At 48.4% G+C, this 109,296-nt stretch overlaps 2 protein-coding genes across 2 annotated transcripts; one reads left to right on the top strand and one right to left on the bottom strand.

Annotated features, from left to right (window-relative positions):
* The first annotated feature begins 31,135 nt into the window (after window positions 1-31,135).
* On the top strand, window positions 31,136-90,261 carry HK1 (hexokinase 1). Its single transcript, XM_016198359.2, has 18 exons — window positions 31,136-31,282; window positions 48,887-49,049; window positions 60,031-60,179; window positions 64,963-65,082; window positions 67,875-67,970; window positions 68,427-68,526; window positions 68,641-68,824; window positions 70,436-70,591; window positions 73,104-73,337; window positions 75,264-75,568; window positions 76,908-77,056; window positions 77,361-77,480; window positions 78,780-78,875; window positions 80,431-80,530; window positions 83,333-83,516; window positions 85,385-85,540; window positions 87,543-87,776; window positions 89,385-90,261. The coding sequence occupies exons 1-18, from the start codon at window positions 31,220-31,222 to the stop codon at window positions 89,527-89,529; spliced, it is 2,754 nt and encodes a 917-aa protein (XP_016053845.1). The 5' UTR covers window positions 31,136-31,219; the 3' UTR covers window positions 89,530-90,261.
* A 1,967-nt stretch (window positions 90,262-92,228) lies between these two features.
* Window positions 92,229-101,831, bottom strand: TACR2 (tachykinin receptor 2). Its single transcript, XM_087824236.1, has 5 exons — window positions 101,440-101,831; window positions 98,186-98,380; window positions 96,907-97,060; window positions 95,439-95,635; window positions 92,229-92,445 (listed from the first exon to the last, which is right to left on the bottom strand). Exons 1-5 carry the CDS (start codon window positions 101,829-101,831, stop codon window positions 92,229-92,231), a joined length of 1,155 nt encoding a protein of 384 aa, XP_087680362.1.
* Between the last annotated feature and the right edge of the window lie 7,465 nt (window positions 101,832-109,296).

Below are 109,296 nucleotides of genomic sequence, written 5' to 3'. Positions count from 1 at the left end.
CTCTGGCTGTCTTTCCCTGGCTCTCCCGCTCCTTGGTAAGGCACGTCCAGCTCCAGGCCTCCCCCCTGGTCCTGCAGGGGGCTCCCCCTCAGATAGATGGCCTGGCCCAGAGATGCAGGGAGTGGCCCCAGCATGCTCTCCCACAGCCTGGCCTCTCAGCGCAGGCTCGGCGGATTGAGGAGGTCGCCCAGTCTTGGTCTCTTACAAGCCAAAGGAAGCCCATGTATCCAGGCAACCTCGCACATTCTAATTGATGGCATCACAGACTCCCTGCGCCCAGCGGAACCGCAGAGAGGGCAGGCATCGGCTCCTGGCTTTGGACAGGCCGGGCCCCGAAACACCTGGGGCGATGGAGGGCTGACTTCTCAAAGTTGTTAGGCAAGACCAGCAACCACACCAGGTAACTGATCCTCAGGCGAGCCCCACAGACTTTTCCCTTTGGGACAAGCATCTTTATCTACATGTCCTAGTCCTGTGGTAACTTTCTCCCTGGAGCCTTTTGGCTAGAAAGAGCAGGTGAACACAGATTTAAGAATTACATTTCCCCCATGACTCGGACTCTGCAGAGCAAGTGACCTCATTCCCATTTGTCTGCCTTCAGAAGGCTTTTCTCTTCTTCCCACTAGCAGGATGGGTGCTCCATGAAAATAAAGACTTGGGTCTCCTTTTTTCCTGTTGTTCCCAGAGCCTACCACAGTGGCTGGCATTGGGTAACTACTGGATAGTTCTCTAAATGAATGAATGATTGAATGAAGGAATGAATCGTTGCTTGCCTTTGAATTTCTCCATTCTTTTGCCTCACCCAATGGGACTGGAACATTATACACAGTAGATACCCTATAAACGGTGGTTCAGTGAGTGCCAAGTCCTGTTCTAGACACTGAGGACTCAAAGAAATATAAGATACTATTCCTGCTTTGTAAGAACTCATAGGCTAGCAAGGGAGGAAAGACAGGTAAATATCTGCAATACAATATGGTAAACAGGCCAAGATGAAGACACAATTCCTAACCATGTCCGGAGCTCTCAACGTGTGTGTGTGTGTGTGTGTGTGTGTGTGTGTGTGTGTGAGAGAGAGAGAGAGAGAGAGACTGCACACATGCACGCGTATGGACGTGCACCATAAACCCCTTTGGCAATCATGTGCAACCTATGGGTCTTTTCACAGAATAATGTTTTTTAAATGCATAGGATTATAAAGGAAGCCAATGGTAGTGAATTACTTATTAGAATGTTCAAGCGGTGATACAGTAATATATGTGCTTACTTATTAATGCATCTATAACAAGACTTAGCAGGAACCTAATAGTAACCATAATTTTGAAGTCCTGATGAGTATAAACCATTTTTTGGACACATTTGCAACAACAGTACAGATATGAAAACGTCTGTGATTTCTACCGGAGACAAAGTCACAGCTGCTGCTAACACTATTGTTGACCACATTTATAATGTAAGGAAATGCAAAATTTCAATTAGAGGTAACTGAAAATAAAGCTGCAACTTTTTCCCAAAGAAGTTTAAAGATCCCACTTTGGGGAGGTTTTTCTCCCCTTGGGCCCAGGTTAATAATCCCTGATTGAAATGTTCTAGGAGATCTGGCATATATTTAGGGAGAGCATCTTAGATGGCAGAGGGACACTGGTTTGTACTCAGAAGAACTGGGCATGCTTCCTGAGCTTGTTTCCTCATGTAAGGAAGGAGAAAAATGTAACAGCCTGACAGGGTTACCTGCACTACACGGCTGCATATCTAGGCACGTGGACCAGCTGTAAGCCACTTGCACACATGTAAGGTGATTGTGTTATGGTTGTTGCTGCTGGGAAGGGGCCCATCTTTTCACTGGTATGAGCAACTTGAACATCAGCATTAAGATCTTTCCAAGACTATTGCCCAGACATGTGGGTGGCTAATGAATGGCAATGGGGAAAATGAATCTCTCACCCCCACTTCCCTCCACCTCCACTGTCTTGATAGCCCCTCTCTTGCTGTTTCACAGTTGAAACTCCTGGTAAACCATATTTTGTTAGAGAAAGGATGGGACTTGGGAAAAGTTAATAATAGAGGAGTCTGGTAGTTCGTATTTGGGGTGAACTAGGAGGGGCAATTAGGGTAGAAGAGTTGAATTCATTTCTGGTCCAACCAGGGAAAGAATGTAGCTGAGGAGAAAGTGAAGGTACTTTTAAAATCTTCATTAAAAAAAAATGTTTTTATTGACTTTTGAGAGAGAGGAAGGGAGAGGGAGAGAGAGAAACATAGATGTGAAATAGAAACATCAATTGGCTGCCTCCTCCATGCCTCCTACTGGGGATCAAACCCGAAACCCAGGCATGTGCCCTGACTGGGACTCGACCTTTTGGTGCATGGGACGACCCTCAACCCACTGAGCCACACCAACCAAGGCAATCTTCATTTTTCACTTTTTTTTTTAATCTGAGAAGGAAAGAGAGCTAAGGAAGAAGGTAAATCATTGACAATAGTTTGGAGGATTGGCCTAAAGAGCAGGGACGCACTGACACTACAAGGGACAGTTCCAGGGGGTGTCATTCACATCATAGTCTACATGTGGCCTGGTTTCCATTGGGCCACCTCTGTGGTAACCAGCATGGCTTAGTGTGGCCCTTCCCAAAGTATGTTCTAGGATTAATTGGATGTTCCCAAGTCAGCCAATCTCTGGGGTGACCCTTTAATTCTCAAATAAAATGGCTCATTTCTCCATCCTATCTTCTGCATAAAGGCCTAATATTCCAACAAATTTAGCACTCTTTCATGTACCCTGGTCTTTCCTAGCCCTTGGGATGAATGAGTGATGCCTGAGGCTAGTCAGACCTTACCTGCTTTCCCTGCTCTTTACCCAAGCGGGGCTTACGTCCTGACATCAGTCCATCAGCCCTGGTACTGGGGTCTGAGCTACTGCTGCCCCCAGTGAAGGAGCAGGAAGGATTGTGTTGGGTTATATGCAGGGAGAGACAAGAGCAGGCTTTCAATTGCTCTTCTCTAAGCAACATCATTTTTCACCTACAAAACAGACATGCCATGTGGTACAACTGACACACATGGGTAGAGCTGTTTTTATTTGTGGCAGTGGTAATAAAAACGAAATTCTCTTCTCTACGCATTTCTCTGTATCTAGTTTTTTGGTTTAACAATACATCCTGGATAACCATTATGATTTATGTTATCTTTTGTTTCTTTTTATAGCTCCTCATAAGCCAAAATAAAATACTATTTGCAAGGTATCCCAGAGCTGATAAAAAGTTTGTTTTAATGTAAATTGTGGAGGGATAGGAGACAGGACTAGGCACAAAAATAAGTGTGATGGTGGGATTCGGGCTGAGGGGCAGAGGAAAGGAGATTGACGTTTCCCAGGGAAACTGACAGGTTAGCCAACATCCCAGATCACATCTATCTTCTTAAAACTGCTCCACATTTACCCCAACACCTAAAGCACCTACTGTAAAGCACTTATTGCTCACCCTATGGCTGCCTGGCTCACTCGTCTTGGGTACACATGCCTTAACCTGTGTTTGTCTATCAGCTCTGAGCGCCCCCACTCCCACCACTCACCCAGACCCGTTCCCTCCTGTGCCTGGCAGGGAGGCAGCACTCACTGGAGCACATTGGAAACCCCTCTCTCCCCTCAAGCAGAACTAAGCTACGGGATTAGCCTCCGGGCCTCAGACGCTAGTGTGCCTAGATTTCTGAGTCTGCTTGTGAGGTCAGGGGATGCTTCTGGGGCAAAAACAGGGCGGACTGTCCAGGACTGAAGCTTGGATCTGAACTGTTGGAGAGTCTGGAGTTTTGCACAAAAGGCAATTGAATTGTAGATCAGCTGGGAGGTTATTGTGATAGCCCTGTGCCCTGCACCTCCAGGGCACTGGAGCCTGTGGGCGGACATAACTGGCATTTTTTGCTTGAGATTAGGAAGTCTTTTGCTTCCTCTGTGAAAAGTCTTGAATTCAGTGGACTGTTGTGGTAGGATGGAGTCTCTCTCTCTTTCTCTCTCTCTCTCTCTCTGGTAAAATGAAGCAGAAATTTGGCTCCAGTTTTTGCAAGGTGGTGGGCAGATGAGTGTTCTCTCTGTTGGTGGAAAGCCCGTTAGAGAGCATGTGGTCACATTTTTGTCCAACATCATCAAGAGCATAAAGAAGCTGTGATTCCAGCCTCAGAGGAGCGAGCTTTTATCTCAACGTGACTCTCTAAGGACCATCTTTACGGCAAGAATTGTCACAGCCCCATTTCATAGTAAGTTTCTTTTGACGCTATGTTTCGGTTGATAAATTCCCTATTATCACTCAAGGGTTGATGTCATTTCCAGACAGTTGTGTCTCTAAGCACCTTCCAGGCCTGGGGGTGGGGGTGGGGCATGGATTGGTGGTGAGAGGCAGGTCCCTGTGTTGTATTTCTCCCTGGGCTGCAGTCTGGCTCTATCTGAAATGGGCTCATCACCTCTGCCCTCTTTCTTCTGTTAGGAAGGACGTTGGGAGAACCTGAGAGTACAAGTTCGAAAGAGAATTTAAGCTGCTCGTTTACACTCTGCCACATTTTGTTTTCTCTGAGTTGGGTCTGGTAGCATGTTCTTTGGAGTAGAACTTGTCTAAAATTGGCTTTGGTTTCTCGATTGGCGAAGAAATTGGATGGTGTCCAGATGCAGGTAGCCTGGGGTTAGATATGTAGAACAGTTAAAGGAATGTATGCGTGACCATGCAGCTGGGTGGATGTGATGAGGAACCTTAGAATGACACACATATGTCCTGAGGGCTATTTCCTCCAGGAAATAAGTAGATCCCGGACTGTGAGGGAGTTAATACCCAAGCAAAGCACCGACAATTTAAATATCCAGTCCAAAAAAATGTCTTCCTCATCAGCCAAATCCTGAGGGCAGGATTTAATCCAGACCTCATGGGAGAGGTGTCAGTGAGCTAGGGAGGCCTGGGTCGGTTAGGAACAGATCCCTGTGACCTTTACTTAACTTTCTCCAGAACGTGGACCAATCTGCAGAGCCGCCCTCATGTGAGCAGGCCCAGCTGAAGGGCAGGTGCTCTTGAAGTTTCTATCATGGCCACCTGCTTTAATAAAAGCATTTGTAAGTCCAGGGCTGGTTGTTCAGTGCTTGTCTCTTCACTAAGAACCATAGATAAGCAGGAGCGTCATCCTTGGGAGGCTGGGGGTAGGAGGAGGGTTTCTCTGTAAGAATTCAGAGAAGGAAGGCCAATGGGAGGAAGTCAGAGGGAGGCAGCTTTTCCTCAGACAGAACCAGCCAACAGTGGAAAAGGCTGCTGCGAAGGGTGAGGTGGCCCCTGCTGGATCTTGTGGGAGTGGGATACGATGTGCCAGGTCTTCCCAGTTCTCAGAGAATGTGCTTTGAGCTCCTGGAGTCTCATCCCCTGGGCGTTCGGTCTCTGAATTGCTAAAATCCTTGTATTTTATCCCCACTCTGCCAAATAACTGGTCCCATTCCTCTCTATAGCTGCACAGCCCTGGGAGGCCTTCTCTCAGAGCATCATCTATGAACTTTTCTTCCACGTGGGAACAAGAAAGAGTGGGAGACAACCAGGACTTCTTTCTCTCTCCCTCCCTCCCTCCCTCCCTCCCTCCCTCCCTCCCTCCCTCCCTCCCTCCCTCCCTCCCTCCCTCCCTTCCTTCTTTCCTTCTTTCCTTCTTCCTTTTTTTTTTAAATTCTCACCTGAGGATATTTTTTCCATTGCTTTTCAGAGAGAGTAGAAGGGAGAGAGAGAGAGAGAGAGAGAGAGAGAGAGATGTCGATGTGAGAGAGACACAGAGATTGGTTGCCTCCTGCAAACGCCCTTACTGGGGCCAGGGATCGAACCTGCAACCGAGGTATGTGCCCTTCACTGGAATCGAACCAGGGACAGGACTGCTTTCTTTTTAATAATTTTTTAAATCTTCACTTAAGAATATGTTTTTACTGATTTGAGAGAGAGAGAAAGGGGGAGAGAGAGAGACAAACATCAATCGGTTGCCTTCCGCACATGCCCTGACTAGGGATTGAACCTGCAGCCTGCGTATGTGCCCTCACCAGGAATCAAACCTGAGACCCTTTGGTGAACAGGGTGATGCTCCAACCAACTGAGCCACCTGGCCAGGGCGGAACCAGGACTATTATTACACTTTTAATGAGTGACTCCACTGACTGTAGGCATCTAGAACATGGCTCTCAACTTTAGCAGGTCACAGAATGGCCAGGAGGGCTCATTAAACACAAAATTTTGGCTCTGTCCCAAAATTTTCAGTTTAGTAGGTCTGGGGTGGGGCCCAAGAATGGGCATTTATAACAAATTTCCAGGTAACAAATTTCTTGGAGACCGAAACCCGCCCACTCTCTCAGTGAGGCCCAAATCTGGAAAGAGCAGATTAAGCCTTAGGGCATGTCCTCCTCCTGCTCCACTGCTTTCGCTTTCTCTTTTATCAAGGTTCACTTGTCCCTGCCTTAGGGGCCTCCAAAAAAAACTCTGACCCAGACCAATGTGTCTCAGGTCCAAAGTCGCTTCCTCCAGGAAGCCTTCCATGAACACCCCAGGATTAGAGGTCATGGCTCTCTATACTTCTTCATGATAGTTACCACACACAGTTCTCAGTTTGTAATTGTTAATTCATGTGATTTCTTAATTTGTATCTTTCTCCCTTAGGGAAGGTAAACTCCACAAGGGTAGAATTTAAGAACAGGAGAGGTGAGGCTGTTGGGTGGGGAATGGTAGTGGATCACCTCCAGGACTGTGGGGGAACAGGCTTTTCTGCCACAGAGAAGCACCTCATGCAGGGGGAAGGAAGGAAGGAGGTGGCCTGGGACATTCACCAGGACTTTTGGCTCAGGCCTACCCCAGCTCTGTCTAATACCAACCAGAGGTTTGCCCCCTCTATTTTTATTTTTATTTTTTTTTTTTACCAACTTGGGCATTTAATTTCTCCACAGATTTTAAAACCTGAGTTGGCATTACTAGCTCTGAAGTTACTTGCTAGCCCTAAACCTCAGCTACTGCACCCATAAAATAAATAGCTAAAGCCACGGGATGGGACGGACCGAATTCAAAACCTGGCTCTGCTCCTGCTGCATTTCCGTGAGCAGCTAACAGCCTCTTCCAGCTTTGGCTTCCGTGGGCATGAAGAGTGGGCTGCGCTTCCTGGCGTTGTTGGGAAGCTTCTGGAGTCCATGCATGGGAAGTTTTAACACAGTGCCTGGCAGACACGAGGGCTGTGTACCCGAGCTGCTATTGTCATCATCTTTATTATTCTCTTCACCAGTGTCACCACCCCTGCCCCCCCCCCCAAGGCTTCTGGGAGGTCGCAGTGGGACAGGGAGCTTCCTAACCATAAAGCACCATCTGAAGGCCAAGGGCATCCACGTGCCCCATCCCCGCCACAAGGCTGCAGTAACATGCTCTTCAGCGGAACCCTACGGCCTGTGCCCTCCCTGTTACAGGGTCCCGGCCCCGGTTTCCTCCCTCCAGTCCTTTGGTGGCTCTTGATATCATGACAAATGCATCTCTTGTCCTTTTCTGTTCTCAGGGCTCCAACTAACCAACTGAAAACGTCAGGGCATTGTGCCTGAGGAAGAAAAGACCCAAGACACCCACCCACCCACGCCTGCTTTGTGCCAAGAATCTACATTTGGGTTGTGGGGACAGCATATGTTGGCCTTTTCGAAAAATGAGACCAAGTGAAGAGACAGCAGAGGTGTCTCACATCACCCCAAGGCAAGTGCGGGGGTGGCTGAACCATGGTGGCTTCACTGCTCCTCGAGCCAGACCCTCTCCGGCCTTTGGCATTAGGTAGCTTCCTGTCTCTCTCTGCAAAATAAGATGAATAAAGGGATGCCCACGTCTCCTGGCCTCAAAGGGTAGATCCTGCAGTTCAAACCCACTTACTTTACTGATGTGGCCCAGAGAGGGACAATCGCTTTCCTAGGGTTACACAGTGATTTGTAGCTGGACCCAAACTCACTCCAGTTAGCTCTTTTGGTTTGAAGTAACTGGGCTAATGTAGAATGTGATTTTTTTTTTTTAAAGACAAATGCTGTGCTGGTATCCATCACAGCCTGGTAAGCTATAAAAGGCCCCTTTCCCTTGGGTGCTAAGCTGCCCATCTCTATTGACTTTAGTGTCTGAATTGATGCTGTGCTGTGTTGAGGGAGAGAGTGGCACAGCAGTTGAGAGTGCAGGGCCTGGAGCCAACCTGATTTCACATTTCAGCTTTGCTACTTACCAGCTATGTGACCTTGGAAAGTTACTTGACCTCTTCGAGCATCAGTTTCCTTATCTGTAAAATGGGATGCATTACTTATGAGGGGTCCTTGTGAATTAATGCCTTGAGTTATTTGTAGCAGTGCCTGACAAATAATAAGCACCCAATAAATGCTAGTTATAATTATCTCCAAGTGAGCTGCTTAAGGGAAAGATGGGAAGTCAATTGATTAGGGAGTGCATGCCCTTAGAAAAAGACACTAAACCGATACAAAGAAAGCATAGCTGGAAATGAACAAGGAGTCCAGCCATTAGCAGATGCAAATGAATTGTGGACATTTCTATTATTAAAATGCTGGGACATCAGGGTCCCTAAATTTAGATAAAGAAATAAAGCATCTTTTTGAAATTATGTTATGGTGGTGCCTGTGCCAGCTTCTTGGGGAGAGCAACACTTGGTTTACATAGATACTTTAGATTCTGAGGAGGGAGTTCTACAGAGATTTGTGTGAGTCCCAGAGAGAGCACCCATGGGCTCCCATGGTAATGGAGTGGCAGGGGAATGCCAGCTCCCAGCATGAAGTAGGGTGTGCATGCAAAATGGGACCATGGTGGGCCAATGGAAATGCCACCAATTTCTATATGAATTCTAGAGCAAGTAGTCTTTCTAAAATTATTATTGATTTTTAGAGAGAGAGGAAGGGAGAGGGAAGGAATTGATGTGAGAGTGAAACATCAACCGCTGCTTCCTGAACACCCACTACTGGGGACCAAGCCTGCAACCCAGGCATGTGTCCTGACTGGAATCGAACTGGCAGCCTTTTGGTGCATGGAATAACACCCAACCAACCGAGCCACGCCAGCCAGGGCAACTAAGCAGTTTTTTGACAAAAACCAAAGCTGCTTTGAATGACCTTCAAACTGAGTGCCCTGAGCCAGTCCCGACGGCTCCTTATCCCCCTCGACTGCTGGATCTTTGGTAACAGTAGACAGTGAGCTAGGAAAGAAGGGGATCATAGCATAATCTTCTCTGTCATACACCAGGTCCATGGGGACTTTAAGAAATAAATGCCGCTGGCCAGCATGGCTCAACAGTTGAGGATTGACCTATATGACCCAGGAGATTGAGGTTCGATTCCCGGTTAGGGCACATGACCGGGTTGCGGGCTCGATCCCTAGTCGGGGGCATGCAGGAGGCAGCCCATCAATGACTCTCTCATCACTGATGTTTCTCTCTCTTTCTCTCTCTCCCTTTCTCCCTCTGAAATCAATAAAGACATGTTTTAGAAAAAGAAAAAGAAAGAAAGAAATGCCAGTGGGAAAGATCTAACATTTTTTCTCTGTAAGGTTTTTTTGGTGACCCATAGCAGTGTTTGAACTAGACTTGGGAAGCTGCTTGGGTACCAGAAAGGAAGGCAAGAATGCATGTGGACGTCGTTGATGAACTGCTTTGAGTGCTAGTGGGCAGCTGGGCTTCTGCACGCTCTCCTTGCAGAGGGCCTGGAGCTGGGGAGCATGCAGTTCACCCCGCTCCAGCATTCCAGAGGCTGAAGCTGGAGGAGGGGTGCATGACATGACACAGACTCTGGAGGAGAGGCAGCATGTGCAGTAGAAAGAAAGTAGACTCTAGAGTCCATAAGATCTGAGCCCATGCTTGTGTCCTATGTCCTGCTCTGTGACCTTGGGCAAGTCACAATACCCCTCTTAATGTCAGCAGCCTCATCTATAAAATAGGATCATATTATCCCCCATAACAGGTAAATCCTGTAATGGTTTAGCAGGATCAAAAGAGAAATGTGATGTACAGTTAGTGCTCTGTAAATGTAACTCTTTCATCTTGTGGCATTATTAATGATTCTTGGGCAGCAGAGTTCCTTTGCTGCTCCTTTCATTCTGACCACTCTAGTAGCTCTCTTGGAGGGATCCAAGTAGCTGTGTGTGTGTGATCTTCACAATGACCCTGTGATGTAGACAGGAGAGCAATTGTTATCAGGTGACACTGAGGTTTGGAGGGGTTCTCATGTTCCCCAAGACCATGCAGGTAACAGGTGGTGCACCCAGGAACTAGAGTCAGCTCTCTGACCCCCAGCTCAGGGCTCTTCCCCTACAGCCTGCTCTTGGAGGGCAGGGACCGGCTCCCTGGGGCTCAGATATCTGTAGTACATTGGGCTCAGCTGGGTCATCGTAAATAAGAATCACTCCACCAGGTGTCTCCTTCTCACTACTCTGAACCCTTTTGGTCACCAAAAATGTGGGGTTTCTGTCCCACGCCAAGCAATTCTGTGACACCATCTGGGCATCCTGTGACTGAACTCAGTTCTGACACTGTCTATCTGGAGATAGCATCATACCCCACAGGTTAAGGGCTCAGTCCTATAAGACTCCCCCCTCCTGCCTCAGATGCCAATCACAAGTCCAGGCTGTCACCTGTGCTTCTGACCCACTGGCTATAGATTGGAGGTCCCTATAACCCCCTCCTCACATTTGATTAATTTGCTGGAGTGGTTCACAGAACTCAGGAAAATTGTGCTAAGTGAAGTAAGTCAGACGGGGAAAGACAAATACCATGTGAACTCGCTCATATGTGGAACCTATAAAACAAGGAAAATAAAACAGAGACAAACTCGTGGATACAGAGAACATATTGGTGGTTACCAGAGAGAAAGGGGAGTGGGGGGACCACATGGGTGAAGAGGTCAACTGTATGGTGATGGAGAGTAATTGACTTTTGGTGGCGATCACTTGGTAGAGTATACAATGTTGAATTATAATGTTGTATGCCTGAAACCTATTAATGTTTTCTATCAATTTTACCTGAAAGAAAGAAAGAAAGAAAGAAAGAAAGAAAGAAAGAAAGAAAGAAAGAAAGAAAGAAAGAAAGAAAGAAAGAAAGAAAGAAAGAAAGGAAGAAAGAAGAAAGGAAGAAAGAAAGAAAGAAAGGAAGGAAGAAAGAAAGGGAAAGAAAGGAAGGAAGAAAGGGAAAGAAAGGAAGGAAGGAAGGAAGGCTTGTTATGAATAACAAGGCACTCCTTTCACCTTTATCACTCTGGAGCTATTTTAGGAACTGGAGCTATTTGAAGACAAAATAATAATAATATAATACATATAAAAATATAACAATGATAATATAAAATATTTATTATAACAAAAGATTCTCCCATTGCTCTGATCGTTTAGGAAGTCACAAAGTCTTTAGGAGCTGTGTTCCAGGAATGGGGACAAAGAACACATATATATTTCTTATTATAAATCATCTACAGAGTTTCTGCAGATCTGAGCCAAGCATGACTGCCTCGGTTGGGCTCACTTCTGCATCTCAGTTGGTTGGGGGTGGCTGACCTAGGATGCTCAGCTGGGATGGCTCATTTCTGCCCCATTGTACCTCTCATCCTCCAGCAGGCTAGCTGTGGCTTTTTCCCATGGCAGCAGTGGCAGGGGTCCTAAGAGCAACAAGAGAGAGTTAGCCCCCCAGGAATAAGCACTTTTAGTTTTCTTCTTGTGACATATTTGCTGTTGTCAGTTGGCCAAAGCAAGTCATTGGCCAAGCCCAGGTCATCGCGTGTGGGAACTACCTAAGGGCATGGATACAGACAGGCATGTCCATGATTGCAGCAATTTATCATAGGTACAATAACAGGGAATAGGTGAGTGTCAGGGCCCCAATCTTCATCCAACCTGGGATTCTGGGACCTGAGCCAATGGCTGGTGTTCTTACTCTGAAAAGCCTTCTTGGATTCCCAAACATATATAATTCAGAATATAGTTCCCTACGCCTCTCCCATCACAATGCACTATAATTGCTCTTTAATTGTTGTAAACCCTGCAAGGGCAGGGATTGTATCCATCTTATCCGCTATAGTGCTCCTAACATCTAGTGCTAAGATTGGCATGTGGTTGGTGGCAAATAAATACTTGCTGAATGGACATTTATATAATTTCTCCTTTGAGAATTACAGAGGTGTTTTTTAAGTTTTATAAGGGGACTATATTTGGCAGCCTGATATCCTCACCTGGGCTTCTCAGGGTTAGAATAATTTCTTGCCCACTATAAATTCGTAAGTATAGATAAAACAAAACAAATAGCTTTAATAATAATAATAATAGCCATTTATTTAGTACTTACCTTTGTCACTTTTTAAGTACTTACTGTATGCCAGGCTCTTAATCTGTATTACTTAATCTGTAACACTCATCAGAAGGGTTCTTAGACTCTACTAAACCTTCAGATTCAAAGATGGCTATAGGCCACACTTGGCCCCAGTCTGCAAGGCTTTAAGACAGGAGCTGGGCCATGTCAAGTGCTCCTTATCTGAGAAAGTCCATGCAGCAGTCCACACATGGAACAGCTCAGATGGGAGAAAACAAGATCTCACTGGCTTAAAAGCCTCCTGTCCCACAGGAGCCAAATTCTATTGTAAAACTCCACAGGGACATCTTTCAGGGCCCTTGCAGCAGACAGGAGTCACCTCACTAGGGAAATCCGAAGCTACGGCCTCCTATCTCGTATTTATAGTTCTTCCCACACATAACCAATCTACCAACCAAGGATTATTTTTATCATAAATACTGCTCAGTAACATATTTGACATATTACCCTTATCAGGTAACCAGGGAAACAGAGCTAGAGAGTTAATCTAAAACCAAATTCTAATGCAAAAGAGGAAATGAGAATTAATTCTTACCTATTATCACCCCCATTTTGCAGACAAAAAACCAGAGGCTCAGAGAAGTTCATTAAATGGCAAAGTAAAGATTAAAATCCAGGTCCCAGGCTGCATGGCTACTTTAATCGTTGACCTATCCAGCATAATTAGGAGAATATCTTTTTATAAAAACAAAGTTCAATCATAAATTACAAAGCAAAATGTATACTATTATGTTTAGATCACATTCTGCTTTCACTGTGCCAGCTATTGGAATTTCATTAGCACAGGTTGATGGAGCCTGTCACCTTCGTCAGTGCCTGAAGAGCAAGCTAATAGAGGAAACTGAGACAAAACTGCAAAGGCTTTACACACTCAGCCAGAGCTCTCCAAACCTTTTGATCACTCACTCTATCAGTAAAATATTTTTGCAGACACTCTCATCATTACTATTTTGAGATTATGTATATACATTTATGATATTGCCATTTTGTTATTCATATTTTTGATCTTTTTAAAGAAGGCCCTTTAACATTTCTTATAATACTGGTTTGGTAGGGATTAATTCCTTTAGCTTTTTCTTGTCTGAGAAGCTCTATCTGTCCTTTGCTGGGTAATCTTTGTTGTAAGTTCTTTCTTTTCATCACTTTGAATACTTCATGCCAATCCCTTCTGGCCTGCAAAGTTTCTTTTGAAAAATCAGCTGACAGTCTTATGAAAGCTCCCTTGTGGTAACTGCTTTTCTCTTGCTGCTTTTAAAATTCTCTCTTTGTCTTTAACCTTTGGCGCTTTAATTATGATGAGTCTTGGTGTGAGCCTCTTTGGATTTATTTTGTTTGGGACTTTCTGTGCTTCCTGGACTTGTATATCTATTTCCTTCACCAGGTCAATTCTTTGGTCTCTCTTTTCTCCTTTTGGCAACCCCATGATGCTAACGTTGGTATGCTTGAAGTTGTTCCAGAGGCTCCGTATACTATCCTCATTTTTTGGATTCTTTTTTCTTTTTGCTGGTCTGATTGAGTATTTTCTGCTTCCAAATGGCTGATTTGATTTTCTGCTTCATCTACTCCACTGTTGATTCCCTGTAATGTATTCTTCATTTCAGTTATTATATTCTTTTCTGACTGGTTCTTTCTTTTACGTTTTCTATATCCATTTTTATGTTTCCTATCTCTTTGTTGAAGTTCTCACTGAGTTCAACTACTCTTCCCCTAAGTTCATTGTGCATGCTTATGACCAGAGTTTTGAACTCTGCATCTGGTTAATTGCTTGTCTCCATTATTTTTTAGTTCTTTTTCTGGAGTTTTGTTCTGTTCTTTCATTTGGGACATGTTTCTTTGTCTCCTCATTTTGGTTGCCTCCCTGTGTTTGTTTCTATGTATTAGGCAGAGCTGCTACATTTCCTGGGCTTGGTAGAGTGGCTTTATGTAGTAGGTGTCCTGTAGGTCCAGTGGCTCAGCCTCCTTGTCACCCGATCTGGGTGCTCCTGGTGTGCCCCCTCATGTGGGCTGTGTCCCCTTGTGTGGGCTGTGTGCACTCTCATGTGGCAGTTGAGCCTTTATTGCTATTGGCAAATCAATGGGAGGGATTTACCCCCAGCTGATCATCGAGAACTGGCCCTCACCACCATGGAGGATCTGCTGTGCAAGGGCTGACCCTGTGGAGCAGGACTCACTTCAGTGGGGCTCTGGTGCCTGCTGAGTTTGCCCTTGGAGTGTGTCATTCATGGCGGTAGTTAGGTGGTGCTCTGGGGTGATCTGAAGCTGTCCATTGGGTGCACTGACTCTGGAGCCTACTGGGTGGTGCAGGCCAAGGTCAACCTCCACCTGTGTTCTGCCTGGGGCTACCTGGCATGAGCTACAAAGTGATCTGCAGATGGCTGCTACCTGTACTTGTACTTGGCCTAGGAGAGGCCAAGCTGCAAACCAAGGTTGGCTACCACTATTGCTGGACCTGGGCCACTTAGCAAGAGATACGAGATACACTGAGGCCAGATACTACTTGTTTGAGAGATTTTAGGAATCTGCAACATGAGCCAAGATAGGCCATTTTTATGGAAAGGTCACCGGAAATAGCTTGGGTGAACCTGCATGTTGGGTGGGGTGGAGTCTCAGGAATCACCAGGGCTGGGTCACCAGTGTCAGTTAGGTTGGTGGAAACTCAGCTGTGGTGCCCGCCTGCCAGCTTTGTTAGGGGAGGGCCCAGAAAAGGAACAATGGCCTCTGCCAACACTTCTGCCTGGGAAAAAGCTGCCTCACTAGCCCTCACCCTGATGCCAGACTATTCAGTTTGTCCCCATATGTTCCTGGAGCCCCAGTGCTTGAGCTCGGAGGGAGCGAGTACTAGTAAGTCCGTGCACGGCCCCCTTAAGAGGAACTGCCTGAGACTCCAGCAGCCTCTGTCTCACTCAGCCACAATCCCCGCTGGTTTTTATAGCCAGAAGTTATGGGGACTTCTCTTCCTGGCATTGGAATCCTGAGCTGGGGAACCTGGTGTGGGGCTGGGAATACATGTTCCTCAGGGGGGACCTCTGCATCAGAGATACTCCTTCCCACATTTACCTGCCACACATGGTTGTGGGACCAGCCCATTCTGTGTCTCTGCTCCTCCTACCATTCTCAGTGTGGCTTCTTCTGTATATCCTTAGTTATAAGAGTTCTGTTCAGTTAGATTTCAGGTGGTTGTGAACGATGGTTGTTCAGTCATTTAGTTGTAATTTTGATGTGATTGTGGGAAAATGTGAGTACCGAGTTTACCTACACAGCCATCTTGGCCGAACTCTCCTGTGAACCCATTGTTTTAACCACCTCTGAATAGGCTGTGCTTCCTGTCAATGTAAGAAACATCCAAACTATAAAAATTTTTATGGGTTTATTTGAGCCAAACTGACGACAATTGCCGGAAAGCAAAATCTCAATGAATTGAGAAAATGCTCCTGAAGATGGCAGGTTTACCACTTATTTTATACATCAGAATCAAAGGGGAACAGTAAGAGGGTTACATGAAGCTCATTGGTGATAGATTAAGGAGGCGGGAGAAACAAAGGGGAGAAATCTCTGGGACTGGATAAAAAATAAAAGGACTAGACACATACTTTTTTTACATAGGTGGGTATAAGATAGTTAACAGTCAACAATTAACATGATAATAATAACAATCAGGGATTTGTAATCACTTCTGAGGTTGTGCCCTTAGGGCTCTGGGGGAAAAAAGGAAATTACCCTTTGGTAATGTAATCCTAGATGCAAAAAGACAATAGTCAGGCTCAGTTAAGGTAAAGATTGACCTTTGTCAGGAAAGATACCAGCTAGAACATGACTACCTACCTTGACCTGCTTTTAGTTAGGAAGTTTTCATTTCAGACTATCCTGTGTGGTTACTTTAGGTCTCTGAGTTTGTAAGGCCACCGTGCAGGCTCCCCTGAGCTTGTGAGGCTTAGTATGTGGCCTCCTTTTCCTTCCACACTCCATTTATAAGCCATTATGACACTTAGTAAGAGTTCTTTTTGCTTTCATAACTGTTTTGAGTTTCAGTGAAATTGCTGATTAACAATAATAATTGTTAAGTAACATATATTGAGTACATACTAGGTGCCAAGCACTATTCAAAGTCCTCTGTTTACGTACACACACCTCACATTCCTGTGTGGCTCTATTATTACTGTCATTATTCCCCTTCTACAATAGAAAAAACTGAAGTTCAGGTACGTTATGTAACTTTTCCAGAGTAAAAGGTATTACATGGCTCAGTGGGGTTTCAAACTAAGCCACTGAGGCTGCATTCAATGCCAACGTTGACCTTTAGGCTGCGTTCAACACCTATTATGTCCCTGCACTCTGGGGGATTTTCCTCTAGTTGAGGAGGGTGTGTGCTTATCAAGTAAATAAAAAACTAGTACTGATATTTGTATGTAACAACAAATTTCTGTCTTCTCTCTTCCAGATCCCCTTGGGATTATTAAGTATGAGCTTTAAATCAAATTTTGATTTTGTAAATAAGTGACAACCCCACACACAAATTTTGCTTTATGCCTTTGAGCTGAGCCAGGGAGGGTTTGGGATGTTAGGGGTGACAGGGATCCTGCCAAGACAAGCTCTGGCAGAATTCACCAACCCTGGGCTGTTGGGTTCAGTGGCTGGGTGCCCAGGGTTATGCCAGTGTTAGAAGGCTGGACTCTTGGCTAACTTTCTTAGAGCTGAAAAGGCCTTAAATAGTAGGGAGGCTTGTGGACTTTTGCAACACTCTAATTGTTAGGCAAATCACATAACATCTGGAAGCTGCTCAGGATATGATAGAGACTTAATAAAAGTGCAAGACATTTTGACTTATATCTGACATTTATTGAATAAGGACTTTTGAGTTAATCTTTCTATAGATGAATTACAAAATCTCTACCTAGTGTAACCAATAAAGTTGATGGGATCTGTATTTATTGACATGGAAAGATTTTCTTAATATATTATTCCATGGGAAAAAAAGTAGAGTTAAAAAAAGTTTTTAAAAAAAGTAGATTTAAATAAAGGGCATGTGTCTATTTTTGTGTTGTTATTGCTATGTAGTTATCCAGAGAAAAATATCAGGAAGGATATATACCAAAATGTTAATAGAACTTATTTCTATAGGAGTAAAGGTGATTTTAATTCTTAAACTATTTGCCTGTATTTGCCCAGGGTTGCCTGTATTTTCTGATGATTTTGGTGATGAGTTTGCATTGCTTTTATAATGAGAAAAATAACTTTTACCCAGAGATCCTTCCTATCCTGTTTCCATCAGACATGGGAAAAAATGACACTGTAATGAAGATCACACTTCTGAAGTGTTGCCTTTTGAAGCTATTTTGGTTAATTTCCTTCTTTAAAAAAATGTTTTTATAAGAGTTTATTTGAGCCAAATTGGTGACATATGCCAGGGAGGAAGATCTTGAATGCTCCAGGGAATAACAGTTTTGCAGTTTCTTCTATAGATATGAAATTAAGGAGGGGACATATGGGAGATTGGAGAAAGCAAGGCAGGGATTAGATTACAGGATAGTTACCAAGATTATGTGCTCTCCTGAGGGTTAATATCCCCTTGCAGGGATATTACCTCTGGTATTTCAAAGATGTGCTAAACTAGATGCACCAGAACAATGGACATTCTGGCTTAAAACTTTTCACTAAAGAAGTTATAGGCCTGAGGCATGACTGTCCACAGTGACCTGCCCAGTTAAGAATTTATGATAGATTACCAAGTTTCATTTTCTATTTTATTTCCTCCCCAAAGCACAACCCTTTAATATATATATGTATATATATGTATGTGTATATATATGTATATATACACATATTATTGATTTTTAAAGAGAGAAGAAGGGAGAGGGGAGAGAGGGAGAAAGAGAGAGAAACACTGATGTGAGAGTGCAACATCAATCGGCTACCTTCCAGGGATAGAGCCCGAAAATCAGGCATGTGCCCTGACCTGGAATTGAACCAGCAACCTTTTGGTGCACAAGACCCAACAAACCGAGCCACACTGGCTAAGGTGGCACAATCCTTTTTAGGCCTCATCTTAAGCAGAGGAGACTGTAGTTGGTGATGAGGCACCACCTGCAGATAGGCTCCAAGGACTTTCTTCTAGAATAATATCCTGCCAGAAACCTATGACATTTTACTTGGAATTACAGTTTTTTCCTGGAAACAGGGGCCTCTACTCCACCCAAGGTCCTCGGTATCGGTGTTTAGGCTCCCAGTTGGTGAAGATATGCACGAGACTGATGAACTCCTGACACTGCCTCCTTTGGGCTTTGCTCTTCTCCAGGTGTCCGAGACCCTGCTGCTGAGAGCAGAAGAGAAGAAGGACCTGGGTACAGCAGGTGTCCTCCCACCATGGGCCAGTCCTGCCAGCGAGCATTTGTAAGATCTCTCCTAGCTTTTCTCTGACTTCATATGGTCACAGGTACCGTGGCCCCCTTGTGCCCCCTCAGCCCACTTCCCAGTAGGGTGTGATGTTGGGGTCCGTTTTATAGGAGGGAATCCCCAGACAAAGAGCACAGCAGGGACATGCTATGGGACAAGGCAGGCACCCTTCAGATCAGGCCTCTAACTCTTTTTTTTCCCCCCTCATCTGAGGATATTTTTTCCATTGCTTTTCAGAGAGAATGGAAGGGAGAGAGAGAGGAAAAAAAACATTGGTGTGAGAGAGACACATTGATTGGTTGCCTCCCATCTGGGCTGGGATGAAGCCTGCAACCAAGGTACATGTCCTTGGCCGGAATTGAACAGGGACCCTTAAGCCCCAAGGCTGACACTCTAGCCACTGGCCAATCCGACTAGGGCAGGCCTCTAACTTTTTATGCACGTTAATTCTCACCTGGGCGAGGTAGGTCCTGACCAAGGGATCACTCATATAACCTGTTTGGTTAATCATTTCTTAGCTGGTTATGCTGTGAAGTCACGAAGCTGTGCTGAACACAGGAGTGTGGCTTTTCTAAACAAAGCCTTCCTTGGCCGGATTTTACATCGCCATGTAAAAGCAGAGCTCATTCTCGCCTTTTAGAGAGAGCTTTGCTTCTCCCCTGGTTGTTGAGCAAACCCTGGAAAATATTTATAGGATAAATTATGTTCTATTGAGTAGCTGGCTCATTTTAAGTTAACCTGTGCTGCAGGTGGCCCACCTGGAGCAAGAACTACAGTTGCTCCCTTTTTACAGTTAGGGAAAATGAGGCACAGTGTGGTTAAGCCCAACAACAAACACAGGGCTAGGATTTATAGAGTGCTCTGGGGACAGGCTCAGTGCAACAGCTCTATCGCTGCTGTGGCCTGGCCTGTTTGCCCTGTGAAGGCTTTCTCCTTTGGGTGACTATTAGTTCCCAATTAGCATCTGAAAGTGGGGAGGGGGGTGCAAGCTCTAGCAGCTGCCACCACCTGCCTGTGAGGAGCCTGAGGAAGCCCAGAGCAGCAGGCAATTTTCCCTCAGTCCTGCAGGGTAGTTTAAAAATGCCCCTTCATCATCTCTCAGGAAGGCTTTGCAAATCTAGCTCAGAAGCATCCTTCGGCACAGGTCTCTGATAGAATTGCATTTCACCCCATTCCTAACGCCCACATGGGAGCCCCATCCCAGCCTCAAGTGCAGAATCCAAGGCCCCTGTTTGGGTTACAGTGGAGGGTGGAGGCCAGTAAATGCATAAACCTGAAGACTCTCCTCGGCCCTGGGACCTCCTTTGCCTCCTTCTTGTCTTCTCTTTTACTCACCACGGTGAAAAGTTTTGCCTGCCCTGGGAAATGAAAAGCACCTCAGAGCCAGGTTTGTTTGAGATGCCATTACTACCTCCATGGTCCCCACTGCCCCCTTCCTGTGCCCCTGCCTGCCCTGCCTAGCTTTGCCAGCCCCAGGCAGAATGCCACAGAGAGTTTAGAGCAAGCCAGGCCAGCCTTGGAGAAGTGGCACAAAGCAGCCAGTGTCACAGGCGCCACGTGGCAGTCAGCAGGCTTGGACACTGGCACCCGGAGTTTAGTGTCTACCTAAGGGTCTAGAGTTGGTACTTGGGAGTCCAGAGAGAGGAACATAGGCTCTCGGGTCTCAGATACAAGATGGAAACCCAGCAGTTGGAAATTGGTTCAATCCCTGCAGTTATTGCCCTGTGCCTCAATAAGTCGATGCTCTTTACTGTAGCTACTGCCATTTGACGAGCAATTACTCTGTGCCAGCCACTCCACTTTACAAAGTCTCCTTTAATTTTTACAAAGTCCCAACAAAGTTGCCTGCTGCTCTGGGCTTCCTCAGGCTCCTCACAGGCAGGTGGTGGCAGCTGCTAGAGCTTGCACCCCCCTCCCCACTTTCAGATGCTAATTGGGAACTAATAGTCACCCAAAGGAGAAAGCCTTCACAGGGCAAACAGGCCAGGCCACAGCAGCGATAGAGCTGTTGCTCTGAGCTCACCCCCGTTTTACAGATGGGAAAACTAAGGCTTAGAGAAGTTAAATTACTTGCCCAGGGTTGCACAGCTGATCGGCTGCAGATCCCAGGCATAAACTCAGGTCTCTCTGATTCTAGACCTGCACTCTTTCTACCTCCACAACAAACCTGAGGCTGAAGGTGAGGCATGACGAGCTACTCCAATCATAACTTCCTAAAGACAGTTTTATTTGGAATTGCTCCAAGCTTAGAAATGTTGTGCTCTGGATATTGAATCCTCGCTCTTAATCTAAGGAAGGGCCCAACATCGTATGATCCATTCAGTTTCTTTCAGCTCCCTGGCTGCTCCAAGCCCCAGACGGTGTTTTTCATGGTTGCCTTCCTTTTGATTCTCACTAGGCCTATAAGTATCTTCATTAGAATCCCTTCAGCAGGAAGTTTGCTCTCATGGGGATAGCAATGTAAGGCTTAGACTGTGTGGGCCTTGGACACATGGAAAACTTGCCTGGTTTGTCCTGGTCACTCAAGCTGTCTGGGATGCCTTTCCTTGCCTTCCTACCTTCCCTGGAACATTTCTACGAAGCTTCTTTGATTTGGGGCCTACTTAGTAGAGGGCATGGCTTTTCTGTTTATGAACAGCAAACATTTATTGAGCACCTACCCTATGTGAGGCAGGACAAGAAGTGATGAAAGGATGACCCCTGCCCATCAGGGAGGACACATGGTCACCTCTGATATTTACAGGGACTGTTGGCACATGTGGGTTGCTATGCAACCTTTTAGAAACCTCAGTCTCCTTCCTTATAAAGTAGGATTGCCTCTTGTGCTCTGTCGCTCTGGGTTTCATCTTTTCTCACCCACTAGGGGTGGTGGTTGCAAGAATCCCAAGAGCAGCAAGAGAGGACAGTGTTTTCCAAGCCTCTGCCAAAGCAGCTCACATGGCCAATCCCAGAATCCCTGTGGCTTGAGACTGCATGAGAGCGCGAGTGCAGGGAGAATTGTTACAGTCGTGCTTTGCAAACAATTTACTACAACCCTTCTTATCCCTTCAGCTGCCATCACAAAGAAATCCACATGGGCCTGCCTCTCGATTGGCAGCAGCTTCCAAATCTGTGAGGAAGTGATGAGAGGGCAGGACGCTGACTCACCCCTTCCCAGACAAGAGCTGGTGTCTACTTGATGGCCATGTTCCCCCCATGCTCATCTGGGAAGCATTGCATCCTGCTACTCTGGGGACATGGGGAGCTAGTGTCCAGCTGGGACAGGGCTTATATTCCCAGAGCTCCCCTACACTCCTCCCCAGGCCCTCTGCCAGTGCTGTGCTTTCATATCGACACCTCCGTGTTCTCTTGTGGACTGTGGGCTCCCTGAGAGCAGAGCCACTGTCGCCCTTCATCTTTGAATCTCCACCTCCCAGAACAGTGCCTGGCACATATGTCAGCACCTAATACACGTTTATGTGAATAAATTCATGAATTGGACATTTTGGAGCTCTGCTCTATTTCATCCAGAGAATCGTTAATTATGTTAGAATTTGCTTAGCTATTTCAAGGTTATTTGTAATTACTTTTGCTTTCTGAGCATGATTCATTAGTTATAAGCATCAGTATGGCATGAATGCAAGTTTCTAAGATGCCTTTGTAACACCTTATCTTGTCCTGTCTTTCTTTAAGGAGACAGGATGTCAAAAAACAGTCCGGCTCCACCTTACTGAAAGTAAGGTAAGAAACCTAAATGTTCTTTCCGTTTCCTCCTGCTGTAACATTTTCTGTAAGAGAGATATGCTTTGGCGATGCTCTGTGGGAATTCTGATCATGGTTTTAGTGAGCCAGGCAGCCCTGCAGTCCATTCCCATAGTGAGGAAGGGCATTTACCTGTAACCGGCTCCCTACTGGGCCCAGCCTGCCCTACAGGACAAGTGCTTTATCAGGGGGCCTTAGTTACTAGGCTCCCTTCTTAGCCTTTTCCTGGGCACAAAATGCTAGGAATCAGAGCTAAACACAGGGCCTGCTGCCTGGAGCTGCATGGCACACTGACGATGGAAGAGACTCTGGGAGAGAGAAGAGGGTGGTCTCTCTCTTCTTTTTCCCAATGTGCAGAATCAGGCACATTGGGCATCCAGCCATCTGAACTTGGACATGGACAAATTTCACATGTTTCCTATGACATATCCATATAGGGTCCCAAATAAGAGAGTTTTCTGTGCTATTTGTGATGGTCACCCAGCCTCCCTCCCATTCCCCAAGCTGTCACCTTACTGTGCCTTTAAAATTACACTAGAGTGGGTCTGAGGTGGGTCACTTCATGCAAAGCTGGTGAGGTAGTCTTTGAGAACCAACTTGCTGGAAAAAGTACAGAAATGTGATTCCTCCTGCGTCTGGGTCCATTACCTGGTCCCAGGTGAGGCCCAAGGCTGGGTCTGGACTCACAGCCACCTCTGCCCTCCTCCTCAGTGCACTGATTGAGCAGTTATATTTTTGTTCTTTCAAAAATGACTAAGACGCAGTCTCTAGCCTCTGAGGACTTATAGCTGAGAAGTAAAACTCAACATGAAAACAAAGTTACTGCATAGGGTGACATGTGCCTTAAGGGCCAGTCGAGGGGAGGGATCAAGCCTGCCTTGCGGAGATAGGAAGCCTGGCTAGAGGTGGTGAGATTTGCAGAGGGGCTTGAAAGCAGAAGAAGGACTGTGCGAGGCCAGGAAGGACATTCTGATCAGAAAGAGCTGCCAGTGCAAGAGCAGAGCCTGTGAAGGATGGAAAGAAGCCTGGAGAGGCCGACTGGTGTAATGCTGGTGGGGCCAGCAGGAGGGGAAGGCACTGGATGTCCAGGTAAGGAACTCTTTTGGGGCCCAAGGGATCTTCTAGGCTGAGGGTTCATGTGATTAAATTGTTTTCTGTCTGGCAGTGACAAGGACCATGAGCCTTGAGCATCCAGGACACCAGACAGGGAGCAGTGGGGCTAAGTGTAGAGAGATCTCCAGGGTGTGTGTGTGTGCAAGTTGATCCGCCTTGGAGTGGGAGGAAAGTGTTACATTCCACTGTTACCAATTTTTAAAGACCAATCAACATTGGCAGCCTTGCCTGGTCAGCCTTTCAGATGGTTACTGGTGTCATCCTGTACCGAGGGTCTCACACAGTGAGAGGGGCCTAACGGCATTACCATTTTATAACTGTCTGGTTAAAGTGGTTTTATGTGTTGTGTTACCTGGATATAACTAAACTGACCTTCACAAAATAAGCAAGTGGCTTAGAAAGATATCTGCATAGAAACTGAAGATTGAAGCTAATAGACAGTGAGAAAGTAAGAATGCTGACATATTTGCAATCCTTGGTACAAGCGACTCATCTACCAAGATGTGGCTTGGTTTGAAACCCCACGGAGCCACAGAGTAACTTTGACTCTGGAGAAGTTGCATAAAGTACTTGAACTTCAGTTGTAAAGTGGGGATAATGACAGTAATAATAGAGCCACATAGGAATGTGAGGCGAGTGTACAGAAACAGAGGACTTAGATCAGATATAGTAAGTAATCAGCAAAAAAAAGTTAAAAACCAGGACGGCTATTTGAATTCTGGCTCTACTTTGTACATTGCTAATGATGGGATCATTTTATCTCAAGATCCTTGACTTAATTAGATACACAAAGACCTTTCCAAATAAGGTCACATTCCCAGGTGGCGGGGTTTGGAACCAACCACTGTAGGCCTGCCCTAGCAGAACAAATGGGGAGGAGAGGATTGATTCGGAGGAGTTCTTAGGTTTGATTGGTTTGTTCCTGAGATTCATTTATAGGTAGATTTGATAGGGTTTGGTGACAGACTGGATGTGGGCACTTGGGAGGGGAAAAAGCTCAAAGGTGGGGTCCAGGTTTCCAGCTTGGGTGACAGGGAGATGGTTCTGCCTGGGATACTCTTTTCCCAGACACTGGCATGGCACATGCCCTCATTTTATTCTAGTTTCTGTTCAAATGTCCCATCCTCAGAAGCCGTCCCCATCCATCTTATGAGTTCATCATACATGTTCAGTCTGGGAATGAGTTAGGATTAGAGTTGCCTGGTGTTTACAGAAAACCCCCAAATAGCACTTGGGTTAACACATTGGAATTTTATTTTTCTCTCATGTTCTAGAAATCTGGAGGTAGTCAGTGAGGGGCTGCTCTGGGGCACTTTGATGACAGAGACACAAGCTGTTTCTATTTTATTCTGCTGCTTTGTTTTGTGTGGCTGCCATTCCCAAGGTTATCTCATGACCCCAGGCGGTGCCTGGATCTCCAGTCAGTCTGTATGTGTTTCAGCAGGAAGGAGGAAGGAGGGCTGGCAAAGAGGGAAAGCTGCCCCATCGCTGTGTCTTAAGGAAGATTCCTGAAACTACCATAAGACACTCTCCTCTCTTTAGCCAGAACTTGGCCACATGGCCACACCTAGTTGCAGGGGATGCTAACCATGTAGTTTTTATTCTGGTGTCTGAATTGAGCTAAAAATTGGAGTACTCAGTTAGGACAAAGGGGAAATGGAAATTGTAGGATATAGCTGGATGGGCTACTTTGTGCTTTATTTTTCCTCCTAGTACCTGAGCTACTATATATTTAATTTGTGATTTCTCTCTGTCCACCAGAATGTAAGCAGGGACTCTGTCTTGCTCACCAGCAAGCTTCTAGTGACTAGGAAGTGAATGACTAAAAGACAAGGCAGGGCCTGGCCCCCATGGCTCAGCGGCTGAGCATCAACCTAGGATCCAGGAGATCGGGGTTCGATTCCCAGTCAGGGCACATGTCCGGGCTGCGGGCTTGATCCCCAACAGGGGCGTGTAGGAGGCAGCTGATCAATGACTCTCTCATCATTGATATTTATACCCCTCCTTCTCCCTTCTTCTCTCTGAAATCAATAAAGACATAAAAAAAAAAAAAAAAAGACAAGGTGGGGAACTGAGAAGAAAGAATAAGTTCAAGATGAAGAAAATGACCGTGACGGGAGAAATACTGGGTCTCAGGTGCCTGTGGGATATCCAGGAGTTGATGTTCACAAGCTGTTGGAAATACAGGTCTGGAGCTTGGGAGACGGTGGCTGGAGCTTCTGACAAGAGTGACTCTTTGGGGGGGGGGCACATTGCGATGGACCCACAGAGCACAGTGAGAGAGGAAGGCACACTCAACCAGCTCAGTGGAATCAACCAAGCCAGATGCCCCCATCCCATCCCACTGGGAGGGGCAACTGCTTCCACATCTACCTACAGCCCCATTGGTCCTGTGGATCTGTCTCACTTACCACTTGGTTTGAGAAAGCCCTTTGTAAGAGGGCTCTACAGAGCCAGGGTCCATGCTTTACAAATCTAATCAAGTACAATTCGGTGCCCTAGGGGAGAGGCTCCATAACTCAGGTCCTGGAACCCATCTGTGACTTCAGTGGCCTTGGGCCTGGGTGGAATAAGAGAAACAAGGACAATATGGTAAAATGGATATTTCACCTTAAGAGAGCGGCAGGGTGGTCTGGAGCCTAACTCTTGCACTCGGTAGCCATGTGACCTTGGAAAAGTCACTTAACCTCCTTGTGACTCAGTGTTCTCAAGTATAAAATGGAGATATAACTAGTAACTACCTCAATGAATTGTTCTGAGGGTCAAAGAAGTTATTAATATAAGTAAAGAATTTAGAACAATACCTAGCATGTAGTAAGTTCTACCTAAGCACTAGCTGTTATCATTAAAGAGCCAAATGTGTTTAGTTTAAGAAGCACACTTATTTTTACTTCTCTGGGTTAAAGCTTCCTTTTATTTAGGAATTTATGATGGTAGGAGATGGAAATTATAACTTTAAAAAATATCCTTTTGTAGCAAAATAGAAGGTCAGTACCTAGTTTTTGATTGTTTGTATGTTTAATTTGCAGGAACTCTGCCTGGGTGTTGGCACGAGCATTTCCCTCTATACGTTGGTGTTAATTCTAAGGGACAGGACTGAGGACCTTTTGTTGGCCCCATGATGGCAGTTGTGTGTGCGCAGTGGGGAAAACTATCCCCGGAAACTCAGGGTAACCAGCAGGGTCACTTGAGATTTCTCTGTCCCAACAAGATATGGGCTTCCTTTGGGGAAGGAGTCAGCCTGAGATAAGAAGCAGGGCTGAAGCCAGGCAGGTCTCAGCAGTCTGGTTAACTCTCCTTCTTCCAGGCTGATACTCTTTTGTTGTTGTTAATCCTCTCCCAAGGATCTTTTTTCCATTGACTTTTTAGAGAGAGAGGAAGGGAGGGAGGGAGACTGAGAGAGAGAAAGAGAGAGAGAGAGAGAGAGAAACATCAATGTGAAAGAGACACATTGATTGGCTGCCTTCTGCAAGCTCCCTGACCAAGGCTGGGAATTGAACCTGCCACCCAGGCACATGCCCTTGACCTGGAACCAAACCCGAGGCCCTCCCGTGCACAGGGCTGATGCTCTAAGCCACACCAGCCAGGGCAAGGCTGTTATTCTTTATGTGTAGGGGGCTTGTCAGGTTCAGAAGCAATGGAATGAGGATGAGACGTCCAGGAACTGACAGAGCCAGACTGACTTTCCTTGGCTCCCCGGAGAGATTGTCATCCCCAAAGGGATAGGAGCTGAAAAGGTGTCTCTGGGGTCAGGCCCTTTCTTAGCCAGGTAAACAGGTCAGGTTGAGCAAGTGGCAGGCAGGCAGGGGCCTGAGAAGGTTGCAACTTGGGTGAAGCAAGAGAGGTGTCTAGGATGCAAGATTTGGGTGCAGGATTTAAATTTTGCACACCTAGGCACCTCTCTTGACTCATCTTAATCCCAGCCCTAATACCTGAGGCCTCTTCCTGTAATCCAGTTATCAGTTGAAAATTTAAATGCCTACTGGGGCCGTCAGCATTTTGTATCAGTGAAGTGGGTGGGCTGGATGGGGCCTGGGGCCAGCTGCAACACCCCTGCCCTATCTGAAGGGGGCAGTGGGCCCTCAGTTTTAGCTGATTGTTGCCTCAATAACCTGGGCCGTGTGGCTAGACCTCAGATGCCAGAAACCTGTATTTTAAAGTGAAATCTCCTAATTTTCAAGTGTTGGTTCATATTCTTAAAACATTGATGGGCCAAATAAGATATGTTGTAGATCATGTTTTAACCTGGGGGTTGCTAGTTTACACCTCTCTTTTGATGTTGTCAGAGGGCAGAACTTTTGGGCAAATGAAAGAGAAAAGAGGTTGAGAATGTCATTTTACAAATCCAGCAACTCCAGGGGCTGGGTGCCTATGCCTCCTCACCAGCCTTCTCTCGCAGGAAGCAGACTGTCTGCAAAGTTAATGAGAAAGTCAAAATGAACTTTCATCTCAGTGTGCTCTGGATTTGCAGACCCACTAAGACCCCAGAGAAGGCGCCTTCAACATTGTCAGGGAAAGACAGCTAAAAATAGTGCAAGTTAATTCATTTCAGAAATTTCCTCCAGGTGTTCCCTGGAAAGTTAGGATAGAAATCAGTCTTTCTCATTTCTGGTGGCACCTGAGACTCACCTGATGTTTGGACTACACCCCACATCAATATAGCCATCAACTCTGGGGCTGGGGTCTGGGTATTAGCATCTGTAAAAGCTCTCCAGATGAATCTTTTGTGCAGCGAGGTTGTAAACCATGGCTCTAAGCAATACAAATGCTGCGCCAGGCTCCCTTCCAGGTGCTTGTTTTCAGAATGTGCTTTATATGATGATCCCTGCCCTGTGTTAGGATTCCTAGATGCTGCAGTGGTTGGCCACTGGCTTTAATTTTTCTTTTTTCACTTTCTTTTTGAGACTTTAAACCAGCTCTATAACTGCTATAACCCTAATGGCTGATATTTGCCCTTCTAACCTCAGCAGCCTGTTATCAGGAGAAATGAGGGAATAAGTGAGAAACTACTCTGTTAACTGCCAACATTATGCAAACGTTGCTGTAACAAGTATGCTCCCAGGTGCTGGGGTACAGTTCTATCCACTGGAAGGAATGTGTAGAATAACATTCCTAGTGTCCTAGGTCAGATGTGAATGGTTACACTGACGTAGCTGCAGCGTGTAGTCTCTTACCAGCAGGTGTGTTTTGCAGAGTGGCAGCCAGGCATTGTCTGACCCCAACCTCCTCCCCTAACTTGTACAAGAGGAGGCACAGTAAATGAACAAAGAAACCCAAGGGACTTCAGGGAGAGGGGAAGGCAAGATGGCTCCCTGGCTGTGTCTCGGGTTCTGCATCTGTAAAGAAGAGTCTTGGTCTAGATCTGTACAGACTGGGAGTACAGTGCAAGTTTGCCCCGTGGAGGTGCTAAGGCCTGGGAGTCTGGGGTGAGTAGTGCTGGTCAGGGAAGGCTTTATGGGGAGGGTAGGTGAGCTGGGCCTTATATGGGTGGCGGAGGCAGGGCAAGCAAGGGGGTGAGGGAAGGAGACTTCCTGTGGTTGAGGTCTTTGCTGCTCTTCCTAAGGGCCCAGAGAGTAATCAGCAAGGGGGCTTAGTTGGGGTCTAAAAGCTATGACAGCAAAAAAGAATAATAAAGAAATGCATGAGGTGATAACTGGCATCACAGAGGGGACACAGGCCCAGCTCTGAGCCCGGTATGGTACACAGCAGTGCAGCAAGGGCTCTGGCCTCAGGAAGATGTCTGATTGGGGCAGATAAGACTGGCCTTCAAGAAGACAGTCAACGATATCAGGCAGCTTGTCATGACTCAGTGTTACTTATCTGAGGCCCAGGCAGCAGTGAGGTGGTGGGAAGGATGGACAGAGCACCGGCTGGGCCTCAGAACTGGGTTTGAGTTCCAGCACCAAATTCTACCACAACCTGACACTGGGCAAGATGGCCCACCGGCTGTGTCTCAGGTTCTGCGTCTGTAAAGAAGAGCCTTGGTCTAGAACTATATGGACTGTGAGTACACTCCGAGTTTACCCTGTGGAGGTGCTAAGGCCTGGGAGTCTGGGGTGAGTAGTCCTGGTGAGGGAAGGCTTTATGGGGAGGGTAGGTGAGCTGGGCCTTATATGGGTGGTGGAGGCAGGGCAAGCAAGGAAATGTGAGTAGAGGCTCAAATGGAATGGACATGGTGGCGGCTAAGGACAGCAGGAAGTGACCTTGCTGTGACCAAGGGTGAAGGGAGATATAAGTGGGGAAGAGTGGAGTCAGGTTACAGAAGGCCTCAGACACCAGGCAGAGATGTTTAAATTGGCTTGATCAGGAAGGAGGGGGCCACTGAGGGATTTGGGGCAGGGTTATGATATGATTAGGCTGCTTTCAGCAGGAAAAATGTGGCCTGGACCTCAGAATGACTTGAATGGCCTGAAACCAGCAACCAGGGAGGGCAGCTAGAAGACTCTTGTGATATTTCTGGCATAGGGTGATGAGGACTGGGGGTTGGAAGGAGCACACAGAAAGAATTAATCTAAGAATCTTAAGATTGCTATTAGTCCTAGCAGCAGCATAAACGCCCCATTCGGCAAGCCCCCCCCCCCCTCCTTTGAAGCTAGCTAACTTCCTCTGGGGGAAGTAAAAAAGGCGGCATCTATGAGGGTGGCCTAAACTGTCCCCTTGACCCCAGAGAGCCTGGGTGCCCAAGAGGAAGTAGAGGCCTGGAGGAAAGGGCCGGGCCGGGACCTGCGGCCCAAGTCCCGCCCAGCAGGCGCGTACCCTCGGGGACAGAACCGGTGATTAAGGGGAGGGAGTATGGCAGGTCCTTCTAGGTTTAGCAACACAGATCCACCAGGCAGAGATTAGGCCGGGCTGGCCCGAGGCGCCGCAGCAAGGGCGGGACGGGTGAGCCCGCGTGATGCGCCGCGCTTGGCCCCTCGCGCCCAGCAGAGCCTGCTGGCTCCGGGACCGAGTGCGAGGACGGCAAGCCTCGGGCTCCCGCTTCCGCCGGCACAGGCCGTGCGCGCTACTTCTCCAGCCCCCTACCGGCGTCTCCCCAAACACGGAACTCCCGGGCGAGCCCTAATTTCGAGGAAGGAGACCGCCCCCTGGGTTGCTCCATCTCGCAGCAAGCTCTCTCCGGCCGCTCGTCGGGCACAGCCGGGCGGCGCCTTCCCCATGCCCCGCGCTTCTGCGCCGCGCCCCGCCCGGCCACGGTGCCGCCACGCGTGACGGTGCGCGCCGGCGAGGACCTCCCACCCCCGCGCCGGCTCCCTACGTGGGGGACGTGCGGAGAGATGCCGGGCCCAGGGGATTTCGTAGCGTCGCCCGCCTCCTTTCCGGCGCGGGAGGGAGTGGCCGCCCCCCTCCTCCCCCAGCCCTGGTCCTGACGCCACCGCCCGGCGCTGCCGAAGGCGCGCGGCAGCCAATGGGCTCCGAGGAGGTGGGACTGCCGCCGGCTGTCAACCTCCCGGGGCCGGGAGCGCGGAGACGGGGAGCGCGCGAGCCGCCGCGCCCCGAGCTGTGGGGGCGGAGCCGCGGGAGTTGGAGGAGGAGCCGCCGCGCCGCGGCCAGAGGACCACTGCTCGCCTAGGCTGCGGAGGACCGGCGCTGGCCCCACTCCTGACTCCCCGCGCCCCCGACCGCCAGCATGATCGCCGCGCAGCTCCTGGCCTATTACTTCACGGAGCTGAAAGATGACCAAGTCAAAAAGGTGAGCCCCGCCTCGCCGCCCAGCGCTCCGGCCGCGGCGCCGCGTTCCCGCAGCCGCTTTCCGCCGCAGCCTCCATCCTCCCGCGCCCGGCCTGCCCCAGGCCAGCGTGTTGGACTGTAGGCGGTGGGGAAGGGCTTCGCCCTTTGATTCTCCCAGGGATTCCCTCCGACGTGTGTGTGTGTGTGTGTGTGTGTGTGTGTGTTCGGAGGGTGGGGCAGGAGACCCCTGACACTGGGCTGCTTGCTGCAATGTCCTTGAAACGGATTGTGGATGTCAGATGGGGCCACGCGCCGTGCAGGGAGGTGGCCTGTTTGGAAGGGTTACGAGCGCCGTGGGCGGAGGAGTGATCGCCGAGATGCTGGGGCGGTGAGCGCACAGCAGGCCGGGGTGCTCACTGGAGGCCAGGCATCCCATATTTCGGGTTCCCGGGGGAGGGGACGGAGGACTTCGGGTGCTCGGAGAAGCTGTCACCCGGGCTCTCCCAGCTGTGGCGGCTGCTTATTAATCTGAGGACTGAGTGACTGGCCTGGCTTCCCGGAACGCGGAGGAAGCCACCGGAAACTTTGCTCATAGGCCGCAGGACTGGAGCGGCATGTCTGAATGGAATTTTTTATTCCTCTCCGTGACCACGCTCGTAAAGCTGTAATTTCCAGCCAGTCCAGGAAGCTCAAATAAGAAACTGGTCTTTTGAGTTACATGGAGGCTTTGGCATGTACGCTGTGACATGTGTGCACTTGCACATGGTTGTATCTCGCATGTTTTGCTGCCTTTGACATATGACAAAATACTGTCTGCAGGCAGGTCTTAAAGATGTATCTCTCCCTTATGCCAGCTTTGCCACCATGTTTGTAAGAAAGAGCCTAGGTTGTAGGGAAAGGCCCATTTTATTAGTGCAAGGCCTAGCACAGCCTCCTGACCCACCCACACCTGAGTGAGTGACACTGCTGGGAAAAGCTGGGATGGACAAGCAAAGTCAGCCTCACTTTAGAGTTCAAACAAGGGAGTGCTACCTACAGGTGAGAGGCAGGAGCAACAGGCCTCAATTTTCTGCTCTACAGGCCATAGATGTTCAGTCTTTTCCTATCCACCTAAGACAACCCTTTCCTCTGGCACAATAGGAAACAGGCCTGATGAGGGTGACCTCATCAAGGTCACAGAGTGAGTTAGAGGCAGAGCAAGGGTGTGACCAAGGTCTCCGCCTCTCTTCACTGGGAACTTAACCAGCCTCCTCTTGGAAATCAGCTGAAGGGGGGTGCTGCTTGAATCCTTGTTCCAGTGCTGAGTGGGGATCACAGTGGGGTAGTTAGGAGACAGGCCTGGGAATCTGCCACAGTCCCTCATTGGCAATAAGTGACAGTAAATCTGGAGTAGTCAAACCATGGCACTCGTGCTTACCCTGTAGAGCACCCTGGAGCTTCCTTCTCGCCACTGAGCTCAGGGAGCTGTGCATGCCAACATGTGCATTTTTCTTCAGCGGTGCTGTGTATCAGTCATGTTCTTCCTATTTCACAGTGGGAATTTAAGGCCTGGATGAGTTCACTGCTCTCTCCCTGCACGTGGTGCTCTTTGTAGCTCAAAACAGCAGACCCCTGGGGTAGGGACTCAGATGACCTTGTAAGCCAACAGCATCTGCACCCACCACCACCTGTGTGGTCTCCAGGGCTGAGTTGGGTTGAGGTTAGGACTGCACTCAGTGGGACCTGTTTTATCAGGCACACAGTGTCTAGTGTGGCCCAGAACCCTCCATTCCCCTGATGGCCTGATTCACATTCCCTCCCCCAGGCTCCTGTAGACATCTGAGTATGTAACTTCTGAATCATTTGATCCTTAAATCCCTCCTCTAAGATTGGGATTCTGACTTTCCCTCCCTACCCTCCTCTGTCCTCAGAACCTTGCTGGAGGAGGGTCTTGAGGTCAAAGTTTCTACCAGATAATATTGGTCTAGGAGATTCTTTTTTTTTTTTTTTAAATCCTCACTGGAGGATATTTTTCCATTGCTTCTAGATAGAGTGGAAGAGAGGGAGGGTGGGGGGGCGGGGGTGGGGGAACACACATCAATGTGAGAGAGACACAGTGATTGGTTGCCTCTGGGCACACGCACTAGCAGGCCAGGGAAGGAACCTGCAACCCAGGTATGTGCCCTTGACTGGGAATTGAACCCCGGACCCTTTGGTGCGTGGGGTGACACTCTAACCACTGAGCAACACCAGCCAGGGCTGTCAGATTGTTTCTTAAAAGCAAGATAGCCTTTTTGCACCGACGACTTCTTATGCTGCTTTCTATCGTGGGATTCCTGCCAGGGGATTGGTCAGCTTGGCCTGCATTATGGGCTGAGTGGCATTGCCATCATGGGTGTGATCCCGGGAAAGCTGCCTGCCTGGGCCTCCTGAGCACATAGCAGGCACTTGTTCTGATGGCCTAGTCAGCTTTCCCCACTCCCACTTGTGCAGGTGCTGGGGGAACTGCATCTGCTTTCTTGGGACTCAGGACTTATTAGAGACCAGCCCTTCCTACCCACCAGTGACTGAGGGAAAAGCTGGGTGGGGCTGAAGGATTCCAAGCCCTGTTCTTCCTGCGGGAGCTGGGCCTTACTTACGACCTGACGGGGACCTAGTGAGAACAGTCGTGGGCAGCCATGATGATTCAGCCCTTCAGTCCTAGGCAGCCTTCGGGGCTCCAGAGGCAGCCTTGGCATCCCCTACTAACCCTCATCCATCTTCTTGCCCTCTGGCCTAGGTGTAGGAGGAGGGAAGATGGGGGTGATGCCAGGGAAGGTTTTCTGGGATTGCTCAGGACACAAAAGTAATCATGCCTGCAAATGGGGATTACTTAGGGTCAGGGGGATCCCACCCAGAGAAAATTCACTGGCGTTCGCTCACCATTCTGACAGCCCTGGAGAAAAGAAAGTCGTCCTTTTTTAGAGGCCAAGTTTCTGACCTTGCTGAACTCATCTTCCTTTCCTAAACAAACAGAGGCCTATGTATCACACCCTCCTGCAGGCTCCCAGTGGCTAAACCGAGTGGAAGAACCTGGTGAGATGAGACGCATGTAAAAGTTCCTTGGAGGTCCAAGGACCAGGTCTCTGGCTGCAGATTAGCAGGTGTCCGGGATTCTGATGAGTGGGATCTTTCACAAGCACACATGGTCCTCATTTTCCTCCTAAAAGCACTAAAAGAGTGAAAGGAAATTATGTTTTGTGCTGAGCTCATTCTAATGCCAGGACACCCTTTTCATAGCCCTAAAGGCCAGAACCCAGGTGTCTTCAGAGTGCGTGGCCAAGGAAGGTGGGGAGAATATGCTTAGCAGTTAAAGGGCTACCCTATTTCCTCAGCTGCAAAAGCAAGCATTAAAAAAATGCCCCTTAGTGCTCAGGGCTGAGAGAGATGAGGGTTAGAAAGTTAGGAAAATGCCTCATGTGCCTTTTGGTTTGGCATTATACAAATATTTGGGAAGAGCCTCTCATGCCTTGGTGAACATTCATTTCATAATCCCTGGCCTCTGTACCTTGGATGTGCCTAGGATTCTCCCCCAAGAGAAGCCCCGGCACTTCATTTGGTTTGGTGATTTGGGAATGTCGTGAGAGAAGGAACTGGGAAAGTGGGTAGGTATGAAGGACTGTCACATCTGGCCATTACATCTTCCCACGCTCCTGCTGTTTGCTGGAGAAGGCATGGGCAGCTTTCTCCTAACAAGACTGATTTGGCACAGCTAGTACTGTCTCCCCGTGTGCCTGCAGTCGGGATTCCTGCCTGACAGAATTAGCCACTGGAGTCAGCTCTGAGCATGCCTTAGGAGGCTCCAGGGGAGATGCTGGATGAAGAGGCCGCCACACACCTCCGTGTCCAGGCAGCAGTCGTGGCTGGACTGCTGGCACCTGATTTGGGGACCTTTACAATCAAGTCTGATCATGAGAATTCAGTGGTTTTCTTCAGAAAATGTTTAAGTCCATTATTATACGCGGAGTACTGTGCGAGGCTGGGGGGGATAGCTATGAACCTGGTAGAAATGGTCGCTATCTTCATGGAGAATCAATTATTACTTGCTGTCTTATAATAAGTGCAAAGCATAGAATGGCAGGAGAGCAGCTGGGGACCAGTGGTCAGATCTTGGGTGGGAAATCACTAGCTTAGGAATTGCTTAAAGCTAGGCTCTAGATGTACAAAAGAAAATATTGTACTTAGAAACTTTGTAAAGGAGAGTCAAATGGATAGTTACTAAAATGTAGTTTTCTTTCTCTCTTTTTAATGGTTTGAGCATCCCAAAACACTTCATGGGTGTCTTATTAGATACCAGTTACGTGTGTGCATGTGTGTGTGTATGTCAGGACCTGAAGCGTTCCCGTGTGTCGCAGGGCAGCTCCCTCCCCCTTGCCGCTCTCCCCCTGGTCATCCTGCTATCTCCCTGGTGTGCTGCAGACAGAAGGCAGATACTTTATTCCCCATTTAGGAACAGAGACTGGAGTTCCAGAGGAGATAAGTCACTTTCTTAAAGAGTTAAGAAAATCTGGAATGGGATCCAGAGTGCTTATTCTTGCTCCCTCTGCTTATTTCCACCAGAAAAACCCACCTTTGTTGATTTTAATGATTTATTTTGGAATATGTATTAATATGTATACACATGAATTAATCTTTTATTATGAAATAGTTGAGGTGCATAAAAAATACTGAAGTTGACATAACATACACCTGTGTATCTGCTCCTCATTTGAGAAATAAAACACAATTATATCACATGCACAATGGAAGCCCCTTCTATGCCCATCTTCAGTCCCATGCCTTTTTCTGTCCAGAGGGGACGTGACCCCTCTCCTGAATTTGGTGTTTACCATTCCCATGCATGATTTTATACTTTCATTACTAAGCATTATATAGTGTTACTTGTATGATTTTAACTTTTTGTAAATGGTGCTGTACTATATGTATCCTTCTGCAGCTTGCTTTTGTTAGCTCAACAGTCTATATTTGGGATTTTACCATGTTGACCCCTAGCGCTATTTCATTGATTTAAGCTGCTGTATGCTCTTACATTGTGTGACTACACTACAGTTAGTCTATCTATTCTGTTGGGCTTTTGGGTTTTTAATTTTCAAGTTACAACCTCACGCACATCTTCAGTACACTTGCAAGTTTCTCTAGGCTCTAGGCTGTGTGTTGAGGGTTGGAAATGGTAGGTGGAGGAGTGTGTGCATCTTCCCATTTTCAAGATTTTGCCAAGTTGCTGTCCTCTGTGGTCACACTCCCGTCAGAACTTTGTACAGGTTCCTATTGTACAGGCACCATGCTGTAGCATGTATCATTACACCAACCCTTAGTATAGTCACACCTTTAAAGATGTTTGATCTTTTTTAATTTTTATTTATTTTTTTATTTATTGATTTCAGAGAGAGGAAGGGAGAGGGAGAGAGAGAGATAGAAACATCAATGATGAGAGAGTCGTCTTTGATCAGCTGCCTCCTGCATGCCCCCGACTGGGGATCGAGCCCGCAACCTGGGCATGTGCCTTGACTGGGAATTGAACGGCAATCTCCTGGATCCTAGGTTGATGCTCAACCACTGAGCCACCCCCAGCCGGGCTGTTTAATCATTTTTAAAGACTCTGCTTCTTCTCAGTCATTTCCATTCATATTGCAGCATTCAAGCTTCGTCTAAAATTAGCCATTTCCTCGTTTGCCTTATCAAGCAGAGCCCTTGTTGCAAAGTATTACTGAATGAAGCTGACAGTGCTCATTGTGAGCAGTGCCAGCCCCACTGACTGCTCCTGAAATGTTTGCCCCATACCAAGGATGGGGGGCACATGCAAGAAAGGCTTACAAGGACTCTCTGTGGCCTCTTGTGATCTGGCACGAAGCTGTTAAACTTTTCTGGGAATTAAAACACACATGTGTGCTTTTGCCCACACACCCTCTCTCTTCCTGGGTGGATCCGTCCTGGGCAGGGCTGGCTGTTATCAGTTCCTTACTCGTGCCCGGCTGTTAGAGAAAACTCCAGGCAGCAACATCTTCTAGGACTGTCTTCCGTAAAAGGAGAGGGTGGCTGTGCCCTCGCAGCAGAGGAAACTGAAATGTAAAGTCTGCGGCTTAGCCCTTTGCAAACAGAGGACGAGGAGAGGTCCATTTCTGCATGAGGCAGAAAATGCCGGGTCACGTTCATCTGATTCCAAACTTGATGACAGGCTCACAGATGCCCAGACCTGGGGGTATGTCAGAGGGAAGAGCGCACTGAATGTCTACTAGGGGCCTGGATTTTTCCTATCATAGGCCTTATTTAATCATTAATGTAAGAATACTAATGGAAGCCAACATATAATGCCTGTCACATTTAATGCCAGGTACCATGCTAAAGGCATCACATCCCCACAGCGCTCCTGTGAGGTGGGTGCTATTATGATCTTCACTTTTGCATGAGGTCTCAGATAGTACACAGAAGTCGGCCAGCACTCAGACCCAAGTCTGATAGCAGAATCCCTGTTTTTATTTTTTTAATTGAGATATAATTCACATACCATAAAATTGAGCATTTTAAGGTGTGCAATTTAGTGGATTTTAGTACAGTCACAAGACTGTACAACCATCACCGCCATCAGTTTCCAAAACATTTTCATCACCCCTAAAAGAAACCCGTACCCATTAAGCAATCACTCCCCATTCCTCCCTCCTTCCAGCCCCTGGCATCTACTTATCTTTTTTCTTTTTTTTTTTTTTTTTAAATGGATTTGCCTCCTGGACATTTCAAGTAAATGGAATCATGCAATACGTGGCCTTTGTATCTAGCTCCTTTCACTAAGTGTAATGTTCTCAAGGTTCAGCCATGCTGTAGCATGTATCATTACATTGTTCTTTTTTATTGCTGAATAATATTCAGCTTTTTGCTTATGTGTTTGTCAGTTGATGGACATTTGTGTTGTTTCCACTTTAAGGTTGTTGTGAATACTGCTGCTGTGAACTTTGTGTACACATTTTTCTCTGTGTGGACGAATGCTTTCATTTTTCTTGGGCATATGCGTAGGAGTGGAATTGCTGGGAGAGCCCTGCTTTTATCCATCTCCATTTAGAAGTGAGGAAACGGAGGCCCCCATGTGGTGAAGTGACTTGTCAACTTGACCACACAGCTCATAAGTGGTAGTGAGAGGAACATTACCAGGTCCCCTGACTCAGAACCCCGTTCTCTCATTTTGCTGCGTAGGGAAAGAGATTTAAGAAGAGAAACAGCTGGGGGGACAGGCAGAGCTGGGTGCAGGACCCTCCAGGGGCCCTGACTCCCATCTCTTCTTCCTCCCCACCTCCCCAACACCAGCACACTGTGGCTGCCAATCCCCACCTCCCCACCCCTCCACCACTCAGCTGCTCAGTGTTTACCAGCTCCTTCTACTTGGGAAGGAAATTGCCCAATAAAGGCATTTACAGTGAAATGTGAGGTATTTTTCCTGGTTTTTCACATTTCGCCCTGTATCCTTTCCATTTGTTTACTGCTCCCCACCCCCCATCCTTGTTTGCATTTAAAAGAGGACCTCCAGGGAGGGCACTGCTTAACCTGCAAGAAGACCCCCTACTGCTCTCAGTAGTGCCCATTCCTTGCATTCTCTCCCAGCCTCTGCCTGGACTTGCTGTAAGCAGCTGATTTCCTTGTTTGATTGACACATGGAGATTGCTTTCAGCTTTTATTCAATCCAACTCATTTTTCTGATGTCTCCTGGTGTCTTCTGGGCCCCTCTGTGGTGGGTGGGGTGAGAGGAGTAGGAGAACCAGGTCGCCATTGTAATAAAGACACCACCTCACCTTTGCAGAGTTCTCCATTTACAGAATATTTTCACATGCTTTGTTTAGTTGAGTCCTTACAGCAAGCTTGGATGTAGGTATTTCTTCCTGCATCTAGCATGTGGGACAGGCGAGCTTCAGGAAGTGGAATTTACATGATCTTGATGGCCAGAAAGCAGTAGGGCTGGGGTGGGATGAAGGTCAGTCTGACACTAGTGGATAGCTCTCACTATGCATGCAGATCTAGGACTGCTGTCTAGGGCTCCAGACATCCAAGCAGTGCATTGTAGCGGTCTCCCAGTAAACCATCCCCCAGGGCTCCCATGATGATGATGTGACTGGAATGATAGAGCTGTACTGTCTAGAACAGTAACCACCAGCCATGTGTGGCTACTGAGCACTAGAAAAGTTGTGAGTCTGGTTTGAGATGTGCTGTTAAATATAAAATACACACAGGAGTTTGAAGAATTTGTATGACAAAAAGATATATAAAATAGCTCAATAATTTTAAAAATATTGATTACACATTGGAATAATATTTTGGATATATTGGGTTAAATAAAATGTTATTAAAATTATTTCACCTGTTTTTTTAAAAAATGTGGGTACTAGAAAATTTAAAATTGCACATGTGGTTTGCATTATATCCCCATTGGACAGCGCTCTGGTAGACAGTGAATTTTATAGCTCGGAAGCACTCTGCATTTAAAGCAGTGGGTTCCTGGGGTCCTTGGGCCTTGGTTTCCTATGTAAGACCTGGAGGCTGGAATCCATTACCTCTGAAAGATCACTCTAGCTTGAGCAGTTTTGTTCCATGGGCATCAAACTCTCTGTTCCTCAGTTTGCTTACCTTTCAGATGGGGTAAAGGAGCCCTGCCTTACTATCTGCCCATTTATCAAATTGGAGAATGGATGAAGAAACACTTGGAAAGTGTACAGAACTGTACAAATGCTGAATGTTACCATGATGGTTCACCCAGAACACACCTGGAGGCACCTTGAGAGGCATAGCAGGGGAGTTCAGCTTTCTGATCATAGAGGGTAGGCAGCCAGGGCCCTGAGTGGAGATGGTGATCCCGGGTACAGTTCTGCCTCGGCCACTGTGGGTTTCTGGAAAGCCTGCGTTCTGAGGAATTCAGGGTCATAGAGCTCCTGCGCCATAGGTGAGCAAGAGGGCAGTTTTCGTCATTGCTCTTTACTAATGGAAAAACAGAGGTTTAGTGACTTGCTCTAGGTTAGAGAGGGAGACAGTGTAGCTGGAGGAGGCCTGAGGTCTTTTGATTTCTAGCCAGGTCTGCTCCCACCCTGTAGTATTTGCAGCTCACAGCATTAGGGTCTGGTTGTCTGATAGTGAAAGCAAAACTGCCTGATCCTCCCTTCCCTTTTGTCTAGAGGTACCTGGGACACTGGGGACTGTGAGCCTAGAGGCTGGCCCTGGGCCAAGCCATCCAGGCCCAGAATGAAGCCTGTTGTTCTTGCAGCGCCACATTCCAGGGCTGCTCTGTTCCGCTTGAGGGATCGAGTGCCTCCTTTATTTTTAGCCAGCTCTGTATGAGTGTGACAGCTTTGGTGTTGTCCTGGGCAACAGCTTGGTCTCTCTCACTAGCCAGGAAACACCTATTAGTGGGTGCCAAGGTCACTAGGAGGACCTGGGGTATGACCAAAAAGCCTCCCGTGTTCCTCCTGGCAAAAAGAGTCTGGGATAAGGGTGGTAGCACCAAGTTTGGAGTCTTAATTAAGCTGGAGCCGCCCTGGTAGCTGGGGGCTCTGGGCCTTTCATTTGACTGTGTGGCCATTGGCTCCTCCTGTGGAATGGGTCAATAATGCCCACCCTGCAAGTGTGCAGATTGGATCAGGGCAGGTCGAAGCACCCAGCATGGGCCTGTTCAATCTTGGTTCCTGGAACCTCAACTTCTGCATCAAGAATTGGGATCCTGATATTCCTCCTGATTTGCTGGGAGTGAAAAGAAGTGTTCTATGAGCCACCTGGTGCTTCATAGTGAAACAGAACTAACAGTTCAGAAGCATAAATGAAATGATAGAGACGTCACGGAGAGCTATGTCAGGACCTTGAAAAAGAGATGGGGGAGCCACCCCTCACAGTGTGTCAGCATGCCCCAGGGACCCTTTTGGCTTTGGTGGTTTTTGTGCACACATCTTTCACTTGGGAGCCTCTAAAGTGGAATTTATTTTCCCAAACACATTTCCTCTGGTGACTTTCAGGTAACCAGCAGGCTCTGGGAGGCTCGAATAGTGGACTGAGGAGTCTCATGGGGCTGTGTGTCCCTTAAGGCCTTGGCCTCGAGATACAGATGTTGTGAGAGAGGGAGGGTTAGAGACCACCTGGGACACTCTCTCCTTCAGGGAGAGGCTGTTGGCCCCACACAGGTCACCATGAGGCCAGCGGGGCTGGTACTGGAAAAGGACTGGGCAATTCAGGGAAGAGGAACCTCTGGCCTTATCTGAGCCAGCAAACCCTTCTCAGACTCCCCGGCTAGGTGCCACCAGGGGCCTTCTCGCCCAGCAGAACAGCCACCCAGCCCAGCTGAGAAGCCATGCTGAAGGCTTTGGGGGACACACAAAGGACCCAGAAGGCATGGGCCCTGCAGCCCTGGCACTCGGGGCCTAGCTGGAACACAGACCTTGCATGTGTTGCTGCAGTGCCCGGGAAAGACTCTCACTCTTCGATGTGTCCACCAGGACAAATTAATTCCCACGTAGTGACACCAATGGCTGAGGGGATGTGGAGGAGGGGAGCAGCCGGTGTTGGGTGGGGCGGATCATGCCATGCCCTTCCGAAGAGGAGGTGAGTTTGAAGATGGGCTTTGGGAAACAGAAGAAGCGGGACATGGAGAGGCCATGTACAGGCCAAGCAAGCAGAGTCTGCAAGGAAGGACCTTTGGGAGTTAAAGAACTACTGTAAGTGCCCAGGCTGCCTGAGGAAGGGCAACAGTGAGCTGGGAGTAGCTGGTTCCTATAGGGAACCCACAAGAGCAAACCGTCTCCCCTTGTGGCCAACTTCCTCCCTGTAACCAGCAGTTAAGAACCACAGAAACTTAGGTTCCTCTGGCCACCACCTGAGCTGTGAGGTGGGGCTGGGCAGCCCAGGCAACCATGGGTGGGCAGGGAAAGGGGTAGGGACCCTGCCGAGGGGCAGGAGGAGGGGTTGAGCGGCACACACCACAGCAGGGGATCTCATTAGGCCAGGACCTTTGGACTCACTGTGGCTTTTGAACTGCCTTCCCGGAATTGTGTGCAAGGGGAAATGAGAAGCTCAGACAACTTGTAGCTGGTGTGGGGTGAACGAGCCTTCCTAAAACTCATATTGCAGTGGCGTGCTGTCTGCAAGGCAGGGAAACTGCGCTGCCTCTGGAGTGGGCGGAGCTGTGGCATTAAATCCACCTATATTCCCATATCTCCTTGCTTCAGGAAGCCCTCCTCCTGGGTTCTCCGTGGGCTGAGCAAGAAAGGTCCAGAGGAAGGAGCACAGGACCAGGGATCGGGGAACCTGTATCCACTCCCATTTTCTTGCTGACCAGTGAGTCACCTTGGCCAGTTGGAGAACCTCTCTGGTCCCTGATTTTTCCTTGGGGCGTTGCAAGTGATGACACCTGCCTGGCTTCTCTGGACAGGATAGTTTAAGGACCACCACAGGAGAGTGCTGTGCAAAGTAGAGAGGCCTTTGTCGATCAAAGTCACGAACACACCCACTTTGAGGATGGAAAGTCTGAGGTGCCCACAGGGTGGCAGAGCCCAAGTCAGATGCAGGTGTCTCCATTGCCTCATCTGTGCCCCATCATTGAAGCAGGCAGGGTCCTGAGGACATCGGAATATGGCTGTTAGAGGCAGTTCCCAGACGAAATATGAAGGTGGAATTAAGATTTCAAGAGAAAAAATTTTTATGATTCCATTTTTGTAAAATGAAATAAACCAAGTTCTGCATGTATGAGTGTTTGTTTAGGTGGGAAAACTGACCTAGAACATAAAGCTATTAGGGCCATCCCTGGGAAGACTAGGGGAAGAGCTCATACTTTTTACTTTTATACACTTATATGTTGCTTGAATATCTTTTAATATTAAATGTGTATTACTATTTTTACTATAACACTATTAGTCGTTTTTAAAAATTAGTAAAACACTGCCAGTGTTTCAGAGGAATTTTACCAGAATCTTTCATTTGCTGTGGTGTAGGCATAGTGCTACCTACCTTTAGTTTTCTCTTCTGCAAAATGGGTCAATAACATTTGGGAACCAATGCCTTTTTCCAAGTATTTAGGTAGAGGAGTTAGGGACATGTGCTTATGTCAGTTAGACAGGGGAGGGAGGGAGATGGCCTTCCATCGGATCATTTATATGGGAGGGTGGGAAGTGATATTTGAATCTTACTTCGTTCTTGGCACATTATTAAAATTCTCCCAGAAGCTTCAAGTTACACAGTTAACAAATGGAAGATTGGAATTTGAACCCAGTTCTCTTTGTCCATGGCTTCATATTCTTCCCACGTGAGAAGGAATGGAAGTGTGTAAGGAGAAGCCCCAAATGAGGGGTTAGAAGACTGGAATCTAGACCCAGCTGCCACTTATAAACCATGTTACTTTTCATGAGTCATGGGTCTCAGTTTCCTCTACTATCAAATGTAAAGATCTTTCCTTCCTACTTCAATGGGTCCTTGTGCTGGGAGAAAGGGAAATAACATATTAAGCACCCGCTTCATCCCCAGCACCTGACATCTCTGGGCTCATCTCATCTCTTTCTATGACATTCAAATGGGCTAATGTATGTGAAAGTCCTGTGTATAAAAGAAGAAGCCCTTGCAAATGTGAGCTATTTTTTTTTTTTAAGGTCTTTATTGATTTCAGAGAGAAGGGAGAGGGAGAGAGAAACATCAATGATGAGAGAGGGTCATTGATCGGCTGCCTCCTACATGCCCCCCCACTGGGGATCGAGCCTGCAACCCAGGCATGTACCCAGACTGGGGATTGAACCACGATCTCCTGGATCACAGGTCGATGTTCAACCGCTGAGCCACGCTGGCTGGGCAAATGTGAGCTATTATTAAAATAATATTAATCACCCAGGACCTGTTCTCTCCTGAATCAGCCTAGGAAAGAGAAGTGAATCTCGTGTTGAAATCTCTGCCCTGCCCTTAAGCAAAGGTCCTTCTTTAGCCCTTAAGGGCCAGCTCCCCGATGTCCTTTTCGGAAAGCTCATTTTAAAGGCCTCCACCAAGCACCTTCAGTCATACCTGTTGCTCTGCCTCATTCTTGATCCTCACAGGAGAGGACGAGAAAGGGAGTGAAAATTTTCCACGGCTGTGCCCCCCTCCACAGCGGGTCAAAATGCCCAGGTCACCAGTGGTTACACCTCCTGCCACAACGGGCCTGTTCACTTGGGCATGTCCGGTCTTGAATTGATTTTTGTGTGTGTGTGCTGTTGGGAGCAGGAGCACCACTGGGGTCGAGCACAGAAATGTTTGAGTTTAGCGCAGTGCGTGGCCACTGGGTTTGTTCCTTAGCTGATGGCTGTGGGCCAGGGCACTTGGAGAGGCTGTGTTCTCCCTTCTGACATCTCCTGAGTTGCCTCTGCCGAGTTACAGCCCCTGGAGCTGCTGAGAGCTTCCAGGCCCTCTTGGTCCACAAGAAGGACAATCCAGGACAAGTACTTGCATAGCATTTGGGCAAGAGTGCCCACCCTGTTCAGCCAGCCTGGCTCTCGCCCTCATGAGAAAGGGCTCTTCCCTTCAGGTGAAAGATGCCCTGGAGACTGCACTGGGGACCTCATCAGTTTCAGCCAAGAGTCTGCAGGACTTTGCTCAGCTTGTGGTGTGTGGGGTCCTGGCACCTCCATGTTTCCTTCCCAGCCTGACCAGAGTCCTGTGTGCTTGTGTGCGAGGGTGAGCACTCCAGGGCCCCAGACTCCTGGGGGTCTCCATCCTATGACAAGGCTGGGCTGCAGCTTGAAGCTGCTAAAAGAGGTGCTGTGCTGTGCCCTCTGGTCACCAAAATGTAGGGCTGGGGTTGGAGATACAGGAGGGATGGTTTGGGCACAGTGTTTGGCCAGATCAGTGAAGCAGCAGCGGGTTGGAGGGAGCATCCTAAGAGAAGGGGAAGGATTATGGAAGTGGAAGTGTGAGAGGGAGGAGAGGAAGAGATCTGAGACACAAGGTGGAGAGGGGACAGAAATAGAAAAGTTAAAAGGGCCATAGACTTTGCCAAACTTCCGAAGACCAGAAGTTGTCCTTTTCCAGGTCTGCACCCTCTGCCATCTCACCCCTCCTGGGCTTCTGGCCCCACCTTCTGTAAGAAGAAAGAGCAGCTTTGTTACTGGGTTTCCTACAGAGTGCAGCCACACCAAGATCTGGAGCAAATAGGCAGGAGCGGTTTCCCTGACACCTTTCTTTCCTGCCTCCTTCTACCACCACTCGTTCTCAGCCCCCTTCCCAGGTGGACAGCAGCAGCCCAGCCAGTGGCAGCCCATGCCTGGTCTGAATGAGGGAAAGAGGTCCCTTGTTTAGTGAGGTGCACAGGGTAGTGGGTACCTGGCTAGCCTCAGCCTAAGGGTCTCTTCTGGTTTGGAAGCCCCCCCTGAGCTCCTGTGGACCGGTGAAAGGACTCCCCTCAGCTTACCCTCATTCACTGTGAGATCCCGGAGGCATCAAGTTCAGTGCCAGCTCTGTCCGAACTTGTGCCCTCTTTTTGGCCTCAGTTTCCACATCTCTTTGGAGAGAAATTGTACCACATGATGATTCATGAACCTGAACCAGAGGAGGTCCGCGCGCCCTCCTGCATCTTGGGGGCCAGGTTTTTCTCTCTTCCCAGCCTGCTTTCTCATTTGAGCATCTAGGCTCTATTTGGGTTTGGCTTGGCTGTTCTAGAACGTTGGGTCCCTGTGCTGAGCTGCACCTTGAGTTAGGAGGCAGGATGGGTATGGAGTAATGGAGAGCTCTGCCTTTTCTAGAAGCTTCTCCCTGTCCAGTTGGGAAAACATCAGCAGCTTTGCTTGGGCCTGCCTTCCACAGAGTAGAGGGACAGGCCTTCCCTCAGGGTTGGGAATGATTGTTAAGGATAGCATTGGACTTGCAGGTATGAGACCTGACTCCGGTTGTGTGCTCTGAACTAATCACTTAGCTTCTTGGAACTTCAGTTTCTGCATCAGTAAAATGGGATTAAGAATGTCTCCTTGACAGGGTCGTTTTGAAGGTTAAATGACATATGGGATGTGAAATCATTTGTAAACCACAATATAAGAAAATATTATTCCAGCATTCAATATTAATTGAATTCCTGTTTTGTACCAGGCAACTGGGTGAGTTACAGCGGTCTATTTGACATGTTTCCTTTCCCTGGGGTACTCACATGTTATCAGGCAAGAAGGCAGAGTCAATAAACAGATAATCATAATGTAGGGTGAAGAATGTGGCAGTTGAAGCATGCCCCAAAAGCTAGAGAGCAATGTGACTATATTGCACGGACTTGCTCCTGCTCGCCCATTCTCTACCCAGTACACTGCTTGATTTTTTCTAAACACAAATCTCATTGGCAGACACTCATTAGAGTCATCCCAGGGCTCGCTGTGCTTTGGGATGAATCTAAATTTGTTTACGTGGCTTATAAAGTGCTGCACGATTTAGTTCTTGAAAGTCTTTCCAGTTGCCTCACTTACACTCTGTGCTCCATCCATATGGGATTTATTTCTGTTCTTTGCACAAACCACCGCCCCTTGCCTTCGGCCTTCCCACATGCTCTTGCTTGTGCCTGGATGCACTCTGCCATCACCGGTCCCAGAAGCCTCCTCTGGCTTGAGCTCAGTAGATCTCCATGTGCTCCTGTGGGTGCCGTGGCAGCAAGTACTATTGATCGAGTGCTGCCAACCTTGGGGGTAGAATAGAGCATATCTCCTCGTAGGGCCATGATTCTGGCAATTTCTAGCTCAGCTCCCGGTGGTTTCTGATTGCCCTTCTTTGCATTGCTTTGCCATGAAGGGGAAAGGAAAGGTGGGGGGAGGGTAGAAGAGATTGGCAGCAGGGACAAGATTGACTCTGGCCACAGAAGATGCTGGAGGACTTCGGCCAATGCCTTGATTGTCAGAGAGGCAGGAGCAGGCAAGGCCTGGGAGAGCATGAGGCATAGAGACCAAAGCAAGAAGGCTGCCCCAGAGCAAAATATGCAGAAATGACCTAGGGCTGGGGACTCTGTGTCCTTGAGTTGGGACATTTCCAGTCTCCCTGAAAAGTGAGCGTGAGATGCCATTCTCAGAAGCAAATCAGAGTCAAGGTCCTTTCAGCCTCACTGGGTCATAAATCTCTCTCTGTCCACCAGGAGCCTTCTGTGTGCAAGGCTGCCTGTGAGGCACTGGCAAGTCGAAGTGAATGGAGCAGACACTGTTCCAGGCTACACCTTGGGCAGACATCAGTGCTGAGGGAGGGGTTATCTCTAGCCTGAGGGACTAGACATTTGCAGGAGGAGGTGACATTTGATCTGAACATGAAAGAGTAGGTGAGATTTGGATATTTGGGAAGAGAAGGAAGGGCATTTTAGTAGGAAAGCCCAGCACCTACCAGGAATGGTAGAGGTGGTTTGGCTGGAGTTCAGAGAGCACGAGCCACACCTACAGAGCACAGGTGCCTCGGACATGGGGAGGCCTTGCAAGGCTTTGAGCAGGGGCATGCATTGACCAGGGTTGCAGTTTAAGAAGGCGAATGTGGTATAAGAGGATTAATTGGAAAGTTGAGGGATGGAAGGTGGAAAACTGTTAGAGTGAATGAATGAGTAATCAGAAATCAGTGATCCTCACATGTGTCCACGGCTTCTCAAGTCAAGGAGTGGCAAAAAGAATGAATGACTCCAGATGACTTCTGGTGACCTCCCCGAGGACAGGCTCCATGAGGACAGGTATCTAGCCCAGAGCCAGGCGTATAAATGGGAAGATTCTATGAAGGAAGAACAGCCAATGACAACCCAGGGGCCTGAGGTTAGGAGCCTGGGAACCTGAGGAGAAGGGGGAACCCAGGAGGAGGAGCAGGTTGGGTCAGTATATTGAATGACTTGGAAGCTTCATCACATCAGGCCTGGTATGCGGGCATGGGAGCCTGGGGGCTGTCTCTATAACTTCTGGGGATGGTGGGGTTAAGGTCTCTGCTCTGGGCCTGCTGCCCTATGTTCTGAAGGACTCCAGCCCTTTGGCCCTATTTCTGCCTACCTGGAAATCACACCCAAGGACACCCATCTGTACCACTATCTCATGTTAGTAATGACAACTGATGTTTATCAAACACTTCCTGTGTCTTCGGTGCTTCTCCATCTCATTTAACTGCACAACATTCTGTGAGTTAGTTTCTACTTATCTCAGTTTTTTAGTTGGGGAACCTGAAAATTCACACATCTGTTAAGTCATAGGGCTGGGATTTGGACCCCAGGTTGCTGGCCCTGCAGCTCTCATTCCTAACCTCTGTAGCACTTCCATTCATGTGAGGATGAGCCAGCCACTTGTCATAGAGGGGAGGAGTTGTGTGGAGGCTTAAGGTGCCTCTGGCATGTCTTTGGGGGATCAAAGGGCAGCTTCAGTGTAATATTCGAGGCTTGAAAGGGGCCTTGGAGATATTTGGTTCATTCTACAGGAGAGGAATTAGGGCTCTGAGCACTTGCAAGCATGCTCTGAGTGACCTGGTTGATGGCATTTGCATGACTTCCCATCTGTGATGTGCCAGCATGGGTGGTCAAGTGCCTGCGGAAGCTGGATTGTCTTAGGCAGGTGGGCACCTCGCCTGCCCTGTCCTCCCTCAGTCAAACCTGAACTGAAATGACCTTCCTCAGCCTTGGCCTCACTCTCCTTCCTTCTCATCCTTCCCCCAGATTGACAAGTATCTCTATTCCATGCGGCTCTCCGATGAAACTCTGGTAGATATCATGACTCGTTTCAAGAAGGAGATGAGGAATGGTCTTTCCCGGGATTTTAATCCAACAGCCACAGTCAAGATGTTGCCAACGTTTGTAAGGTCCATTCCTGATGGTTCAGGTGAGTTTCTCACCCAGAGATTGGCTCCACGGGCTGAATGCTCTGTGAAAACATCCTTCCAACTTTCATTTATTCTTTCATTCACTCACTCATCCACTCAATCATTCACTTACTGTTTCATCCGTCTATTCTCCCATCTGTCCATCCATCCATCCATCCATCCATCCATCCATCCATCCATCCATCCATCCTCCATGCATCATCAATCCACCCATCCAACATAGATCTACTGAGCATCTACCACATGTGAGGCACTAGGGATACCATGGTTGGACAAGGCCGACCTGCCCTCATTAGCCTGACTGCCTAGTGGCTTGTGATATAAAAGGGTAGTATTTATGGATCTTACAGATGCTGTGTAAGATCTTAGAGCTTATATCTCCAGAACACAAAAGGCTCCAGAACAAATGAAGGGTTCATTTTAGGAGAATCTCTCCATTGGGGCATCAAGGCTTCCCTTCAAATAAGTAGCAATTCTAGCAACCAAGTGGGTCTCAGACTCAGAGGGGAGATTCAAGTTCCCATCTGAACAAATTTTATAGATGCTAAATCAAGGCAGCTCCCAAAGCAGAGAAATAAGGGAGGGGAGATAGAATTGAATAAAAAAAATTATCCTGTCCGTGTGGCCCATGCTCCACAGTGGGGAGTTCGTGGGCTCAGCCCTGCACTTGACAGGTGGAGGCTGAGGGCACAGCTTGGCTTTCTCATGGAGGCTGTTCTGTCCAGCCAACCTGCAGTTAGTAGTTTGCAGGGCAAGGTGCTGTGCCTATCCCATCTTGGGCAGGAATCCCACCCTGAGCTGTGCTCTGTGATCTAGGTTAGGGTTCACCTGCATGTGAGAGGGAGAGAAGGAAGTCAGGTTTCTCTTGGGGTTGTGAGTACACACCCTAAGAGTACGGCCCTCACTTCCTGCTCTGGAGGCTTGTGTAAAGCTAAGATTTGGGGCATCTGGTATGCAGCCTGCAAAATGGATGTCAGGGAAACTGCAGCTGTTGCAGCTGATGTGCACAAAAGATGGGCAAGGGCAGGGCTTGTGGGTAAGTCCTGCTATGCCTGCAGCAGGTGGCCTTTAGAAGTCCTGGAAGATTTAGATGCTGAGGAAGGGCATGTGTTCTGCTTGCTCTATGGCCACCAGTGGGCTTTGCTTCATGCACACACTCATTGGCATTTGTATCTCTGATGTTCTTGACTATTTAAAATCGACTCCATCTCCATTCTTTGGTTTTCCTTGAGTACTTGGTTACCAGCAGTTTCAGGTTTTAATAACTTCCAAAGAGATTCTGGTCATCAGAGTGACTGGGCTGTGGTGTGCCCTGGGTTTTGTTCTGATGTCTCTGGCTTTGTAGTTCATTCCTGTTTTCTCCCAGCCCTGGGTGGCACTCACATCCCGGAGCATTTGAGCCTTTCCAGGATTAGCAAGTGGAGTTCTGTAGTTCTGTTGGAGAGGTGTAGCTGTGTCTGCTGCACGCTGAGAGAAGAGGAAGGGGAGGGGAGGTGGACGGGTGTGGCCCCCCTTTCCCTGGAATAGCTCAGGAGGACACCTGATGTTTTTAGGGCACCTGATTCTGTGTGACTAGCCCAGGGCTAACGCATCCAAGGAGGAGATGCCTTCCCTTCCTCCTGCCCCTGCCCCTCAGCCAGCTCCCCATCCTAGGACCGGATGTCAGCAGGGGGTCCTCCTTCCCAAGTCATTTCCAGGTTGTGGATCTCAGAGTGTGATCCAAGTACACCGGATGTCACTCATTCCCAAGTCATTTCCAGGTTGCGGATCTTCAGAGTATGATCCAAGTACCCCTGTAATCTAGCCATTTGCCCCCATCAACTACCCTTCAAAACAGCGCTCCATTCACACTCATTTGGGAAAATCAACATTCTGCAGCCCCCTTGTAGAGGTGAATTCATAATAGACACCAAGTAACATAGGCCATGAGAGTCCTGCAGGAAAGAAACCTGTTTAACCCGGCTTGCTTGCCTTTTCCCCAAACCTGTTTGATCTTTCCCCTCATATTTCATCTATTTTGAGATAATTTTTTATTTGAATATCTCTGAAATCTATGTATTGTACAATAATCACAATAATCACCTCTTACTATTGGCAGCATTTTTTCTGTCTTCATGTTATGTGAAATAATTGTGTGTCTCACATTCAGCGGTGTCTTAAGTGTGATGACAGATGTGGTACTAGCCATGCTGGGGGTCACTGTCCTAGGGTTTGTGGAACGGGAGCCAGGAGCCTGGGCCCCATGACTCCTTTGAGCCTCTCTTTTCTCCAGTGTGGATGGGGCCAGATGTTTAGGGCCTCTTAGGAGCACAGAGCGGTGTTAAGAACAGACAGAGAAGGAGGCGGCGAAACCAAAGCTCTGAAGTACAAGGACCCACCGCCCTGAGCAGAGGGCCTGGGTCTGCTCACTTGCACTCAGTGCTCTTCCCCTCCCACCCCCACCAGCTCTGCGCTCCCCTCACCCCACTGACCGTTTCTTCCACCCTGTATTAGTTTCCAAGGCTGCCATAGAAAGTACCACAAACTGGTGGCTTTAAATAACAAGAATGCACTGTTTCACAGTTCTGGAAGCCAGAAGTCCAAAATCAAGGTGTCAGCAGGGCCTTGCTCCTGATATTCTAGACAGGCTCTTCTTGCCTCTTCCAGCTTCTGGTGGTGATCCTGGTGTTTCTTGATTTGCACTGTGTCTCCTCAGTCTGCCTCTGTCATCACGTGGTGCTCTCCCTGCGTGTCTGTCTTCACATGACATTTTCCTCTCATAAGGATACCAGTCAGGTTAAGACCCACAATAATCATGTCATTTTAACTTGATTACTCCTACAAAGACCCTGTTTCCACATAAGATCACATGTATAGGTGCAAGAGTTAGGACTTCAACATATCTTTTTGGGGGACACAGTGCATCCACAACACACCCTATAGCCTTTCTCCCTATGGCTCTTCCTAATATTCATGGGTGGTTTCAGTTCAGATGCCCCAGGGCCCACACTCCTCTTGGAATGGCCCCTGCAACCCCACACAGACATTGACATTGATGCCAAGCCTCATATACCTGACCTGAGTCAGACGTGCCTCCACCTTCGCCTCCCCTGCTTACTTATCAACCAAGAACCAGAAGGTCCCTTGGAGTAGTAGAATGCGGCTCTGCTTCATCATAAACCACGGTGCTGTTCCCTTTCTGAAATGTTAATTACTGCTTTAGCTATGTAATTAGTCAGCAGGAGAATTAGTGGTAATCCCAAACCGCTGAAGGATACTTTGGACTTACTCATGGAGAGATGCATCTGTCCCTTAAGCGGTGAGGCAACTTCCAAGTCAAAGGGAGAAGCAGACCTTTCCTTTTCTTCTGACCTTTACCCTGGTGGACTGGACTCTGAGTTTTGAAAATCTACTGATTTTTTTTGTAAATGCATCAGCCCATTTTTATTAATTTTTTTACCTTTGGACATTCTTAAGAAATATATATCTTTGTTGATTTCAGAGAGAGAAAAGGAGAGGCAGAGTGAGAGATAGAAACATCAATGATGAGAGAGTTGTTGATCGGCTGCCTCCTGCATGCCCCCCACATGCCCCCCACCGGGTACCGTGCCTGCAACCTGGGCATGTGCCCTGACCAGGAATTAAACCTCGATCTCCTGGATCCTAGATCTATGCTCAACTGCGGAGCCACGCCGGCTGGGCTGGACATTTTTTATGGGTAGTGGTTTTTCTTTAATTGCTGCTCTTCAGTAATCTGTACATTAAGTTTTTTAAACCCTAAGGTGGCTTTTAGCTGCTGCATATCCTTCTTGGAATAGGAAGGGTATAGATAATAAATAAAAGAAGGAAGCTATTGAAGCCTTTTTACTCGGGTGACGTGGCTGAACAGAAGTTTCTTTTCAGAGCTGCCCCAGCTCTCTCCGAAGACCCTGGTCACTCGGTTTCATTTGTAAAACCGCTTCTTTTTTTCTGTCTTCTCATTTATCCTTAAGAATATTGTAAATACCGCCCGGCCGGGGGTGGCTCAGCGGTTGAGTGTCGACCTAGGATCCAGGCGATCAGGGTTCGATTCCCGGTCAGGGCACATGCCCGGGTTGTGGGCTCGATCAGTGACTCTCTCATCATTGATGGTTCTATCTCTGTCTCTCTCTCCCTCTCCTTTCCTCTCTCAAATCAATAAAGACATATAAAAAAAATTAAAAAAAAAAAAAAAGAATATTGTAAATACAATTATATTGTAAGCTTTTGAATGCAGATTGAGTTGAATATCTTGTGTGCAGAATTAATTCATTGAGCAAGATGAAGGTAGGCATTTCATGAGGGCAGTTTTTGTTTGCTCTGTAGTCCAGCGCAGGCCTGCACTCGAGAGTGACATCTGTCCTCTGTTTGTTTTCTATTACTCACTGCTAATAATGGCTGTCATTAGAAAGTGGAGAGTTGCCAGGGGCCCTTCAGATGCTTTGTTTAATGAGCCTTCTCTAGAAGAGCTGAGCCCTTCTCCTGGCTTCTTTCTCCTGGCTTCCGTGGAAATGGGAAATGTGGGAAGAAGTCGAAAGTAGGAGGCACCAGCAGCAGGAAGGAAGGTTGAGGCCAAAGTTTTGAAGAGGAAGTTGGAGGGAAGCTCACTGCTGCAAAAAGAGGCTGAAGGGAAAATAAAATAAAGTAAAAGCCCAGAGCCCCGGATTAATCTCTAGCTCTGCTGTTCTTTATCTGTGTGACCTTGGAGAAGTCAGCTAACTTTTCTAAGCCTCCATTTCCTCATTGTAAAATGGGCACTATAATCCTCCCCCTACCTGCCTCAGGCTGACCCCACATTCGGCTGCACTGGCGCCTCTGCAGCGCCTGCCTGGACACAGCAGCTCTGAATCGGGGGACCATCCTGAGGAGAAGGGGATGATAGACCCCCCCTTTGTTATGAGGGCAAGTATTTGGGGGACTCATTCTCTAATAAAGAATATTGAACTTGCGCCTCAGGGGGATAGCTCAGTTGGTTGGAGCGTCATCCTGTACACCAAAGAGGTTGTGGGTTTGATGCCCACACCTAGGTTGTGGGTTCTATCCTTGGTCGGGGCACATACAGGAGGCAACTGATTGATATTTCTCTTTCTCTCTCTCTCCTGATTGATGTTTCTCTCTCTCTTTATTTCCCTCCCTCCCACCCTCCCTCTCTAAAAAAATCAGTAAACATATCTTCAGGTGAGGATCTTTTAAAAAGGATATTGAACTTGGGAGCTTTCTGGTTATAGCTGAAAGAAATCTAACTCCAATTTGTATAAGCAAAAAAGGGTCAGAATTCTAGGTCCATGTAACTGGGAAATCTAGTTGTAAGTTGGCTTCTGTGTTCAGGGAGTCACCTGTCTCTTATTCTTTCGGTCTCTGTGTTGGCTTCTTTCGAAGGCCACCTCCCCTCATGGTGGAGACAGCCCAGGCAGCCTCCACCGACACCTCACCAGTGATGGTCTTGGAGAGGGTGATGATTGACAGGTATGGGTCATGTGCCCAACCTGAACCAATCATAGTGGTCAAGATGAGTGATTCTGGATGCTCTTGGGTCACACATTTGTGCCCTGGAGCTGGAGCAGAGGGATCAGCCCCACCCCCAACTTCAAATATAAAACAGGAAGGTAGTTATCTGAAGGGATGCTAGACAGCCAACAGAGTGTACCAGATTTCTTGTAACCCTTACCAGAAGGCATTCCTTGTTGTCCTTTGTGTGGCAGAGAACAGGATGGAACAGACCATGTATCCGACCCAGGCAGTTCTCGCTGAACTAGCAGCAAACCCTTACTAACTGCCCGCTGTGTGTAGGAGTCAGTACCGGGGGAGGGAGAGGGGAAGCATGTTAAATTGCCCTTTCTTTCAAGTTGCTTATCATTCAACTGAGGAAAAAAGGTGATATACCCATAAAAAAACAATGAGCATCACAATATTTGCAAGAATACAAGTGACTAAGAAAAGGAGGGGCCCTCGCCTTCCCATAGGTGTGACCACAAGCAAGTCATTCAGCTGGTTTGGTCGGAGCTTCCTAATCCATAAACTGAGAAAGGGAGTTAATGTTTGTCCCATATTTCCTGAGCTGCAAATGTGATTTATAGAAGAGATGCCAACTGCCATTTCTTTTAGCACAAACACACCCTGGAATGAGGGTCACTGCTCAGGGAAGGACTGGGAGCTGCACTGGGCTTGACAATGACCCTTTGTAAAATGCCTTCAGGGAAAGCACATCATCTACTCCCACTTCCAGGTGTGTGGAGTGTCCAGTATTTGGCATTGTCCTGATGTGCTGAATTCTCACTCTGATGCCATCCTTGGGATCCTGTCCCCCTGGTCATCCAGGAGGCAGTTAAAAAAAAAATTTTTTTTTATTCTCACCTGAGGACATCTTTTCCATTGCTTTTCAGAGAGAGTGGAAGGGGGAGAGAGAGAGAGAGAGACAGAGACAGACAGACATCGATGTGAGAGAGACACATCGATTGGTTATCTCCCTCAGGCTCCAACCAGGGCGAGCCTGCAACTGAGGTATGTACCCTTGGCCAGGGTCAAACCTGGGACCCTTCTTCTGCGGGTCGCTGCTCTAATCACTGAGCCAAACTGGCCTAGGCCAGGAGGCAGTTTTATCCATTCATTGTAAATTTGGGCTTTGGATTCGAATTCTGGCCCTGCTACTTACTGGTTGTGTGCTTGTCTAAGTTACCTAACCCCTCCAGCCTGTATTTGCACATCTGTAGAATGGGGATCATAATAGTACCTACTTCATAGGGTTGAGAGGGTTCGAAGGAAATGATGCTTATGAAGCACTTAACGACTGGACTGGAGAAAGCTCAAGGAGTGTTAGTGGTAAAATAAAGTGCTTTTGATATTTTAGTAATTTATCCTCCTGAGAGGAGCCACCTCATACCGAATTCAGTTTTTTAACCTTGTGGTAGTGTTTCCCACAAATCTGTGAATTTCCCACAAATCTATGGTGCCTGCTTCCCAGAATTCTCCCTTGGTCTCATTCCTTTCGACCACAGAGGTAATTTAAGACCAGCGGCAGCATGTGGTAGATCCATACAGTAGAATATAATGCAGGCATAACAGGATCACGTACTGATCCATGCTGTCCCATAGATGAACCTTGAAGACGTTGTAGGCAAAAGAAGCCAGACCCAACGGACCGCATATTGTATGAGTCTATTGATATGAAATGCCCAGAATAGGGAAATCTATAGAGACTAGTGGTTGTTGTTGGATAACAGGGAGTTGGGAGGAGATGAGAGCGACTGTGAATGGGTGTGGGGTTTCTTTTTGGGGTGATGAAAATTTTCTAAAATTAGATAGTGCTCATGGTTGCACAACTCTCTAAATATACTGAAAACCACTAAACTGTACACTTTAAAATGGGTGAGTTGTATAATATGTGAGTGATTTCTCAATAAGTGTTTATTAAAAAAAAAACCCCAACCAACCAGTGACATAACTGCTTCATGCTTAATGAACAGCATGCAGGGGTGCTGGACTTGAATGAATGATGAACCACCAACCCCTGTGATCAAGCAGCTACCGAGCATTTATTGAGCTGTCCTGGGAATCAAACTCAGGTGCAAAGAATCCTAAGTTGTCCTTCCTCAAGGAACTGAGAAAGAGAAGAACAGAACAGTGATATTGTGTTAGAGTTCTTTGGTTTCTTTACACCCTTGTTAGTTCAAGTATTTGTTGCCAAACACCATTCTGAGATCCAGAAATGGAGCAGTGTGTCAGAACTTACAGCTCGGTGGAATCAAACAGAAAGATGTGCCAGCTTTATAAAAGAGATTGCTTTAAAAAAAAAAAATTTTTTTTTTAAACAGCCATTACTGAAAAAAATAAAATAAATAAAAAAGCTGAAGGGATTTCAAAGAGCCAAAACAATCTTGAAAAAGAAGAAAAACGTTGGAAGACTTCCACTTCCCAGTTTCAAGATTTACTACAAAGCAGCAGTAGTCAAGACAGTGTGGTGCTGGCATAAGGATAGACGTGTAGATCAATGGATCAGAATCGAGAGTGCAGGATGTCAATTTTATCTTAATAAAACTCAATAAATGGTAACCCATATTTAATTTTTTGAGGAACTGCCATTTATTGGGGAAAAGAATAGAGAGTTCAGATGTAAATCCACCCATTTACGGTGATGAGGGTGCTAGACTGTTCAATGAGGGGGAGAATAGTCTTTTCAGCAAATGATGTTGGGCTAATTGTTCACATGCAAAAGAATGAAGTTGGACCTCTTGTCTCATATCATATACAAAAGTTAAGACAAATCAAATGCCTAAATATAAGAGCTAAAACTATAAGACGCTTAGAGGAAACATAGGTGTGAATCTTTGTGACCTTGGATTTGGCAATGGATTCTTAGATAATGACACCAAAAGCACAAAAAACGAAAGAAAAAATAAATTGTACTTCACCAAAATTAAAAACTTTTATACTTTAAAAGTCACCATTAAGAAAGTGAAAAGACAGTTAACTCATACAATGAGTTTATTAGTTGGCTATAAAAGGGAAGGAAGTACTGATATATGCTACGATATGATGAACCTTAAAAATATTTTACTAAATATGTTTTGCTAAGTGTAAGAAAATGTTTGCAAGTCATATATCTGATAGGGACTTTTATCTAGAACATCAAGAACTCTTACAACTCAACATTAAAAAAATAAATAAGACAGTTTTTAAAATGAGCCAGGGATCCGAATAGACATTTCTCCAGAGAAAAGGTGCTCATCATCATTAGCTGTCAGAAATATAAATCAAAACAAGAAAAGGTGGATAGTGTCAAATGCTGAGGATGGGAAGAAAGTAGAGCCTTCATATATTGCTGGTGGGAATGTAAAATGGTGCAGCTGCTTTGGAAAACAGTGGCAGGTCCTCAAAAAGTTAAATATAGGCTACCATTTCACATAGCACTTCTACTTCTGGTTATATCCCCAAGGTAAATAAAAATAAATATCCACACAAAAACTTGTGCACAGATATTTATAGCAGTGTTAATCATAATAGACAAAAGTTGTAAACGACCCAAATGTCCATCAACAGATGAATGGGTAAATGAAACGAGGTATATTCATACAGTGGAATATTAGTTGGCTATAAAAGGGAACGAAGTACTGATATATACTACGATATGATGAACCTTAAAAATATTTTGCTAAATATGTCTTGCTAAGTGTAAGAAGTTTGTCACAAAAGGCCACGTATTATGTGATTCTGTTTATATGAAGTGTCCATCAGAGGCAAATCTATGGAGACAGAGTAGATTAATGGTTACTTAGGGCTGTGGGAGATAAGGGACTTGAGAGGTGATAGTTAAAGGGTACAGGATTTCTTTTTGAGGTGATGAAAATGTTATAAAACTGGTTTATGGCAACGGTTGTGTAACCGAATATACTAAACACCGTTGAATTGTACATTTTTTTTTTTTTTTTTAATATATCTTTATTGATTTCAGAGGGAGGAAAGGAGAGGGAGAGAGAGAGAGAAACATCAATGATGAGAGAGTAATTGATCGAGCCCACAACCCGGGCATGTGCCCTGACCGGGAATCGAACTCTGATCGCCTGGATCCTAGGTCGATGCTCAGCCGCTGAGCCACGCCCAGCCAGGCTGAATTGTACACTTTTAATGGATGAATTGTATGGTGTGTGAATTATATCTCAACAGTGCTGTTACCAAAACATGTAATAATGAGACACCCCAAGCAGACCTATGTTTACTATTATAGGATTGAGGGCTTTGTGGACCACTGGGGCTCAGGATGGAAGGAGTGGCTGTCACCCCCCCCATACACACACACACATGATGCTCATTGGGACAGTGGGAATGTCACCTTAGCATCAGAAGTAAAATGAACAGACTTTAACTGATTTTTTTGGGAGCATGTGTGGGGTTAACTAATGAGAAATAGGGTAATGTTTGATGGTGGCTTAATGGTTTGGAATCCTGCCCATGGCCACTGCCCTTGGTGCTATATGGTGGTCTCGGCATATAGTTCCATCATTTTTCACTGTCCTGCTGAGTCTCACCCCAATTACTGCACACATTGGTCCTGGGGGATGTAACTATATCGGGCCATTTTACTCATGTGATCAAGAGGGACATCTGTTAAAAACATCCTTTGGTGGAAACAACCCAAATGTCCACTGACCGATGAATGGATAAACAAAATGTGATATGTACATATAATAGAATATCATCCAGCCTCAAGAAGGAATGAAATACTGACACATGCTATAACATGGATGAACTTTTGAGATTTATTTTATTTTTGCTTAATGCCTTCACCTTTTCCACCCGAACCTTTGAAATTTTATACAAAATGAAATAAGCTAGACACCAAAGGATAAATATTGTATGATTTCACTTATGAAATATCTAGAATAGGCAAATTCTTAGAGACAGAAAGTAGAATAGAGGTTACCAGGGATTGGAGGGAGGGGAAATGGGGACTTATTGCTTCATAGTTATAGAGTTTCTGTTTGGGGTGATAAAGTTTTGGAAATAGATAGTGGTGATGATTGCAGAATATTGGGAGTGTACTTGATGCCACTGAATTGTACACTTAACAATGGTTGCAGTGGTAAATTTTATGTATATTTTACCACAATAAAAAATGTAGAATAAATGGAGCTCTGGCCTAGCCATAATCAGTGCCTGAGCTGACAAGGAAGGAACCCAAGTTACGGGATGATCTCAGAGGTGGGGTTTCTCTGAGTTGAAATGCTATTTTTATTTTTAGTGTGCAGATGGCAGTGCTGTTATAGATAAAGGGTAAGGAATTAGAGAAAGATGGGGTGGGCTTTGTACATAAGTCAGTACTTTCAGGATGCTGGTCTGGGAGCACGTGTGAGGTTTGTGTGACTCCTGCTTCCTGGTCAGAAATGCTGTGCTGCGGGGGTGGGTGGCCGGACCGTGGGAGAAGTGCAGAGAGTGAGTCCTTCTTGTAAAACTTGGATCTGATGCAATTCTTGTTGTCCTCCTAAACAGAAAAGGGAGATTTCATTGCCCTGGATCTTGGCGGGTCTTCCTTTCGAATTCTGCGGGTGCAAGTGAATCATGAGAAAAACCAGAATGTTCACATGGAGTCTGAGATGTATGACACCCCGGAGAACATCATGCATGGCAGCGGAAGCCAGGTGGGTCCCCGCTCCTTCCAGGTACCAGACCCCACAGCACTGGGGTCCTGAGCCCTGGGAAGCAGTGCATCGTAGGTGCATGTGGAGAGGGACTCCTGGGTGGAAGGGTGTGACCTGAAGAGACCCCATTGCCTGGGTAAACTGGTGGATGAGAGGGGGCTGCAGCGGGAAGGGTGTGAAGAGGGAGGCCCAGCAGCTCTGTTGGATAAAGTCATTCATTTCCCCAGGGATCCTGGGGTTCGTTCCTCAGCACAGGTTTAACAGAGCCATTGGGCCAAAACACCTTTTCCAAGTCACTGGCCTCCTCACCTACTTCACCAAAGGCTCAGGCCTCCTAGGGTGTGGTTTGCATCTGTGGGGCAGCAGGAATTTTAGGTGCAGCTCCAGTGGTAAATCAAGAGATCCTGGCCAGCTGATTTAATAGCCTCCTCTGAGTCATTCACACAGAAAGCAAATAGGGCAGGGCCTTGAGTGGAAAATTACTGTCCCCTCCTCTCTCACTTGGTACCCGAGCCCCACCCACTTCAAGGTCCCCCTGGAAGGGCTCCCTGACTTTGCTGGTCTAGGGGTCATGGCCATGCTCGTGCTCAGAAGGACCCGTCCACTGCGCTCCTGCCTGTCTGATTGCAGTGAGTGGTGGGTCCCTAGCTGGCTAAGGACCCTGTGATCAGGGTTCAGGCAGCCCCCAGTCAGGTTTTCAGCCATGTCTGCTTCCTGTAAGCTCGTACTCCTATGGATGTTTTGGCTCCTCTAGTTTGCAGCTCGCCTCCTGGGTCATGGCCATGGCTGCTTTCCAAGATATGTATTCAGAGATGGCCAAATATTTGCTTTAGGGAGGGTGTGTTCACATTAAGGTTCATGACTAAGTTCTCCAGAAAACCCATTTATTTTGGGCTAGACTTCGAGATGAGGCCCAGCAGCCACCTCCTCTTGACTCTACTTTGTTTCTAAATTAAGATGAGTGGGACTGGTGCAAGCACTCTGCCTTTTTGAGAAAAGGGCTAATCCTGGCCTTTAACCCGCTTCAGGGGGTTTTGGTTAAGAGCTTTTCATATGGTGACACTGTCATTAGAACAGATGAACCATTGTTCAGTCAGCCACTGAATGGGTTGTATCACTCATTGATGGCCCTGCCTGGAGGTTTCCTGGCTTATCCCTCCATTTCTGGGCTGCAGAAACTAATTGTGTGTGTGTAGGAAGGGCATGAAGGCTGCCAGCTGGTAGGGCTCCTAATCCTGCCCCGCGTTTGCGGCATTGCTCCCCCTTGCAGGTGGCTAGCAGCCTTGGGTTGGCATCCTTGCTCTTTCCGTTTGGCAACAAGTACTGACCTGTCACACTCTGTCCCCATGGTCCCTGGGTTGAGCCATCTCTGCCTGCTGCCTTCACTATTGGGACTTCCCCCCGTGCTGCAGACATTCCTGTGTGCTTTGGGAGGGTTTGTAAATTAAGGGGGTGTCTCCCTCACAGGTACATACTTGCTACGTTCACTTCCACAGTGACTTCCTTCTTACTGCCGCTTCTGGGACCTTGTCTCTCCCAGCTTCTGTCCCCATCTTCTCTGCCCCAGGATCACCTTCTTTCCTGCTGTTTTTTCCTCTGCTTTTTTCAACCAGAAAAAAAGATGATGATGATAATGATGATGTAGTATTATAGTAAATACATAGCATTTGTTATATACAAGTCACTGATATAAGTAAGCATTTTATATGGATTAACTCATTAATCGGCACAGGTAGTATTATTCCCATTTCACAGATGAGAAAATTGAGGCTTGATGTTATATAACCAGCCCTTTGGGTCTCACAGCTCGTAAGTGACAGAGCTGGGATTTAAACTCAGGCAGTCTGGCTCCCATGTTTTACCAACATGGGACATGCTTAGTCTGGGTTTTGTCTTTGTCTTGCTTGTTTTTATTTATTTAAAATTTTTTTGGTGGTGAGGAAATGTGAGGGCTATGGGCAAGGAGGTAGGTCCATGGGGTGAGGGAGAGGGTCGGCAGTTGAAAAATAGGGATAAAACAGGAATCTCTGTTCCAGAAGTTCGGTGTGAAGTTAGAAATAAGTGTTGGGTGATCTATTTTTCTGAGCTCTCTTACAGACCTGTAGAGTATTCTGGAAAACCAAGGGCCCCATTTTGCCCATGAAGCAGCTCAGACTCACAGGCTCTGAACAGTGCTGAATTCTTGGGTTGTGATCTTGTCTTCGGAAATGTGTGGAATTCTTAATAGATTTTTAAACCTTTTGTTTAAAATAACATTGAACTTACAGAAAAGTTTTCAGATAAACACAAAGAACTCCTGTATAACCCTTGATCCAGACTTCCCAATTGTTAACCATTTGCTTCCTCCTTCCCTCTCTCTTTCTACACACACACACACACACACACACACACACACACACACAGAGTCTCAAGTTTCAATGCAATTTTAAGCTTTAGTAATTTTGGAAGCATAAATGTAATCTTAAAACATAACTTATTACATTTTGGGGATTTTGAATAAGAAGTGTTTAGGTTTTTATTTTAGTCATTGTTTGCCATCTTCATCAGAGGAACTGAGTCTATGTGTGGGGACTTTTAAAATAACTAGCATGTTGTCAGAAAGGAAAAAATTAATGTTTTTCGGGCTCTAAAGCTTTGAGTGCAGAGAGGCTGGGTAACTTCCTTCCCTGGTTGGTCACAGACATAGTTTGTCTGAGGGTGGCTTCCTGTCTCCTCGAGCCCCTGGATTGTAGATGGTCCACAAATCCTGCATTTCCTTCTTAACAGAGCACGTTGGGGTGGTTGTGTTTGGCTCAGCTTGGGGGATCTGGTTGGTGTACCCCATTCATGTGATCCACTCTGTAGCCTTCTCTCCTGATGGCCGAGGGGGAACCTGGGCTTCTGAGTGTGGATGACGTGGGGCGTGCTGATGGACTTAATAGTGGGCTTAAATCTCTGGAAATATAGGTCGCAGGGAGCTTAGCCGGCTCCTCTAGAGAAGGTGGTCATGTGTCCTCAGTTGGGTTGCTGGCTGCAGGCAGAACCTGAGTACTGGTGACTCAGGGACAGAGGCTCCTGCATCCAAATTGACAAGTTTTTCTTTACCTTGGCAGAAAAGTCATACATATATTTTTATTCAGGGGATTTTGGTTAAGAATATATTTTTATTTAGGGGGTTTTGATTTCAGGGAGAGGGAGCGAGAGATAGAGACATCAATGATGAGAGTGTCATTGATCAGTTGCCTCCTGCATGCCCCCTGCTGGGGATCGAGCCTGCAACCCTGGGCATGTGCCCTGACCAGGAATTGAACTGCAGTCTCCTAGATCATAGGTTGATGCTCAACCGCTTAGCCACGCTGGCTGGGCAAAAAGTCAGACTTTAGAGCTCAGCCTGGGACATCTGGGGAAAGATGGAGATGGGAATAATGACTTCTGCCCCCCTTTCAAGGATACCCCTGCAAGGAAAGCCTTCAGGCAGATGGCCTTGTCTGGGAGCAGAGCTGGGTCTGCTTCCTGTGACTATGTGGCATGACCTTGCCGACACTGCCTTCTTTTGGGCTTCAAGAAGCTCCACAGTTGTATCAATTCCATACATAAAGGAGGTCTAATGCTATGGCAGCCATGTGAAGAAGATGGGCAATGTGTGGTACCTAGACCATGGAGGTATAGAGCTAAGAAAAAGGGAAGTTCTTAGTTTGACTTAGCTCTCCTCTGGTCAGAACATATATGAAACAGTATGGTCAGCTCTGGGTACATTTTAGACATGAGGGGAGGGATTAGATCCAAAAAGATTGCCTTAAAGGTGGTGAGCCTCCCAAAACTGGCAGTCTTCTTTCAGAAGCCGGGGAAGCAGTGTTCAGGGTTCTTTGTAGTCGATCCTAAGATGTGTGTGCATATCCCAGGCAGTGTGTTGTGGAGCAGGCAAGCTTAAATTGCATTCCACTAAATAAATTATGATATGTTCACCTCATAGAATCCTATGTAGTAGTGAGAATGAACAGTCTACAAAGGCACACAACAGGTGGATGACTCATACACATAACAGAGTGAAAGAAGACGTTCCTCAGAGAGTGCACAATGTCATTCCATTCGTATAGTAGGCAGGTAAAACCAGTCGAGAGTTAGAGGTCAGGGTGACTTGCGATTGCCCTGATAGCGTTGTGTTTCTTGATCTGGGTGCTGGTGACACAGGTGGGTGCAGCTTGTGAGAACCTAGTAACCTCTGCACTTAGGATGTGTGTACTATTTTGGGGGGATGCCTATTGTTCTTCAGGAAAAAGTAAAAATATAGTAGTCTGAAGATTGCTGAATCACTCAGGTGGGCTAGCAACTGTGCAACTGCTCATGGAGCTTCTGGAATTTGCAGATGGAGGTAGATAGAGACATCTGGGGGAAATGGAGATGGGAGTAATGACTTCTGAGAAGGGGTCAGATAGCAACTCCACCTGGGTGGCTGAGAGAGACTATGATATAGAGGGATGAGCTGATTTTCTATTATTTTTAATTAATTAAAAATTTGAAAATTATTGAGTTCACTATTTAATATTTAAAGATATTTTTAATATTTTTAACTGTCAGTACCCTCATAATACATACTAGTGACTGCTGAGGCGCCAGTTCTATTGGAAGGGTTTGAAAAGCCGCCCAAGCTGCGCTGGCCCACAGGGCAGGCTGTGTGAAGGGACTCGCCTCTCCCATTGACACTCGCTGTGGCTTTTCAAGAAAGGCCTCAGGCTGCCATGTCGTTTACGTTTTTACTGAGATGCTTTTCTCCCTCTTGACTATTCTCTCATCCTTCCTCCAGCTTTTCGATCATGTGGCTGAGTGCCTGGGAGACTTCATGGAGAAAAAAAAAATCAAGGACAAGAATCTGCCCGTGGGGCTCACATTTTCTTTCCCTTGCCGGCAGTCCCGGATAGACGAGGTAAGGGCGTTCTGGGGCTGCCCCGCTCCATAGGAGCCCCAACTGGAAAAGCGGGTGGGCCCCTTTTCTCGACCACGTTTCCCTTTTGTTTATGGATTGGCCTGCGTGTCTTACAGATTTTTAGAAACTTTTTATTTTTATTGATTTTTTTTTTTTTTAAGGGAAAGCAAAAGCTTACTGAAGGAGAACAGAGACAAAAAGCTCCTTCCACAGTGAGGGGGTCCCAAATGGACAGCCCTAGAAACTTTTTAGGAATGAATGTAAAGTAATGATATTATATTTATTTTTTCAATTACGCTAGTTATTTATGTATTTTTGGAAAAGAATCATGGTATTTGTGGCCATCAGGCAGAGAGAACCGTGTATTAAATTCAAGCAAGTGAAGGTAGAAGAAAAAATACCCTTCACACACGCACGTGCCCTTCACAGTTAACACACATAATCTTCAAACACCCCCATGAGTGAAGTGCTTATGATCCCCACTGTACAGATGAGGAAATTGAGGCTCAGAGAGGCGTTAAGAACCTGCCCAAGGCCATCCAACCAGGAAGCAGCCGAGTCTTGGTGGTAACCAGTCTGCTGTTCTGCAGAACAGGCCCATTTGGGCCCAGGCCCCCTCCACACTTCTGGGCAATATCCCTGTACCTCTTTTTCAGTAGGGTAAGTGCCCTTTCTTGTGCTCTGCTTTATGCCACTGGGGCCCTTACATCTGTGTAATCACCTAATTGTCAGAGCAACAAACGGCCTGAGAGTTCAGTAGGCCAAGCCCCTACCCTCATCAAGGTCACAGGGCTTATTAATAGCAGATCTAGGACGAGAATACCAGGCCCTACCTCCCACCTAGGGGACCCTCACCAGTAACACACACACACACACACACACACACACACACACACACACACACACACACACACACACACTTAAAGGCCTCTAAGATGTTGCCATCTCCTCTTTTCTCTCTCTGGTATCTGATATTGCTATACCTCTAAGGTGTTCCAAGGCGTTGGCCTCTAGGATGTCTGTTGTTGGTACTACATTTCACTTGGCTTTTGAGAACTGAAATGTGACATTCACACTGCCTGGGCAAAGACAGTGTGGGACACCCCTTTCCTACCAGGAGAGGTGGGAATGAAGCCACAAGTGCTCGATGTTGTTCATTCATTAGCAGCTGTTGACCAAGTGCCTTCCCGTGTGGGCTGTGCTAGGCCCTAGGAGAGACTACAAGCATAGTCTCCAGGGAAGAAGGCATTGTAGGAGTGGGGAGGGAACGTCCTCAACTGTGTGGGCTGTGCTAAGCCCTAGGAGAGACCCAAGCATAGTCTCCAGGGAAGAAGGCATTGTAGGAGTGGGGAGGGAACATCCTTAAGGCCATAAGATCCTCCTCGCAGGGTAGAGCAGTTAAGCCTGGCAGAGGGGCATTGTGGGCAGAGAAGGAGCCAAAGTCGGGGGCCACACCAGCAGGCCTTGACACCCTCAGGGAGGGCTTCCTAGGCTGGACTGTGGGACCTGCCAGGAAATGAGTGGATTACAGGCTCTAATCCACCCATGGGTCTTGTGTCCACTCAAGGCTGCCTGGAAGCCTTCAAAATTGTCCAAATCTAAACTGGCTGCCTTACTCCACACACAGGCAAAGTGCCCCTCAGAGGAGTTATGGGAACTGCCTGCAAGGAAATGAGCAGAACTAGGGGACTAGGACCTGGTCTCCTGATTTCCAACCCCATGCTCTTTCTACAATACCATGTTCTCGGAGTTCGTTTTGGGAGGTGTGTTGAGACGAAGAAAATAGTGTCCAGGAGCTTTTGGAATGTCTGGTTCAGCTGCAGGCTGCTGCTGAACGAAGAACCATAAATTACCGCCAAGTACTCGCCCTTCCGTACATGCTACAGGCTGTGTGGCTTGCACAGTGAGCCAGGCAGCCCATGTCATGCACAACCCCCCGCCCTCCCCGCCCCAGACTGAGGGGCCTGAACAGCAGCTCTTCCCAACCCTGCCACGTTACTTATAGTGATTTTCTCTATTCAGAGAAAAACAGTCAAAAAGAAACAATCATTTTTCTTCTCTAGTATCTTTGATTAAAAAAACAAACAAAAGCAATATGGAAAACTATTTAAATAAAACAAAAAGGTAAAGCAAAAAGTAAAATTTCTACCCTTCCACATTCCCAAGTGAATAACCATTGGATTTCTATCCTTCTTGAGGTTTCTCCGTTAATATACAAACAGAAATGGGTCATATTGTAGAAATAGTGGAGTCGCTGCTTTCAAATGGCAGTTAAGTTCCAAAGTTGGGAAAGAGACATAAATCCTTTGCAAAGAGTCCATATTTTTCCGTAAATCTCCAGGACCTGCCTCTTTGGAGCTCATTAGCCTAGAGTTAGCTCAGCATTTTCCCTTCTCTGTTGGCTCCTGCTTTCTTTCCTTGGGCCTATGGAAGTGAGGTTTGTTTTCAGAGTGGGGGAGGTGATGAGGTAATAGCTGCATTTCCCCTGTTTGCTTTTTAAATGAAGTCTGGCTGTGCAGTTGACATCCAGTTAGATTTGCACACCGTGTAACACTGCTGCCGTGGCTGCAGCATTGTCCCATGGCAGCCACCAGAGAAATCCACCACGTAGGTGGACGAGCAGGAAACGGGACAGCCTGGTCCTGTTACCCAGTGTGGTCTGAAGCCAGCCACTTGGTCCCTCTGGGCCTCTGCTTTGTCGTTGTCCTTGAGCAGCCTCCCCAAGGGCCTGGGGGTTCTGGAGGCCTCCCAGCCTTCTTTGTCCTACCGCACCCCTCTGCTCTCCTTTGCAGGGCGTTCTGATCACCTGGACAAAGCGATTTAAAGCGAGCGGAGTGGAGGGAGTGGATGTGGTGAAGCTGCTTAACAAAGCCATCAAAAAGCGCGGGGTAACTTCTCTCTAGGCCACGCGGAGGTGTGGGGGTGTGGGGAGAAAGCTGGGTTCTAAAACACACCAAGGCCCTTTTGGAGGTTGTGGGGGGCAGTAGTGCATGGCCTCCTTCTGATAGAGGAGGTCTGGGCTGTGCAGGGAACCGGCATGGTCGGTGCAGCCTGCGGTGGTGGGAAGCAGGGCAGTCAGCACATGGGTGCAGTGGGGTGATTTGCAGAGGGCTGTGGCTCTGTGTATAAATCCGACTCTGAAAAGAATCTTAAGCCAGATAATTAAGGGGACTGTGCAATTCCATAACTTAATCACGGCACTCAATCTGGTTAATGCGAGTGCCAGCAGTGACGAAAGCAGCCCCACCTCCAGGAGCAATGGTGGTCATGAAAACCACTCTCTCTTTAAGGCTGTGATCTCTGCTCCCACGGGTGGATGGTGACACCCTGTTATCTGTCCCCAGGATTATGATGCCAACATCGTGGCCGTGGTGAATGACACGGTGGGGACCATGATGACTTGTGGTTATGACGACCAGCATTGTGAAGTTGGCCTCATCATTGGTAATTTCCACCTGTTTCCATGTCCCTTCCTTTAGCCGGTGTTTCCAGAAGGCACAGCCTCCTCTCTGTGACTTCATGTGATCACAGCTTTGATCTCATCTCTCTCTCTCCAAGGCACTGGCACCAATGCGTGCTACATGGAGGAACTGAGGCACATTGAACTGGTGGAAGGTGACGAGGGGCGGATGTGCATCAACACTGAGTGGGGGGCCTTCGGGGACGATGGAGCCCTGGAAGACATCCGCACGGAGTTTGACCGCGAGATAGACCGGGGATCTCTCAACCCTGGAAAACAGCTGTGAGTCCCACCCACCTTTCCTTACTAATCATCTCTATGACTCAGGGAATACTAAACATAAGATTTGGGATGGGAGATGAAAGGGGCAGAAAGCTGAGTGCTCACAAAGGGAAAAGCCCATCAGATTTGCATTACCTTTTTCTCCTTTGGAGAAAGACACAGCTGTGGGGTCTGCAGACTCTGAGATTCTGGCTCAGGGTTGCACAGTGGCTGTTCCAATAAGTACTTGGGTTGGCAACTGGGCAAGCAGGACTCAGAAAGGCCCTCTCCTGCCGGGGATCCGCAACACAGCTGTGGCTGGGACGGTCCTCTCTGTTCCTGTCTGGTCCTGTCAGGAGCAGGAACAATGAGAACTGTGTTTCCCTGTACCCATGTTGACGGATGAGGGAGGGCCCAGTGCTCAGGTGCAGTAGTATCCTTGGCTTCCGGGCCTGCCTCTGAATGGAACAGATTGTTTTGCTGTGTCACAGCCAGCTCTGGGTGTGCCAGCTGGGCTCTCAGAGGACAGGCCAGCTGCCCGGATGTGGACCTGCCTCTTTGGTCTGTCCTGCTCAGGGCTTTCTCCCGGCCCCTGGTCAGCAGACTCAGGCTTGAGTCTGGCTCAGACATGGCATTGAACCCCCGTTTGCGACAGCCTCTCCCCTATAGCCCTGGCATCAGAATGGCTGCTGCAGTTACAGAGTCCACACCTCACATCACACCTCTCAAGGGAGGCAAGAGGGGGGGTTCACTCTGTGATAGGCCTGTGGCTGAATGTGGCTGGAAGCAGAGATGAGCTGTTTGCTTTAAGCTACTCAGCCATCCCCTGGAGTTGAGGGAGAGGTTAGTGGGGGGAGAAGTGGGTTCCTCAAAGCAAGTTCTTCTTGGTCCTTTTGGCTGGAGAGGTAGAACATGAATGCCAAGGAGGTGACCAGTGACAGGGGTCCCATGGGAATGGCTGCATTTCAGCCCTGTCATCTACTCGGCATTCCCTCCGAGAAGACATGTACCCTTCTGAACTGGGAAATGGAGAGGATGCTCCCTGGCCACCTCCTTCCCGCAGGCCTGGGCGATCTCCCTGAGAGCGCGATGGGGATGAAAGCCCTTTTAAAAAGTATAGCATTACCTGGCCGGGTGTGGCTCAGTGGTTGAGATTCGACCTAGGATCCAGGAAATCGAGGTTCATGTGCCGGCCAGGGCACATGCCTGGGTTGCGGGCTGCAGCCAATCAATGACTCTCTCATCATTGATGTTTCTCCCTCTCTCTCCCCCTCTCCCTTCCTCTCTCTGAAATCAATAAAGATATATATTTTTTTTAAAAAAAGTATAGCATCAAGTTTTGTAGGAGATTATCATATTTTGCTCATTTCTAAATCCTGATGTTTCCCCCGACTGCAGGCAGCCTTCCCTGCCTGCTCCTGGGGTACTCTCCTCCTGTTGCCCACCCTGGGGATAGGTGTGGGGTCCCCTTGCTTAATCACACAAGTGTGTGGTCTCACCTGCTAGCGAGGCTTTGAGCTCGTGAGAGGTGAGGCCTTATCTCCTTATGTATCTGTCCCACTCCTCATGAGTTGCCCCAGTGGTAGATACGTAAGAAGGACCTGACAAGTGCTGGGTGCTTTTCTCCTGCAGGTTTGAGAAGATGGTCAGTGGCATGTACCTGGGGGAGCTGGTTCGACTGATCCTGGTCAAGATGGCCAAGGAGGGCCTTTTATTTGAAGGGCGGATCACCCCAGAGCTGCTCACCAGAGGAAAGTTTAACACCCTTGATGTGTCAGCCATTGAAAGGTAGGTGCCACCTCTTGAAGTTTTAATGGGGGGGGTGAGGGGGGCAGAAGAGTGACAGGTCCCTTGTTATCACTTGAGTCCTGGTTTGGTGGGCTTCTCCCTCAAGAGTGCCAGGGCTTCCTGGGTCCATCTGTCGTCTCTTAGCTGCCCTGTCCTGGGCTGGTCTCCCTGCAGGTACCTGGTGTCAGCTCATTAAAGAATGTTCTAGTCAGCAGCATATGATTCATGGATGATGTAGGTACAGAAACAGCCTCTTGTCCTTCGCTCCGACCCTCTTCTCTCCCCTTCCCCTGAACAGGGTGAGATTAGAGATGATCCTAGTGGTGAACTAGGAGCTGGCTGAGTCTGGGCCCTGGATTTGTAATTCCTCCTTGGGATATCAGGACCTTCTCCAGACTATGTTCCAGGGAACCCCAGTGATTCAAGATAATTAGGTGTTCCTGAAGAAAGGGTTTTGTGGCCAATAGGATTAGGAAATACTGCATATTTATCCTTCCTTTAGAGATTTATAGTATTATTAGCATATTAAAGAAGACCCAGTTTGGTTAACAGCCAGAAGAAGTGTTCCCTTTGAGGAACATTGGTCAGTACATGAGACAGGACAGATAGACACAGAAGGACAGAGTCCAGCCAGCAACCTGACTGCTACCTTTCGGCCTCAACATAAGAAACCCAGACTTCTTGCCGAGACTGTTATTTGCAGGCCTTCACCCTGAGGGAAGAAGGTGAACTTGACCCTGTGGCAGTTTGCTATAGTTGGGCGCCCCTGAGTCTAAAGGACTTGGGTCTTGTGGCTGGTTTCTGTGTTTCGCCAGGTTCAGTTCCTGGTTCGGGAGACTCCATATAGCCATGGGGTGCCACCAGCTCGGGGCTAGAAGTGCCCTTTCATTTCTGAACAAAGTGGTCATTCCTGCTGCTTCTGCTGTGGTCCTGAAAACTCGGAGAGAGCCGGCAGCTTCACAACTCCAGCTCCTGGGGGAGGATGCGCATCAGCTGTCTTTGTGGTTAGAGGAGGCTGAAGGAAGTGGAAAGGGGTGTATCTGGACCCGCTATTCCGTCCTATGATATGATGTCCTGGTGTTTGTCCTAGGATCACTCTCCTTCAGGAGTGATAGGTGCAGAGCTGCAGTAAGCAGGGAGCATGGGACCAAGCTTCCAGCCATCTTCTCAAGTCTCCTGTTCCGCTGCTGGGAAGGGAAGGGCTTGTCTTCAGGGTCACTGACAAAGGCAGGAAATGCCTGCCTTCCTCTTGGCCTTTGGTGTTGGCTCTTTGGTGACCAAGAAACAAAAACCCACTTGAACTCTAGCTCAAGAAAGCATGTATATTGTAAGAAAGGCCATCTCAAAAAATGCCTATGAAAAACATGGCTGTACAGATGTTAGAAGCATTCTCTTTAAAATCAGGAGCAAGACAGTATCACTGTTTTTGTTCAGCATTGCCCTGGAGTCTTCGATAATGTTTTCAAGAATAAGAAAGAGAAAAAGAAAAAGAAATTACAGGCATAAGAATAAAAAAGAAAAGAAAAGAAGGAAGTCTATCTAGAGAAGTGAGTAGGATAACAGGAGAGCTTAGGAAGATGCCCGGAGAGAAGACACAAAAGTCAATTATATTTCTGTACATTGGCAATCATGAAAATGGTTATATATGTTTAAAATAAATTGCAAGGATAGTACAGAGTAGTCCCACGATTCCTCATGTAGTTTTCCCCATTGTTAACATCTTACTTTACTATGGTACATTAAAGAAAAAAAGAGAAATATATATTTATATACACACATATACATTTTAAAAAAGACACCGTCTATAATAGTAACAAAACTATAAAGTACCTTGGAATGAATTCAACAACAGATACACAAAGCATGTGTGCAGAAAATTCAGATTGGACTGGAAAACATCAAGGAAGAATGTTTAAGCATCTAGGAGCAACTCACAGCCTGGAAAAGCAGGAGATTCCCCCAGGCCTGCTGAACCCCAAGCCCCGGGGCGGAAGCAGCTGTTTCTCCACCTGTTCAGAGGCCGTGTGGTCTCGCCTCCCTGCTCCTTTCCATGTTCGTGTCATAACCCGGCATAGTACAGTGTTTCACAGTACTCTGTGGTGTTTCTTTTTTTTTTTTTAAATATATCTTTATTGATTTCAGAGAGAGGAAGGGAGAGGGAGAGACAGAGATAGGAACATCAATGATGATAGAGTCATTGATTAGCTGCCTCCTGCACGCCTCCTGCTGGGATCGAGCCCGAAACCCAGGCATGTGCCCTGACTGGGAATCCAACCTCGATTTCCTGGATCCTAGGTCGATGCACAACCGCTGAGCTACACCTGGTGGCACTACATGGTGTTTCTTATGGAGGAAACCCCTTCTCACGCTCTTTTCAGGCGTTTTACTGTCTTCCTACCTTGCCACACACACCTGGGGAATGGCGTCGGCCTTTCCAGGGCCTTTGACCCTCAGAGCTTTGCACTGCCTGATGAGGTCCTTCACTCACGAGTCCTGGCCTCTGACCCCGCAGGAATAAGGAAGGCCTCAACAATGCCAAAGAAATTCTGACCCGCCTGGGAGTGGAGCCCTCCGATGACGACTGTGTTGCGGTCCAGCACGTGTGCACCATCGTCTCATTCCGCTCTGCCAACCTGGTGGCTGCAACGCTGAGTGCCATCTTGACTCGCCTTCGCGATAACAAGGGCGTCCCCAGGCTGCGGACCACGGTTGGTGTCGACGGGTCTCTTTACAAGACGCACCCACAGTGAGTCTGCCCTTCGCTATAATTGGCACGCAGTACCCGTCTGGGCTAAGGACCCGCTCCAGAGGTCAGGCTTTTGCACCCAGTGAAAGTGTTCTTGGCAGACAGGACAATGCCTAGTCCTGGGCAGAAAGGTCAGAGCTGCCCGCTTGGGAAGCGTCTGGCCCTCGGCCGTTTCTCGCTGGTGTTGCCGCTGCACCGCACCGTCGTCTCTCCTCCTTTCACAAGGCTTGTTCGAGATTTCTTTAGCTGCTGGCGGTGCTGGGCAGTGTCTGTAGCCTCAGTTCTCTTGCTTGTCCTCATTTCATCAGGGACCTTTATCCTTATTGTAGTTTGGGTCATAGGTCCAGCGCCCTCATTCCTTTAAAATCCCCTCAGATGTTACCTTTTTAAATGGGCACTTGTTGACATTTTGCATCTGAGAGGCAGAGGGAGGTGTAAGCTGTGAGTAGTCCCCACTGATGGTGAGGAATCATCCCCTGCTGCCTTCTTGTCTGTTGGATGCCTTAGCTTCCAAAGCCTTCTCTGGCACTGAGAACATGGCTTTACCCTTTTAAAAGGCCGAAGGTGAATTCTGAGTCTTTATATACTAGGTTTGAACAGTGACTACCTATGACGTACTTTCTGTTTAGGATCTCAGATGTTTTTCCCGCTGGATAGATAGTGTGCGTGCAAAGTGGCCTGGCAGGTAGATACTGAACCTTCACACCCAGTTCTAGTGACAGTTAAACGAACACTGACTTAAGTGGAAATAGTTAATGTATTGCTGAGGGGACAGGCTTTGTGCAAGTTAGATATTATTATCTGTCAGGGTCCTAATTTTATTTCTTTGTATTTTTAAGTATTTGTAAATGCTTGACAATGAAACTAGTCATCTGGGGTGTGGGGGGAGGATTTCTTGTCAGATTTTTAGACAAGAGAGCTTAGAGATTGGCAACATCACATTAAACAAAAATTTTTTTAATTGTAGTTAAAAACAGATAATATAAAATTTACTATCCTAGACCATTTTTGAGTGTACAGTTCAGTAGTATGAAGTACATTCACGCTGTTGAACAACAGTTACCACCAGCTGTCTCCAGAGCTCTTTATCTGCGACATCACGTTTAAAACATAACTTTGGTTAAAGGTTTCTTATTTCAGAAGTGACATATGTTTGATATAGAAACTTGAGGCAATTAAAAAAATTACACAGAGAATAGAAGTCATTTTTAATCCCACCCCCTGGAGTTGACCACTTAAGTTAACATTTCGGGATTCCGGTTTCCCTGTTTCCTTTGGCATTCAGCCTTCCGTACTGACAGCGGACCACAGGCTCTGAGAAAGTTCTGTGTCTCAGTGAGTCCTGCCTAAAGCCCTCTGCTAGCCACTGAGTCATGTTCAGACTCTTGGGGGCAGAAGGAAGGGACCAAGCGAAAATAAAAAGCAAGAGTGATTATTTATTGAGCCCTTTTTCTCAGTTCCAGTTACTAATCTGAGCATTTAATGGACTCATTTGGTTCCCAGCACATCACCGCTGGCCAGATACTGTCGTCCCCGTGGCCTCCAGGGCTCAGCCCGGGCGCCAGGCCCCTGCTGTGGGGGTGGCGGGGCTCACTCGCACCCTCTCACCTGACTGCCCAGCCCTGGGCTCTGAGCGCTGGGCCGTCTTATCTCCTTGTCGCGGTCGAGGACAACATCCCTTTGGATGTGTATTTCCAAATTCCATACTCATGTAATAATGAGGATCCTCTGTTCAGGGGTCACTGTGGACGATGTTGCTTTTCTTTTTCACTTGTCTGCGTTCGTTAGCTTTCCTACAGTGTAAGACTTGTATAATGAAACAGGCAAGTGTCAAGAACGGAATTGAAGTGTGACAAAAGAAAGGGAGGGGTGCGGGGGGTTCTTGATACATGGCTCAGTCCAGCGGTTGTGCCCCTGCCCCACCAGGTATTCCCGACGTTTCCACAAGACGCTGAGGCGCCTGGTGCCCGACTCCGATGTGCGTTTCCTCCTCTCGGAGAGTGGCAGTGCCAAGGGCGCAGCCATGGTGACCGCGGTGGCCCACCGCCTGGCCGAGCAGCACCGGCAGATAGAGGAGACCCTGTCCCACTTCCGCCTCACCAAGGAGATGCTGCTGGAGGTCAAGAAGAGGATGCGGACGGAGATGGATCTGGGGCTGAGGAAGGCGACCAACAACAAGGCTGTGGTCAAGATGCTGCCCTCCTTCGTCAGGAGCACTCCCGACGGGACTGGTGAGGGCCTCTGCCGGGGGCCGACGTGCCCCTCCCGCTTCCCATACCAGTGACCACGTCCTGGTGGGGCAACGGGGAGCTCGGCGTCCCTGGCGGATGCGTTTGCACTGGGTTCGCATGGTTTTGACAAGAGCTGGACACTCACTCAAAGCCTCTTTTCCATGTTTACCACTGACTTGCCCACATGTGACTGGAACCACAGCCCTGCTAGGGATTAGAAAGTGTTCTCAACGGGACGACGCTGGGCAAAACCCGCCCGCTGAGATGTTTCAGTTTCCCTCACACCCACAGTAAACCAGCGGGTGGATAAACACCCGTGACCCCTCCTAAGCCCGGACAGGCTGTGCCCAGGCAGACGGGCCTAGGGGTCTTCCCACCCAGGCAGGTTGGAGAACAGAGTCAGCCCTTAATGCTGACCTTGCTGGTCGTTGTTGGAGATGACCACTGTGGGCACTCTGAAGGGCTTCTCAGGTGGGCCCTTGGAGTTATGCATGTTTGTGACGTGACTATGTCCTACGTGTAAGTTACTTTCAGTTGCTGCATTATAAACCACCCTCAAACAGCAACCGTTTATTATTGCTTATGAGTCTGTGGGATGAGCAACCTGGGCCAGGCTCGGCTGATCCTTGCTGGACTCATTCACGTGTCTGCAGTCACTGGTGGGTCAGCTGAGGGCCCCTGCACATGTCCAGCAGTTGGTTAGCATCAGCTGGGGTGCAGGAGAACCTGGCCATGTGTGTCATCCTCCAGCCAACCACTGGGCTCGTTCATATGACAGCAGCAGGATCCACAGGGAGAGGGAAGACTTCAAAGCCTTTTGGAGGCCTGGGATTGGCTCAGCTTGGCCTCTGCCACACTCTGTTGGCCAAAGCAAGTCTTTGGCCAGGCCAGATCCAAGGGGGGCAGAAATAGACTCCACTTTTTGATGGGAAAGCTGCAAATTTTCTTTGCAAAGAAGCATGTAGACAGGAGGGGAATGATTGCGGCCATGTTTGCAAACACTCTACACACTGACATATATTATTGATTTTTGTGTGAGGTTCCCTGTAATTGGTTATTGTTACCAAGCTTTTTAGTAGCCCTGGTGAAGTTTGTTTGTTTATTGTGACAAGTGATTCATCCGTGGGGCCTTTTGTCCTAGTGTGGCTCAAAGGTTGTGGAAGTCAGTGAGTTGGTGCCCACCCCTTCCTGGGCTTGATCTGTGCGCTGGAGGAGAGACTTATAGCTTCTCCTCTTTATTTAATATGGGGGTTTCTCCCTTGAAAGTCTGTAGTCTTAGAGTCACTGGCTGCCATGAGGCACTTAGCTGTTTTTGACATTATGTTCTTGACTATGACAGAGCATGGTGACTTCTTGGCCCTGGATCTTGGGGGAACAAATTTCCGAGTTCTGCTGGTGAAAATCCGTAGTGGGAAAAAGAGAACGGTGGAAATGCACAACAAGATCTACGCCATTCCCATTGAAATCATGCAGGGCACCGGGGAAGAGGTGAGATGGTTTTGCTTTTACACCATGGTCGCACGCATGTGTCACACACATGGCCAGTGGCAATGGTTGTCCCCAACACCTGCCATGTGATGCCCACAGCCATGCAGTTGTGTCCTTGTGGCCTGAAGGCATCAGGTACTTTCAGCTATGCTGGGCTTATGATGCTCGGGGCTGCGAAGATCCTGGAGAAGGGGACTTGCTCTGACTTGTCAGGGTGCATGCCTGTGTGTGCACACATGTGCATTTGCATCAGTGCACTGAAAATCTGAAACCAGAGAACGTAATCCCTTCTTTTCTCCCAAAGCTGTTTGACCACATCGTGACCTGCATCTCTGACTTCCTGGACTACATGGGGATCAAAGGCCCCAGAATGCCTCTGGGCTTCACATTTTCGTTTCCCTGCAAGCAGACGAGCTTGGATGCGGTGAGTCAGACATTGGGCAGCACTGACTGTCCCTTGGCCAGTGTGAGCTGCTCTGGAGGCCCTCTCCAGCCTCATTGTCATCCCTCAATGTTGGGCATGGCTCAGATGTCACAGTGGGTTGACCCAGGCTTTATGCCACACCCTTCAGTACATCTTAAGACTCTTTTATCATTTAAAGCATTTATCTTTGCTGGGAAGCCTTCCATCCTCCAGACAAAAAGAATCTCACCTTCCTCTGTGTCCCCTGCTCCTTCTAACGTTGCCCCATTATAGTACTTTCTAAAGTTAGTAGTGATTGTGTCTTTCTTTTCTGCTATGTTTATGCTTCTTGAGTGAGGACCTTTTTCCCCACACGCCCTAGTTCCCTCAGAAGAAATAATAAATGTTTGTTTGATAGGTGGGATGAAACAGGGTCCAAGGTCAGGGCTTGAGAACCTGCTGAATAGTAAGAGCTGGGGAGAGCTGAAGGTTACAGTGTCTGTCCTCAGGGAGCTCTCCGTCTAGAGGATCCAGCACTGTGCTGAGGGCTGTCAGTAGGTGGGGCCATGCTCTGTGCAGAGGGAACATATTTTGCAGAGTCATGGAAGCAAGACCAAGCCTGTCTTGCAGGAAGAGCCATAGTGCCTCTGTGTGTCGCTGGTGGATGTGTGGCTAGGGAGGAGGCCCTGGAGGGGGCATTGCATCACACTTGGCCTTAGGGCAGGGTTTGAGGCATATGATTGTCAGAAGTAGGGGACCTAGGTAGAGCCACCTACCTCTGGAAGCCAGTTAATGCAGTCACAGTGCTGACTTGGGGCCTTTTTCCCCTGTAAGGCCTTTAGGTGTCAGAAGTTGAATCCATATAAACTTGTTTTTTGCAGTTCACTTACACACCCACCTCCTGTATAACTGCAGCCCAGTTGAACCTCAGTTTTACTTTAGTAATAATGTTACTAAAATTTGCATCTCTCTACTTGTGTTGTTGGCAGACTGTTCTTCAGAGGAACTAGTTGGTTATATCAGGGGCAGCACCTTTTAACCTTCTATGCCTTAGTTTCTCCACCTGTGAAATGGATTATAAACCAAATTGCTGTGAGGATGGTGAGAAGGGGTCAGGCCTGCAGAGCGGCTATTAGTATTTTATTGGTTTGAGCCTCAGTTTTTCCAGCATAGTCTCGCTGTAAATTCTCAGCAGAAGTCTACTCGGGAAGGAATGGAATTTTGTGTTGTAAATTCTCAGCAGACGTTTATTCAGGAAGGAGTGGGCTCTCTCCATAAGGGTTAATTACACAGGACTCTCCTGGTTCCTTTCCGTTTCAGGGAATCTTGATCACATGGACAAAGGGGTTTAAGGCAACCGACTGTGTGGGGCACGACGTAGCCACTTTACTAAGGGATGCGGTAAAAAGGAGAGAGGTAACTATTACAAAGATGTTTTCAAAAATCTTTACTGTGCTTTCGGGTTATAAAAATTATACTTGCTGATCATAAAAGAATTCAAACAATCCAGAAGCATGCAACTGGGTAAAAAGTTCCCCTAGCGGTCAGCAGTAAAACAGAGATGAACAGTTTTGAGTTGTTAAAGGATAGTTTGTTTAAAAAGGTAAAATCACAACTCTCCTACAGATTGAAAAGGGAAAAGCAGTCCCTGACAGCTGGGCACAGCCTGGCCCCATCATTCTGATCTTGGTGTCCTCCTGTTGGACACAATCGCGCCGAACATAAACATCAATGCAGCTGCTCCATGGCCGCAGTGGAACTGGACAGGATAGGAGTGCCCACAATCACGGCAGAACTCAGACCCACACACGCAGAGAACCGCCCTGCTTCCCGACAGCATCCAACCCAGACCAAGCCCCACTTCTCTGAACCCTCCCTGAAACCACCAACTCAGGTTCAAATCCTATAAGAAGTGCTTTCTAACACTTTCAGAGATGCCCCACGGGATATGTTCTCCTGGGTTGCAACCAGTCAATAGTCTAGCTTTGTTCACCTGCAGCTGTGTTTCTCTTGGTCTCTGGCTGGAGAACATTGACAAAATATAAAATGAAAAATTCCAGAGATTTTATTTTAATTAATTAATTAATTAATTAATTAGAGAATCAGTAAGAAGATAAAAAAAATATCAGTTCAAACATGCCCAGTTTAAGAGAGCAGACAAATACATAGGCAGGAAGACTGACATGAGTGGGTTTGAAAGGGATTGCTTGCACCTGAAAGAGTATGTTAGCCAACAGCTAATATATCATTAAATAGAAACCTGATGATCTATTTTTGCCTATTTCACAACTCTTAATGTTAGTGTTCTTCCAACTTACTTTCCATGCATATACCAACCCACATTTTTAAAAAAATGGGGATCATACCACATAAACTCTAATATTCCCATATTTTTTTGTTTAATATGAAACAAGCATCTTTTCACGTCACTACATATAGACCAACCTCATACTTTTTCTTGGCCATACAGGATCCCGTGCTTGTCTGAACCGTGGTTTGCATAGCTTCTTTTGATCTATTTCTGGGCCATTTCTTGTGGCTCATGCAAGTCATGCAGTGAATATCCTTGTGCACCTTTGTGTACCTGCCTGGCTAGTTCTGAAAGACAGAGTCTGAGAAATGGGTTTGGTCTTTTCATTTTATCCTCTGAAAGGCTATAACACTTTAAACTCCTAGGAGAAAGAGCCTTTTGGCTAAGTCCCTTGTCTTTCATCCATTCAACAATTCCCTCCAGGCCACCTCTTTAATAATACTTCCTTTCTTTAGATCTCAAACTTTAGATACATCATTAATAGGAGGTGGCTAGTCAGTGAAGGTGCATTTAATTGCCTTTTATAGGCTCGTGAGAAAACTGTTGCCGACGATGCACTGCTGGCTTTCTGACCAGTGCAGCCCAGCAAACCTGCGGAATTCAAGCCAGGCAGTGCTGTTCCTCCCCTAAAGCTAAAGCTGTGTCCCTTTCTTTCCAAAGGAATTTGATCTGGACGTGGTGGCTGTGGTCAATGACACGGTGGGCACCATGATGACCTGTGCTTATGAGGAGCCCACCTGTGAGGTTGGACTCATCGTAGGTGGGTGTCTGGAAGCTCTCCTGGGAGCAAGGAAGGCTGGGTTTTCCTGTTTTGTGGGGCCTTGAACCAGCAGCTCTGCCCTCTGTGTGGGACAGTATATTTGTGGGCGACAGGATATCTATCAGTACTGTCCCCTTACCTCCTCCAGAGTTTTATCTTGGACCAAGGCTACAGAGCCCTCCAGAGGGCTCCCCCCCCCCCCCCCCCAACACTGACCACAGTGACTGGGACCAAACTGCCAAGAACGGAGCTTTCCAGGAATGAGGTCTCAAAGGAGGTCTTCCTTCCTCCCGTGGCTCTTCCTTCCTCCCGTGGCTCTTCCTTCCTCCCATGGCTTGGTGGGTGGGGTGGGAGTGCCTGGTGCTGGCCTGGCCTGCAGGGCAACGCTATTGGGCTGGTATGGAGAAGCTCCAGGCAGGTGTTGCCAGGCCTGCGGCTGGGAAGGAAGAGGCGCTGTCCTTCTGTCCTGACCATGGGAAAGGGCTAGAGAGTAGTCTTGGGTGTCGGTTTGCCTTTAGCAGCCACTGTTTGTGAGCGGTCCCAGCCACTGAAGTGGGTTTCCTTATAGCCCAAGCACATTAGGGGCTTGGGCCTTAAGAGCACATAATTCCTGAAGCATGTTGATTTGGGCTATGAGAAAACCATGTGTCTAATTGAACCTGCGCCTGGTGTCAGGGGATGCTGGGAAAAGACCCCTGTTCTTAGCCAACATCTGGAGACCCAGATGTTGGTTATTGATTTCAGAGAGAGGAAGGGAGAGGGAGAGAAAGAGAGAAACATCAGTGATGAGAGAGAGTCAGTGATGGGAGGGACATGGGATAAAGCCCTAGTAGGCTGCCCTGCTGGTGCCAGGAAGACCTTTTTATTTGTTAAACTATTTTTGACTCCTATGGAAATTCAGAAAATTAGGGTGAAAGGTTCCTGGGGGCCTGGCTTTGGGCCTCTTTTGTTGTTTCTTCCTTTCTTTTGCAAAGCTTTCTCCACTCAACCCCTCCCTCTCTTTGCCTTCTGAATGGGTGTGGGTGTGAAATGCAAAGCCAGAGTGACGCAGCACATTCTCCACTTCCAGGCCTGGCCTCACCTTCCTGCCCAATTATCTGCTCCTGGTACAGGAGAGGCGGGTGGGGTTGGAGGAAAGGTGGGGTGGGAGTGGTGGCTCTCCACAGCTCCAGCTGCATATGCAAGGCCACATTTTCCTTCCCTGTCAATTGACCTCTGCTCAGAACTCCCAGGTATGATTTCCATGTTTCAGCTTTCTTTGCACCCACCTCCATTTCTCAGTTTTACACTTTAGGTGAAAGGGAGCTGAGAAAACAAAAAACAAAAATAATCCAGTTACACAGCCAGAAGCATTTGTGATTTCTACTTAAGCTTCTTTAAAGGTTATGAAAACGACCAAAGCCCTTTTCGTCTAGCCAGTAGGAATGTCCTTGTGTTCTACTAAAAGTCTGGTCCATGGGCCCTAAGCGTCAGCACCACCTGCAGGCTTATTAGAAATGCAGAGCTTCAGGCCCCACCTCAGACCTCCTGAATCGGAATCTGCATCTTAACTAGCAGGCTCTCCAGGTGATTCAGGAGCATATTTATTTATTTTTAAAATATATATTTTATTGATTTCAGAGAGAGGAAGGGAGAGGGAGAGAGAGAGATAGAAACATCAGTGATGAAAGAGTCATTGATTGGCTGCCTCCTGCACGCCCCTGCTGGGTATCGAGCCTGCAACCTGAGCCCTGACCGGGAATCGAACCACAATCTCCTAGATCCTAGGTTGATGCTCAACTGCTGAGCCACACCAGCCGGGCCCAGGAGCATATTTAAAATATCTGTGCAAAAGACTCCTTGGTTATTTGGTTGGTTTTTAAATTTCCAGTCCATTCTCTGAGACAAGGTCGAGGACCACAAGCTTGGATATTGTGGCAGTTGAAACTGCTGTGAAAGTTTTAGACCATTCCTCTCAATTTCTCTACTTAACTCCCCATGGATGAGAACAGAAGTTTGTGAGTTTGTGGTCCCACCCGATCTTTGGGGGCCACAGTCTGAGTAGCCCTTCTCTGGGGGAGTTCAGGGATGAATATCAGAGACTCCTGAGCCCCTGGAGTCCATTGGTCAGCGTGTGTGTACAGTGTGTGGTGCACCCAGAGAAATGGTCCTTTTAGGAGAATCAACAGATTTTCAAAGAGGTCCGTGATACCAAAAAGGTGAGGAATCATCACTTTAGAAAGTCACCCTTGAAATGCTCAGGACAGTGCCCTTCAAGTCTCACTGTGGGCTTCATTCTGGGACATTTAGGAGAGTTTATTGAGCAGGCATAGTTCATGATCATCTTTGATAAAAGATAAGTGGACATTCATGATATAGTAGTAGACAGCCCCCCGATAAAATAGTGTGTGTGTGTGTGTGTGTGTGTGTGTGTGTGTGTGTGTGAGAGAGAGAGAGAGAAAGAGAGGAACAGGGAGCAGGAGTAGGAGAGAGAAATATCCTTCCAATCTGAATATTACCTTAACGTTCGCCATTGAAGATGCATCCTTTTGTTGTAAGACCATCTTCTATTAAAATAAACAGCCCTGCCTGGACAAGTAAACAGAGGAGGCTCTTGGTATTTGTGTCTTAGTATAAATAAAGTAAGTTAATCAGATGCTCTCTGGATAGCTTAGCTCCAACTCGCCCTTTAGATTTTGAGGGTTTTCTGGAAAACACTGGGGAATGAAGCTATTACCTTGTTTATCTCAAAACTGTACCCCTGTCTTGATCCCAGGCCCCGGGCCTAGTTGCATGGCAGTCATTTCCCCTCGTGTATTACAGGGACTGGCAGCAACGCCTGCTACATGGAAGAGATGAAGAACGTGGAGATGCTGGAGGGGAATGAGGGCCGGATGTGTATCAACATGGAGTGGGGTGCTTTTGGGGACAACGGGTGTCTGGATGATATCAGAACAAACTACGACAGACTGGTGGATGAATATTCTCTAAACGCTGGGAAACAAAGGTAATGCCGCCTCTTGGAGGAGGCACATAAGAGGGTCAGGACAGGGAGGGCAGTCTGCCTGTTACAGTCAGAGAAGTTCCTAATAGGAGTAGTTTCTACACAGACGCTCAGAGACTGGTCCCTCCCTCAGGTTTCCTCCTGACCTTGACTTTTGGCCCAAGGAGAGCAGGAATGGGGGATGGGCCCCTGACATGGTACAAGGGGGCCCCGGTTGATGTCCTCTCAGGAGCCTCATCTGGGGACAGGGTGGGGGTGGCCACACCGCTTCTATCAGTCACCGTGTCCATCCTGGAGCATCCAAGCCTTCCTCTTGGTCAGCAGGTTTTTGTCTTGTTTCGTGGAAGAACACACTTGACCCGCAGTTGTCAAAGGGCAAGGGAAATTCAGATCTGCCAGTGGAGGTGGGTGGGGGCTTTCTGTTCAGGGCCGAGGCCCAGGCTCTGCAGTCATCCTTCCCATAGGGGACCTCCTGCTCCACCTAGTGGCTGTGTGGAGCTTTACTGCTTGGGTCTCAGGGACCCTCTTTGAGATGGCAGTGTCCCCCCATCCCAGCATAGAGATAAATGACCTATGCCGCAAGTTCCCAGGATTGAGGCCGTCCTCTGCCCTCACCAGGATGAGTGGATCTAAAGCTGTGTCCCCAGGAGTGGAAAGAAGGGCTGGGTAGCGCCTCCCAAATACAAGTTTTTCTCCAGCCACCCTCAGGATTTTTGTCTTTTCCAAATATCACCTATGCTGTTCTTAATAATTTTCTGTAAAGCAGTGTATATTCTTTACTTAAACTTAATGAGGGAGGAAAAAAGACACCAGAAAGCCCAGTATTACCATAAATAGATGGCAATCATAAAATGAACATAGCAGAAGATGTTACTTAATTCCAGCCACTGTTGCCTACCCAAGGCTCTAAACGAAGCCCTCCTTTGTTAAAAAGGGACATCTGCAGGTGTTGGAAGGGGTTAAAGCTATATCAGTGCCAAACTGAGAAGGTCTTCTCGATGGAATGAGAAGGGTTGGGTGGGAACTGATAGTAAGAGCTCCCTTTCGTGTTTTTTTCTGTGGACCACCTGAAATCTGTACTATCCAGATTACAATGGACTCTTCCCAGGTTGGAGATGCTGGGATTGGGTATGTGTCATGGAAGTATTTAAATCCTTTGTCATTTCTTGAAGCCCTTGAGCGTGGAGAAGGCAGGAAATAAAAACCCCAAGAACAGGTTGCCCTTGGGAGTGCTGTGGCCTCCTGAATCCCCCAGCCTGCATGTCTTCATCAGCTCTGCTAGGTGCCTGACCAAGTACTCTGGGTTTTTGCAGAACATTCCAAAAATCTAGTAGGAAATTTCCCTTTAGTGTATCCTTGTCCCTTTAAGACTCAGCTCAGTCATTTGCTTACTCTGCAGATATTTTTTGAGCACTTGACTAGGCTGTGGGGCTCAGAGCTGAACAAGGCACACATTGCCCGTCTTCTTGAGGCTTTCACTGCAGGACTGATGAGAGACAGTGGACCTGTGTGCGTTGTGAAGGACAAGGGAGGGTATATGGGGGGCCCAAGATCCATAGATAGATCCTGGTCTGGGGCAGGCAGACAGGCCTCTGGAGAAGTTGGAGCTGAGAGCTGGAATGGGGTTTTCCAGGGAAAGGCAGGAAGTTAGGTGAGGAGGGAAATGGTCTAGCACTTAGACACGAGTGCTGGTGGTTTCATTTCTCATCCCAGGGAGGGTGAGGATTCCTCAGTCCTTCCTGACCTCACTGTCTGCCTCTGCTGGGAACACAGGGTTGGGAGTGCGGATTGGTGATGCCCTTGAGGTCACCCAGGGTGACCGTGAGACTGAAGGCTTCACATAGACGCCCAGTCCCCTCCTCCTGTTTCAGGTATGAGAAGATGATCAGTGGCATGTACTTGGGTGAAATTGTTCGCAACATCTTGATTGACTTCACCAAGAAGGGATTCCTCTTCCGAGGACAGATCTCTGAGCCGCTGAAGACTCGGGGCATCTTTCAGACCAAGTATCTCTCTCAGATTGAGAGGTGAGTGGGGAGGGGCTTCCCTGTAGGGGCCTGTTAGAGGTTCACCTCACCAGGGGGTCACCAGGCACCCCAGAGAACATTTTGGCCATTTGTGAAGAGATTTTTTCCCTCCTATAATTTTATTATAAATTACTTTCCTTTTATTTGTCCTTTATTTGTTGGGGTATGATATTGATTTGTTTGAAATTATGTGTATAAACAGGTTATATGGACTCCATTTCAGGATAGTGAAGATGCATTACAAATATTTGTGTTAAGGGGCATTGCGTCCTATAGAACCAAGAACCACTGGTCCAATCCCACCCTCACATCATCTGAGTGGCAGCTGGGATCACATAGCTTGCCCACCCAGTGTGCATGCCCCATAGCAAGCTGCCTCTTCCTCCCATTTTCCTTTTGTGAGCATTTCATCTCTGCTTTTGCCATCTTCCACAGCGATTTGTGAGAGAAGGTGGAAAGTGGTCTGCAAAAGCAAAAGCACTTGTGCGAAAGCCACCTATTTTTACAGTAGTCATAATAGCAACACTAATATTGGCTCCCCTGGAGCCTGCTCATTGCTTTCCCCACACCTGCATGGGGTGGGGTTGGGTGGGGTGGCTTTCCTCTACCCTCTAAGCTTCTTTCAGCTTGTCTAATAATGAAATCTACATGAGATAGATAAACAAGACAAAATCATCAAATTTGACTACATCTGTATGTATGGGAACCCCACATACATGAGGGCGTCAGAAACAAAGTTAAAATGAGGTATTTAAGAGATCATAAAGAAAAAAGTGCCAAATTTTGCTAATAGCTTCTATAAATTAAAAAATAATCAGTAATCAAACTTATAAGGCAAACAAGAAACTAAGGAAAACATTTGCATTGTGTGTGATAGGATGCAGAGCACAGCAGAGTTAACGCGCTTGATCAGGTCTGGTCGCGAGACCTGCTCTGCCCCGCGGGCTGTGTGCTTTGAGTGGGTTACTCAATTTCCCCCAGGCTCAGTTTCCAATCTTTAAAATGGGACTAATATTACATGTATTGGTTGGTTGGTATGAAGAGGAAATGTAATGTATGTAAAGCACCTGTCACATAGTAAGTCCTCAAACAAGGCTGGCTGCTTGTATCATTGTCATTGTCATCAGTCATCTACAACTCTTTCAATTTAGTAAGAATGAGACAAATATCCCAGGAGAGTAAAAGTCATGACATAATAGTTCATATGGCCAATAAACACATGAAAAGAAAAAGCTATTCTCACTAATAGAGAAGTGCAGATTAAACCACAGTGTGATGCCATTCTTACCAAATCATCAAATATTTTAAAAGTGATCCTTTCCACTGGGGACAAGAACAGCCAAATACTCTGCTGTGGAGGGAGTAAATTGATGCAACTTTCTGAAAGGCACTTGGCAATATGTATCAATACCCCTTTGACCCAGAAATGTGTCCTAAGGGAAAAATTAGAGTTGCACACGAAGGTTTATAAGTAGGAAACTTCATTAGAACGTTACTTCATAACAGCAGAAAATTACAAATTTCTCCAAATTGTCTAAAGAAGTTAGGGGGCATCCTCAGAACGGAATACCGTGACAGCCGTTTCAATCCTGTTCTTAGGTAAAGAGGCAGGAAATTGCTCAAATGTGTGAAGTAGGAAAAAGCAATAAAGAAAACCACATGTAAAGGACAAGTGCATTGTGGATATCATAAAAACAAAGACATTTTTTAATGATATTCAGAAAAAATTGGTTGGCAGGAAATATATTAAAATGTTAATAGCATTTCCCCAGTGTTGGGATTGTGGATAGTTTTAATGTTACAATATTTATTTTTCTACATTAGCCAAGTTTTCTATAATTTAACATGTACTTTTGGGATCATTTTTAAAAATTAACAAAAAATGTTACTTTGAAGGGGGAAAAAACCCGTGACCCTATTCATGGATAAGGACAGTGAGTTGGCTCCCAGGCTGCTCTCGTGGGTCACGCTTCATGCGGCCTCCTGGCTTTGTCCCCCACAGTGACCGGTTAGCGCTGCTCCAGGTCCGGGCCATCCTCCAGCAGCTGGGCCTGAATAGCACCTGCGACGACAGTATCCTCGTGAAGACCGTGTGCGGGGTGGTGTCGAAGAGGGCCGCGCAGCTGTGCGGTGCAGGCATGGCTGCCGTGGTGGATAAGATCCGAGAGAACAGAGGGCTGGACCATCTCAACGTGACCGTGGGGGTGGATGGAACACTCTACAAGCTCCATCCGCAGTGAGTGGGGCTTCCAGTTGGGATGGGCAGAGCTTCCTGGGCTGGGGAGGTCCTGTGATGGTTATGGGGCATCAGGATGTGATTCCTCACCCGGTCACAGCCAACCTGAAGGCTGTGTGCTGGGGACTGGGGCTGATCTGGGATGAGGCCATGGGCCGCTCTGAAGTGTAACTGAGAGAGGCGGAGAGGTGGCTTTACCTGGCCAGCTCACACCAGCGTTGTGGCATGTCCCTCTCCCCGCACCTCCTGGGCCCTACCTAGGTCGGGCCGATTCCAGATGGGGAGCAGAAAAGGAGGTAGGGATGGGTATGGGCTTCCCATCAGCCTGGCCAGGAGGCTGTTTTTGGGGAGAGGGAGTGAAGGAAAGGGGGAGGAGGAGGGCTCTTTGTCTTGTTCATTGGCTTGTCAAGGGCTGTGGGAGGCAGGAGCAGTTTTGGCTCTGGGCTTGTAGCAGGGAGGAGGGTGGGGAGCAACTTTTTTTGGTTAAGTTCCCACACCCCATGCTGGGGGAGGATGTGTGGCCCCATCTGCTCTTTGATCCACCGCATGTCCCAAAGCGTGGGTCTTACGAATAGAGTGACCGACCATATTACTGTCTAAACTCTGGGATATTTTTGCCAGTGAAGAGAGGGCTATTAATAATTACATTGGAACCATCCCAGGTAAACCAGGCCATAATGTCACCCCACTTAAAAGCAACATTACCCAACTCATCGTAGGCATTGCCTGCTCACCTCGCGGCCATGCCTGGGGATGGACCCACCTGTCTTGCTCCATCCCAGCTTCTGTCTCCACCTTAATAGCTGTCCTCTCCTCGCCTGAGGTAGCACACAGGTGTGGTTTGGGGCTAGGCTTTGGAGCCATACACACTTGGATTCAATCCTGGCACCATCATTTGGAAGCTGTGTTCAGCTGCTCAATCTCTGCCAGGCCTCTCCTTCCTTATGAGATAATGGCCACTGGCAGGACTGGCAGGAAATTATGTCTGTAAAGTGTAGGGCACCTGGTAGGTGTTCAACCAAGGGCAGTCCATATTATCTCTAAGACCCCCAGTGTCCTGAGCATCTTCAGCCTGGTCCTGTCTTATTTTCAGCATAAAACACAAGAACCTTGAGTCACCTCTCACTTAGAGATTATCTTTCACTGGGGACCGCCCACTGTTGCCTTCAGCTGCTGGGCTGTAGCTGGTGATGGGCTGGGAGTCTCAGGGCTGCGGCTGCGGGTGGATGGTGCCGTGCCCGTGTAGTCTGCTGAACTGACCCAGCGTTGGGCCCATGCTGAGGCGCTCACACAGTTCTTGGGTTTCGGTCTCCGAGGACCCTCAAGGTGTGTCTTAGAGGATAGGTGTGTCTGCGTGTATTAGTCATGCCCTGGCCCTTATAAGCTCTACAGAGTAGTCTGGTTTGGGATTCTCAGCTGAAAATTGTGATAATAGGATTGACTGTAAATCCACTCTCCTCCCCGCCATCCTCAGTAAGATACAGCCACTTCTAAGCAGCCCCCTCCCGTCTTGTTTTCCCCCCTGTGATTAGGGTCCTTTAGCATCTTCAGGTGGATCCAGCGTCTCATCTTCCCCTACTTATCCTTTCCTTCTCTTGTCTTTTTTAGCTTCTCCAGAATCATGCACCAGACCGTGAAGGAACTGTCACCAAAGTGTAACGTGTCCTTCCTCCTGTCCGAAGACGGTAGTGGCAAGGGGGCTGCCCTCATCACGGCAGTGGGCGTCCGGCTCCGGGGAGAAGCGAGCAGCTAAGAGCCCCGGGCCCCCAGCCTGTTGCCCTTCGAGCACTTACTTCTCTCTCCAAGCGGCGACCCCCCATTCTCCCAGCGAGCTGGGCTGGGAGACGCCGGCCCCAGAGCCCGCCACTGCCACAGCGGGGAGGAAAACAAAAGCCGACTAATGGCGCAGGGTACAAAACGTAGGGTACAAAATCGAGTGTGTGCTGTTGATAATACCTCTCACCTCCGGGGCCCCCCTCACCTGCCCTGCCACTCTGCATGATTTGATTTCAACCTGGCCGCATATTCCCCACGTGTGAAGTTTTGTGGTATCCAATTCTAATTTATGCATTTGTCCAACAGTTATTTATTGGCCTGAGATGACAAGTCACACTGTCTGACAGGCCTTATGGGCATCCGCAGCTCATCCTTGGGGACGAATCCCCTGTGTGAAATGTATTATCACCAGCAGACACTGCCCGGGCTCCTCCTGTCCCAGCACCCACTGCTGTCTGGTGTCCCAAGGTTCCTGTCCGGGTGTGTCAATGCCACTGGGTTGTGTGTCTGTGGACCTGGTCATAGCCACATTGTGACTATCTTGCATTCTGTCTTGGGGGGCGGGGGAGGTGGGCAGTCCTGTGGCAAAGTGTCTTGTCTATTTGCGTAAAAGGAACCAACCAACAAAACAGTGCCCTCATTGGAATATCCCATCGCTTCTGTGAGCCATGTCGTATGTATGACCTAGTAAACTTTGTACCAATTCAAAGACCTGAGTGATGCTTAATGGCTGGGGAGGAGGGGAGGACATCTGGGATGTGGTGAAAACCAAACTCTGTGGGATTTTATGGCTGCCTGGGTCAAGGGGACAACTGAGATGAAGGTCCTGTTCTTTAGCCCCAGCCTTCCTTTGGACTTCCTGCAGAGTGTCACAGAACTAGCCTCTCCCCGTGTCTCCCAGCATCTGCCCTGCTCCAGCCCCAGGGTCCTATCCTGGGGAGAGGCTCCTGCAGCCCCCCACTCCAGGTAAAGAGGCATCCTCTGTCCCCCAGCAGCCTGGCCTCCTCCCTTGCAGTGGGAACAAAGAAAAAGTCAGCTGGGCTTCCAGGGGCTGTTCTGGTTTAATGAGAGGCCAGGGCAACACTGGCCTCCCTGCCACCCCCAAGCAGATCCTGCCCATCAGCACCTTCTCTGCCAATTCCAAGACAATGGATGACATAGACCCTGGCCCTAACCCAGATGAAATTCTGCAGCAGCCTGGGGTAACAGGATTGCTGCACTCTCCCCCTCCCTCATCTTAAATGAACCCCTTCTACAGGAACCTGACCCATTATCTGACCTTTGCATCCCTGTCCCACCTCAGCCTTGAGGTTACTGTTCCAGCATTTTGGATTCTCCCCACAGCCCATCAGCGGATCCCACATCAGCCCGCATTCTGGTACCTGTAATTGAGGTGCCATGTGAGTCTTCCAAGCCCTGACTACAGCTCTAGGTGGCTTCCCCCAGGACTGACTGCATGCTCGCTTGAGTTGGTGAGACCAGAGTCCCTTTATTTGGCAGTGCAGGTGCCTATGGCACAGTGATTTTGTGGAGAACACATAACATTAAACAATCTTGATGTTCATTTGCAGTGTTACATGGTTCTAGAGGGAGCCAGTGGCGGAGAGGGCGAGTTGGCCAGCAGGGAGAGGTGTGCCCTTGGGCCAGGCCTTCAGCTTTCTGGGAGTCAGGACAGTTGTTGGTTTCTCCTGCCACCTTCTTGCTGTGAAAGTGAAGGTGAGAGTCGTGTGGCTTACCTGTGGGAGCCATTCATATAAAACGGCCAGCATGCTAGTAACAAAAATCATGGCTGCTGTTTATTAAGCACTTAATCTGTGTTTGGCCTGGTAGTTTATAGGCATCACTTCTGTAATCCTCATAGCATACCTTGCCACGGGGAGAGGAAGAGCTGAGGTCAGAGTGAGTGGTCTGAGGCAACATAGCTGAGGCTCCCTTTGGCTTTTTTTTTTTTTTTTTACCACCATCTATATTGGGCTGGATCTGAGTTCTTAGATGCCAAGGCTGAGAGGCCCTGGACTCATAGGTGATGCTTTGCAAAATAAGAATTTTCTTCCCTGTGTCTTGAACCTGATAATTAGTGTCTTGTTGGGTGCTGCCCACAGGTGTGTTTTGTTTTATTTACCCAACATTTGAAAAAATGTGAGCCAAATGTAACAAGTCTGGAAGTCTCACAAATTTGGATTTATGGCTTCTCTTAATTTAGAAGATCTGGCAAAATGGGCTCCCACATGGCAACATTTGTCCAGAGCTGATCAGCTACTGTCCCCTTTGGATGCCTGTGTCCTCTCGTTTGCCACAGTGCTCACCATTTCCTATTAACCCAACACTGGAAGCCAGCTGCCTTTTGTGATCATATTTGCAGTTTTCCTTTTATACTGGATCCAGTTTATTCCTTGTGTCATATGTCCCAGGAAGGCATCTGAGCTTGCAACTCCTGGATTAGATGCATCAGCTCAAACTGTCTTCGTTGACTCTTATTGGGTCCCCTGAAGCACTGTCTGAGAGGGAAGGCTGTGTCCTCTTAAAGTTGACATCCACCGTAGAATTGCCGGTCCTGTCTTGTTTTTCCACCGATGTACTGAAGGGTGAGGCATGGGCCAAATTTTCAGGTTTGGTCTCTTGACCTGCTGCTTCTCAAAGGGTGCCAAGCCTCACCCTGCAGCCTGGCACGAGGCTTCAGGATTCAGGAGGCACCCCATCTTGGGGACCCCCAGCCTGCCCGTTGGGAGCCTCAGACGGGACCACATCCCCGTTCATGAATAAAGTCTCTTTAGTGTGACATCTGTTGACCCTCCTGGAGAGAGATGGAGTGTGAGTCAGCTCCAGCTTATCTTCCTCCATTGGTGTGACCCATGGGCAGCAGCGGAAAGCGATCCGGAATCCAGAGCGAAACCTGGGGGATGGAGGGTCAGCTTGAGCAGGGGGTAAAGGGGATGAGCTGTCGTGTGGCTTCCCCCACCTCCAGGAGCCCATCTCCCCTTGAGGAAAGTCACTGCTTCACTCCCAAGAGCCTGCCATTTCTTGGTTCCTGTGGATTTGATTTTTGGAAACAGCTAGAAGTAATCTGGAGTAAGTCTGGTGATTGAGCTGAAGTATACCATTTGTTAGAACCAACAGACAAAAAGAAACCAAGTCCAGATTACATAGAAACAACAGATTTTCTATTTTGACTTGTTAATTGGCTTCTAAAGGAATATTCATAAGAGTTAAAAAATTGGGGCTTCAGCACTGTTGGGTGGAATAAGTATGTTCTCCCAAGGGGATTGCTTTGAAAGAAAATATACACATAGAACTAGGAAGTCTGGGTACATTTGCCTAAAAAATAACTCTCCCCCAGGGCATCACTGAGATGTAACTAGAGATACACAGGCAAATTAGAGATAAGAGGGAGCAGATCAGGAGTGGGAGAAATGGGCCGGCAGGAAGCGAACAATGGCCTGTCAGGGAGGAACAGAAATAAATGAGACCTTGTGACAGCCCAGAGAGGGAGAGAACTGGATTGTCTGCTCCCAGGAGCCACAGGGTTCCATGTTCCAGAAGAGCAGGTCTGACTTTGGTTCCTTGCCCTGTAGCTCCACAAGATTCCATGGTGTCGCCAACAAATGCCTTTGTTTTGGGAGCTTAGTGGCCTCTGCCCCGCACACCCTCTCAGCACATCCCAACCTGAGCTAACATCATCCTCTCCACACCCCTCCTTACAGTCTTCCACCTCCCGGTTCCTGATGACGACGACTCCGCCCTTGTCCTTCCAGTTGTTCAGGCCAAGGACCTGGGAGTCATCCTTGATTTCCTCTCATATGCCACCTCCCTCCATCGAATTCTGTTGGCTTTGCCTCAGCGATCTCCAGACTCCAACCGCTTCTCCGCGCACCTTCCTGGCCTGGGTTTCTGCAGCGGCCTAACCGCCTCACTCCCCGCTTTGCCCTTGCCTCGCTGTGGTCCAGTCCAACACAGCCGCCGGACCGGCTCTTGTGGTCCAGTCCAACACAGCCGCCGGACCGGCTCTTTTCAAAGGAAAGTCGGAGCGTGCGTCTCCTGGGCTCAGAGCCCCGCAGGGTCCCAGGTCAGAGGACCAGCCGAGCCCTTCCCTTGCCCCAAGGCCTTTGCCTCGGCTGTTCCCGCCCCCTGGAATTCTCCCCCAGAGAGGGTCCACTCAATCCTCAAGCCTTTGCTCAAAAGACTCCTCAATAGGCCCACCCTGCCCACCCTGTAAAATTGTACACTCATGCCCACTGCTTCCCCCAGCCCTTCCTGTCCTCCCTCACCCAGCTTTTTTCTTTTTTCCTTAGGACTTAACCACTTAATGCACTATGAGATTCACGTACTCACTATGTTTGCTTATTGTATGTCTGTCCCCCTCACTAGAATGCCAGGTCTCTGAGGAAATGAGCGTTGTTTTTGTTCACCAGCGTCTCCCAAGTGCCTGATCCAGTGCTGGGCGCACACAGCCCCGTGGTGAACATATTCTCAATGAAGGTTCCTGCCAGGAGCACCAGTCCCATTTTAGAGCCAGTGCCATCAAATACTGAATGATTCAGAACTTATCTCAGGAACTTGAGAGTCCCTTGGAGAGATAGAGCCCTCGGGAACTGGGTCCCAGGAGAGTGACCAACACACTGACACTGAGTGCTGGTGGCCCCTCTCTCATGTGATAATCCCTGACTCCAAAATTCTCACTCCTGCAAGCTGTATACAAGAGAAATGTGTGATGTGGGGATAAGATTACAGGCCTTGGAGAGACATGCAGTGCTGGTTCCATTGCTTGCTGTATGAGCTTAGGAAAGTCTTCTGAGGCTCAGTTTCCTCATCTGTAAAATGGGAATAACACCTCCCTCTATTATCTACTTCCCTTGCAGGAGACAATGGAAGGTTCTGGTACCCATTAAACACTCAAAAAATTATAGTTTTCTCACTTCCTTCTGGCCTTCCCCAGGTGGGTAGGATGTCCAATCAACAAAGACCCTAATGGCATGAGTGGCCTGGACATGTGGGCAGGGAGGTGATACAAAGGCATGAACAAAGAGGCCCAGGGCCAACCTTGCCCATATATATCACTCTCTTGTTAAGGCCAGGACTCAGCGTCCACCTCTCATCTCCTCTGACCTGACCCCACCTTCAGGGCTTTCTGAGGCTGCATGGCCTGCTCTGTAAGCAGGACTCCTGGGTGCTGAGATTTCTGCCTGGTACAGCACCTCCGACCTCTCCAAGTGCCGCAGAACAAATGCCAGCCCGTCTCCAGGACTCTGCTTCCCCAGAAGTACAAAAGTGGGGAGAACTGGATAGTGTCTGAGGGAGAAGTGAGATCTTGGCTCCATCTTCCCTGGCCGTCTCTGCCAAGGTCACTTCCCAGCCCTGAAAGCCCCTTGAGGGCACAAAATGCACTGTGATTTCCCAGGGAGCAGGCTGCTCCTCCGCGGGGCTTAGCCCTGGGTCTCTGAGTGCTTCATGCTGCTGGGCTTGGTATTGTTCTCGCCCAAGGAAAGTCCTTGGTTCCTCCTCATTGCAGGAAGCTCTTAAAAATGTCAGGACAGATGATGTCTTTTACCTGGCTCCTTCCTCCCTCCCTCTCTGTCCTTCTGCCTCTGTCCTTCTGCCTCTCCTCCTCCCTCCTCCTCTCTGTCCCTCCCTTCTCTCTTCTGGTTCCAGATGTAGCGCCCAGAAGAGAGCAGGAGCAGATGAATGGTGAGAACAATGGGGCAAGGCTTTGGGGAGGAGGTGGGGCTCAGGCTAGAGGGAGGATTGGGCTGTGGGCTCGCTCACTGTGAGGATGGTGATCCTATGTGAAGGTGGGGGGCACAGGGCACAGGCTCAAACTGCACAGGGGAGTCCAGATGGGGCCAGGCCTTGGGGCCCCGAGAGTTGATGAGGGTCAGGATGAAGACTCACCTGCGGTTGAGGCAGCAGTAGATGATGGGATTGTACATGGTGGAGCTCATGGCCAGCCAGAAGAGCGCCAGGTAGACCTGCTGAATGAACTTGTGGCAGTAGATGTCCTCCTGGAAGTTGCCCAGGATGAAGTAGAGGTGGTAGGGCAGCCAGCAGATGGCAAACGTCACCACCACCAGCACCATGGTCTTCACAAACTGGTCCGGGAAGGGCTCAGGTTACTTCTCAGCCTGGAAGCCCCAAGCCCGAGTCCTCCCAGGGGCGGGAGTGGGGTGCCCCTCTTGCCAGTCTAAGAAGCCCTCAAAGAGTAGGTAGGTCCCATCTACCTCTATGGCCTCGGTCCCCTGGAGCAGCCGCTGCCCAGATACTCCTGGGCCCTCAGCCTGGTCCCTCTGCCCACTCTGTTGTCTTTCCTTTGAAGTCCTCACTCCTCAAAGCCCAACTCAGTGGCCACTTCCTTTAAAAGGTGTCCTGGATCCCTTGTGGATGAGCAGCCACTCCTAACCCCATCCTTTGGGGAGCCTCTATGCCGGCTATGGGTTTCCAGCCCCGCCACCCTCCCTGTGATCTTCCTGCCACAGCCCTTCTATCCAAAGATATGAGGCTCCAACCTGGGACCCCACCCTCTGCCCAGGGTCCAGCTGGCATTTCCCCCTCATGGTTGGTTTCAGCAGGGGCCCTCGAGCATGGCCCAGTACCCGTGAGGAATGGAAGGCAAGCTAGGGCTGGCAGATGGAGACCAGCTCTCCATGAGAAGGAACACCCAAAAGGAGCCCTATATCCAACTGCCTCCCTGAATTGCCCTGAAAAATTCCAAATAGTAGATGAGAAGTCGAGACTTTGACCTGATACATGATCTGATTAACCCATCACCTCCCCTGCTGCCCTAACAGGAAGCAGGCAAAGCAAAGATAAGCTTTAAATGCTGTATCAGGACCCTTGGGGGCCCTGAATGGCAGGGAGGAGGGAGGGGGACACTGGCACTTCCTTTAGAAATTGAAGACAGATGACGTAGCCGGACTACAGTCCGATCTCCATCCCCTCTGAGGTCTGTAGTTCCAGCATTTGAGAATTCTCCTGTGATTCTATCAAGGAGCCTCCGGTAGATCTGTGGGACTTCTTAAATTTAACATTATGATTACTCAAAAAATTTAAGATTTTAACATTGTCACTCTAAGGTTCTTGGAGGTATCTGAAATTCTGTTGGCCTTTAGGCTTCCCCGATTTTCCTAACACTCTGGGAAGTTCCTTTAACTCTGTGTTTAGCCAAAAACCAAGGGCAAGTAGGCCTGTCGGGAAGAAAGAATTCAGGCTCTGGCCAGGGACTTGGGACCCGGGCAAGGTACCAGCGGATCCTCTGCTCTGCGGCGCCCCCTGGAGGGCGGGCCTTGAGCCCAGAAGAAAGGCTCCGGAGGCGGGGCCACGCTCCGGCCCCGCCCCCCGGCCCCGCCCCGCCCCCGGTGCCCACCTTCTTCTTGGCCCGCAGGTAATGAGAGTTGGCGCCGTGCGCGTGGTACCCGGGGACCGAGCGTCTCCAGAGCGTGAAGCCGATGACGCTGTAGGCGAAGAACATCACCGCGAGAGGCAGGAAGTAGATGAGGGCGATCACCGCGAGGTGGTACCTGGGGGGAGAGCCAAGGTCCTGGGCCCCGGCGGTCCGGGGGCGGCTTCGGCGTCTGCCCGCGCTCAGTCCCCTGGGCCCCGCGGGCGCCCCTAAGCTGCCCTTGAGTCGCCCCTGGCGAGCCACCCTGGGCAGCCTCGGTTTGATTTAAAGAAAATAAGTAAAGGCAACATTTGGTAGCACCTGTGCCCAAAGAGGGCTTTCCCTGCTGCGAAAGGGACGCCAGTGCTCGGTACCCTCAGTTCTCACCCGTACCCTCCTCAGGAAGCAGGGGCCTGTGTTAAGGTGGAGAAACACCGCCTCCCAGTGGCCAGTCACGAAATATTCCGCTCTCCATCCCTCCTAGAAACCAGAGCGCTTCACTGCACCACACCGCTCTGGAGCAGAGTCCTTCTGAGAAGGTGGGGTACAGTGTAGGGGCGAGATCCCGAGCAGGGCCTTCCCTCGAAACTCAACGGTCCCCAGGAACAGGCTTCTCAGAGGGATGGCGCCTTCCCCAATACTGAAGGCCACGCCCTGCCCTCTTCTGGACGGTGCGCAGGGACAGATGGAGACCAGGTAGGGGAGGCTTTGGGGGAGGAGTGTTAGAAGAGGAGAGAATGGGGGGGGGGTGTTGCCATGGTGACTTGGCAGCCCTCAGCTCAGAGCAGGCACATCCTCATGCTTGGGGCGCCTGCACATATGCTCCCATCCATATCCTCGACTAAGGGTGCGCACATCCTGGTTGAAGTGGCACAGCGGGGAGGAGACTGGGCTCTGAAGCAGCACTGCCTATGTTTAACTCCTCACTTCACCACTTACTAGCTGTGTGGTCTTGGGTACATTACTTAGTTTTTTTAGTGCCTCAGTTTCCTCATCTGAAAGATGGGAAGAAGAATAATACATACCCTGTAATGTTAGGAGAAATAAATGAGTTCATATGTGTAATGTGCTTAGAACAAGTCTGACACTTAGTATATCATGTTACTTTGAGTATATACATGTACTCACATAATCCCAGTACACTCACAGAGACGTGTACACATACTACACACATGTACACACATGTATGGGCGCACACACAAGCACACACATTGTTAGGTGTATGCACAGGCACACCCCCATCCCCCTGACCCCCAGGCCTTACCAAAGGAGCATCTTGCCACCGTTGTCCTTGGGCCAGGCCACTATGCACTTAGTGGCTCCCTCGTCTGTGATGATGGTGGAATAGAAACACTGAGGAAAGGCAAGGGCCAGGGCCACCAGCCAGATGCCAGCAATAATCATTCTGGTGCCCGGGGCTGAGAGCCGTGGCTGGAAGGGGTGGACGATGGCCATATACCTGCGAGCAAAGGGCAGTGTGAGCAGCGGGTGCCCTCCTATCAGACCAGTCCCCACCCTGTCCCCCACTACAGGCCCAAGCCCTCTAGCCCCATTCCTCACACGGCTGCTGGTGACCTGCAGAGCCAGCTGGGCTGATGACTTTCCCACAGCCACATGGCACATTGGTGGCCTAAACCCCAGCCCAGGCCCGCGGTACTCTGCCTCTCTCTGTGTACGGACTTGCTCTCAGATGGCCACAAGAGAGCAGTGTGGCCACATTGTGAGTCTATCTCTGGACATTTGTCTGAAGCTCAGCCCTGCCGAGCCCCTCAGCCCTAGGCCAGTCTCTCTTCCGTTCAGAAACCTTAGCAGAGCCAACAGTCTGGGACAAAGCCCAAGGCAGCGCTGCCCACCAGCTTTCTGCAGTGGTGGAAGTGCTCTAATATGCACTCTCCTGTTCTGTAGCCACTGACCACACGTGGCCAATATGACTGAGAAACTGAAATTTAAAATTTGACTAATTAGAACTTAAGTAGGCATATATGGCTCTGGCTCCATTATTGGACTGTGCAGGCCCAAACCTTTAAATGTGGCATTCAGTGCCCTCTGCCCAGTGCACTTTCCAATCTCCTGTGTCACTGTTTCCTGAACCTTCCCTGGCTCACTCTGGTGGTGGAACAGTCCTATGTGTGTGACCCTCTGTGGGTATAGTACACAGAATTACAAAGACAATCAGTTGTACTGAAATAGCATCATTAAAGTATAAAATACATTTGGGACATAGGAATATACCCATTTCTTTATCAACCCACTAAACAACAAGATCTAGCAGCAGGGGTGGGATGGATGCGGGGTGGAAGGGACCAATTCAATGGGGATAAAAAGGGGACATCTGTAATTTTTTCAACAACAAAGATAAAGAAATAAAAAGGAAAAAAAAAGATCTAGCAGCAGGTCTGGAGACTATGGTAATTTTGAAATAGTGATGAGTGTAGACGATACTTTGAGATTTCTGCACAACAGTACCTGTGATATCTATTGGTGACAGTCCCAGGCACTGCTGGAGTCCCAGCAAACTGTGGTGTGCTGCCTACATTTGTAATTGTGATCCCCCTCCAAATGTATGAACCTCTCATATTTCTGCCCACAGCCTGTGGTCACAGGTTGTGCATGTCTGGATTAGATGATTTTTGACCCCTCCCTCCCTACCCTGTGACACTGACCTTCTCGTTTGGCTGTGGCCTGACCCTGGGCCAGCTCTACCCCATGACAGCTTAGACCTGGGCCAAGTACCTTAGCAGCACATTTTATTTAGCCCTTGCCCTGAGCAGGGAAGTTTATGTCTTAAGGTCTGAGGCAACTGACTCTGTGCCTGGGGAGCATTTCCATCCTGTCTTGGTGAGGACTCCCTCGTTGCTGCTCCTCACATGCACCAGACATGCTCCTGCCACCTGCTGCTGCACCTTCTGCCTGGAATGTTGTTTCCCCAGAGCCCAGGAGGCTCACTCTCTCACCTGCCACCTGTCTGATCAAATCCCACCTTCACAATACGGCCAGTTCTGACCCCCTATCTAACACCACAACCTACCTCCACCCTAGTACCTCAGGTCCCCTTTCCCCTTCCTTATACCTCCCCATAGCACCCATGACCTCAAAGTACAACATATGATTTATTTATGCATGTGTTTATTATTTAAATTCTCTCCAGGGCAGGCGACTTTATCTGTGTTTTTGTTTCTCCCTCAGTGCCCAGAACAGTATCTGTACATAGTAGACACTGAACCTGTGAATGAATGAATGAAGAACTGAATGGACAAATCTTCACTGTTACCACCCTGACCTGAGCCGCCATCCTCTCTCACCCAGATTCAACATCCTCCTGCCTGGTCTCCTGGCTCCGGCCCTGCCCTCCAGTCCATTCCCACCCCCCCCCCCACCCTTTAGAAAGGAAGTTTTTATGAGGCCATGATTTCGGGACTATTTTTTCCTATTGGTGTATATTCTCAGTGCCTGCACCAGAGGACACACTCAAATATTTGTTGAGTAAAGGAAAGAAAATCTTAGTGGGACTTTCAAATATATCCAGGGGGGTATTAGGGGCTTTTTTTGTGGTGGTGGTGGTGGGAGGTGTGTCTGGGTTCCAGGCACCTGGTCTTGCTCTTGACTTGCTGATTGACCTCAGGGGATCCTGCCCATCTCTCTGACCTCAGTTTCCCTGGGTGCAAAATTGGAATGTGAGCATAGATGAATGGTTTTTAGATGTTCTTTTTGTTTTTAATTACTGTAGTAGAAATACATTTCTCAAATGAAATCTTCAAGGAAACTCTATAATAAAACAGCCAAGAGCAGAGAAGCGAGCTGCTGTAGGTGAGAGGTCGCTGGGGTAGTTGGGTGGGATATGGGACCGTGAGCCTCATCAAGCCATCCCGACGAAGGGTCTGTGCCTCCGAGGGTCCCAGGCTCCTGCCCTGCCTCCCACACATGCGTGGTGTCTTCCCTCTGTTTCTTTTTGTTTGCTATCTGTCTCAACCACACTCCCTCAGGGACACACACGGTCTCCTTCCACATTCACACCAGGCCCTGCCTGCCCCGACCAGCTTTAAAAGGATTCCATATCTGCCCACTGATCACTCCGTCACCCCTCCCGACCCCCTCAGCAGAGGTCACGGTCTGTAGCCCTGAGAACATGCACTATTAAATTTTCCCCTCAGATAATCTATCTAGGAATAGGAAAACCATATAAGCAATTTCCTTTAGTAAAAGAAAAACGACACAGCAAAGATCAAATTCAGAAAAGAACACTCCAGAAAGTCCGTAAAACGCTGCAACTCTTGCCCTACCTTGAACAGCCATCTGGTGTAAAGTTCTTCCTGTGTCTAACCTTAATCTTACCTGCTTCAGTCCCACAGTCCCCTGCCTTCCAGGTGTGTAGTTTTGAATCATGATCAGGCTGGAAGGCAATTCCCTGGGTTCCACACTTAACTTGCTGTGTGACTGTGGGCAAGTCACCAGCCCTGTCTGAGCCCAGCTAAGTGAGCCGGCTCCCCACGGCTTCTCCCACCTCCCACCCCCTCTTACCTGTCTGCAGCAATGGCGGTCATGGAGTAGATGCTGACGAACATGACCGTGACAGGGAAGAGATTCTGGAAATAGCAGAAGGCACGGCCGAAGTACCAGATGTTGTGGCTGGCGTAGATGAAGTTGAAGACGGCGTTGAAGGCAGCCATGCAGAGGTCGGCCAGGGCCAGGTTGACAATGAAGTAGTTGGTGACCGTGCGCATCCTCTGATGGGCCAGGATGATCCAGATGACGGTGGCATTGCCTGTCACGGCCACCAACACGAGGGTCAGGTAGGCTGCAGCCCACAGTGCCAGCTGCCAGCCAGGCATGGAGAAGGCCGTGGTGCCCGTGGCGTTGCTCTCAAGGCCAAATGAGATGTTTGTATCGGTCACAACAGCACAGGCCCCCATGGCTGCCTCTGGGTCTGGGACAAGGGATCTGGCTCCTCAGCTTCTTCCAGACCCTGGTGCCCTGCCCGGATATGCTACAGAAGAGGAATCCTCTGGGGCGTGAGTATATGGGGAGAGAAAAGTAGGTGCAAAGCCAGGCACACGAGGGAAACTTGGGGTCCCTCCCAAGTCTCAAGCACAGATGAGTCAGGCTGAGCGGAGAGCAGGTTCCAGAGCCATTGGCCTTTCAGCTTCCCATGTCCCGGCCAGAGTTCTCCAATGTCACATGGAAATCTAGAATCTGAGACACAGTTTCAGAGCAGGAGATATCCTTGTCAATTTTCAGTCAACCCCTTCACTGCAGAAACGGAAAAACAGATTCCAAGAGGGGATGTGACCAGCCCGGGTCACTCAGTAAATTGATGACAAACCAGGACTCAAACCCACGTCTTCCTAATGCTGCTCAGGAACCGTTCTGGATCAGATGAGCACACAGCAGCAGTCTTCAGATTCCCCAGGTCAGCCGCGGTCTCCCCAGGCTTCGGGGTGCGGGCCTGGCTGCCAGCCCTCGGAGCCGCCGCCTCTCCCCGCTGCTCTCCCATGCGGGGCGGGCGAGGGCCTTGGCAGAGGTGCTGCCTGCTCGTGAGATGGGGCCTTGGGTCCCGCCCCTCGTCCCAACCCTGCTTGCACGGCCCAGCCTTATCTGTCGAGGGAAGATTTAGGACTGGCTGGCAGGCAGGGAGCAATAGGGGCGGCAGGGTGGGGGCTGGCATGGAGGGCACAGTCTTGGTGGGTGTTTATCTTCAGCCCGGGCCAGGAGCTGCGTCTAGAAAGTGGTTAGGAGCACACACTTGGGAGCCAGTCTGGGTGTGAGTCGGCTTCAGTGACGCCAGGCAAGTCCTTAACCTTTTTGAACGTTGGCTTTCCTAGCTGAAAAAGATAGGGGAAAAACTATACGTCTTGGGGCGTACAGCAGGTCCTTAAATAATGTCGTTTTGTTCAGTGTATTTTCATTATAATGTTGGTGAGATGCCTTTGGAGCTTAACTCTTGTTTATATCAATTAGCCGTTGTTTTGCTTAAAGTTGCAGAACATATCGATAATGTTAAATGAAGACTTACTGTATTGGTGAGTTTTAAATGAGATAATGTGTGTAAAGTCTATTTAGCACAGGGGCTGGCCCACAGCAGCCCCCCACCCGGACAGCTCAGGGCTCTGCAGGAAGGAGAAGGCAGAAATCAAAGCGTCTCTAACTAGTTCTTAGGTGATGCTGCTGCTGCTGGTCCAGGCACCTTACTTTGAGAACCACTCTCGTAAGACGAGGACAGGGCTTGCTGCCTCTTCCGTGAGCCCCAGAAAGGTGGGTGGGGCTGCCCTGGGTTTGCCCACAGGAATCTGCTCTTGGTCATTGACTGTGTGCACGTGTGTCAGGCACTGGGTGAAGCGTCAAATTCCCAGGCAGCCAGAATATACACGCCTGTGGATGTGTGGAACCCGAAACCCAGCAGAGTGTGTCCCTCGTTAAAGCAGAGGAGGTCTCTCACTCACCAGCATTAGTGGCCTTGCTGTCGTAAGCGTGTCGTTGATCTCCTAGGAATCAGCCCTGCACCTTGGGGAGGGTCCGCTTCCTGGGCCCCTACTCCTCCTGTGAGTGCGTGTACCGTGGGGTTCTTGGGACCCCTGCCCTCCCAGAGTCAGCTCCAGACACAGCTGGCTCCAGTCCTGACCAGGCCACGGGGCAGAGGCCTGTTCCCTCTATGGAGCGGGCCACCAGCCTCTGTTTGGACATCTGTCCTTTGCCGAAGGGCCTCTGCCTTTGATCTCTTTTGGCGGCAGCAGCAGCAGCCACTCAGCTTTGGGACCGGTTTCTGTCTCCTGCTCAGCTGGCCAGGGTTCAGAGGTAGAATGCACGGAAGTAGGATGTAAGCACAAGACAACCTTCTCTCTTTGCTGTTTGCCTCCTGCTCCCAGGCAGCCAGAATTTGTTGAGCTTTAGGTGCAAGCACAGTGCAGGGCTGGGACACTTGAGAGCGTGTCACCAGTCATGGAAGCCCATAATCCTACAAATCCCCCACCCCCATCATCCTGCCACTGCCATTGCATGTGTAATGGGGATTCTATTTTGGAGCCATTAAACCTAAGAGCTTTTATTTCCCCTAAAACCATGTGCATCTGCAGCTTTCCAACTCTGTGCTTGTAGCTTCATGGCAGGTGAGGGCAGGGGCCGCCCTGGACAAAGGGCTTATTGATCGGCGTTGCTGCTCAGGGCTGACCGGCTGAGTCCATGGCTATACAGTGGTCTTGGAGGCTAGCCTTTGTTAAAAGAGAAAAATAGATCTGAATTCCTTTAGCTCCTGTGGACACATGAAGACTCTGGTTTGATTGTAGAGGTTTGCGTATGGGAAAGCGGAGGGGGAAGGGCTGGCCATTGGTTCTGGCCGAAACTGGCTGAGCTGGTGGCACAAAGGTTGGGAATCTGTAAGAAGTGCCTTTGATTCAGAGTTTAGAGTGCAGGATGTTAACAGGGATCCACACCCTGGAGGAGGAAGCAAGAGTGGGTGGAAGAAGAAGTTGAGCTGCGATGCGGTAGACAGCAGCCTTGGACAGCCCCGTGGATGGCTCTGGACTAGAATTTTCCTTTAGAGTTGCCTTATGTTGGGCAAAGGTGGCCAGGCCTTTACACTTCCACATCGATCACTGGGAGTAGGCTCCCCAAGAAGGGGCGTGATCTTGCACAAGGCGGCTCTCTGCAGCTGAGACACGGCCGAAGGAGATGAGAGAGGAGCACTGTCTGCCTAGAGCTCTCCCAGCATCTCGGGGGGAGTCTGGGGAGCACAGGTCAGTGTCCACCAAGGCTCAGCAGCAGCCTCCCCTGGTCATGCGGTGTGAGCTCGCTGTGCTCCTCGTGATTTGTGCTTTCGTGGCTCCTGGGCTGGAGGCCTGAAGACTAGAGTTGAGAGAGGAATTGTTGTTTTCAGGGAGCTTGGAGGGGGAGAAGGTGGGAGCAGCTGTAGGGATGAGGGAAGTAGATGGAGAGAAAGGGGGCTCCAGGAAGCACTGTGGACTGGGCACTTCTGAGAGACGGTGCTGCTGGGCTTGGGCCGCTTGGTCATGACTTCAGTGAGTCAGCATCATGGGCATTGGTGCTGGAAAGGCTTGTGGGCCACCAGGCCACCGCATAATCCACTCGGACTGAGCAAAATGAGGACAATGCCAACGCAGCGAGCCTTCTGTTTAGCCAAGTGAATCAGCTGGAAGCATCAGTCTTCACTCTGAGACTATGCCCTTTCTACTTTTTAAAGGGTTAAAATGCCCTTTCTTCCATGAAATAATGGTGATGACAGATGGTATTAAGCCTGGTTTTCCTTTTTCTCTAAAATTGCTTACTCAGTGGAATGAAAAGTTGGTGACCCATGTGGTTCCCTCCATCATGTTTTTGATATTTTATTGGTTCATGGAATTCAACGGCCCAGGAGCCCCAATCTAGTTCCTGGTTTGAAGAAGAGGAGGGGTATCCCCAAGGGTGGAGGCTTGCCTGAGCCACATCCCTGATCGCGTCCCTCTGTCCACCATGCCTTTACTGGCCTGTCTGCCTCCTCTCTCTTGAGACCCATCAGAGCCACCTCCTTATAACACAGATGGGGAGCTCCTCAGGGCCTGGGTTGTGTCTTGTTTATGTCCAGTGTCTAGGAGAGTTGCCAACACATGAGGAGTGCCCTATAAATATCAGTCGATTGAAAATGAGTAATGAGGGATGAGGAATCTTATAAATGTGATATATATTATATATCTATATCAAATACATGTAGATATGAAAGCCTTAAACTAATGAGACTAGCACTAATTATGGGACTTTAGGCACCTTTGAGTGGGCTGGGCAGTATAATGCCTGGCACGTTGGCGCATGGTAGGTGCTCAGTGAATGTCAGACAAATAACAGATGAAGAATGAAGTTTAAAGTATCGCCCTGCAGCAGCTCTGTGGACTGCCAAGGGGGAAGGGAGTAGCGCTCTTATTTCCACAAGATCTAAAGCTTAAGCTGAAAGCACATGTCTGTGTAGGATGGGTGGGGCTTTTGGAGGACACCGGGGTCTCCGTAGCATCCCAGAATTCATTCCTCATGAATAGCCCCGCTTTGTCTCTAAGCCAGAGGGTTCCAGGCTGGCCCCTCTAGGAGATGAGCTCTGTGCCTCCTGCCCATGGCCTGAGCATCGGCGGCCTGGACTCTGGGACTTCAGCTGGGGGAGAGAACTGGCCTCTGCCCAGAGCAAGAGCTGCAGCTGACACCTTTTTTAAACACTGTGTGTGCGCTGGGGCAGTGTCTTGTCCTGAAAGCCTGAAGTTTATCTGGCTGGAAAAGAGAGGCCGCGAGTGTTTACATCTGCTGTGGTCCTGGTGTACACAGAACTCAGAGCACTTAACACAAAATGAGTTCATTTCTCAACATCAGGCTCCAGCAAAATCTGCCCATCTATGGCAGGCAGAGGAGGAAGTAGGCGAGGCGGTCCTAGGAAGGGGCACCCCAATACCCGCTTGCTGGTTGGATAGCTGGGGGTCATCCCAGACACAGCCCGGGTGCTGACAGAGGGGACTGGGTATCTGCCCAGGGCATTGGCAAATGTGGCAGCAAGCTCTGTGGCATGGATGAGATGAGGAAAGGGAGTTGACAAAGGGTCAGCCCTGGGCCCTGCAGCGGCTCTGTGGTCTGGGCAGGTACTCCAATGATCAGCCCAGAGTTAGGAGAAAAGGTCACGTCTCTACCTTCATGAAGCTCTGGGCCGGGGGGCAGGGTAAGAGCAAGTTTCAGCATAGCAGAGAGGACTCACCGAATGGGTGGGTGACACCATGAGTTTCAAGCTTCAGAGGAGGGAGAGAGAGGTTCTTGGGGTTGCAGGGAGTGAGCAGAGCTGCCACTTGAGTGGCTCCTGGTCACAATGGAGGAGGGGCCATGGGAATAAGCCTGAGCCTGACAGAAAGATCAGACCAGCCTGGCAGGCACCCTAGGTTCCTTCAGGAAGGAACAGGAGATGTAGCAAGTCTAACTCTCCGTTCACAAACCCAGGGATGCGAGAAAGTTCCCATGTCCTTATTCTCTAAAAACCATCTTAGCCTTGACTCCCTGCCTTGGGTCCCTACCTTGTAGAACTGGCAGGGAAATCCAACCCGGGCGCCCACTGCCCGTTGCCTGGCGCTGTCCACAGGGGCCAGGCTTTGGGTGGGGTCTTTATTAGTCATTAATCCACACAGGTCCCTGTGGTGGTGCCTCTTCTGCCTGCTCATTACTGATCATGGTCATTCCTCCAGACCCTGCCAGGGAGAGGGACTGAATATTCGCTTTTTCTGGCCCCACAGTCCTCTCCTCCCTACCCTCTCAAGGAAGTCCTGCTTCTAGAAAAACTCAGCCTATTCCTCCAAATGCCACCATCCTTCGTGCTCTTTCTTGGTATCTTTGATTAGGCCAGAACACTAGCAACCCAAAACACCAGTCTGCTTCCCTCGAGGGCACAGACACCTTTAATCATCAGATCTTCCTAGGAAGTAAAAAACATATATATTGGCATGCCATCTTCCAAGTGTGGCAAAGAAAGGCAGGAAAAACTAGGGCAAAGTTTCCACATTAAAATGATCGGACTATCCATCTCTTGCTCCAAGATGAGGCTGGAAAGGGAGAGGGCAGGGTGATGGGAAAGCCGTGAGTGTTCTTTCTGGGACACCTTGTCTGAAGTCACCATACTGGTCCTTCAAGGGCCCCTCAAGTGCCACCTCCTTGAGGAGACACGCCCTTTGGGCCACATCGACTTCCTTCTTGACCATTGATCTTGACCCTGGAGTGGTCCACCTGAAATCATTTGCAAAATATGTTTTTCCCTACCCACTCCATAGGGGAGCAGAGCCTGCCTCCGTTACAGGCTTGGCTCTACTGGAAAGTACAGCTGACTGGCCCTCACAATATCAACTTGGGTTACTCAAGTTCAGTTCCACTAACATAACACCATAAAGCTGGAATCCCATCTGGTCCTCGTTATAAAAACATTTCCACTCAGCCAAAAATGTACCTGAATCCATAATACCCTTTTGTCCATTTCCACCAAGTTCAGGTCACCATTATCGCTAGATTTCCTCCAACAGTCTCTGCACTGCCCCTGTGTTATATGGGTCCCCTCTGCTCCATCCTGCACCTCTGCCACAGCGATCTTTCAAAAACACGAACATGACCATGCACTTCCTTTCTTAAAACCCTTCAGTGACTCCCCATTGCTCTGAGGGCTAAGAGGGAAATAGCCCAGCCCTTCACCAGGTGTGGCTGCTAACTGTCCCTCAGGACTGCTTTCCCCTTGCTCCTTTTAGCAACAGAATCTCCCTGAGTGTTGGCTGTCACCTGGCTGCCTAGCTAAAGGCTACATTTCCAAGCCCCTACTTTCCAAGCTAGATGTGGTCACATGACTAAGATCGGGCCAACGGGATATAGAGTATATATATATATATATATATATATATATATAAAATCTTCAAGTTCTCATCCTTAAAGAGGGAGCTGATTGCCCTTTGCTTCCACTCCCCCTTCCTACTGGCTGAGAAGGGTGAGCTGCCGTCTTGAGTCCAGAGCCCAGGGCTGTTACAAGAAAGGAAAACCAAAACAAAACAGAGCAAAACTTCTCTCTTATTTGAGGCTCTGTATTTTGAGGCCTCTCTATGACAGCGCTTAATGCTAAATAATACACTAGCTTTCAAGAACTTCTTTGATGCTTACCCAGGTTAACTATCTTTGTTCTATACTCAATAGCATTCCTGCACTTCCCTCCTTGTTAACACGATGATCTACCACGCCTCTTCAAAGTGTGTTTTCCCTCCCAAGCTAAGGAACCACGAGGCCAGGAATCATACCTGTCTTGATGATGGCCACAGCCTCCCTTCCCTCCACCATGATTGGCACATAGTATTTGCTCAGTGATATTTGCTGATTAGATAAATGAATGCTTGGGTAAGCAAATGAACACACTGAAACAACTTGGATGTAGTATTAGGGTCACTTTTTGCTGTAAGTAACAGCGACTTAAATAGGTGCTTATTTTTCTCATATAACAGGAAGCCTGGAGGTAGGTGATTCCATGCTAAACAGCTCAACGATATCAAAATTTCTATGAGAATTTTGATTTTTTTCATGACCTTCCACCTCATGGCTGTAACAGCTCCAAATATCATGTTCTTAAACGAGAGCATTCCCACCCTAGGAAGGGATCAGGAGGAAAAGAGCTCTTCCAGGCCCTCTCTTTTGTCAGGGAGGAAAATCTTTCCCAGGACCTTCCCAGCAGATGTCCCTTACATCTGCTTGGCCCGATGAGGTCACATGACCACCCTTAGCTGCATGGGAAGCTGGGAGAGGGAACGTCTTCCTTCTTAAGGCCCAGCTGGGTTTTGGCACTGTGGTACTCACTGGGGCTGGTGGCAAGAAGCCAGTTCTAAGAGCCCTTGCCCCCCTTGCCCA

Source organism: Miniopterus natalensis, chromosome 14 (genome assembly GCF_054644295.1).
Source record: "Miniopterus natalensis isolate mMinNat1 chromosome 14, mMinNat1.hap1, whole genome shotgun sequence".
NCBI classification, from domain to species: Eukaryota; Metazoa; Chordata; class Mammalia; order Chiroptera; family Miniopteridae; genus Miniopterus; species Miniopterus natalensis.
This window is presented reverse-complemented; position numbering and strand designations above follow the sequence as displayed.

Excerpts from the sequence above, each read along its gene's own strand:
- TACR2 (XM_087824236.1), bottom strand. The coding sequence starts at position 101,831 with ATGGGGGCCTGTGCTGTTGTGACCGATACAAACATCTCATTTGGCCTT. Across the intron at positions 97,061-98,185 it reads GGTGGCAAGATGCTCCTTTG|GTACCACCTCGCGGTGATCG; the intron begins GTAAGGCCTGGG and ends CTCTCCCCCCAG. Across the intron at positions 95,636-96,906 it reads ACCTGCGGGCCAAGAAGAAG|TTTGTGAAGACCATGGTGCT; the intron begins GTGGGCACCGGG and ends TTCCCGGACCAG.
- HK1 (XM_016198359.2), top strand. The coding sequence starts at position 31,220 with ATGATCGCCGCGCAGCTCCTGGCCTATTACTTCACGGAGCTGAAAGAT. Across the intron at positions 31,283-48,886 it reads AAGATGACCAAGTCAAAAAG|ATTGACAAGTATCTCTATTC; the intron begins GTGAGCCCCGCC and ends TCCTTCCCCCAG. Across the intron at positions 87,777-89,384 it reads CTCTACAAGCTCCATCCGCA|CTTCTCCAGAATCATGCACC; the intron begins GTGAGTGGGGCT and ends TGTCTTTTTTAG.